The sequence below is a fragment of the Pseudonaja textilis genome, chromosome 1 (assembly GCF_049901715.1).
Source record: "Pseudonaja textilis isolate UNSWEBS1 chromosome 1, rPseTex1.2, whole genome shotgun sequence".
NCBI classification, from domain to species: domain Eukaryota; kingdom Metazoa; phylum Chordata; class Lepidosauria; order Squamata; family Elapidae; genus Pseudonaja; species Pseudonaja textilis.
In genome coordinates this window covers 62153122-62256844 of record NC_141990.1, presented here as the reverse complement: position 1 = coordinate 62256844, position 103723 = coordinate 62153122, and the positions used below count along the sequence as shown (strand labels likewise).

At 37.6% G+C, this 103723-nt stretch overlaps 1 protein-coding gene across 1 annotated transcript; it reads left to right on the top strand.

The window, feature by feature from the left end:
- The first annotated feature begins 1211 nt into the window (after positions 1-1211).
- On the top strand, positions 1212-84681 carry TTC27 (tetratricopeptide repeat domain 27). The gene is made up of 20 exons (XM_026695524.2): positions 1212-1489; positions 3257-3437; positions 5471-5600; positions 7251-7391; positions 8018-8120; positions 14967-15131; positions 22433-22569; positions 23998-24110; positions 25005-25071; positions 42558-42671; positions 50673-50768; positions 55586-55708; positions 61142-61369; positions 64827-64925; positions 66674-66726; positions 70379-70544; positions 71861-72058; positions 80081-80192; positions 82770-82870; positions 84419-84681. The coding sequence occupies exons 1-20, from the start codon at positions 1399-1401 to the stop codon at positions 84539-84541; spliced, it is 2541 nt and encodes an 846-aa protein (XP_026551309.2). The 5' UTR covers positions 1212-1398; the 3' UTR covers positions 84542-84681.
- The last annotated feature ends 19042 nt before the right edge of the window (positions 84682-103723 follow it).

Sequence of the window (103723 nt, the reverse complement as noted above, 5' to 3'; positions counted from 1 at the left end):
AGTTTAAAGAACAAGAAAATAAGTTTTGGCTGGACTTCTAAAAAAAAGTTAATGGTAAGAGCTGTTCAACAATGAAAAAGAAGGGAAGGGATGGACTTTTCTTCTTTGGTGCTTAAACAGAGGTTGGATACTCATCTGTCAGATATTGTAGCATGATTTCTCACTGAGCAGGAATTGGAACTAATGATCCATTTCAAATCTTACATGTTACAATTCCATTGTTTATTTTTAACCCACTTTTACTATTGTTATAAATTCTATACTCTTTTCTCCTTCTAATCACCTCACAACAACCCTGTGAGCGGGGTTGAGCTGAGAAAATAACTGGCTCAAGGTCACCCAATTGGCTTTCGTGGGTAAATAGGAATTTATGGTCTCTAGCTATCTAGTCTGGTGCTTTAACCACAAGACCAAACTGGCTCTTTATTGAGAGGCTTGAAAAAAATAATCCAGAATAGGTGAACACATTTCATTCCCTTAAGCATAATTATAACACAGTTGCTTCAGATTTTGTGTGTGTGAGGACTTTCCGACTGACACTAACAAGAGTCACTGGACAGTATGATGGGTGGCATATAAATTTATTAAATAAATCTATTGGAGCCCTTCTCCCACAACTGAAGACATTTCCCATAATTTTACGCATTCAGACATGCTACTGAGTTATCACTCGCTGATTTTGGACATCACACATCCTGTTAGAAAAACAGAGCAGAGCCCTTGGGGCAGATATACACAGAATTGCGTTACTACTGCTGCTGTTTTTAGTTATATTTTTAGAACAACCACGTTGTCTCAACGAACAATAGAGGCTGGCCCCTCAATGCAGTCCCAATGTATTCCTTTTAAAGGGGACGCAAATACCTCAAGCGGAATACCCTGAAAAGTTGTTTAGGGCTGCCTATATATATATCAACTGGACTAATCTATCAAGAAGGCAGAAGCTGATATAAAGGAGTGGGGAAGCAAGGGACGTGCCGGCGCGCCTTCAAAGAGAAAAAGCACCGCAGGGCTGTCTAAAGTAGGATACGACAACCCTGCTCCAGAGCAAGGCGTCCCTCTACCTGGGAGTCCGTGGTGCCCGGGAGAAGCTCAGGCTCGCCTTTCTTTCGGAGGAAAGACGCACAAAACCTGTCCGCCAAAAAGCGGCGCCCAGCCCACAAGCTCTTCCGCCAGGACTGCGTGTCTGCTCGGGGTTGCTACGGAGGTGCCTCCTTCTCCCAGGGAACTTAGCGCGGCTTGGCATGGCGGCTCCCATCAGCCGCTGGACGCACATGGGTTTTTGCCTCGCGTAGGGAGAAGCGGCCGCGTTTTCTCTTTCTTTCTTTTTTTCCCCTCTGTCTCTCTCTCCTCCCTCCCCGCCTTCTTGCCTTTTCCGGGCATCGAATAACGGGGAACATGCGAGCGCTGGAGCGGGTGTTGCTGAGGGGCTTCCCCAGCGCGGCGGAATCCCCCCGGTGGAAACAGAGCGAGGCAGCTTCGGCGGCAGGTAAGCCAGGTCGGGCACCTTCCTTGCTGGCTGGCTCTGCCTGCCTGCCTGCTTGCTTGCCACGGTGGCTCTCCGCAGCTGCTCTGGGTTTAGGCAGAAGGAGACAAGGGAGGGCGGGCCTTCCTTCTTTCTATTCCCCCCCCCTTTCCTCTTTACCTAATACCTCTTAGGCTTTCGATGCATCCTGCCAAGGCAACATGTTTCTGTGGTTTCTTAAAAGACAGCTAATCAATCGGGAAAACTAATCCCCTCCCTGAAAGTTGGGAAGGTTTACGGAGGTAGAGCGGGGATGGGGATAGATGCCTTACAGGTAAGGGTCTGGATTGGTGATTCCAGCTAGGCAGACACTATTCTAATTATATATTCTAATAGAAATATTCAAATGTGTGTGTGTGTGTGTGTGTGTGTAATACATACACACACACACTTATATGAAAATAGAAATATATTCTATTCCAGTATGTGTGTGTGTATAAAATAATACATATATTACACACACACACACAAAATAGAAATATATTCTATTCCAGCATATACTGGAGGCTATTCCATCCAAAGCCAAGACAATGAGGGTCCAAATGACTCTCTCTTTTCCCTTCCTCCTCCCATAAAGAAGACAGACAATTCATGTGCCAAAGCCTCAGTGACTAATATAACTGTCCTGTTGAGGTTTCTAAACCCAGATAACAGCACCCTCCTTTTTTTTGCTACACTTAAGCACATAATAATCAGTGGTGGGATTCAAATTTTTTTTACTACTGATTCTGTGGGCGTGGCTTGGTGGGTGTGGCAGGGGAAGGATACTGTAAAATCTCCATGCCCATCCCACTCCTGGGGGAAGATTACAGCAAAATCTCATTCCCTCAACACCCCACTAACCTACTTTCAAGCTCCATTGTCCTGTGCAGGGCAACAAAAGAAGACCCAGCCGATTAGCTGAGGCAGAGAATAGATGGGGGCAGGGCCAGTCAGAGGTGGTATTTGCTGGTTCTCTGAACCACTCAAAATTTCCACTACTAGTTCTCCTGAACTGGTCAGAACCTGCTAAATACCACCTCTGATAATAATGCCTTTTGACTTTGCATTTAAACATTTGTCTTCCTCTTATTGAATCTGTGATAGAGATCTCTTTTCAATTCAAACTGTTTTTGATTCTTCTTTCAGTTCCAATAGATCTAATAAACCCTCTTCTGTTAGACACCACGGACCAAAGGGGTTGAATTGTCATATTGAGTATGGCCAGTATACAGTACCCTTTACTTGTCTTTTGCACCAACTCTGAAGACAATAATTGGATCTCGGCTTGCATTTCTAATGAATTTTTGCTAATGTAAACTTCCTCATTTATACTTTTTCCAGAGTACTAGTATTGGCAGACCTAGATGATTATTGTGTTTGATTATATGATTATTGGTTATATTGAAGATTTTCCCCACTGGGGGAAGGGGATAATACAACTTGAAAAAAGGTAATTAATTTTGCAAAAATTATTTAAGAACAAATTAGATGACAAATCACATTCATTAGACTTCTTGTTATTTATGGATACTCTTGTTTATCCACTACTTCCTTTTGGGCTTAGTACTTGTTCAGTAAATATAGGATAAAAATTAGATATGACTAGTTTTCTAATAGAGTTGACAGGAATGGACATTTTTGAGAACTATATACAATTCTTTTCCCTGTTGGGAGATGTCCAAATGTCAGATAATCATGTAGAATGCAGGACACATATAAATCACTCACTCTCATTACTTTAATTTTCAGAAAGTGGATCATTATTGCAGTTGTTGTTGGAAGGGAATTATGAATCCATCTTTCTAAGTAAAGCAGTCCAGAATGTCTTCACCATGTCTTCAGGAAAAGAGGACACCATTGAAAACTACCTGGAAAAGCAGATACAAGCTTACCTAGATTGTTCTTCAGCAGACATAGATTCTATTGAAAGGTAAATTGTTTTGAGAAGAATAATGCTTTGCTTGCATTTGAACCACAATACATCCCCCCTCCAATGCCCAATTTCAAATGATCTCAGAAAATATTCAGAATGTGTCTATGGAGATTCTCAGTCATCCAGGTCACGGTTATCCCAAAGATGCTTTTCCAAAAGGCAGCTGGACTTTCTTGGTTTTTCCTTCTTCAGATCTGAAGAAGATTCTTGGATGAGAAGTGAAACGTTTTTAAAGAAAAAAACAAGTCCAGCTGCCTTTTGGAAAAGCACCTTTGGGATATTCAGAATGTGTATTATAAGTATTGTGGTGTTCAATGTTGTTTTTATTGGCTTCAGCTGTAATGTGGGAGTAGCTCATTCCCTCCCTGTTGTTACTACAGTAATGGAAAATACAATATGCCACTTCATGGGATGAATTAGGACATGCATTGTTAAGATTTGCGATAATAGAAAATTATGTTTGCTTTAAATGCCCAAAGTAGGCTTCCCATCTTGGTTTTTCCATTGTTCTTTCATTTAGTAGCCTGAGTTTCAGGAGAAATTTTGAAAGGAGATATACCTACTCCATGTTCATATCTTCACATTTTACTGGAAACTGTACCTGAAAACTTTAGTAATGTGAGATTTCTGAGTTTTGTCCTTTTCAGTCACTATATCCATTTGTTGGTTTTGCCCAGACTGTACTACATGTAATTAAAATACCATTGAATAAATAAACATTCCTTGTTTATACTTAATATTATATGCTCAGTTTATGGTTTGGGCTTGATATTTCACCTGTAACATTACTGAAAAAAATGAAGATGCGTTTCCTTTAGCTTCGTTCTGCTATCTTTCAGCCAGCCATTCTTGTACATTCAAGCCTCTGTTCTCACCAAAACCAAAACCTCAAAGATAAATGTTTTGGCTGGGTTTATGCATGACATCAAGACATAATTTGTTTAATCATGGCTTGTTAAATGGCTAGTCACATGTTTCACAGTAACTCAAAACTAAGCGTGATATGAATTTTGTCTGTCAAATTAGTATTTGGTGGTTTAATGATTTGAATGAATTGTAGTAATTATAGTAACTTGAGATATTAATCTTATGTCTGAAAGGACTCTTAAGGGAGACTTAGATATGAGGTGTGTTGTATTCACACACTTTCAAGGGTTCCTTTTATGCCTTATCTAGTTACATGATTTTTAATTTTCTTCACCATTCTGATTTAGTAGTTTTGGGTAGATTTCCACAAAGAAAGGCATATGAAAATATTGCCAGTTATGAAATCATAAATTTCATTTATCATCTTTCATTTTATTATAGACTGTATCTAATGATATACATGCACAGAGTTAGGATTGTTCTAAAATTTCAAATGCAGTAAATATTGTTGCAGTACAATGATTCCAAACTTATTAACAGGTTTACCTTCCATCTTAGCCTGTTCTTCTTCCACATTAATTAGTGAAAGACAGACTTCAGTTTCCTTGATATAGCCAAAATAATTGTTGGCTTTTCTAGTACTTCTGAAATTTTAGGAAATCAACTGTATCCAAGGATACCTGAATGGAGGCCAGAAGATATTTCTCCTCAGGCTATTCTCAGCAATCAGGAGACTTAAAAGGAAACCATGGTAAAGAGGAATGTTGACTTTGCTTGTTGTAAGCTGGCTGGGAAAGACATAAATGAAGATCACATGACTCTTGGACACTGCAACTGACATAAATACATGCCAGTTGCTGATCACCCAAATGTTGATCATGTGATTATGGGATGTTGTAACAGCTATAAGTGCAAGTACCAATCATAAGTCACTTTTTCAGGGCTATTGTATCTTCAAATGCTCACTAAATGAATGATTGTAAGTTTAAGACTACCTATATTTACTCAAACAGGCTTTCTGCTCTTAGACATTCACCAAATGTTTTGTTTTGACAACATCTTCTAAAACGTTCTATGTAAACCATAGGTTAGTTATTAAAGAATGACAATTTCTGTTCTGTATTCATGTTTATATAAACACAACATCTTCATGTGTATTCTAGGCAAAGTGTGGTGTTCCTCCTTGGTGTAGGAAGTTTACAGCTGTTTGCGCAGAGCAACTGGACTGGACCTCCTGTTGACTTACAACCTCAGGATTTTCTTCCACCTGAAATATTGCAACAATATAATGAGGTATTTTCCCCCCAACTTCAAATAGTTGTGTGACTGAAAAATGCTTCTTTTAGTACTAGAAAAATGGCAAATTGCCAGCTAATGTTATACATACCATTTTTATTTATTTCAGATTTAAACATAAATATATGATGCTAAGAAAGGAAAAGTGATAAACATAAATTATAATAGTAAACTATTTAGGTTGATCTTTGGTCTTTACAGTACATTCTCCTTTGGTTATATTTGAAGGTTTAGTTGTTAAACAATCTCACAATTTGTTTATTACAATTCCTATCTGCGCTATTAATTGTTAGTGGTATGTAGGACAGTTTTCTGATCTGTATTGGTAAACCAGGTAATTTGGATTGGATCCAATGATGTACTGCTGATGGGACAGGTGCTTCTTCCGGATGAATTATCTGATTCTTTGAATTGTCTCAGAATTTGCAATAGAAGATTTAGTTTTCTTTTAACTGTACAATCTCTTCATTGTCATTATTTGACATTGTTTCTTTCTCCTAACTAATATCATGCCGGTATGTTTTCCCTACCATCACCATTTAAATTAGGTGAACAGTCATTGCTGGTGGATTGGATTCTCCGTCCCTGTGAAACCTTCCCTTTGGGGCAGATTTTTTATGCAAGAGAATTTAACTAACTTTGGATATAGCTAAAGCTAGGTGACTCAGAATAAGTCAGGTAAATGCAGAGCATTTGCAGGGGTGCTTGCAAAATTCCCATTTTCAATGCATTTTAACAGTCCCCTTCCTCTCCTCTAGAAAGTTTGGTCCAGCTGCTTTGAGAGTCTCCCAGGTTGTTTCTTTAATCCTACTCAAACATAACTATTGTGGTGAAAGTATTGCCATTTATCACGTATGCACTTGTGCAGACTCTAATGAAGAATGTGAAGCAGCCATAAAAGTAAACCGTTCAAAGAAGGTGGTTCCCCTCCTATATGAGCTTTTCCCCCAGTGCCAGTGCCAGCATGGCAGAGATGGCAGTAAAGGAGAGGATGACCTGTAGTAATTATCATAGTAATTACCTGTAGTAATTATCATAGTAATGTAGCAATATGAAGCAGTCGCATGTCATTTGTGAGTTGCAGACAGATGCTGCCTTTGTCTTCCATTTGCTCCAAAGGATCTCTTTGAAACTGAATCCAAAGCATTACAGGTAGTTCTCGACTTACAACGGGTCACTTAACTGTTCAAAATTATGATGGATGCTCCCAAAAGCTACTTACAACCCATTTTTGCAGTTACGATGGCGGCACATACGTATCCCACACAATGCTTGATTGTGTTTTGGGTGCTTGGCAATTGGCTCACTTTTATGGTTGTTTGCAGTGTCCTGCAACTGCAATTTGTATTCTGTTTTGCTGATTTCCAGTGTTTATTTTTGGTTTCTGGCAAAAAAAATGCCCATTGTGGAAAATTGGTTCCATTAAATCATGGTGTTCACTTAACAATAGTTGCAAAGAATGTCAAAAAAAATCAGATCTGGTTATATGATGCCATGACTTAACAACTGTAATTCCAGGCTCAACTACCATCATAAGTTGAGGACTATCTGTACACAGCCACTAAACCAAAGTGGTTTAACATGGATGTTGTATTGTGTCTTCTAAAATAATGCAACTAATATGACTTTCTTTTTTACTGTTTCCAGACCAGTGCATTGTCAACTGCTATCTTAGGAATGCTGGTTCTAGATGGTGAATCAATATACAGCTTGGCCTCCCAACCTATCTTGTTGATGCTAGCTAGAGTCATCCTTGTGAATTCCAGAAACAAGCTAGAAGCTATTCAGGTAAAGAAAAACATGGTTGAATAATTGTTCTTCTTTCCAAATTAGGAACCATTAAAGGGTCAAGAAATTACCCATGTTTTTCAGCCGATGCTTCTTTTAGATGTTATTTTAGTCTCTCACAGTCGTAGGAAACTAATGCAAGCACGTAGATGCCAAATAATATTTTGAATATTGGAAGGTCCTTTAAATTTGATTGATCCATTTGCCTTTGCAGCTCACTTTGTCATACTTCATATCCTGGTGAGCCCCTTGTGAACTTTTCTGAGTTCTCCCTGGACTGTGACTAAACTTGGCATTTTCAGACAAAAAATCAAATGTTCTGCCTCCGAGTTGTGCGTCATTATTTATTGATTGGATTTATGTTCCACTTCTTTGTTCAGGGATTGCTCACGGGTGTTAATGTAAAAATATGAAGGTACAAATTAAAACAAAAGGTAGCGACAATTCAAATGGCAAATACTAAAGAAAACCCACCCATATTTGATCTAGACTACAGGGTTAGGGTTAGGATCTTTTTCAAATCTTCTCACTATTAAACACTGTTTAAGTGCCACGTGCATGAAATAAAACCAAAGCGAGATAAGTGGATCTGATGTTTGAAAATATATATTTTTTCTCACTTTCAGACATTGCCCTGGTGGACACTGCGATGTATTAATCTCCACCAGCAGCTGCTAGAAGAAAAGTCACCTGAACTCTTTGCTGTTGCCCAGGCCTGTATACAACAAGGTACAATTGACATTGTCATTAACTATTAATAGAGATTCATTCTTAGTTTATAGGGATTGAATTGCTACCTTATTACCTTATTTTTTAAGGATTCTCTTTAATCTGAGAAAATCCTAGGAGCAAATGACTTTCAATGCATTTTGTTTCTGATTTAGGAAATCCTTATTCAGAGGTTAAGAATAACCCTGGTTATTCTTGGAAGGGGATGAGACTAATGAATTGTAATCAGTTCTGTCCATGGTTTGTCAAGCATATCATCTCTGCTAGAGAATTTGGCTTCTTCCACTTAGAGTAAGCCTAAGAAAAATATCACAGTGCTTTCCTAAATGTCATAAAGTAGCAGTGGAAAATCAGCCCTCCAGATGTTGTGAAACTACCACGTTAATATTGAGAGATGCTGGTGGTTCAGCAGTATTAAGACAATTTCTTTACATTCATAATCAGCAGCTTTAAAGGACTATTATGATTATGTTTGTAGACGTTTGCCTTTTGATATTGTTTCTTTGGGGATATATTTTTAGCAGTTGTATGGTGAGGGAGGGTTTTTCTTTCCTTTGTTTTTATGGGGAGAAAGTAGCTATGCATTTATACTTGTGTGAGTGTGTGTGTGTGTGTGTGTGTGTGTGTGATTGTATGTAAGGAACCGTGATGGCACTGTGGTTAGAATGCAGTACAGGTAGTCCTCGATTTATGACCACAATTGAGCCACAATATTTTTGTTGCTAACTGTTAAGTGAATTTTGCCCCATTTTATGACTTTTCTTGCCACCATTGTTAAGTGAATCATTGTAGTTATTAAGGTAGTGATCTGGTTAAGAGACTCTGGCTTCCCAATTGACTTTGATTGTCAGAAGGCCGCAAAAGAGGATCACGTGATTCCAGGCCATTGCAACCCTCATAAATATAAGCCATTTGCCAAGCATCTGAATTTTGATCACGTGACAATAGGAATGCTGCGGTTGTAAATGTGAAAAACAGTCTCTATTTTTAGTGCTGTTGTAACTTCGGTCACTAAATGAACCAGAGGTGGTATTCAGCAGGTTCTGACCAGTTCTAGAGAAACGGTAGCAGAAATTTTGAATAATTCGGAGAACCAGCAAATACCACCTCTGACTGGAGATTTTACAGTATCCTTCCCCTGCCACGCCCACCAAGCCATGCCCACAGAACCGGTAATAAAAAAAAATTGAATCCCACCACTGAAAACAAACTATTGTAAATCCTTGAGCTTACAATAGTTTACAGAGCTTAAAAGCTTACAGAGTTAGCAGTAGTTCAATCCTGACCAGCTCAAGGTTGACTAAGCCTTCCATCCTTCCGAGGTGGGTAAAATGAGGACCCAGATTGTTGGGGGCAATATGCTGTCTCTGTAAACCCGGTTAGAGAGGGCTGTAAAGCACTGTGAAGCAGTATATAAGTCTAAGTGCTATTCCTATTGTCTTTGTGTCATTATTGACTCCTGGCAATTGCTTGGATTGGTCCTTGCAATTTTCCCAACAAGGCTTTTTGGAAGTGGTTTGCCATCTTCTCAGGGCTGAGAGACAGGCACTGGTCCAGCTGTGTTTGTGCTTAAGGTGGGAATAGAATCCTTATTCCCCTAGTTTCTAGCCTGATGCCTTAATCACTACCTCACACTGGCTCTCAGTTTTTTGTCTAGTGTGCTCTCACAGTGTGTGTCTATTTCATTATTTTTTTTAAATAAAATATTTTGGGCAGCATTGATACAATTTTAGCAGAGTAGAGTACTATGGCTCGGAGCAGTATTTGTGCAGAAAGTTCTTTGGTGCAACATGCTTTGTCTCTGTGATGTTGAGTTTTTATGTAAAGAGTCTATGTCTCTTTCTCAGCAACATCACTTCCCTGTTTATGGAATTAAAATGGTTGTGCGTTGTGGGAATAACTGTGCAATTTCATATTTGGAAACCTAATCCTCATCATTTCCTTAAGTTTGGTGGGGAAGACAAGCAAGAGAACCCATGCAGATTTTCAGCAGTTTTAGCTTTAGCTGTATTTTCTTTGCTGTTCTGACTTGGGAACAACATCCAGACATACCAGAAATAAGCCAGAGATCTGTCCCTGGACATAAAAGCATGTTTAAAGCAAGTCAAAATTTATAAACTCAAGTGCAAAAGAAAAAAAAAATTAAAAGTATGATTTGAGGTTCAACTAATCCCTATTAAACTGATGAAACCCTGAATTAGCATTCTGTCCAGAACCAGGTCTGTTCTGCATCAGATTAAGCAATATAATAAGGCTATGCAGTCCTCCGGTTTCAAAGGGGAAAACTGATTTAGAGTATGCATATGTATGCATATTGCATCTCCTTAAATCAATGGCTTCTCCACTGTGATCTTATGAGAAGATACAGGTCCATTAAGAATTAGCTGGCATGTACAACATTCATGCATATGTGCACTCTGAATCTTTGAAATTGGATCATTGAGTAATTATCCACTTATATTTCCTTAGGCTTAAAATTGCTGCAGGATCAATTCAAAGACCTATGACTGTGAAGAAAATAGTAATATAGCAAAAGTTATCCCATTTGTGCTTGGTTAGAGGAGATCACTGGATAGAAAATATATTATAAACCGGAATTATTTTTACTTTGAATTATGACAGAAAAATATAATAAAGAGGAGGTTTATCTAATAATACACATCATCACAGCAGCAAGAATGACTTTTGCCCAAAAATGGAAAAATAGAGAAATTCCCGATGAAGGTGAAGTGATAAAGAAGATATGTGCTGAAATGGATAGATTGACTCTAGAATTAAAAAATAAGAATGAGACAAAATACTACAAGATATGGAATGAATTTTATCAATGGTGGGAAAAGAAAGGAAGGATCCAGAATAAAAAAATAAACAGGATTTGTAGAAGGGGTAATCACAGATAAAAACTAACTGTACAAATGTATAAATGTATATAAAATATGTATTACATATTATAACATGTATGACAAAAAGGAATGTCAGGATGATCACACCGTGTCCAATGTTTTAATAAATTAATCAATGAAATATTAAAAAAGATTGGATTTTGGTAATTCTTAAACAGTTGATAAAAGACTCTGTGTGGCCTCATTATATGGGTAGGAAATATATTCTCCTTATGTTCTGCTTGTAGGATGATAAACTAAAAATTGGGACTTTAAAAAAAATAAGATGCTGCCACTTAAAATAATGTACTTGTTTATTTTTCTTCTTACAAAATAATATTAATCTTGATTTAAACTAAGATGTAGTAATGCTGACTAATGCTTCTATGAAGGCAAATTAGGAAATCAGGCAAATTAGGTTTGCAAGATAATACATTATACTTTATAATGTATACTTAGCATCTTTTTATAGAAAGTACATCATTGCACTATGACTTTCATTTTAAAAACATGAAACAACACTTGTTTCATAAATAGAAAATATTTAATAGATCTGTCATTCAGTTCATGAGTGCAAAATTATAATTCTTTTATACATTTTAGATATAAACATCCAGTTTTTGTTCTCTCTCTTTTTCAATAAATAAGTAAATCCCTTCTCACCCTGTGTGTAGTATGTGTCTTCCTCAATCTTGGGTCCTCTAGTCTACTAGAAGCCTGGAATTTGACGGTTCTGTGCAGTATCTTAGCTATACACTGCACTCTTCTGGAGAGCTCTGATGTTGGTCCTGGGATCTCTTGAAGCCTCTCCGCTGGCTCCACTATTCATTGAATTAAAGGCTTTTCCTAAGGTCAATCCAGGCTGCTCGCAGATTGGTCTGTCTAGACCTCGAGTCTTGGATGACACTTTATCTCTGAGCAATTGATGTTTTGAACCTCTGATATTGCTCCCCAATGCCATTCTGTGCTCATGTACTGATCTGTATGGTCCTGTGACTTGATGATTATGATGCCTGATAGGACTTCCCATGTTGTGGGGAGCCTGGTTGTCACCTGGTAGTTCCCTTGTGGAGATCTGTTAGCCTATCTGGGTGGGAGCTTGCTGCTAGTAGCTGGCTCATCTGTGCTGCTAGGTATTAATGCACCACCGTTAGTTTCTTTTACTAGTAGATATATATGGATTATGTTCAGCCCAGGTGCTGCCCAGTTTTCATGTTCTTGATCTGCTGTTGGATGTCTGTTACTCTGATTGTGAGTGGTTCCCTTCTGGGAGATTGATATGATCTGCTTTCAGGTCCTGCAGCCACTCTGACTGGTATTATGTGTCTTCTCTTTCTTCCATATGTTCTTCCAGTACTGTTCAGTTTCTGCTATTGGTGACTTTGCTGCTACTGTGTTGTTGTGCTGCAGTTGGAAGTATAGCTTGGCTGGTTCTTTGGAGATCAGGGCATTTATCTTATTGACCTCTGCTTCTCTGGTGTATCTCCTTAGTTTGGTAACCAGTCTTTCTTTAGCAGTCTCTAGGACTCTAGATGGAGTCGGGTCCTTATATTTTTTCAGTAGGTGATTTTCACACCTTTCTGTAGTTCTACAAGTTGAGCAATTACTTTCTGAGTTGCTTTAATTTTCACCTGTAACCTCATTTTCCAGGGATGTTATGTACTATCTTTCTTGATTGTATAGCCAAGCATCTCTACGGTTACAGCTACAGTAGCCTATACCACTTCAGTGGTTTGAGTTACAGTGGGGCTCTGTTGGCATCTTCTAGCATACTGTCTGATGGTAGTTCTCCCCTGAGTCTTGGTAATCTGTTTTGAGGGTTGGCTGTAGTTAGTTTGTCTTACAAAACTGTAAGTTTTGTATATGTATAGTTGGTCAATCTCAAATTGTGAGAAGAGTTTGCTCTTCACTATTTTGAAGCAATGATTAACTAGCTGTCTCACCATTAGGGTGTTTGGAGGCCTTCCATCCTTTCCTCATATGTTTCATATATCCCCTCTCTCATTAGAGTTTTACTGTTGTGGAATATACATAGAATGCTAATTCTAACAATTCTAGATTCCTTTGTCTAGTGACTAGTCCATGTATGGTTTGTTTCAGTAGCCCACTTATTGTCAGATTGTCCTATTTTCTGAAGGTCTGATGCAGGTCTTGTTAATCTGGGTGGTGACTGAGACAGCATGATTCTCTTAGTTCAGGTCACTCTTAGGCAAAATGTTAGGGGTTCTTAGCAAGGCACTTACTGCCAAGGTAGGTGCCACCCAGGATTTGAACCTGTCTCCTGCATCAAAGACTGGTGCTCTAACCACTACACTATCCAGCTGGTGTGTGAAGATATGTGCGCGCATACCCATCCAGCTTCCCTTTAGATTTGAAAACAGATATAAAACCACATGTTCTCTGACTACAATAAGATTGTATTACTCTTTATCTTGTCTGTGTCCTTGACCAAATATTTATGAAATGTTTTAAAAATAAATTGCTTTACTTCTGGGAAAACAGATTATTTGGAGATGAATATATGCCTGTAATTCATCCACTCTTTTAAATTGATCTAAAAATAAGCCTTTTTTCATCTTAGAGATGTGAACTTTATGTCAAGTGTTTCATTCTTAAGACCTTTTTTTTTTTTTTTTAAATACTGCTTCTGGTACAAATGATTGCATGTGGGTTTGAAGAAAAAACTCTATGCAGGAAAATAATGCTTTTTTTCAAGGTTGCCGGGTTTTTTTTGTCCAATAGAGCAATGAAGAAGTTTTCAGTTATTGATTAAGATTGACATTTGGAATATTACATATGTTGAACAGATTCTCTTTTTCTCTCCCTTCAGTTTTTCTCCCTTATGTTTCACCTTTGCTTATAATTATATTTTACCACTGATATATTGGTCTCTTCAATGCTCAGAATTGTTTCCTAGATTAATATTTGCTCTGAGGTTAATGGTGTTTATCATTTTCTGAAACCAGGTTTAGAAGACCAAATTCAGACCAACTGCCAAGTATCTTAGCCACTGGTTTTGGTCTCAACAAATAAGGGTCTCCATCTCTCATAAGATAATTTTTTTTGCCCTTAAGCAAAAATATAATATATATATACGTATATGTATTGGAAGGAGACAGATAGAAATATAGCTAAGTGTTAAGTGTCATCTACTCAAATATTTAAAGTTATACAGAAAAATGGAGTATGGATTTGAATAAGACGGTATGCAAACTAGGCCTTAGCAGGTCCTAAAGCGATTTCAGACTTTATAGCAGTGCTGGCTAACCTTTTCGTCGTCGTGTGCAGAAAGTGTGTGCATGCCTGTGGGCGCGTGTGCCTGCACCAATAATGCAATGAGTGTGTGACATCCCCGTCCCCCCACACATACACACGTGACCCTCCCCTGTGCATACTGCATGCCTCTGTGCATGCATGCGCGCGCCCCCCGCATGCACCACACGCCTCTGTACAAGCATGCGCAAGCCCCACTGCGCCCCGGCTTCCCCATGCTTGTGCAGCAGATACCCAACAATCAGCTGGCTGGCAGGAGGCACGCGCACATGCGCAGTGGATCAGTCCCAGGTGACGGCTTGCGTGCTAGCAGAAATGGCTTTGCGTGCCACTTCCGGCACGCGTGCCATAGGTTCACCATCACAGCTTTATAGTCTTATAAATGCTGACCATCAAAAGTTAAAACAGAAAATGAAGTGTGTGTATGTGTCCGTGTCCGTGTCCGTGTCCCTGGGGGCGGGGAGGCTCTTGGATATTTATGTATCATCTTTCACAAGAGTTTTGGAGGTTGCCAAACTGGGAAGTTTGTAGTTAAAACATTGGTGTATGAAAATGCAGATGAAACAGGTCCGCTTTCAATTTAAACTTAGTTTATTTGCCTAGGGAGTAGTAAATCTGGTATGTATTTTTCTGCTTTTTGTTATTTTTTCTTCACATTCTGTTTCTTAATTTTTCTTTTCCTTTTTTCCAGTTTCTGAAATTGAGACTTTATTCAACGATGATGAATGTTGGCATCTTGCTGTTCAATTTCATCTCGAATGTGCTTACACATTTTTGAATTATTATGAGTATAAAAATGCGAAAGAACATTTCCTTGCAGCTAAAGACATAACTAAGTTACAGATTGAGTTGACAGGTATGTTCTTTTCCAAGTTCTTGAATATTAATCTTTAACCCTAACTGTGCTGCATCGCTTGAAAATTTACAAAAGAAAGAAAATGGCAAAACACTGAAGAGGGCAACAGTCTCTATAATACTTTTGGTGTGGCTCTAAGAAATTCTCTTCATTAAAATTCTAGATTAGTTTCAACAGTTTACTAAAATTGCAGTAAAATTCTGAAAATCTGTGGAAGTCTGAAGTCTTTTATAAATGCAGGAGGATTTTCTATTGCTATCTTCCCCCGTATGCTCTCTCAAATGTGTCTTGGAAACACTTTGGAATAAATTTTGTGGCTATGTGAATTCTGTAATAGGAAATGGCATTTCTCCATCCCTCCTGTATTGATTTGCTAAATTTGCATCTATCCTTCACCAAAAGATGGACCAATACACCAATAAAACATTAATGAAAGGCAAATATAATAAAATCAAAATAGACATAAGTGTTGCAAAAATTAATAAAAACAATTTATAGCAATCAATTTGCATATAGTTTCTTGGCTCATGATCCAATTTAAATGTGTTTAAATGTTGTTGAGGGGAAGGTTGTTAAAAGACACAGCTAGCTGACCTCTTGGCAAGGAAAGTCTTCCCTTGAATCTCTGTCTCAGATGTTTGCAGAACCTTAAAGCTGAACAGATTCACTTAAGAGAGACTGAATATAATCTCATTCAGGAAAAGAGTTTTTAGATCTCCGTACCACCTGTTTAATCATGCTGTGTAATAGAACGGAAGGCAGAGAAAGCAGAAAATCCACCTTACACTTACAGAAGCTTTTGCTGAATCCCGGGCTTCTTTCATTAATGGAAGCGAACTATCCAACCCTTTGTTTGGAATGTAACACACATAATTTTATATATGTTATTGTGACTTCAAAATGGCAGATTTTCTATTTTTCCCCACTCTCTTTGCTTGAACTCAGTATATATTATGAAAATTCCAGCACCATAATAAAACATATCTATACATAATCTGTTCTTTCTTGGTATTTTTCCAAAGGTTAATCAGTTTAATGAAGTCCCCCATAACCCAGTTTAAGCCATTTATCTTCACTGACATGCAGGACAAATACCCTGTTATAAGAGCAATATAACGTGCATTGCATATTTCTAGTAGACCTGGAGAAGAGGAATGCTATTGTGAAAAACACCTTTTGAATAATATTCCAGACACTTACCTGCAGTCTGTAGCCTCAAAAACCCTTGAAAACCAAATTAAATCTTAGAGACCAAATTGAACACAGCAAGATTCTGCCCTCCCGTGTCACACCCAGATTGCTTCACATGATGCTGATAATGTTGTATGTTCTGATGTGAGAGTTTTGAAAAGTGTGGATACATAATTGTGTGCATTGCATTTGGCCATTGACAGCCATTCTGCACTTTAGAGCTGCCTGAAGGAAAACAGCATTAAGGATAATAGCCAAAAAGTTTCTTTTACAAGAAAGAGAAAGAATATGTAGCCACAGGGTGCAGCCACAGGGAAAAAAGATAGGAGAATGGAAAGTGTTAGCATGCACAAGAGAAACTATGACAACATGCTACCAATACATCCCATTAACTAGAAGACAGAGTTGGAAGGCTAGAGAATTAAGTCTCAGGGGAACAAGTAAGTGTTTTCCCCTTACCTATGCAAGTTCTGAGACTTGAATCTTCGTTTGAAGAGCTCTCCACAATCTCATCCATAGAAGATTTGTCATTGGTTCCAGTTTGTACCTGATTCACCTCCTGCATTGCATACAGCCTGTCCCACCAGGCTTTCTTGGCAGGGCTATCCTTGTGTTGTCAATTGACCTTAATTTGGCAGAGAATAGAGGATTCATGGTTTATTACTCCAACTAAATGAATTCCATTCTCTTCTAACAGAGTTCTATTTTAAAGCTACCTGGAAGAAGAATAGCTTTAGCTGTTCATAAGTAATCACATTCTAGTAGATTACAATGTATTAACATAGTGCCCAGGTGACAGGAAAGTAATTGTCCCATTGTACTTTGTCTTGTTCATGGCCCATTTTGAATAGTTCAGTTCTGGATACTACAATCTAAAAAGAATATTTGACAAACTAGAGTACATTTAGAGGAGGATTATTAAGTTGGTGAGGGGGCTGAAAACAAAGAAGATGGGTGTGTTTAGCCTGCAGAAAAGAAGATTAAGGGGAGATGTGACAGTACTTTTGAGATATTGAAACAATAATGGAGGAGCTGGAGTTGTTCTGATTGTGTTCTCTGCCACAATCAGAACAAATGGATTAAAGCTGGATAGATTTAGGTTGGATATTTATTTTTATTTTATTTATTTGATTTGTCAATCACTTACAAGATAATAAGTATAAGTATAAACATGAGTAAGAATACAGGAAATAGGTATGAATAAATGGGGACAATAGGACAGGGACGATAGGCACAATGGTGCACTTAGGCATACCCCTTACAGACCTCTTAGGAATGGGGTGAGGTCAATAGTGGTTAGTTTGAGGTTAAAGGGGTGGTGGTTAGAGGATGTAACAACAGAATCAGGTAGTGGATTCCAGGCATTGACCACTCTGTTGCTAAAGTCGTATTTTCTGCAAATCACATTTGAAGCGGTTTACATTGAGTTTGTGTCTGTTGTGTTATCTTATATTGTTGTGGTTGAAGCTGAAGTCGTCATTGACTGGTAGGACAGTTTAGCAGATAATTTTGTGTGCTATGCTTAAGTCTAACCATAAGTGGCGTAGTTCAAGGTTGTCCAAGCCCCAAATCTCAAGCCTGCAGATATAGGGTATTCTGTTGCAAGCAGAGGAGTGTCTTCTCGTGAAATACTTCTGGACTCGCTTGATTGTATTAATATGCATTAATATGTCTGATATGCAGTGCAGATTTCAGACTGATGATCCAGTATTCGAGTATTGGTCTGGCAAAAGTTTTGTATGCTCTAGTTATCAATTCGATATTTCTGGAAGAGAAGCTTCATAAGATTAGATTTACAATTCTTTTTTTAAAAAAAATTTTTTTTATTGATTTTACAATTAAAACAAACCAACAACGCATACATAAATGAAAGAGAGAAAAAGAAGAAAGGAAGAAGAAAATAGAAAGAAAAAAATAGAAAACAATTAAAAACATTCTCATCTTCAACAGTTTGTAAGACCTCTTTTTTATCCTTATTTTATGCCATATACACACACCTAATCCTTACATATATCACTGTTATGGATCCTCTTTTGCCTTTTAGTGTGAAGTCTATCTTTGGTTTATCCATTTGTACCAGCAGTTCCAGCTGTTGTGGTATATTAAAGTGTCTTTATTTTTTAATGCCAAAGTTAATTTGTCCATTTCTGCACAGCTTGAAATTTTTTGAATAATCATCTCCTCTAATGGAACATGAGGCTGCTTCCAACATTGTGCAAAAGCCAATCTGGCTGCTGTCAAAATGTGTATTATTATATATTTCACTTTTTTTGATATTTGTTTATCAAAGAATCCCTAACAGAAAGGACTCTGGTTTGAATTCGATCTGTTCTCTTGTCATTTCTTCCAGCCAGCTCTGGTGCTTAGGTCATTTGATATGAGAACTTGACAGAGTGAGGATCATCAATGAGGTCATATCCTCCTAGCTTGTATTTGGTATACTGATTTTTATTACCAATATGTAGGACAGAACATTTGTTGGTTGAGATTTGGAGTTGCCAGTTGTTTGACCATTCACACACATAATCAAGATAGCTTTGAAGGACAGTAGCATTGTCAGTGGTGGTGAATGGTTTTACGTCATCCGCAAAGAGGACACAGTTGCTTATAAGGTGATTGCAAAGGTCATTTATATAGAGTATAAAGAATGGATCCTAGAATGCTGCCTTGGGGGACACCACTGTTAACTGGAGCAGGATTTTATATAGCACTCCCTATTTTTATGATTTGTTGCCTGTTTGACAGAAATGCAGTAATCCACTTACAAAGGGATCCGGAAATGCCATAAGAGTTTAGTTTTAACAGTAGTTTGTCATGGACCACTGAATCAAAGGTTTTGCAGAAGTCTACATAAATTGCGTCTATAGCTTTACCCTGGTCAAGTAGAGTAATCCATATGTTTTTGCAGTGTAGGAGTTGAAGGTTGCAGGACAATTTTTTCCTGAAACCAAATTGTTTTTTGGAGAGTAGGTTGTTTGACTCTTAAGTGGAGAGTGATGAATTGGTTAATGATTGATTCCATGTCTTTGAATGTGACACAACACAGTGAGATCGGTCTGTAGTTTTCAACCAGGCTGGGGTCACCTTTTTTGAAGATAGGGATGATCGTAGCTAAGGACCATAGGTTTGGTAAGGAGCTGGTTCTGAATGATATATCATATACTGTACAATGCTTAGGGGTTCCGCTATAGCAGAGGAGAGCTTTTTTAAGAAGTACCACTGAATCAAAGGCTTTGCAGAAGTCTATGTAAATTGCATCTATAGCTTTTATAGTGGAAAAAGTTGCCTCCCTTTAATGGAGGTTTTTAAAGAGGGGTAGAAAGTCATATTTGAAATGATTTAGCTGATTTTACATTAGAAATTGGACTTGATCTCTGAGGCTCCTTCCAGTTTAATGATTCTGTGAAAATAGTTTTTTCACCCAGTCACTACCAACAAAATAGCAAAGTTGCTTTAGCAATATGCCTGGAATTCTCAAACTTGCATAGACATGTGGAGAAGTTGTTATTTTCTGGCACCTTTTCCAACTTACCTTGAATATGAAATTACATCTGGAGGAATTTTGAGATGTGATTGGCTCCAGTATAAAAGAGCTAATGTATTATAGAAATAAGGAGTTTTTAATGTAACACATCTGTAGACGATCACATGAAATCTATCTTCTTTTGTTTATTGTGGGAAAAGCAGATAATTTTGCATAGACTCTACTCTCTTGTGTTGCATTTATTATGGTTATTTCTGATATCCCCATGAAATATTTTCTTCTTCTAATATATCTACTGGTGATTTGTTGATATTTATAGTAGCTTATTTGCTGAACCTGAAGCTAAATAAGATAGATCTGCCATTATTCCGAGCAGTGTTTCCAGTGTGTTTAAACTGTAAAATTGAATCATATATCATGGATGTTGATATTTGTGGAACAATCACAATAGTTGAATTTTAAAATATAGTGATTTAGGTAGTATTAGAATAAGTTTGATCTTTACATCCTCTTTAATAAATGGAAGTAAATGCTCTGTAAGGATTCTCAACCATTTTAGTCTGTAGGCATATTTGGAATGTCGAGAGCTTATTGCGAGTATTCTCACAAAATAGCTGCAAGAAGATGGAGAGAAAACATTTATTTAGTGGCACGGGAGTAGTCGCCTATTACAGAAGGGCGGGAGGGAGGGAGAGAGAGAGAGATAGATTTCTACCTATTTTTATGGAACCTTTTCTGTCAAAACTGGAGCTTCTCTGACACAAAAAGCTACATACAGGTTTTTTTTGAGCACAAAGCTCCCTATCTTCTGAAAGCGCCTCATTACTGATTTGACTCTTTATTCTATGACAATAAATAAAACTAATGATATATTAACTGAACTATTTTTTATGTCTCTGTGTATATGCCATTCTTTTGCTGATTAAGAAGCTCTAAGAGCCAATGTTTTGTCAGGCTAGATCAGTGGTTCTTAACCTGGGTGATATTGCCCCCCCCCCCCGGGGGGTGATTTCATTTTTCAGGGGGGCGATGGAATGAAAAGGGCCGATGCAGGGGCAAAGGAACGGAAGGGGGGCAATATGGGGGCGATGGAGCGAGAAGTTTTGGGGACACTTTTGAGACTTTTTACGTACAGTGAACCACTGTAAATCTGTCATACAAAAACATCAGATCGCTCGCTGTTAGTGGATTGAACTATGTTTTAAAATGTTCCTCCAGCTGGCTTCAGTACAGAACGCCATACATATGTGAATACGCATCCCTCATCTTCATGCGCGCTATGGGAAAAAGACTGGAAATAAATTATTTGCATCGATATGTCCTGATGACAATTTTAAAGAAAACAAAAACGTGTTTGAATAAATTGAAGAATTATTTCCCTGTGTTGTGATTGTGAGGTTATGTTGGGGGAGTGGGGGGGGCGGTGATGACTTCCTCAGTGGCTCAAGGGGGCAATTCTTTCAAAAAGGTTAAGAACCACTGAGCTAGATGATATGTAGGCTTCCTTTTATCTTTTCCTATGATTTGTTGGATTAAACATTCTATAATACATTACATATGGTTGAATGTGAGCAGCTGACCTCTATACACACAGTTCATGTTTTATCTATTAATTGTTATTGTTCTAATCCTACCATTTCTCAATGAATTTAAGGTGGTACACAGGGGTAAGGCCTCTCAATTTTATCATCATAACAACCAGAGGTGGTATTCAGCAGGCTCTGACCAGTTCTGGAGAACCAGTAGTGGAAATTTTGAGTAGTTTGGAGAACCATCAAATACCACCTCTGCCTGTCCCTGTTCCCATCTATTCTCTGCCTCCCGAGTCCCAGCTGATTGTCTGGGTCTTCTTTTGTTGCCCTGCACAGGAGAACGGAGCTGGGAAGCAGGTTAGTGGGGTGGAGAGGGAATGGAGATTTTTCAGTAACCTTTCCCCAGGAGTGGGGAGGGAATGGAGATTTTGTAGTATCCTTCCCCTGCCACACCACCAAGCCACACCACGACCATCAAGCCACGCCCACAGAACCAGTAGTAAAAAATTAGAATCCCACCACTGATAACAACCCTGAGAGGTAGAATAATCTAAGAAACAGAGCCTCGAATGTCACACAGGAAGCTTTGTGGCCAAATGGAAATTTGAACCTAGGATTCTGCACCCCTGTATGAACTACTTAGACCACAATGGTTATCATGCCTTATTAGAGTTTATTTAGTGAAGTTAATGTAGATCTAAAAACTGGTCCAGCTTTCCATGCATAATGAACAGTTTTAATCTGAAGCCCAAAGAAAGGTAAGTTGTCTTCATGCATTTTTTGATTTGTTTAAATTTGATTTGCTATCTTTATCATCATCATCATCATCATCATCTCACATCCTGGAATTCAAAATGGTTTTAAGTTATTTTCACTCCAGTTATTACCTTACAATGTAAGTTTCTGTTAGCATTTAAAGTGTTTCAAAATTAAGGCATGCGTTATTGTCTTTAATACGTTGGAAAAAGTAAAGTTCTTTGATCACAAGCCCTCAGAGAACACCATATAATTCTGCGTAGATAAAAGGCATATCTCAAATCCATATATTTTGTACTCATGATGAATTTCTGTTTTGTTCTAATGGGTTTTTGCAGGTGCTCTAGGAAAAAGAACGAGATTTCAGGAAAAATATGTAGCCCAACTGATACTCGATGTTCAGAGGAAAGATAACATCCTCCTTCCTTACCGAGAACTTAGTCCAGCACCTACTCCATTAGAAGATTTAACTAAGGTATTTAAATGAAACAAAAACACTATATTTTAGAAGGCTCTGCCTTTGTGTGGGTTGTCATTTGTTCTGTGAGCTATTTGTACACCTTCAAGTACAGTTTTCCCCATCCTTCAATTAACTACTACTTAATTGTCTGTGAGATAAGTCTGCTCTGCACCTGGAAATAAGTATGAATGTGTTTGCATCTGTTTCTATCCCCTCTCACTCAAAAATTCTAAGTGATTTACATGTCATTAAAATTTTATTTTTTATTTATTTATTTTATTTTGTCAAGCAATTATAAGATAACAGGTATAAGTATAAACATAATTATGAATACATGAAATTGATACATATAAGAAAAATAAAAGAAACAATAGGACAGGGACGGTAGGCACGTTGGTGCGCTTATGCACGCCCCCTACAGACCTCTTAGGAAAGGGGTGAGGTCAATAGTAGACAGTCTAAGGTTAAAGTTTTTGGGATTTGGAGAGGAAACCACATAGAGTAGAGTATTCCAGACAATGACCACTCTGTTGCTGAAGTCGTATTTCTGGCAATCAAGTTTGTGCGGTTTACCTTGAGTTTGTATCTATTGTGTGCTCTTGTATTGTTATGGTTGAAGCTGAAGTATTCATTGACAGGTAGGACATTGCAATATATAATTTTATGTATTATACTTAATCAGACCGAAGGTGGTGTAGTTGTAGGTTTTCTAAGTCTAGAATTTCAAGTCTGGTGGCATAAGGTATTCTGCAACGAGTAGAGGAGTGGAGAACTCTTCTTGTGAAATGGACAGTTAAATCAACAATCATATACATGTATCAGGCATCTTAAACCAACCTCCATTCAAGTAAGTCCCCAGTCAAGATTTCCTTTCAATACAGATTTCTACTTCAGAAGAACTCTATTCATCAAGGTCACAAATGGAAAGAAAAATCCCAAGTATCTATCCCCTGCCGAATTTCTAATAATTATTGTGCACACAGTTGCTACATATTTAAAGGAGGGACAGATATATATTACAAAAGAAAAATGTGGTAAAGGGCCTTCCAATAAAGTTTATTTGTGGCAATAGGATCTTTCTCAAGAGAAATTCTTCATAGGTTTTCAAGAAAACTCAGGCTTTCTGGAGTATAGTTTGAAGACCGCTAACTGGAATATATTTCCAAACTATTCTGTTTCTTCAAGGAACTTTTTATTCTTTAGCCACAGCCCTGGTGTTCTGTCAGTTCTCCTAGTTCTTGCTTAAATCATTTTCAACACAGTTGCTGTTGTGCTAGCCAAGCGAATCCTTCTCTGTAGCTTAGTCAAGAGGAGAATTTATGTTCCTGGCAAAGCTAAAATCAAATGCTGCTGTTCAAGATATTTTTTTATGTTATTACTGCAACTTCCAAACAGATGAACAACTTTAGATGTAATTTATTACTTGTGTATATTTCCCCACAGAATTATGCTTTAGATGATGACACCGTACTAAATGAAATAAAGTTTGAAAAATCTCATCAGAACCAGATGCCTGACCTCTGTGCAGAAGAACTTGCTGTAATCCTTGGCATTTGGTAAGATAATAAACTTGGTCCCATCATTGTCAGTGCCCAGTTATAGAGGAAAAGCAAAAGTACCCAGGCTGGTTTTAAGAAAAGGCTAAAAACACACATCAAAGTAATATCTCTATTGGGCAAGCAAACACGTGTATCAGCTTTTGAGTTCTCTAAAATCTCTTAAATTATGTGATGATAAATAATGTAAAAATGTTGGGTACGTCCATGTGTGTGGTTTGAGGGAAGAAGCTGTTGCGTACGTCCATGTGTGTGGTTTGAGGGAAGAAGCTGATGTTGAAACCATCAAATATGGGAGGAAGTGAAATCATTCACTTATGTTAGATGCTGCTCTGAATTCAGAATGATTGGAACAAGGAATACATAATGGCCTATTTTTGAAGAGACAAATAGGAGATTCAGATCTTTAACAATCATGTATAAAAGATGATATTTTGAGAGTTTGCACATATTTTGTCAATGTAGTATTGTGCACAAGTTATTATGGTAAGAGCAATGAAATCTAGGTTCATCTATGGATGTTTCACCAAGTGACTTGTGTCTGATGTGGGAAAAATGAAATCTAGGTTCAAGACAACTATTTCTATGGATGTTTTACCAGGTGACTTGTGTCTGATATGGGAAAAATGGGAGTGCTATTTATACTACCTTGAATTTCTGGAGGAAAGGCAAGATAGCAGGAACAAAACTAAACAAATAAATTAGTTTTGGTAGCTTTGTTATATGATTTGAGCCTCTAATTAACCATCTGCAAGGATTGCAAGCTTAATATTAGCACGCACGCACGCACACACACATACACACGTTCTTTCCTAAATGTTTCACTGAATAGAACTGAATGTTTGGAATTTCAGAAAGCTACATGAATAAAATGTATTCTTTTTTTATTTACAGTATAGACTTTCAGAAAAACAATCCTGTCCATAAACTCACAGAAGAGGAGCTGCTTGCTTTTACATCAGTAAGTAACTGCTCGATTTTTTTCTTTTAAAAATGTTGTCATATATGTTTATTGAATGGATCACATGTTGAGTTGCCTGCTGTTTCTCAGAGAAGGAGCGTTTATGTACATGGAGAATATTATATAGAAAGAAGCAAAGACCTACCTAATCCATTTTCTGGATCCTATCCAGGTGCAAATAGAAAGTCCACAGAAAGGATATGTGTGTGCTACTTCCCTTCTATTCATATTTTCTAGCAATTAATATTAAGAGGCTTGCTGCCTTTATCCCTAGAGATAATATATTGATAGCCTTATTCTGAATAAATTTGTCTTGCCCTCTTTTTGGTCCCAGAAAATCTTACAGTAACATACTCTACATGACTGCTTTACTTCCTATGAAGAAGTTTGTTTGATTTAATCTCTTCTAAATCTTCCGTATAATTTCACATACTTCAGTTGTGCCCCCATTTGTCTTCATAGCAAGAGTTGCTTTAGTCCTAATGACGGGAGGTGCCCTTTTCTGCATCTTCTCCAAATTCATAATATTCTTTCGGAGATTTAGTAACTAGAATAGTATCAACAGTGTCCCCAACATATATAATGAAAAATGCTTCTATTTGATATTTCTGATAGAACTTAAATTGTGTTACTGCCATAAATGCCATATTTCTGCTACGTGTATTTCATTAAACTGGTTTAAGATGACTTTAAGTGAAATAGTTGTTTTATTATCCCTTACCTTATACAAACAACTTTTTTTAAAACAAATTTTATTCAGTTTTTCACATTAAAAACAAAAATAGCTTTTTAGTGGACAACATATTTCCGGGTCATCACCTTTACATACAAATATGACAGCAATTATACATTCATATATGCATACTTAATTCTATTATTATCTTTTCCATTCCAAATTTTCAGTAAGAAGAGAAACAAACACATTAATTCTAGCCTCTTTCATTAATCTCAATCGAAACATCTTTTTGTTTCATTTCAATTATTTCAAATATAATCCTTTAATATTTATTTTAAAAATAAAGATAAACAATATGTGTTTGCCTAATAATAATAATAATAAGTTACCAATGTCTCTCCTTGCTTTTAATAGTCTATATTAACTTATTAATTTAGTTGGTTCTTTAGTCTGTCTTATTCCCTTTCCATTACACATTCTTTTTATAAATTCTAGATTAATACAAATTTTAACACTAAAAAAAAAGCAAGTATAGGTTTCCCCCCTTTTACTGTTTTGAGTGTGACATCTCAATGATTAAAATATACCTTTATTCCCTCATCTTGATTCCCAATAAACCATTATTTTTAAGAAGTTACAATAATAATCATTACATCTTTTCCTTTGGATTCTGCAGCATATTTTCCCCCCTTGATTTTTAATAAGAGTTATCAGTATCTATATTACCCTATTTTCTAAATATTTTTAATTGCAGAAATATTCTTATTACCCCTTGTCACCCTGCAGAATCCCCTTTTTAATTCATCAGCCATTATCTCTGAAAAAACAATTTCTTTTCAACATTTTACTATTTCCATATTTCTTTATTTCATGCACCTGTTTCTTACTGCTTGTCCTCCCCCTCTTTTCCCCATATCTTTTCTCATTCCAGTTTATATCCCTCTCTTTCTTAATATTTTCCTTTCCCCTTTTCTGCTGGGTCTTTCTGCCTTTCCTGACTTCACAGGTATTCCCCCTTTTGATTGCCTTCTTAAATCTCAACTTGTTAACCTTCCTTCTTTTCCCACTTCTTTGTAGTGTTCTTTGTGTTAATTGTCTATTTAAAATGTCTTCTCCTTGAATCGACTCCTCCTCCTCTGAAGCTCTTCTTCTTGTTCTTCAATCACCATTTCCATTTTTTCTAACACAGAGCAAAGTGATTCGCCTCTTTCCTGGAGTAATTCTCTCATATTTTTAAGTTCCATTTTTAATTCCTGAAGAGATATCATCATTACACACTCTTATATTTTATGATCATTAAAGTCCACAAAAAAAAAACACTTTTACTTTCCTTCTTTCAATTTTCTAAAGTTCTCAGTTATTCCAGCCGAGGGTCTATACCAAAAACATCAGTTAATCCCACAGTCAGTCTTTCCTTGCTTTTTTCTTTATTCTGGTTCTGCTTTCACTTTCTAAGATTCTTACTTTGTTTCAATATTTCTTTAATGTTATATCCACACAAGTTTATTCAGAAACAGGATGCTTTCCCTTTTGTTTGAGCTCAAGTTTTTGTCAAAAGGTAGCACTCTCCATTATACAAAGTCTTCACCTTTTCTCCCTATTTTTTTATTTAGGGTTTTTTGAACCTCAATATTCCAGCACAGTCCAGTCTCCAATTTGTAAACTTTATTATTATTATTTTTTGACCATCTTAAGTCCAGCTTTATTTTATGCCTGTTTATTCCCAAAATATTTTAGTCCCATTTAATTAAATCTTTAGTTCCAGCTTCTTCCTTTCCCGGTTTGAAGCCCCACTTAGCTGTCAAAAATATTTTCTTTTTTCCCCCCCTGTCCCTTTGTAATTTCGCCGCTCACTTTTCTTTTCTTAAAAATTCCATGTTACCTTAATCCCGGGGTACTTTTGTTTAGTTGTATTGCCCAGTTGTCCCGGTTCCGATGTTATCCACCTCTTTCTTCCCTCCTGCACAAATCTTAATCCAGCTGAGTCCTCCTCTTTGGGGAGGCCATTTTAAACCACCTCTGCAGTCATCTTCAGAGGGAAAAAGACCAAGCCCAGGGGGGGAGATGTGGCTCCCCTCAACCTGGCTTGCGGCTTCCCCTTACTCGGTCGCCCCTCCAAGGCAGCTTCAGCCCCTAATCGTAATGATCGGGGCTCTCCAACGAAAGAGCACGGACCATAGCCGCAGAGAGTCGTGATCTATGGTCCATCAGCGAAGAGGCTCCGCCTTCTTCCCTTATACAAACAACTTTTTGTGCTTTGTGAGTTGTTATGGGTTACACAGATAGAAACAGGCTGTCTGGCACATTGAAGGTTATCTAAAGTAATACAATGGACTTTGGGGCAAACAGTTGAATATTGTATGAGAATGGGAAAGTAAGAATAATGATTGAATATTGAAAGTGTTTCAGGCTGCATTTCTACTGTATTGACTATGATAACATAATTTTATGGTTTTGGTAATTGTCTTCTCATACAATTGTTTTGAATAACTTACTGCAGTTCAGCTCTTGAATCCGTGCTTGCCAAGAGTACAAATTATGATATAAAATAGGGACTGATCAACAACTGCTGAATTAAAACTATTCTGGTCAGTAAAATATAGTCCATGCCTTCACAAAGTGTTTCCTTGGATCACTTTGACATGCTTCCAGATCCATTTTATAAGTGATGCAAGGTTGATGATACAAATTTTAGCTCGTTTCATTTTTTGGGGTTTCCAAGAAAATAATAAAATATATTATAAATAAATTAAAATTAATGTAAGTATTTATCTAATATGTTAGATTATATGACAGATAGTTCTTAACTGAAAACAATAATTGAGCTGCAGTTAAGTGTTGTGGTGATTAAATGGGTTTTACAACTTTTTCTGATAGTTGTTAAGCGAATTTATCAGTTGTTAAGTGAACACAGTAGTAGTTTAATGAACATGGTGACCATTAAATGAATCTCTTATTTATTGGATTATTTTTTTCTGGAAACTGGAAATGAATTTAGCAAAAATGTCAAAAATCATACTCATTCAACCACAGGATGCGGCAAACAGCTGTAAAGGTGAGCTGGTTGCCAGGTACCCCAAATGCGATCACATGACTGTGTGTGTGTGCAGCCATTGAATATTTGAAATATGATCGTAAGATCCTTTTAAGGGGTCTTTTGTAACTTTGAATGGTCTCTAAGTGAGCAGTCTTAAGTTGAGGACTATCCCTATTTTCAAAAATTCTCCATTAAAAATAGTTTATTTTCATGACTGAAATCCAGAAATACATAGAGCAGGCTTCCCTGGCTACATTCTTTCCAGAAAGTAGAGGTTGAAGTCTAAGAAAATGGGTAGCAGGAGACTGAGGAAGATGGATTTAATTTTTCTGAAGAACTCCTAAGTCAAGAATTTCTCTTTGACTTTCTAGCTATTCTCTTGTTATCCTTTTATTCAGAGGTGGTATTCAGCAGGTTCTGACCAGTTCTGGAGAACTGGTAGCAGAAATTTTAAGTAATTCAGAGAACCGGTAGCGGAAATTTTGAGTAGTTCGGAATACCACCTCTGACTGCCCCTGCCCCCATCTATTCTCTGTCTCCTGAGTCCCATCTAATTGGCTGGGTCTTCTTTTGTTGCCCTGCACAGGAGAACGGAGCAGGGAGTGGGGTAGGGAGGGAATGGAATTTTGCAGTAACCTTCCCCCAGGAATGGGGAGGGAATGGAGATTTTGCAGTATCCTTCCCCTGCCATGCCCACCAAGCCATGCCCACAGAACCCGTAGTAAAAAATATTGAATCCCACCACTGCTTTTATTAGTCCAGGATTTGTATTTAGACTATTTGTGAAATAGATAAAGAAAATATCATAAGGAACTCAGCAGATAAGAAGCTGTTCCATCACCGTCTGGCCCTCATTACCTCAGGAGATACAACCAAGACCGTCTCCAGAACATATGAATCCCTTCTTCCCAGATATGCTACACCTTATTATACTAAGAAGGCCTAATTAACAATCTGGATTTAAGAAGACTTAGTTGAATTTTGTACCTCAAGTCTTTTAGATTTGAGCACTGCTATTGGGGCATTCAACAGGGAAGAACTATAATCACTATGCGCATTAAGTGGCCGAAGGGCAGTTTTGAAGTAATGTTCTGCCACTTGTTCTGGATTTTCTGGAAGTCGTTCATCTTCTTTGTTGGGGCAAATAGACTATAAAGAAAGCAACAGGAAGAGTTTAGTCTACCATCTAGTGGCTGATTGTTTTTTTAAAAATAGTACTGTACAGTATCACTTGAACTGCTTCATTTCCAAAGTTTTAGGTATGCATGGTTTACAGGTTGCTAAGAGCGGGCCAAATTTATTGATAGGTTTAATACTGAATATTTATTATTTGAATGTGTTTTATGATAAAAAATAGAGAAAATAGTTTTAAAGTGTCATAGCTTTCAGTGAATTTTCTAATTCTTAATGCAGTTCTGAACATTTGTCTCAGCCGCTAAAGTAGAGTTAAAACTTCAAACCCTGAGACAACTTTTTGTCAAGAGCTTCTTCAACATTTGTCAGTCGTTATTTGCTTGGTTTATTAAAAAAAAACCACCCCTAAATATGGAAGGAGTATTGGTCAACGAAGTTAATGTCATGTTTGACCTCCTCTCCTGTATCAACATATTGTTATGTGTATGTGTGAGCAGGCATCTTCTCAGCCTACATGTGGATTCTTAAATCTGCAGGCTGGTTAGATGGTTGTCATACATTCATCAGATATCTGCTTAAATATAGTTATTCTCAAGAAAGGAGATATTTCCCAATACTTTGAAGTAATCTTAGCATTGGCATTTTAGGTCAGAGTCCTAATAATCATCTTTCATCTCAGAAATTCCTGATCAAGGAGTGCAGTATATTTTTGGAACCCATTGCATTTTAAAATATGCATTTGTGTTAATGTATTGAATGCCTTTACTTGAAAACAGGGTGTTCAGTATTTACAGAGTACGATGTAATTTTGACTCTTCTTTAAAATATTTGTATCATCTGTAGTGTCTCTATAGTTGTTCTTGGTGACTTAAAGCAATCAAAAATCCCAGCAGAACTACAACATTCTAAAAAAATTAAATCAGTTTCTTTTTTTAAAAAATGGTCGGTATCATGATAGATAAATTTTATCTACTATAGTACCAGACCATTCAGGGACTGTTCTAAGATATGACAGCACTGAAAAAGGAGACTTATAATTGGTCCTCAAAGGTTTGGCTGTTGCAACTCTCCGGTGGTCACATTGTTGCAGTTTGGGCACTAGGCAATTGGCTCACACTTAGGTTAATTACAGTGTTCCACAGTGATATGGCATTTGCAACTTTACCTACCAGTTTCACACAAGAAAAGTCAATGGGGAAGCCAGCAGGAAAGGTTGCAAGTCATTACAATAAGTTGTTTGCATGCCTTCCTGCCTGGCATCAGCCACCTCTGTTGTACTCATGCATTCTGGCTTACCTGCCTACCTGCTGGCATACTTCCAAGGCACATGGCCTGCTTCCAAGGCATCTGGAACTCGTTTAACAACCCAGATCCTCACTCAGTAACAGTGATGTGTCATCACACTTTGCAATCACATTGCTTAGTGATGAAAATTCCAATCCCTATTACTGTCATTAACTGAGGACTACCTATATACCCATTTCCTGCTTCAATTGTACACAAATATTCTCAAATAATAACAATAGCACTTAAACTTATATACCACTTCACTGTGCTTTACAGCCCTCTCTAACTGGTTTACAGGGTCAGCATATTGGCTCCAACAATCTGGGTCCTCATTTTACCTACCTCAGAAAGATGGAAGGCTGAGTCAACCTTGAGCCGGTGAAAATCGAACTGCCAGATTGCTGGCAGTCAGCAGAAGCAGCCTGCAGTAGTGCATTCTAATCACAGCACCACCACAGCTCTTAATAATAAAATTTCTCAATGGAGACTTTCTAGAATTACGTTCATGTTCAAGAGTAAGCTCTTTCCCAAGCTCTGCTTTACAAATATTTGGGATTATAGCTTCAGAAGTACAGTCTACCTACCTGACTCAGATTTTCTGAAAGATGCTGAAATTCTTGGACTATACAGGGTTGTTCTTTTGGCCACAGTTTAAAACCAACATAAGGCACATTCAAGGACAGGCTTACCAGATAGACTTTGACAACACGAGAAATACCACTATCACCATCACAGCTATTTTTACAGTTGCCCTGCACTTCAAAAATAGCTTGCTTTGGGAACCTCTGAGCTAATAAAGGGGTTAGCTCAAATCGGCTATAAGTGAAAATGCAGAAATGCAGATTAATTAATATTAGCCTTTTCTGCAGTTTCTAAAGCATTAGACCGTAGAGGAGGGGAGGAAAGCTGCTGTTTTGGATAAATTCTCTCTTTCATATTACAAGTTGCAAATATTTGCTCATCCAATATTTTCAAGTTACAAAAGAAACATTTAACTATCCTACACTGAAAGAATTTTTCTGTCCATCTTTTGCTGCTTTCCTCCATTTGTTTGGAGGAAACCAAGAAAACATTACAAAATTGGAAAAACAGGATTAATTTGATCAAGGAAGTGGCATACTGTCAAAAATGATAGAATACTGTCTGGTTTGAAGGTGAACCAGATGGTAAAGCATTCCACTCTTGTTTATCCTTATTTCTTACTTAGAACATGTTGACATAAAGAAAGGAGAAAGGTCATTTCATCCTTTTTCTCACCTCTGTACCTCATCTGATCTACACATCTCATAATTTCCCCCATGGCTCTGGCTTTGAAGCTTGAATTATTTATTATAGGCAAGATAGAAGGAAAAAGGTTTAAGGTTGACTCCACAGACTATGAACAAATTAGTTTTTAGTGCTGTTATGAAAGAGCTTGCCATAAGCATTTTATTTACCCTGACATAATATACTGCCTAAGTAGTAGCATCTACGGATATTGGCTTGATTTTGAAAAATCAAATTTTATATAAAACAAAAAAAAAAAAGAACTTTGTTGTTCTTTAAGCGGGACATGACTAGGAAATACCAATCTATCTTACTAGTCTACTACAATTAGACTAGTAGGATAGTTGCTTAAAAAAGATGATGGCAATCATTTTTGTCTTCTTGCAGAGAAAATTATACATCCATGAATCAAGCTCAATTAAAAGGAGATATTAATACTGTTTAAAGTAGAATAATCTGTGGAAGTTCTTTTGCAATAAAATTCAGATGTAAATAAGTCAATTATTCTAGGTTGGCAAGATAAACTATATATTATATTTCTTTGTGAATTAATAATTATTCAGAAAATATAACAATCTATTCCCTGCAAAATTGATATAACATGGATTGTTAATATAAAGTGTTCTATGATAGTAAATTTTATGAAGGAGGGATTATCTTTGCATTCTGTTGCTTTATGCTTTATTTCCTTCATCTTTGTTATATTTTGTTCTATATGATGTGCCAGTAAAAAAAAAGTGGCAGTTTTATACTCTACAAACCTTAGCAGTAGAACATTTTGGTATGTGAAATAAGAGCTCCTCAAATGAAACTTTTAGTTTCCTCCCTCTTTCTTTTCTTTTTCCATCTCAGTGCTATTTTTTCTGGCAGCCTTGTTAACAACTGAGTGGTGAGTGCCCAAAGAGATTGTCTCCCTTGCATGTCTTTGGCCAGCTGTATCTTCTGTGAGTCATTTGGTCATGAAGACTGAGTTTTTTATGGCACAAAAGCAGGATTACAACAGATTGGTGTTTGATCTGGCATATGATTTTAGAATACAGAAACAGTTTGTTCTATAACATGTCTGTTTTTCAGTGTTTCGTCTTAGTTTACCTAGCCTGCTGTGAAACTATAAGCTTATATGTCCTGTCTTGAAAATTGACATCTCACCAGGATACATGAGACTGAGTCACATATTTATTATTTTACCAAATTACCATTGGTGGTCTTTCATCCATCAAATACTCAATTATTTCAGTAATCAAGAAAAATGTACATAAAGTTCATCTAGGGGAATATATTTCTTCATATTGAGATTTTTTTAAACTGACTAATGGATATGATGATGGGTCCACAAAGTATTAATTCATCTTCCTAACTTCATCTTGAATTCCATTATCTGTACTATTACCGAGCATCACTGAAACAAGGAATATTTTGCTGGAGCTACTGTGTGAAATAGCAGATTTATGTATTTTACTTTAGCGAGTGGACAATGACTGCTGTCAACATGGGAAATAATTTAGCGCAAAATTAAAATTAAGAACTTTATCCCACACGTAAACAAATGAAGGAGGAAAAAGGTCGTTAGCCTAAATTTCCATTATCGCATACATTTCTAATCCTTCTAATACTAGAGACAGAAAATGTCAAATGTGGGGAAAACAGGACATGCCAGATAAGGAATTGATTTATTATGGGCCATCAAGTCAGTGTTAAATCTTAGTGATAGAAGCTATGAAAATGAAAAGATAAAACTTGCTTTATGTCAGAAAAACTCCATTGGTTATGGATAGTTTGTAAAATACCATAAACACAGCCGTTTCTAGCATCACACTTGGTGGGGGTAGAGGTGGGGTAGTGACTTAATACTTAAGCCTCTTGAAATTGGTGTTGGAAGAATAATATTGAGGTACTATTTGAATTTAATAGATTCTTGTGGTAGTGATGGGAAGACTGAACAGAGCTATAGTTATATTAGGAAGCCTAAAGCCACAATGTTCTAGTATGAAATTAGATTTAAATAGTGACAACATTATTATGCTGTTTGAGGGCTTTTCTTGGCAGTTTCCTGAAAAGCCCTGAATTTCCTATGCAAATTCTACTGCTATTGGCTTGGAAACTAGCATCTCTTATATGTAGGTCACAATAAGACGGTAGAGTTATATACAGTAAGGAGTACATGTTTTGTGTGGAACTAGTCATTGTATTCAGTTTGTGTCTTACTAAGGAAGAAAGTACTTTCTACTGAATTTATAGACTTGTTTAGTATTGCCACCAAGAAAAGTACATGGATTTAAAAATGGATTCATCAGAAGTGGTTAAAGGAAAACTTTACTTTTGACAATAAAAAAATAAAAACAAAAACGTGTATGGAAACTATCATGTTATAAATCATAATTGCAGACCTGGACGGTTTCATTTGTAAGGCTAGTCTGCCCAGAACTTAAATAAGACATTATTAAGGTAAGCAAAATAGAAACTAGAATCTGAAGAGTGGCAGCAAAACACCTTTCTGGGTTGCCTTCCAATAAATATATATTTTGTGAATGGCCTCATCCAGCATAGCCATTTTGTGTTGGTGCCCATAATGTGCTATCAGAAAAATATAGCTTCGAAGGCCTAAAATGCCTTTGTTATTCCTATGATCTCCCTTTAGTTCTGTTCCTTGGTCTCACAATTTCCTTAGGTACTACTGCCATCTTATCTCAAATATGTCTGCCAACCTTTTAAATAAACTGACACTCTCCCCTATTAGAAACCCATAGAAACCCTATCATGCAGGTCCCCCTTTGATGAGTGAATGGGATAAAATTATGATAAATAATTATAAATGCAAGGAGGAGATATGTCTTGGACTAAAAGTTTACAAGTAGAGATTGATCATGAAACATGGCTGATTTCTTTGGAATGCATATGTATGTAGATTTTTCCAGTTGACTGTCTGCAAGGCACACAACGAAAACCTTCTGTCTATATTTCAGAAAATGCCACTTAATTTTAATAGTTTTAATATGATAACATTTTCTTTCTAAATGCATAGCTTCATTATTTTATCAGTAAATTCAGAAAGGGATAAATCTTACATTAGTACTTGAATGGCATTCTATCAGATGTTGCAGCGCTGCCAGCTATTATCTGAAATTCCCTGAACACTGACACTGAGAAGCTAAGCCCTTTTCATAATAATCCAAATTTCTGATTTATGGACATTGAGATGAGGCGCTCAGAAATACATACTAATGTATTATTATGTGGTATGGAATGTTATATACGTGCCTGGTTTTAGGACTTAGTCCAATCTAAACACCTAATTAAGTATAAGGACAGTGCTTCAAACACAATTGAAAGAGTTTTCAGCACCACAGAGAATAAATGATACTTTTGGAATGAGGTACATGTGAACAGCATGACTCTCTTCCAGTTGAAATGAAACAGGAAAGTCTTGTTTTATACTTAATTCATTACTAAAAACCATTTTTAAAGCAAAACAGTTAAGCAGGCTGTTTTTTATGTAAAAAGGCTACTTGCATATCCCTTTTGATTAAGTAAATATTTGATTAAATAGATATGTAAATATTGAAAACTGGTCAAATCTGTCCATTCTTAATAGTCTAGTTCCGTGATGGCGAAGTAGCATGCTGAGCCGTTTATTTGGGCACACGAGCCCCAACCAAACTTACCTGCACTGCACATACACACACCTCCCAGCTGGTTTTCAGCCTGTTTGAGGCCTTTTTCAGCTTCCCAGAGGCTTGAGAGAAGTCTCTGCAGCCTTTGGAGGCCGAAAAACAGGCCCATTTCATCACTTCCAATTTGTCACTTCCGGTATTTGGAGGCCAAAAAACAGGCCCGTTTTTTGGCCTCCAAAGGCTGCAGAGGCTTCTTTCGAGTCTCTGGGAGGCGAAAAAAGGCCTTAAAAGGGCTGAAAATTAGCTGGGAGGCATGTGCATACACAGTGCAGGTAAAGGAGTGTCGGGATTGCGTGCACGTGCATGGGGGGGCGGGGCACATTGCATTGTGAGTGCGAGCACACCAAAACAAAAAGGTTCACCATCACTGGTCTGGTTTCTATACTAGTTAACTGAGAAATAAAATATGTGTAGTGGCTCTTTAGTTTCTGTCAATGCCCATAAACAGGGTATGGGTCTGACTGCCTAGGAAGGATTTTAAAAGTCCTTGAAAGAAAACCTCCTAGGGTGTTTTGAAATAAGCAATGCTTATTTCAAAGATTGTCAAGAATTAACAGGAATAAAATTTCTGTTTAGTTGAGCTTGACTTCTGTTGAGTTCATGGCCACCTCCATTGAGTTTTCTTGACAATGGTACAGAAATATTAGCCATTGCCTTCTCCCTCGTTGTTTTACATAGTGAACCAAATATTGATTCTGTACAATCTATACATAAGAACAAAGGCATCTATTTACTTATGAATTAGGAGCAATTCAGCATCATTTTGAAAAGTTCCTGTGTTGAAGTAGGATATCCTATGTATGTGGAGTGTATGTGTAGCCTGTAATTTACCATTTTACCACATACCATTTTATAGAAATTTTCTGTTTTTATACAATGGGAATGTGCATACCTTTTAGATCCTATTGTCTATAAGTTGCACACCTGAAAGAAACACACGAAAATACAGAACTATTGTTGAAGCACATCTAGAACATCCTGTATAACTGGAATATCTGGAGATCCAAAAAATAGTGGCTCAAAATAAAGAATACAGAAACAGTGAAATACATTTTTGTCTTATGGTGGCTATCTCAATTCTTGAGCCTGTACAATCAGAATCTGCAAGTGCACTCAGCTCCTTCTACCATTCCACCATCTATCAAGCCACGATCCTTTCTTACAGATTATGGTTCTACTCAATCGTAACTTCCTCTGAGTTTGAGTCTTTTTCACCCAATTCAGGTGGGGGTTGCATAGATGGAAAATTACCTTGAGATCCTCACACTTGCAGAGACACCTGGTGTTATTTCTGTGGAGTGGAGAGCAGATTTCTTAAGTCTGTTATATGCAATGGATACCGGACTGTCCTCACAAGGCAACATGGGATAATAGTTTTCACAAATGTGCTGTTTTTCTTAGCAGAGCTCTTCCCTACACATCTTCAGCTTGGTTCATTATTTCTAAAGACAGTTGGAGAATGCTCAGAGATTGATTGGATATACACATAGCCGTAGACTATGTGCTTCCTCATGTTCACACTGGAGGGAGTAACAGACAGGGAGAAAATGACCATATAGGGTAAGAAAGTTGCAGGTCACTGGGAAATTGAGTGGGATCAGTATCAGATCTGCATATTTGTGAAATGTGGTGTGCTCAAAACATCAGATCAAAACCCACAGATACGTGGAACTGAATGTTGTGAATAATGAGTTCAAGTCTACCGTGTTTCTCCAACAATATGCCCTCCCCCAATAGGAAGTCCCAGCATGCTTTATAGGCATAAAATCAAATTAAGCCTCTCCCCCCATATTAAACATGCGAAATGGGGGGGAATGGTGGGGGGAGGCTGGCCGCTAGGAAGTACTTTTGTTGCTTACCCGGATATGGTCCTGCCTGCGTTAACTTCAGTGTTGGTGGGGCACTTTGTATCGGGAGACCTTCCGCCACCATTGCTTTCCCTCCTCCCTGTGCTGCCGTGGCGTTTAAAGCAACGCCGTGGCATTTGGCGCAGCCATGCGTGGCCAGCCAGGGCTCGACCCTGCAATCGGAGTCCAGCGGAGACACTCGGCTTCAGGCACGTCTTCCCTTCGCCTTCAAAGGCAAAGCCAATTCTTTTAAAAACAACGCCCAACTGCTGGTATGACAAAGACTCACAGCTTCAGGCTCTTTCCGCCGGACCCGCCGGGCAGGGAAGCAGCACTGCCGTCGCCTCACCTCCCTGTCTGCGGATGGGTGGGCGCTATCACTGCCTCGGGCGGCCTCTCCCGGTGGCCCCTTCGGGTTCGGGCTGGAGGGACTTGGGAAGGAAGCCAAGCTCAGGTCGGCCCAGCTCTTTCGGTTGGCAGGCGGGCGTGCACCCGCAGCTCGCTTTCTCAGCTCTGCCCAGCCTGCATGGCTCCGGCGCTGCCCTGGTGGGATGAGCGGAGGGTCCAGTGGGGAGGCACTTGCTGCCTTGGTGAGAGCTCTGCCGCCGGGCAGGAGGGCTCGCCTGTCAGCTGTGCTGGGTGCCCCAGGTGAAGCTCTTTGCGCTCTGCCCAGTGCCAGGCAGGGATAGCAGCTGGGCGCTTCTCCTGGGGTGGGCCGATCCTGCGCTGTGGGCCCGGGAGATTCACCTCCCCACGTGGGGTTGGGCTGCCCTCTCAGGCAGGGGTGTCTTTGTCATACTGGTAGTAGGCCGTCTTTTTAAAAGAATTGCCTTTGCCTTTGAAGGCGAAGGGAAGGCGGCGACAGGAGTGCCTGAAGCAGAGTGTCTCCGCCAGGCTCTGGTTGCAGGGAGGAGCTCTGGCTGGCCGCGCATGGCTGTGCCAAATGCCGCAGCATTGCTGTCAACACCGTGGCAGTACGGGGAGAAGGGAAAGCAACAGTGATGGAAGGTTTCCTGATACGAAGTGCCCCACCAACGCCAAGGTCAACATCCAAACCGTTGCTGCCCGCCCGCCTGAGGAGGCAAGGGGGGGGGAATTAAGTCACCCCCCCAAAAGACGGCCTACCTGGTTTTTTGGGGGGTCAAAAAAAAAATAAGGCCCAGCCTTATTTTGTGAGAAACACAGTATATTTATTATTATTCAGGAAACCTGTGTGTACACGTCATTTTCATTTGGATAAAATTAAAAATGGAACTCTTTGCTGAAAAAAATTACTTAAAAAAAACAAATAGTTCGCTAATCTGAAAATATTAGAAATATGTCTTTTCTATCTATATAGATGCAGATATTTTTAAAAAGTTCCCCTTGAACATTTTTTTTTTTTGCAGTCCTGGAATAGCAAGACCCTTTAGTCTAATCCAGTGAGGCAATTCTTATGATTTATTTTTAATGATGTAATGTTAAAAGTCTGGCACAGTGGCTAGAAGATTAGATAAAACAAAATCTGGAAAAGCACTGTTTCTAATTAAAGTGTCCCTTTGTGCAGATTAAGCTGGAGACTTCGCTTGAGTTTGCTTTTTAGCATTGAACAAGCTAGTTGTGGCAAATTGCATGCTGCTCCTGCTGTATAAAAAAGCTGTTTCAATAGTGCAGGAGCATGGCTTTAGAGGCAGAAATAGCAGCCTAGTGTGATTGCATGTTAGTAGCATTTTTCTTGGGGAAAAAATAAGGTTGAAGAATGCCCTTTTTTTCCAGCACTGATATCATTAAGACTTGCCCTGCTACACAACGGAAATCTTGCATTCTAGGAGAACTCATTGAAAAGTGCTGCTGTAACTTAATAATGCTTTGCAGCAAAAATGATAAAATTGCATCTTCATATTTTCTAGTAAACATGGACCTTAGATGACTGCCTTGTTTGATGAATTTAGTTAAATTGTCTCCAAAGAAGTCAGAACTAGGGCTAATTACATGTTTTCTCCATGGTTCTATCATATTTCTGTTAACTCACTGAATGGGACCAAGAAAGGAGAATATTTGAGGCTCGGGGTTGATATGAGGGGTCCTGGGTGTTCTCTGAGCTTGGTTGTTTTCTTGCAGACGCTTCATTGCCCAAACTAGCTAACATCATCAGTGCTGAACAGACCTTAGATTCTCACTTGATTCCATCTTTTAAAAGGTCTACTTTTCTTGTTACATTAAATTATATCTGTTAATAATACAAAAGCCCAAATTATATTTGTTCCCTTCTGCTTTATTTCCAGATGTATCTTATGAAATCATATATTGCTATGTATTCATAAACTAGCTCTGAAGACATAAATCTTTAGCCAACGGCAATTATTGCATTTATTTCTGTGGAATATATAAAATCTGTACAGTTAGTGGAAATACCAAATTCCCATATTCTTCTTAATGTTTATTTCCAAAGCTCTTACCATGTGAGTTGTTCAGTAATGTAAGTTAAATTTAAAAAATAGTTTACTCTAGCCTAAAGATAGTTAAAGTAATAGAAGAACTGTGTGTATGTTTTTCGGTATTTATATACTGTCCAATTATAAATATTCCTTAGATAATTTAGAAACACGACAACTTTCTCAGGACAAAATAAATGGAGCAAGGAAGTAGGAAATATCTTGGGAATCCAGTGAGGTTTGTCTTTTGATCAGTTATTCACTGTTTAATGACTGCTCATAGCAACTATGGCTACCATTTTGTGAATGAAGCCAAAACGTGCTCTCATAATTCCAGTTATGTTTCCTGATTTAGTCTGCAAAGTTTTAAATATTTAGTTGAAGAAGATACACGCTGCTGGAAGACTTAAATGTTGGTAGAAAATCATACAGCCATGATAGGATGATATAATGGTGCAACTTCAGTTGAATCCTGGATCAATCTTGACCACTAGAGAGCAGCAGGCAGCAACAAACAACAGGCCATTGATACATGGATTGTTGAGAGCATTCTATGGTCCAGCACACAATCCTTTCTGTTTACAGAGAGAGAGATAAAGAAACAGAACATTTATGATGTATAGAAGATGGTCTGTTTTAAAAACCCTTAATTTATTTTTTTAAAGGTGCTCAATTCCAAATACAATATAAAGTTATTAAAGTTGGACTAAAGATACATCCATTGAGTTTCCAAAATGATCTAGCTGCATCACAGAATAATAGATAGCTATTTCCTCCATTCCAGATCACCATTGTTGTGATAAAGCTGGGAAGTCTTGATCTACTTTGAATCTGGCAGTGGCAGAGAACTTGACCATCCCAGAATTCCCCCTGGGATCCTACAAGATATAAGATACAGAATATCTTTCCTAGTTTTAACAATTGTTTGAGAAACAGGACAATCTTGTAGGATTAGCTTCTTTGTGATTGATGGTTTTGGCCAGTAAATTCTTCCTCAGTATAGATGTATGTTGAAATTAATATAATTTGTTTCCCAAATGAAACAATTCATAATAATTTTCTCTTATTCATTAATAGAAATCTCTACCTCTACTTGATAGTTAACTTGGTTGTCATCCTGCTGCCTAGATTAATACTTCTCTTCCTCTTACAAAGTCTATTAAAAGATAATTAGAAGGCCTAACAAGTCTAGATACATGATAGTATATTTTTCCTTTTTAAAAAGTTGAAAAGTTTGAAATAATTTTTCAAGACTTTCCTGTTCTATCCATCAGAATCCTAAGCATGGCAATCAAATATAGTGCACATTATTCTCCAGACTTACTCTGACCATAAAGCATATAGCAGAGTAAGTCTAGCAAAGGACACGTGAAAGGATGCAGTCTGTGGCTACTGTTGATTGCTAAAATGTTTTCAGTATTAGATGAAGGATATAAATAGTGAATGCAATAAATATTGGATAGACTTTTATTTGAAATTTTTTACAATATAATAGATCTCTGTGTAATACAGCAGCTATTCTACTTCTTGGTCAATAAAAACACCAAACTATCTATCCTTGGTCAGATTTTAAAGTCATTTTTCATGGGAGAGTTAAAGTGCTTTTGAGAAAATCGCTAGAATGTCAAAAAGTATTAACCAAATGCCTCTTGTGCATTGTGGCTTTTCTTGTCTTTCCTATTTGGATCTTTATATCAAGACTTTGATGCCACGTAAAAATAAATTCACTAAAAAAGTTTGAGGTTGAGGGAATGGAACCTTGCTGGAACAGAAATGTCTTTCCATTTTGGTAGAGTCCTGCTGGGTCCAAACCAGTGTAATTCTGAAACATTTGTTTGAGCATTTGGTTTTCTGCTTTTTTTGTCAATAATACATGGAATCCAATGTTCTAATTTTTCTTTTAGTAATTTATATAGGAAAGCTTGTGTAAAAGCTGGTGACATTTTTGGCATCGTAGGCAGTTCATCCTCCTCATTCTTATACAAATGGATGGTTATAATGTTATTGTAAACTGAATTGATAGCATTGATATAGGTCTTTCAGTTCTTTAACTATGTATCAAAAACATAGATTACAATAGGATTGTAGCACTATGCTGAAAAATATTTTCTATTCAAAAAATGAATACATCTATTTTTCTTTCCTTTTTCTCAGTATCTGCTCTCACAACCAAAGTTCTGGGCAATCCAAACCTCTGCTCTTCTTCTACGAACAAAACTTGAGAAGGGAAGTATTCGTCGAATGGAACGGGCGATGAGGCAGACCCAGGTAACATTTTTCTTGGTTTCTCTTCTCCTTCTCCAAACTGTTAATCTTAGAAACCAATTTATTCAGATTCATCACCAACTTTGCCATTCAGCAGTAATGGAAGTTTTAGTTCAATATAATTGTAGAACGTTGAATCCGTGGGTGCAATTTTGTTGATTCTTTTTGTGGTTCTACTTCAGAATAGGGAAAATGTTTTAATTACCTTTTGATCAAAACAACTTATTTTTTTCATGAACCCTCTTCAGAAGAGGGACTACCTCTGAAGTTGCAGAGGGCCTGATCTGCAGAGGAAATGGGACCAAAAAACTCATAGTGAATATTGCAAAGTACAAGAGAAGAAATGAACTAGGTTTGGATCCCCACTGATGTGTTTCCAGTGCTTCAGTGAAGTAAAATTAACCACTGAAAAATCCTTCATTGACAAATACCTGAGCGCCATTTGATTCCTGTTGCTGAATGAAAAACTCTTAATGGGTAATTTTGAGAGGGTGCCAGTAGCTTAACATTTGCAACCTATGCTGGCCAATTTTTCTTTTGAATCAGCTGCAGCAGGCTCTTTCTTGTGGCTTCTTCAAAAGAGAAGTGATGTTGTGGTTAAGCTGACTTATGTTATAATTTATCTTCAATGTATCGTTTAAATGAGTCATTTGAAATGTGTATTTGACCGAGGATAACATTTATATTTAGACTGGAATAAAAAATCATAGCTACACATACTCAGTTTCTTTAACTGTTCTCCATAGGACTTGGTTTCTAGACTTCTCATCATCTTAGTAGTTTCCTCGTTCCAGTTAGTCCAGACTATGGTGTTCAGAACTGGACACAGTATTCCAAGTGGGGAATAGGAAGAGAGTATGAGATAATTATTCCCTGTGAATGCTCAGCTTTTGTTCATACACACCAAAATAGCATTTGTCTTTTTAGTAGCTGCATCACAAGGTTGTCTTATGTTCACTTGGTGATGTAGTGGAACAATGTTTCTCACATTGACAACTTTAGGATGTGTGGACTTCAACTCCAAGAATCTAAGTTGACAAGGTTGAGAAACACTATACTCAAAAACCTAAACCCTTCACGTATATTAATGCAATCCCCATCCCACGAAACTCCTAACTCTCTAAATCTCTCCACTCTCTTGATTCTCTGTTTGTCTCCTGTACTTTGGGTTCAGTATTTGGCCCTATACTCATTTTGGACTTTTACCATCATCTCCTATTTTTACTCTGGCTGAGTAAAGATTTAGTGTGATCTTTTCCTACAACAATCTGAAACTGACCATCTTCTCTATTCTATGGTCTCATATTCATTCTGTATGGGCCTTTTTGTTTAAAATTGGCTCTTTTGCTTGTCAGAGCCGATCCAGGACTTCAGTTTAATAATAATCAGTTTAATCTTCACATATATTATTTCATCTTGTTCCCAACCCTGGCTGGTTTTTTGACCATGGATTTGATTTGTCTCTTTTAGTTGCTCTTTTTTTTGTGAACTGCCGGTCATTCTTTCCTGCCTTCTTCTGGCCATCTTACACTTTGTATTAATTCACACACTAACATGATTGTCCATAAGACTATGCCATAATTATCATAAGTTATCATCATACTAGTTTCTCCCTTTCTCTGTAATATGGATATACATCTTAATTAGCAATTGTGCTTTATACGGTAGCTTCCCTAAAGGTGTAAAGATTTAGTACGTAATGCATGGGACAATAAGAATCAGGAGAGAGCTATTTTTTTAACCTAATAAACTTGCATGTTGTTTCAAGTTCCCATGAAATATTACTCTTCATAATTTGAATATAATTTGAACATAATTTGAATTCTTTATTTTAAGTAGTTATATTTTCTATTTTATCCACATATTGTTAGCCAATAATTAAATCATATCCTTTAACAAAATAGTTCTTGTATCCTCTTTATTATCATGTTCTTATTCCAATATTTTGGCCTCCAGGAAATTTTTGAAAGTTCAATTTTGTCTTTTTCTTGACAGCCTTGATTAGAAGACCTCTGGGGTTAAGAACTTAGGCTAAATGATTCCTTCAGACATCAGGAATCTGTTGCTTTTAAGATGTGAACAGGGTTGACATCGGCAGACATGATACCAAATAAAGTATCATATGCAGCTTATTCTGTGATGAATACTGAGGAGCGTAGGATTTCCTGAACTGGAAAGTTAATCAACATTCTCTTTGCTTCTTCAGGATTGTCCATAAAAGTCTTGATGACTTTCTAGCCATGACTAATATGGCTATTCACTTGTATAGTTTGATTCCATTCATATGCCTTAGGCGGTGCTTTTTCATCCTGTGCACATGGCAGAGGATTCCAATATATTTTTAATTCCACAGCTATAGTATTTTTAAACAAGGCATGCTTCTTAATCACACTGTTGACTAAGAGATCTCCTGTGCCTGATCCTTCAATATGTCCTAGGCCATATTAAGACCAACATGGAAGGGAAAAGCTAAAGCTGATTGCAGTTCTTATATAGCTTTTACTAGGAGAAATTAGTTGAAGAAATACAAAGGGAAAATAATTTCTGAATATGATTTTCAATAAACAGTCTAGTAAAGTTTTCAAAACAACAGCTAGAGTTGGGAATAGGAAGGCAATATTCCCTTAAGCCCTACAATATTCTGAATTTTTGGAGTCTCTCCATGAAGTACAGATGTTTAGTGATTAGAAGTTAAATTTACTGTAGTTTTGCTCAGAATAGAATTGATTTATTGTATTGACAGGCATAAGAAAAAATGTATATCCTCTTCCATGCCTTTTAAGCATACAATTGTTCAATCTCAGCCAGTCGTTCCAGCATGGCTTTTTTTTTTTTTTTGGTCATTGCAACTTCACTATTTAATATTCCATATTGCCAGTTTGTACCCTAGGTAGTATCTGCATTGCATTCAAATTAGAGAACTTTACACAGTATAGGATATGAAGATCCATTTTCCAGGCACGCATGTAGCCATACTTTGAATTCATTTGGATTTGTTAGGAACTTGCAGTCTAGTCAGGTAGTGTTATTCTCAGATTGCTAATATTTGTGCTAAGGTTGTTGTTCCCAGATACCCTTGAAAGAATTTCATCTGCATTTGCAGAAGCCAATCTGGTCCATTACAATTACATATATCAGACTGGCTTTTAATCTCCTTTTGCTTATATGTATTGTAATTTATTATTTTGGGTAAAGCAGAATATAGTTGACCCTTTTGGAAAAACAGGGGTGTTTTGTTTTGTAATAGCTCATCTTCTGCTACAGAGTTAGTTTTAGAAAGCTGTTTCTAGTTATCAGGAGCAAACTTTTATACAAGGAGCTGGATAATTAAGCTGTCTGAATCCAAGGAGATTTATTGAGTGTTTAAATTATAGGGCAATATTCAAACTGGCTGCCAAGTAAAACTGTTAGAGAGCTGGTAATTGGATATACCATTTTAATGATAGTTTCTTGCTTTACAACCTAAAAGCAGAATTGTCTCTTTTGCTTAATATGTGTCTTTGCATAATAGTTGCACCTGAAGGGAACTTGGGGAGTGAGCGGTTATCAAGCTTGAGCAAAAGCCATATTTCAGGTTTGTTTAATTTCAGTATAGAAATATGTTTAAATATATACATATATATATGGAAGAAGAATGGCCCCAAAGCAGGACCACAACATTGTAAGTGAATAACTGTGAGAGGTGGTGACATGAGCAGACATGTCTAAAATTCTATTAGGCATGCTTATGTCTAATAGAATTTTCTAAATTAATAAGTGTAGACTTCCCAAAGTTCATTAAAAAAGTCTTCCTCGCTTTATTGTAAAAGAGCTTGAGAAAAACCAGAAACTTGCTGTCTTAATATGCCTATATACAGTTTTCTAATTGGAAAATACAATACTTGATGGAATTTTTCTATTGTTACCTAAAATATCTTCTTAATGTTAATAATGTTAACATGTTAATAATTAGAGTTCTGAGAAACTTGTCCTTAGGGACTAGCCATTTTTAATCCAAGTTGCTACAAGCAATGATTAAGAATAATTGTTGGGCTGTTCTATCACAGTCTTTCTTCGCAAATAGAAATGTAGTCACCATCTCTGAATTACTGAGCCCAGGGAGGTAAACTCTGATTTTAGCTTCTTCTCATATTTGTATTGGATGGAAATTATCTGTTGACATAATCTTTGGATGTTTTTAGTACTAAGTAGCACACTGGTTTTTACATTCCCTTCTTTCACCTTCAGCAAGAGATTCCTCACTTCCCACTGGGAGAATGGTATTATCAACATATCTGAAGTTGTGGATGATCCTCACAGCAATTTTATTTCCTATTTCTTTTTTTTTTCTAGTTCAGAATTTTTCATGATGTATTCAGCATGTAAGTTAAATAAGTGACATTATACAATCTTGTGGATTTGGTGGATTTCTTTTCCTGTTGCTAAGCAGTTTAGTTGCTACATCTTCTGTTCTCAGATGCTTCCTGGTCATCAGGCATATACTCCAATAGGTAGATAAATTGATCAGCTACAGCCATATTTTAAGTGTTATTTGTTGTGATCACAACAGTCATAAGCTTTAGCATAATCAATAAACCAAAAGTAGACGTTTCTTTTGAATCCTTTTGCATTTTCTGTCATACACTGAATGTTAGCACCATTCTCTTGGGTGTGCTTGCGTCTTCTAAATCCATCTTCTTTGTCTGGCAATTCTTTTTATTGAAATCTGAAGTACACAATGTAGAACATTATCTTTTTTAGCATGAGGAATAAATGCAAGTATTTGATACTTTGGGCATTCTTTTGTACTGCTCATTTTTGGTATTGGAGTAGTAATTGACTTTTTCCAATCCCTTGACTATATCTCTGTTTTTATAGTTGCTTACATGCTGCATGTATTATTTTATTTGTGTAATTTATTAAGTGTTAAAAAGTTCTGTTAGCATTTCATCAATTCCATCTGCTTTGTTTTTAGCAATAATTTCTAGGGGCGATTTAGCTTTAATTCTTGCATATACTTGTATCATCCCTTCTTTATATCTTCTTTATATCTTTCTCCAATTAATCTTTGCCTTCTTTATCATTTAGTTTTACCCATAGTTGCCTTTAGTTGAGCAAAATTTCTTCTGTTTCAATGCCCAGGTTGGGGAACATTGTTAAAAATTACTTCAGGGAACTTAAGAGAATGTTAGGTTTGTTATTTCACAAATACTAGCATTCTATGAGTCAGGAGGATAATTTAAATTTAAATTGTTATCAGTTTAACAGTTTAACAGAATTTTAACAGTTAAAACTTACTAAATGATACATTTAAATGATCATCTTGCTAATTTTCATCAAGGTTCCCCAATCAATTTTATTAGAAATAAAACATCTCAAATTGTTTCTGCTTGTTTTTCTCTAGCTTTTTTTAGGGTGTACAAATAAGAAAAGGACCTTTTTTACAGGGAGACTCATCAATTGATAAAATTTTGTGTTTAATCTAAGATGTCTGTCATACCCATGTGGAATTTTAAAGTACTTAGATGTAATTTCCTCTGATCCTAGGTTTTTTTAATCCAATTTTCTACTTAATGTCCACTAGATTTATTGGACTACAATTCCCATAACTTCCAGCAAATGCATCTGGTAGTCTCAGGTTGGGAATGGCTGTAATAATTGATATATTACACACTAAAACAGACACAAAAGAATTATTTTCAGATGAGAAACTTAAGATGAGAAATGCTTTCATTAAAACAATTTGTCAGATGGCCTTACAGTATTGCTCTTCAGCAGAAATGAACACTAATATCCGTAGGATAAAAGACAGCCTGTTAATATGCATCACTATTATTTATTACTTGATTGATTTATATATATTAACAACTAGAAATTATTCTTGAACTATACATTTTAAACTAGACTGCCATCCCCTTGAAGATGCCTTCAATAAATGTTGAGTTTCCATCATCCTAAAATGGAGCATTCAGAATTACAGTTGAATATATCAAGAAAGGATTTGGAATAACATTGGCTGAAAAATAAAGTGAAATGTGAAAATTAAATTAGAAGGACATAGAATTAGCTAATGTCTTGTCAGAATTTTATATCATGGCTCCATAGCTATTTGGTGTTTCCTATGCTGCCTACAACAAGTAGATATTGAAATCCAAAAATCTGAGGGATACAAGGAGCCTGCCACTGCTGAATGAAATTAAAATTAAACATATTTAATTTTTCCTTTGTAAAGAATGAATCCTTCTGAATATAATTTTATTCAGTGACTGATACCTTTAAGTATGAAGACAAATCTTTATCATGGTCAAATAGCATAAGGAGAGTAGGATACAGTTAACTAAAAAACATAAAAAAATAAAAATACATCAGAGTTAAAACATAGCAATTATAAAAAGCTAAAAGATATTAAACAGAAGTATTTATAAACAAAGTCTAAAGGGAAGGTACAAGCATTAGATAGATGTAGGAGAATGTAAAGGCTAGTATGAGGCCGACAATCTATCAAATATAGAGCACTATGGAATTATGAACTAGATGTTCATTAAGAGTAATATGACACAAGTCATCTTCTGATAGTCACTCAAGGTTGACTCAGCCTTATCCTTCCAAGGTTGGTAAAATGAGGAGCCAGATTGTTGGGGGCAATATGCTGACTCTGGAAACCATTTAGAGAGGGCTGTAAAACACTGTGAAGCGGTATATCAATCTAAGTGCTATTGCTATTTCCTGCTACAGTTGTTAAGTTAGTAACACTGTTGTTAAGAGAATCTGGCTTCCCCATCGACTTTGTGTTGTGGTTAGCCAGCAGCAGGTGCGGACATCTGAGGAGAGTGAGGACTCAGATGAGGGGCCAGGACCATTAGGGAGTGGACTGCTGCCTTCAGAGATTGTGGGGGCTGGCAGCAGCGATGAGGTTCCCGAGGAGCCTGTGCCAAGTGCGCATGCATGCAGGATTGCTTACAGGAAAGAGCAGCTGCAGCTGCAACAGCATGGGTGACTCGGGAGTAAGGCTGCAAGATAATGGCCCCTCCTTCAAGAAGATAAAAGCCAGCTGTGAAGCGAACATTCTTTGCAGGAAGTAAAGACGTTTTGAAACTCAGCCCCGTGGACATTACAGTATCTGAAGTTGGTATTTGAAGACTTTTGTGTTGTGAAATATTTCTTACCTGTGATTCATGGCAGTCTCGCACAGTTTTGACGAGGTTTGTGCTTATGAAAGTTAATTAGTTTGTAGCAGCCTTTTAACCAGGGATTCGTAAGACTCATTAAAAGGTTTCTGTTTTCTTTGGTTATTGTTTGTTTTATTGGAAAAGTGTTTGGGTCAGAACACTTTGCTTGTCAGATGGTTACGATCACATGACGCTGAGACATTGCAACTGTCATAAATATGAGTCAGTTCCCAATTTTAATCACATGACCACAGGGTTTCTGAAATAGTCATAAATGTGAAAAACAATCATAAGTCATTTTTCCCAGTGCCATTGTAACTTTTAATAGTCACTATAATGACTGTTTTTAAGTCAAGGACTATATGTACATGTGCTACCTAGCTTTCTGCTTATGAAGTGGTCTGCCATTTGATAGGCCTTTTGAGTTTTTGACATTTACAGTGGCACTTTATTTATTTATTTATGAGATTTTTATTCCATCTTTATTATTTGTAAATAACTCAAGCCAGCAAACATGCATAAACCTCCTTCCTCCTACTTTCCCCACAACAACTCTCTGTGGTGAATTGGACTGAGACAGATAGTGACTGGCCCAGAGTCATCCAGCTGCCTTTCATGCCTAAGGTAGGTCTAGAACTCACAATCTCCTGGTTTCTAAGCCAGCACCTTATCCTCTACACCAAACCAGCCCTCCAGTTTGTACTTATATTTATTGCTCTTATCCTGGTTTGATATATATATACTTTCTATATTAGTTGCTTTAAGCAGATAATGCTAGTTTGTTCACTTATTGGGTTAGTCAGGTCTTATTAAGATTGTATATTGCATTACATATTTAAATGTTTTGGATTTTCAGGCACTTACAGACCAATTTGAAGAGAAGACAACATCAGTTTGTGAACGTATGAAGATATTTTACAGTTGCCAGGTTCCTCCACACTGGACCATACAGGTATAAAATAACTGATTTGTAGATGTCATTTTTATGAAGCATGAGGCATGCTGAAATGGGAAAATTTTCTCCTGTTGTATTTTTATATGAAGTACTATAGCAAATCTATTTACCTGGCTTATTATATAAAAAATAGTAGGCTTCTGTAATAATACGATGCATTCCAGCTGGCAGTGTTTTTGAACTGTGCATTAACAACATTACCAAATGTTGCCACACCAATTATAATTGTAATTGGTCAAAATCTTGGTCAGTTGTCAAGAGATTGGCCTAGAGAGTTCCTTGAAATTTGACCTTAATTTTTCCAACACATTTGTCTGTCTTTGACGCAGGAGAAACTCTTTTTGCCTTCTTTTTGTTTTAAAATCCTTCAGAAATCTTTCCAGTTCACAAAATCCAGTGTGGTTTTCACTTTGACTTTTTTCCTCCAAGCCAAACCAATTTTGTGAGCTCTGTTGGTGATCTATTATTGACAATAGTTGAAGTGCACCATTGCATAAGTAGCACAGCCCTTGCATATATTTCTCTTATATTTATCTTCAAAACTGTTACATATAAATCATAGATATGAATTGCTGCTGTGAAGTACCCTATCTTCTCATGCTGACCTTGATAAGCAGGCTCTTTTCTGTCCCTTCTTGTAGCCTCCCAGAAGCCCAAAGTGGAAAAAACAAAACAAAAAACCCAGGAAAGGACTCGCAAAAATCTTGTCAACAGCATCCATTAGGACTTTTGGCTGTGATCCAATTATCTTACTCATCTTTGTGTTTCTTTTGTCTCCAGAAATCCTGCTTGTCAGTCTGCCTGTTTCCTACTTGTCAGCCCATAGTTTTTCCTTGATCTTGGATAAATCTTGGGTAAATCCTAGATCAACTATATTGTTTCTAGATGTCATTCACGTACTAAAAGAGAGCAGCTGGAAGTAAAAATGGTCAGCTTGCTAAAATACATTTATATAATTTATATTTGTCTCTTCTTCATCTAGAATCTGTTCGCCTGCAAGTCTTTACCCAGGTGGGTGAAGCTAAAAGCTTTGGAAACTGTTTAGATAATTATTCATTCACAATTCACTTTAATTCTCTAAATCCCAACCCCACCCTCAAAAGTGCACTAGCCTGTTTTAGAATTTAATCCTGGATGGGCAGCTCAGAGTTAGCATGGTCCTCAAAGATTTGCAGTCTGGCAATAGAGGCTAGAATATATTGTTGCTATAAATAAACTACAGTTAGAGTTGTCAGTGATTTGGGGGGGCATTTACCTTGAAATTTGGACCCTTTCTAGTTGGAAGACAATTCATTTGTTGTTGTTTTATGGGCCTGGATAAAATGTTAATTCCCCCTCAAACGTTTAGTACATCTTAAAATCTCTGAGCTATGTCCAGTTGAGCTATCTATTTTTGGTAAAGATTTTTTCTCAACTGTTTCCGGAACAGACTTTGTGTCTCTGTGCATGCACACACACAGTGTGTGTTGGGCCAGGGGTGAAGGTTGCAATGAAGTCATAGCATATGGCAGCTCCTAATCAAATTTGGCTAATTTCAAAAAACCTAATCACACTTGAATCTGGGTAATATGTCATGAGAGACTGAGATGAATCCTTCACGCTTGAAGCTAGGATGGGAAGTCGAAAAAACATCCTGCAAGAAGATAGTGTCCAATCGTTGCTGTACCATTTCCAAACAACAACGTCCATTTAGTCACCAATTGAGGAAAAGGGCTAGCAAAGCCAGGGCAAGTCAGGTTAAATGTTATACCCTATATTGTATAAAGTCCCCAAAAGGTCACCAAAAAGAAGAAATGTTCATTTTAAAACTGAAGTATTTATTAAGCAAGTAAAATTAAACAGTTTAATTTCATTGTATGCAGTCATCTCCCAGGAGAAAATGTGAGGAGAGAGATTAAAGGCTTGGTGTGTGGGAGTGTTTGTGTGTGGGTATGTAATTCTTCAAGATAATCTGAGCTTGGAGAGAGAGAGAGAAATGGAATAAAACATTGCAGAATAATGTAGAAAAAGAAGAAAAGGGAACCATTGCCACGAGAGCCCAATTTTATGGGCTCAACATTTTTGCCAGGTGGCCTGGCAGTTTCAAAGTTGTTTGCTTTCCAAGAATTTATTCTAAAAAACTAATAAGCTAAACATTCATTAAAGACATTTAAAACATTAATTCTTTATTAATTTATTACCAGGGGTGGGATTCAAATTTTTTAACAACCGGTTCTGTGGGTGTGGCTTAGTTGGAGGGCATTGCTTGGTGGTCATGTGACTGCCTGGGTGTGGCCAACTCAACATCACTCACATCGAGGCACGCATCTCCTCGCCTGGCCTCTCATGACTGTGGAGATGCTGCAACAGTCATAAGTGTGAAAAACGGCCATAAGTCACTTTTTTCAGTACCATTGTCACTTTGAATGGTCACTCCACACAAGCAAAGTACCAGCAAAGGAGGAAAAGAAAACTCCAGATACGTTCCTGAGACAGGAAGTCTAGTCCTGCCAAGAATGTAATAAGGGCTAACAGAGAGGCAGTTTCTGTAAGCAACACCAGAATGTTTCTTTCCTGTCTTCTTTACAGGATTAGGCCAGTAATTGCTTCTAACAACCGGTTCTCCGAACTGCTTAGAATGTTAACAACCGGTTCTAGCGAATAGGTACGAACCTGTAGAATCTCACCCCTGTTTATTACCCAACATTGTTTCAAACAGCATTTCACTACATATCAGAATTTGTAATTTCGTAATATATGAATACTAAGGCAAATATGCTAATTTGAATCATACTAATTTGCATTTTCTAATTCAGCAGTTTCCATATTTCTTGAAGGATTCCAAATTTTGTTATTGTGTTCTGTCTGGTTTTTTGGAGGAGAAAAAAAAAGATAGTCTTAAGAATGAATAAACCTTAGAGGTGCAAGGACAGGCTCAGAAAGTGGAATCAAAGCCCCATAGAGAAAGTTGTAAGAGAGAAAAGAAACACAAGGTCCCTTTTGAGAGAAAGGGACCTTTAAAGCCAATGTGAGTGTGCACTTTTTTGTTCCCTACGGGTCAATGGAGGACGATTCTCAGTCCTATGGGTCCTAAATAATCCATAGTTCAACAAAAGACAGGTAGTCAAATCCTTTGGAGAGGTAGATCTTGACATTTCAGGTTTCTCATGGACACTGAATCAGTAATGTAATGAGATTATGGTGGAAGATGAAAGTTGATTACATTGGAATGGAAAGATTTGGCATTTAAGAAGCATTTAAGACTCTAGGGAGATTCTTAAGATGCTTCAATACTAATCTGTTTCAAATAACTAGAGGTTGCTGTGGGAAAACTTGGCAACAGTTTTCCCACAGAGATGAACTCAAGTGTACAGTGTACAGCAGCTAGATCAATTTCAGCTATATTCGGTTGTGGATTGAGGTGTCCAAGTCTGTCAAGCGCCGGAGCGGCACTGAAGCTTGCATGCACATAGTCATAGCTAGTGATATCTGTCTCTTGCGGTGAGTGGCTGTAGGAAGCCAATGTCATTTTCTTTTCTTTCTTTCTTTGTTAAATTTATTCATTGCATATCTCACCACGGGGCTATTCTAGGTACTCTCACCCTGGGGCTACTTTAGGTGTTTTACAGCAATGAAAAGGAAGACATGAAAAGAGCCTAAACAAAAGAGAAGTAAAATAATAGAACAATAAAACAAGCTATGGAAAAGAAAACAACAAGAAAACAGCAACAGGATAAGGAAGAGATGGAAGGGTGGAGAGCAGAGAGCAAGGAGGAGAGGGGAGCCCGCCATCAATCCAGCAGCCACCTTCTGTATGGAATTCCCCATTGGGTCCCCATTTGAGTGACATTGCTGAGACGTGGGCTTATTAGGACAGCTCAAATGGTAGATATTTTTCATTCTCATCATGCTTCGGTGTCTTGCTTTCCAGCAATCAGCAATTGGATAAATCAGTCTACTCAAAATATATTGGGTCTATCAACTCAGTACATCTGAAGCATACCTGTTAGAAGACAGACGTAAATCTTTATTGCTGTAGATATTATGTTTCTTTCGGAGCATATTTTGTAACTGTTAAATGCACCATGAGCCCATGTCCTATCTGCTCCTTTGCTTTATTTCCCTGTCTCTTAATCAGATTTCCTTTGCTTTTAAAGGCTAGATATTGAAGTGGAGTAACTACTACATAAACTTGGAATTAATTCCCTCTAATGTGTCATCCAGGATTTCATTTCAATTGTTTCATTAACTGATAGCTGGTTTCCATACATGAACTGGCCAGACTTTCTTCCCTCTGTCCCTAGTTAGCCTTCTTAATTGTCTCTGAGTAAAGGATTGTATCACAGAATGTCAGTGTGACCCAGACTCTAGACAGATAAAGTCAATATTGGCCAGTATCAATGGGCCTTATTGTTGGTTATTTGTGTGCATATCCCAATTTCTTCTTTCGGTTCCAGTATGTGGAAATGGAGAAAGAGCCATTACTTCCATGTTTAGAGTAATTTTGAGTAAGTAAAGTTTTTAAAATCCATAGCCAATCTCTACTAATTTTAATTTTGAGAAATTACAAGTGCAAACTTAATAGACTTTTCAGGTTTCAAAGAAAGAAAGAAAGAAAGAAAGAAAGAAAAGAAAGAAAGAAAGAAAGAAAGAAAGAAAGAAAGAAAGAAAGAAAGAAAGAAAGAAAGAAAGAAAGAAAGAAAGAAACTTTCCATACCTTTGAGAACTGTTTTGAGCATTTTGAATTATTTTATAATCTAAATTCATGTAAGCACTGCTAAATGTTGTTCTAAAGAAAAATGTGTAACTGAATTTTTCAATGTTCTACTTTGAAGCGTCAACTTGCAAGCTTACTTTTTGACCTTGGATGTACCTCTTCAGCTCTGCAGCTCTTCAAAAAGCTTGAAATGTGGGAAGATGCTGTTATCTGTTATGAAAGAACAGGCCAGCATGGGAAGGTAAAGTACTTTCACTCTGATTACTGTTTTTAATGTTTTTAACATGCTGTACCTTTTGTACCTATATGGTTTTCTTCCCATCAACATCTACCACTTCAAAAGTTGTATATGTTATATATAATATGTTATATATATATATGTATACTGCAAATAATGCAGTAGCATTTAAGTCAAAAAAGATGATCAAAGAAAATGAAGGGGCGGGGGAGAGAGAAACAAGGACAGTTTTTTAAAATTAAATCTCTTGCTTTTGAGGGAACCAAAACTGAATGTAGCTACATGTTTTACATTAGTCTTCAAGAAAAAAAAATGTAATTAACTTGGTGATAAGTAGGATTCCATGACAGGAGACATTCTTGAGAAAATGAGCAGAAATTGGGTGGGAGTTCCTAAAAAATGGAGACACTAAAAGCAAAGGAGGGCTGGGAGCAAATGAAGCCAATGAGGATTCATTAAAAAAAAATACACACACACACACACACACTGGAGGCTTGAAGATCAGAAAGGATGTACATAGGCGATGAAAAAGGGGAGATCTTGTCAAGAAAAATTGTGGAAGGGCTAGATTTGTAGAGTGGGTATTAGAAATTTGCTTTGGAATGCTAAGATCAAAACTACTTTCTTCAAATACATTTAAATATAAGAAAAAAGAAGCAAAGGAAATAATGTCTGCTCAGTGAACATTTGAATATGGCAGTAAATTTGAAAATGGCAATAAATTCCAGGAAAAAAGTAGGAGCACTGAAATTCTATTTTTGCTCGGTCTCCAAAGGGGATACCATCAAACAAATTTAAGAGCAGGTTGGAGTACCAGGATCCTAATGTCAGTTTGATAGAAACACAGTCAGGGTTCCTAACTCCAGGAAAAGGGGGTTTGCCTCCTAGCTTACTGAAGAAGCTTACTAATGATTTCCCCAACCTTCTATTCACTGTCTTTGAAAAATCTAGCTAATGAGATACCAGATGGCTAGAGAAGGAATAATGTTTCTCCTCCTTTAAGGGAGAGAAAAAAAGAAGGATCTGGAAGCCTCAGTCCAGGGCTGAAGAAAGTATTTAAAAGGCAAACATCACAATTAATGCCAAGATAAGCAAAGCACTCCTTCACAGAGCATTAAAAGCACTATGTTGTTTGGAAGGCCATGACTTTGGGTGTCTGTGCATGTGCTTCATTTCTCTCATGGGCCCCATTAAATATTCTTTTCTGCATTGATCAGCCTCCACCTTAAAATACTGTGTCTAATTCTGAACACCAGTCAAATTCAGATGGATACTAAAAAAAAGACAACATAAAGAATCAGGACATAGAAAACTAAGTTTTAAAAGACAGTTTGGAAGAATTCAGAAAAGGCACTGGAGGGGATAATATTATAGCCCATTTCGAATGTTGGGGGAGGGCAGGGAATCCCACAGAATAAAGGCAAGGCCTGTCCTCTGTTGTTCCAGATCACAGAACATAGAATAGGTCGTGGGAAATAGGTTCTGGGTGAATGGCAGGTATAGCTTCCTGATGCAGAAGCAGTTCAAGGGAGGTAACAGATTCTTCTTTGTTCAGAAGTAGAGAGCTGTCTCTCAGGGTTGCTTTAAATGGAGCACTGAACAAGGCACGAATCATTTAATTGGCCCCATCCAGTTCTGTGATTCTCTAGGTCAAGGCAGAGAAATGGAGAACTAAGGGAGAAGAGAGAGCTACGTGAACATTCTGATACGATTCCTACAAAATAATTTGATGGGTTGGGGGGAGGGGTGTAAATCATTTCCAGATTGGTTTGCTGGTGTTGTCTTGCTATTTTTCTCTAATATTATCCCTTATTTTCCACTTAATTCTGTGCTTTTATCTGAATTATCTTTGGTAATCAGTGTTTCGTTAGCAATCTGTATGTTTTGATAGGATATCCCATGTTAGACCTATATTCAGAATTAGATGGCTAATGGCCCATGGTGGCGCAGTGGTTAGAATGCAGTACTGCAGGATATTTCTGCTGATTGCTGCCAACAGTTTGGCAGTTCGATTCTCACTGGCTCAACCTTCCATCTTTCTAAAGTCAGTAAAATGAGGAGCCAGATTGTTGTTGGGAGGAATATGCTGACTCTGTAAACTGCTTAGAGAAGGCTGTAAAGCACATGAAGCCGTGTATAAGTTTAAGTTCTATTGCTATTAAACAAGTCATAATTCTAGGTCATGATAATTTCAATTTCTCACCAACATTGAATTATATTACTGCCATTATCAAGATATGTGAAGGAGGCTGGTACTGATATTAATCCATAGTAACCTCAGCTATGCTATATTTTTAAAGATGCTTAGAGAGTTAATATTTTAAACAAGTGTTTTTATTGCACAGCTGTAAACTCATAGGGTTTTTTTAAACAAATTCTCTGCAAGAATTAGAAGCTCAAGATATATATTTGCAATATTTCCAAGTTTCCTATAGAAAGGAACAGTGAAATGAAAAAGGCAGTCTGGATATGAAAAATTCTCCAGTCTAATTGCTCCCAATGGACTGTTGATTCAAATTCCATTTCTAAACAGTGCTATGGTTGGAAGGCGTACCATTGAACAGAAGTGCTCCATGTTATCCCTGGTATTTGGTCGGAGTTAGACCATTCTCTGGCTGCCACATTAATCTCAAAACCACTTTCAAATGTTTAGTGTGGGCTGCCAAACAGAGCGCTTCCTCCAGCATCTTTTACCAACCTTTAGACTGTTCTGGGTGAGAAATTAACAAATATTTAGGATGTAACATCCTGACGGTTGCATACCACCAAAACAAGAAATCCAAATTCTGTGATCTTTAAAACATTATAGAAAAATACATCCCATCCCATCCCATCCCAACAGTCCCCAAATGCAGGAATCGTAGACTGTTTGGAAATCAAACAGGATGTCATAGGCACCCATCCAATGTCATCTATATCCACCCAGTTTGCTCTTCAAACAACTAGGTATGTGGAGCAACAAAGTGTGTATTTTCATACTTCAGACATCGGGTAATTCTTGTTGGTTTTAAGAACATACTTATTAACAGCCACAAGTCTGCCTAACATACTGTAGCCATTATTTGCAATTCCTAAGTATGGTAATTACAAACCAAAGAATCCATGTCAATGCAAAATTGTTGTTCTTTCATCAAAACGTTTGTGAAAGGGTTAAAATGGCAACATAAAAATCATATCAACCTGAAGGCCATGTATTTCCTACTTCTTAAGAATTCTTTTTATTTGGATAAATTCAGTAAGTACTGCTTAGAAATAGAAATGGCTGAAGTAGAGGCCTGAAGGGAATGGCAGCTGGATGAGACGATCGATGCCCAATGATTCTATAGCCCCATGTCCTGTCCTGCTCATTCACACATATACATATACACAAACAAATAAACAAACACACACACACGGTGTGAAGTCTTTATTGAGGCTTCGCCAGCCCCAGATGGTATCACCCAAGATTCACCCTACACAGGAACCAGCACAAAAACCAATGAGTCCAATCCTTGAGCCTGAGAACACAGGGGAAATCCTTAAAGTCACCCCCTAGTTCAGAGTCTCAAGCCAAGTCCATGGTTGGAGGACAAATCACGGAACCAAAGTCCAAGTTTGAGAAGTAAAGTCCAAGTCTAGTCACAGAGACAAGATTCCAAACACAAGAGGCACGATCAGATGCATGGCAAGAAATGGATGAATTGTTTCCAGCATCGCTTTGCTCAGCATGCTGATAAATAGCGAGGAATGGCTGCCTCTTTGTGAGTAGCCTCTCCAGCCTCCATGGCAGTCAGTGCCATGGATGCCCTGGGATACAGTGGATGCCCTGGGATACAGTGAGGAAGGCAGTTCCTCCTCATCCCCGCTGACCAGCTATACAGCTGTGCCCCTTCTCTGCCTTTTTGCTTCTGGCTAGGTGGTGGGGATCGGAATGGGCCAAAAATGGGGCACACGAAGGCCAAAAATGGGGTGTGCAGAGGCTGAAAACGGGATGCAGAGGCCGAAAATGAGGCGTGCGGAGACAGCAATAGGCAATGGTGATCCCTGCAGCCTGAAACAGCTGATCGTCAGGAGGCCAATCCAACCAACAATCAGCTGCTTGTGCTAATCAGGCTGTGCTGAAGCTGACCAAGCTGTTCACTGTTTGCTGCAAGGAGGCAAATTGCTGGGAGGCAGAGGCAGATTTTCCCCCCCCCTTGTTTTCCTCCCCAAAAGCTAGGTGTGTCTTATACTTCGAAGCGTCTTACGGTAAATGTATATGGGAATAATTGTGCTTAGTTACCTTCTTTTATATCACTCAACAAGTCAAGCTTAGCAAGGTTTTAAGCCACTTGAGAATATGTTCCTGTGTTGTATTGAACAAATATATTACCAAAGGATGACTATTTCTCTTGCCAAATAATCTTGTAAATTTCCTCTTCTTTCTGGTTAGGCTAGCTCTGTTCTTTCATCACCTTCTATTTGGCGATGCCAAGACAGAGAATGACATTTTCTCAATCCCTGTTAGTTGTACCACTGAGCTATGTCCTATTTTCTTTCCTTTGGAGTTGATAATGAATTCACGGCAGTTTTAGTTCCAGGTCAGCTTAGAAAATGTAGTTTTGTGAATCTGAACATAAAACGTTATTACTGTGCTGGCTGGCTCTTCTAAAATACACTGACCTAAATTTGAAAGTATTTTGCAAAGATGGGATAAAGAAGCAGTTCCCAGTGCACTTTTTACTTCTGAAATGTTTATTTACAGTGCAGACTATGGCTCTGAAGCGGAAGAGAAAACAAGAAAAAAAAAGAGTATCTGTAGGTTTTTAAATTCTTCACAGTACTAGCATGCTGGGGTTTCTTTCTTTCTGATTGCAAAGGTTAATAATTCTTCCTGACAAGTAAGTCTGGTGCAGATTGTGCAGTTTTCATTTTTAATAATCCTTCTTGTTTATTTTATAGGCTTTGCATCCCATTCTCTGCTTGTTTTTCTTCCATAGTCGTTTTAGTTGCAAAATGTATTTTAAGGCCAGCGCATTGCTAAAACCATCTTATTATTAAGGGACAATATAACAAAGTTACAGATATTATTATGAATTTAAAGCTAATACGAAATAGTGTTGATACCTGCTAAGGGAGAAGAAGTCACGTATCTGAAGATGCTGCCCCAATTCCTCCTAGTAAAACTCTTGTAAGTTATTTTATTTGTAGTTTCAGTTCAGTGCTTGATTAGATTTTCAATAGTGACTTTTGAAAATGGAACAATCACTAAACAGTGGCAGCAACCTCAAATGGATGCTAGGAGGAGTAAGTTAAGCACTGTCTTTGCAACAATTTCTGGCATTTTCAACCTAAGATCTTGCAGAAAATGGAAACAAATTACATTTATGGCTAACAGTAGAACACTGGCAGTGCCTGGATTCTAGGTTCCTCCTTCCATTTCTTCTTTCATTCCCTATTTTCTTTTTTTACCCATAGGCAGAAGAAATTTTAAGGCAGGAGTTAGAGAAGAAAGAAACAGTCGGATTATACTGCCTGCTTGGAGATGTTCTTAAAGACCATTCATATTATGACAAAGCTTGGGAACTGTCTAACCACCGCAGTGCCAGAGCTCAGCGCTCAAAGGGCCTCCTTTACCTTCGCAACCGGAATTTCAGAGAATGCATAGAGTGCTTTGAGCATTCTGTAAAGATTAACCCAATGCAGGTAAGCAACTTTAGCTCCTTAAAACAATTTGTAACTTGGTTTCGTAAATACTCTGCCTGATAACTGAAGTGCCATAAGGCAGCATTTCTTTGGTCATGGAGTTCAGGTGTCATACATTTTGTAAATAAAAAAAACATAAGTGCCAGGATCATTGCCCCCTTTTCAGTAGATAACATCCTCAAAATTTCTGGTGAAAAAATTAAATTTTGATGCTGTTCCTTTAGTTCAAAGTTTGCCGTTCTCTTGCACTGTAGCAGCTGAAGATCTTTTATTTCCTCAGTGTCCCTTGGGGGACCATTTAAGAAAAGGCAGCCTCTAGTTCTACCGTCTTCCCCTGTACCTTCTTGAGAGTGAGAGACAGTTATGCCTTGACAGGATTTTAAAACTGAAAAGACAGAAAAGTATGTTGAGAATACAGCTGCCATTTGCCTTTGTGGGCAGATATTCTAAACGGGAGGCAAGGAATGTTGCAGGTCCCATCCCCTAAGGAGATACATCTGGTGGTGGCTGCCTCCCTTTGGGACATCATCCTTCCGGAAATTAAATTGGCCCCCATTCTGACACCCTTTCAGAAGGCTCTGAAGATGTGGTTCTGCTTTTAAGATAAAATGTGGAACATCTTGTATAAAACAATGGAATAAATAGTTTAGCCATGGATGATTAATAACTGATAAATATATAAACATATGTTAGTTTGACAATGTGAAGATTGATATAGATTGTGAGTAAATGACTACAAAAGTATAGCACAAAAGATACGTAACCAACTGACACACTGTATGTATATAAGATGGCAGAGGATTTTATGTTTTTGTTTTTTGTTTTTGTATGTGTATGTTTGTGTTTAAAAATAAAAAAACTTTATCTAAAAAAAAAAGATGTGGTTCTGCCAGTGGATCTGGGGAATGCAGAGCAGGATAGAGCCCATAAAATGGCTGGTGTGTGTGTTGTTGCCAAGGGTGAGGGGATGGGAGAGGGTTATTTTATTATTTTAATTTCTTTTAAATTGTGTTTTTATTTCCTGTAAACTTCCTTGACTTGCTGTAAGTGGCATATAAAAATTTAAATAAATAAACAAACAAACAAAGCTGTTAGATGGCAATATATTGAAAAAGAAAGAAAGAAAGAAAGAAAGAAAGAAAGAAAGAAAGAAAGAAAGAAAGAAAGAAAGAAAGAAAGAAAGAAAGAAAGAAAGCTGTTAATGCCATCTTCTGAGAGTAGCTCCCAGTCTGAAAAACAGGAACAGGAATTTTGGGAGAAAGTCTTAATTAATGGTTCTATCTTTATGAGGATCTTAGTATTAAGCCAGTTCTTTCACAAACACATTAAGATGCTTGCTTTGGGAAGAGGATTTTATTGGAAATAACATCTCATGCTAGCTATTGAAATTCAGGGAAACAGAACCCTTTCTCTAAAAGTTGTGATTATGAAAGGCCTCTGGTTTTTCACAGCTCTGAGTGATTTACCAGATCCCATTCCATAATTGCCTCCGGAAGTTGTGGCTTCTCTCACTCTTTATATTCTTCTGCAATTTTCTCTCTGTTGGCCCTCTCTAAGGCCTCCTTCTGAAATGTGCAAAGATAACTTAAACACATTTCCTGCAGTTCTGTGGCATACCCTTTTTATCATGGGAAAAACGCCCATATTTCTATAAAATTACTCTAATCCTGCCTCTTCTAAGAAGATAAAAAGTTCAAAAGAAGAGCATTGTCCTTTAATCTGGATTCCATTTCCAAATAAAACAGCCTGAGAAAAATCAGTTGTCTGTTTCGTGATTAAGGAGATTGAAGCAAACTCCCTTCTGATGGATGCTGAGATCGGGTCATGAAGAAAAAAAAAGGAGTATAAATCTGCAAGGAGCTAGAACCACTTCAAACCCTATATTGTAGAATGGGATGAAATCTACGAATGTTATTGTATTTCAGTTTACATCAGTCCTACCTGGCATGGCTGGTAATCTGGGATGATGCATTCCATATATGACCTAATCCTTTAAAAAAAACAGTTAGGTGGTTCCATGGAGTGATTAAATCATCAGTGATACCCATACCCAGGGGTGGGCTGCTGGGAGTTCACAGAGGTTTGGGAGAGCCTCTAGCTAAGATTCTGTGCAGTTCGGAGAACCCCCAAATCCCACTCCTGATTGGCCCTGTCCACCCTGCTGCTCCCCTCCCAGGAGTCCCCACACAGCCCATTTTGGATGCAGATAAGTGCAGGATACATGCAGCAGCTCGGGGAGGGGGAAAATGGGCCTTTCAGAAGTTCGAGAAGGCCAGAAATGGGCCCGTTTCCAGCTTCCAGGGAGCCTCTAGAGCCCAGGGAGGCCATTTTTGCCCTCGAGAAAAGCCTCTGGAGGCCTGGGAGGGCAAAAACGCACACACACCCCCGTGGTACAGGAGGCCAACTAGGCCACGCCCACCATGGCCACGCCAACCCAGCAACCGGGCAGAGAACCCATTGCTAAATTTTTTGAAGCCCACCCCTGCCTATACCTACACACACACACACACACACACACACACACACACACATTCAGTGGTATAATTTTGTACATCTTAAGAAATTTATTTTCAACTTCACATTACTATCTGCAAAAATAAGGTGCAGACAACCTAGGGGCATCAATCCAATTCCATGTAAAAATGACCAAGAATTATTTTAGGATTTCAGTGTTAAATTTCTTGATGTGAAAAGATAACCTAGCTTTACAATGTGGAAATTATAAGAAGCCATGACTTAAAAAGCTGACATAGCCAGTAGGAAGATGAAAAGAGGGATGAAGAGGGAAGTGGCTAACACACACTTGGCTTAGATTTAAGATTTATTCTAGAGAGTATACTGAAAATTTCTGCTTTATTTCTGTGTGACTTCCAACAGATAGTAAACAGTCTTTTTTTAAATTCTAAGTAGGTTCACAATAATGACAAGATGTTCTAAATTAAATTGCTTTCCCTAACAGTGTTAGTGCCATTAAAGTTCTGGTTTTTTAGGACAAACTTCTGGAACCAGAGCACTTTTAATTTTAAATGCATGTCTTTGCATTTGACTCAAGAAGCATCTAGATATTCTAGAAAAAGAACAAAGTAGATCGGACTAACCTGAAATCTGCCTCTTCCTGGTTTATTAGACCCCAGTTGTTATAACGGAACCAGGCCATTCTGCATATAAAATGTTAGGCTTTTCATTATATAACTTGAAATTGAATATATATGTAATGTTCCCTTCTGGGGAACCCAGCTCTGCACCTAGAAATTATGCTTCAAATAAGGTTTTTTTGTCCAATGGGGAAATCCATATTAAGTCATTCCCGAGGAATGAGGAAATGCATGGGGTGTCTTTTTATTGGACCTATTTGTGCCCAAGTATGTGACTTTAAAAATTTGGATAATTATTTAGTGAGGGAGATGTTAGGTTGGGAAATGCTTCTTTGATCCATTTTGTTTTATTTTTCTTTCAGTTGGGGGTGTGGTTTTCCTTAGGCTGTGCCTATTTAGCATTGGAAAACTACGAAGGTGCTTCTCGGGCTTTTCAGCGCTGTGTAATGTTGGAACCTGATGTAAGTAAGTGAAGGAAAAGCAACACTTAGGTGTGCTTTGATTAAATGTTGAACCTGATGTAAGTAAATGAAGGAAAAGCAACACTTTTATTATCATTTCCTACATTTTATGGAATATATAAAATTGGTGAATCTCTCTATGAGTTTATGTTTGAGAATCAGAAAAAGGTTCATTGCAGGAAAAAAAAAGCAGCCGTTAACAGCCATGGAGGAATTGTTATAGAGATAGTACTTGACTCACAACCATTCATTTAGTGCCCATTTGAAGTTACAATGACAGTGAAAATAGTGACTTATGACCACTTTTTCACACTTACAATCATTGCAGCATCCCTGTGGTTACTTCTGATGCTTGGCAACTGGCTCGTGTTTATGATGTTTGCAGTCTCATGGGGTCATTAAGTTTTGCAACTTTTTGGACTGACAGAGTCAGTGGGGAAGCCAGATTCACTTAACTGGTGTTACTAATTTAACAACTGCAATGATTTGCTTAAGAGCTGTGGCAAGAAAGTTCGTAAAACGGGGCAAATCTCACTTTCGGGCTCAATTGTGGTCATAAGTCAAGGACTATCTGTAGAGATCAGTTGAGTTCTTCAGATCTCACTGCACCTACCCAACTGCATAGTGCATATATGTTACAAAGTGTCTTACGTGCCCTAATTATGTGCAGATGCACTGTATATGCATGTACAACATATGTCACAATGCACCAGTTATACGCGTACATATATGTAATGGGCAAATTTAAAAGTGCCAAATGCTCACAGGGTAGCCAAAACCTTTAAAAACTGTTCTCGTATGGGATTTTGTCCATTAAAACTGAAAAACATATCGTATTTTTCGGATTATAAGATACAATTAGTTTTAGAGGAGGAAAACAAGAAAAAAAATCTGTCTCTGCCTCCCAACAATTTGCCACCTTACAGTAAACAACAAACAGCTGGTCATCTTCAGCACAGCCTGATTTAGCACGAGCAGCTGATTGGCAGTTGGATTGGCTTCCCGGAATACCGCCCATCAGCTGTCACCAGGCTGTGGCAATCGCTGCTGCCCATTGCCGCTGCCTATCGCTGCCTTCGCACGCCCTATTTTCACCCTCCGCATGTCCTATTTTCGCCCTCCGCGCATCCTGTTTTAGGCCCGTTCCAGGCAGCAGGGATCACCACCGCCGTTTGATGTCAGTAGGCGGCAGTGGAGGTGATCACCGCCACCTGGAATGGGCCAAAAATGGGACATGCGGAAGCTGAAAATGAAGCATGTGAAGGCCGAAAATGGGACATGCAGAGGCTGAAAATGGGGCGTGCGGAGGCAACAATAGACAGTGGCAGTGGGTGGCGGTGATTCCCAGAGCCTGGAACAGCTGATGGGCGTTATTCCAGGTAAAAACACTTCCCAAAATCATTATTTGAGAAACAAAAATAAAATATTCTGTGGCCACATTGCCATTGTTTATTCTTCTATTCTGTCTGTTCTTCTATCTGCATCTGTTGCTTGCATCAGAACCTCCTTCAGGGTACTTGAGCTTTGCATATCCTAACAGGTGTCAGTGATATATGTTTGAAACTCTCTTATAAATGGTTGATTTGCGCACATTTGATGATATAAATTCAATATTTGTGCTTGTATAAATATTGGCTAGTAGAACAGCATTGCTTGTGGAGAAAAGTGTGTTTATGTATTTGCTTTTAAATATTTATCCCTTCTGTGACAGTTTAATGCTAACATTTTTGTGTGTATTTTGACTGTAGAATGCAGAGGCTTGGAACAATCTATCTACTGCATATATCAGATTGAAACAGAAGTAAGTGCATCAAAGTGGTTTTGTAATTCTTCTTTCCAAAGTAAACAGCCCTGGTTTCCTCTAACTCTGGCCTTTCCGGAATAACATTCAGCTTCTGAACATACTGCCTTCAGGATCCCCTTTATCACCACAAACCCAAGCTCTCTCATTTGGCCTCCCACCATAAATATCATTAGAATGTCAGAGATTATATCATGAAAAAAAAAACTTTTGGAAAGAAAGGCAACTCTTTAGATCTCACCACACTCACAAATGTTACAGTAAAAAAAATATTGCACAGTTAATTAGGATTTCAGGTTCACAGTGAAACTGGTAATGGGAGGTCTATCTGTACCCAGCATATGTTTTTTACATACATATATATATACATATATATGCACATATGTACATACATCTCACACACATACAATACAACTAGAAATTGGTTATGGGTGGTAACTGTGGGGATTCTAATGCAACAAATCTGGGAAAAAGGCCAGGAAGCAAAGTATTATAGAAGCACCCACATCCGGGACTGTACCCCATATAGCAGGGATGTCAGACTCTCGGCCCACAAGCTGGATGCGTCACGCACTGGCCATGCCCACATCCAGTTTAGCGAAGGGGGAAAAAGTCCTGATACGTCACATGACACTGCCGTGACACCATGAGTTTGACACCCCTGCCATATAGTATCTTCCAGATTTATTGCACTAGAATTCCCATAGTTCCAACCCATAACCAATTTGGAAGTTATATTTTTGTCATATCAGCACATCAACATTACAACTGTATCATTATCATTGCAGATAGTCCTTGACTTACAATCACAATTGAGCCCAAAATTTCTGTTACTAAGCGAGACAATTATTTGAATTTTGACCTATTTTGCAACCTTTCTTGCTACAGTTATTAAGTGAATCACTACAGTTGTTAAGTTTTCTTGTCCGAAGGTCACAAAAGGGGAATCACATGACCCCTAGGACACTGCAACTGTCATAAATATGAACCAGTTGCCAAGGATCTGAATTTCGATAACATGACCATGGGGATGTTATGGTCATAAGTGTAAAAAACAGTCTTAAGTCACTTTTGTCAGTGCTGTTGTAACTTCGAATAGTCACTAAATGAAATGTTGTAAGTCGAGGACTTTCTGTACATTTCATGTTAGCTGTTTAATCTGACTTTGCTATTGAGGTTTAATGAAGACTTCAGGGTCCTATTTTTGTTATGAAATAGTTCAAATAATGCGCAGCTGGCAAGAGGGAAGGTGACTACTGATATTTAAATGCATAGCACCATTATTATTTAAACCATAATCCTGTCCTAAAACAAGACTATCTTGTTTTCAACAGGTGATATAGCTAATGATTTGTATTTGCAGTGTTGTTCCAACACTCATTGTGAAAATTGGCTGTTCAGTAATAAGTTATCTTTTCATTTTCCTAGAAATGTACCTTACATAAATCTTACGAGTGGACTTGATATCTTAATTCTGTATGATTGTTTCATTTATGTAAAAATAATTCGGTTGGATATCTTCTTGATAAAACGGCTTTCAGTTTTTCAGAAACATAAGTCACTTGTCAAGATAATTTTTGTTGCTTAGACTGTGTTCCATTAATCTTCTGCTTAAAGAAATGCATCTTCAGAAAACAAGCTAAAGGGTATTTTTATCTTTTTTTTTCTTTACATCATGAAAAACAATTTATCAGCTTTCTCAAAAGAAACTAAAAAAATGAGAAAACCAGTAAGGAGCTTACAAAGTATTGTATACACAGGAAACAAATTGCTAAGAGGGTGCATCGAACCAAAAGCCATAAATAAGTTCAAGAGGTCTTTAGACATATTTATGGAATAAGCAGGCTGAAAGATGCAGTTGCCTCAGAGATTGCAAGGAACAGATAATAGATGCAAAGAGATTCCAAGATGCTCAAGTGTCCTCTTGAAAGAAATGTCTTTTTCAGCAACTTTCAATGTTAATATAGAAATAGCCTAAAGAAACTTTCCAGTTAATCGCCTCTTTAAAAGTAATCATTAGATATCTTTGAACCAATGCCTGTATTTGCTCAGTCCAAACCAGTTGTGATAATCTTTGAGAATATGACTGGGAAACATCTGATAATTCAGCTCAGTTGTTAGGATAAAGGTTCATTGGCTACAGGTCCAGATTTGCAGATGCCACAAGACCATGACTCAATGACAGTTTGTTTCAAAAGACTATTACTGTTTTTGTCATTGTTGCTGTTCCTTTTTTTCCTGCCTTAAAAACAGCCTGTGGTTAACTTAAGGCAGCAAACATACCTAAACGTGCCTCCTATTTTCTGCATAACAGCAACCCCATGAGGTGGGTTGGTTTGAGAGAAAGTGACTGGCTCAAAATCATCCACCTGGCTTTCAGGCCTAAGGGAGGCCTAGAACTTACAGTCTCCTGGTTTGGCCAATACCAAAACCACCATAGTCAGACTAGCTCCCTGTCAGTCTCAAATTCCAAGATAGCATGATTTGGGACAGTATTTTTTTCTGGTTTTAAAAATATATTTGGTTGCTTGGTTGGTTTCCTTTTTGGCAGGAATGAAGTGTACCTTATTAAGATTTTAAGGGCTTTAGGACAGCAAAAATGAGTGGGCTCTGCTGTTAGGTTTCTCTTTGCTAAGTGAGGAGAAACGAATTAAATTGATGCATAATAACCCAGGAAGTTCCAACAAGATTCATCTCAGAAAAGTTTAAACCATTGTATCATTTACTATGCATCAAAAGTGAACCCTCTGCACAGCAAAAACCATGTTTTTGTGCCTTTCTATCTCTCCCAAATTATATGGAACATCTTGCTGAGGTGATCCTCTCTTTTGGGCTAGGAGTCTGATTTCCATTTCTTTTCAATGTCCTTCCATTTGGCAAAGGACAACTTTAATACCATGTTGTTTTCCTCTGAGGTGTTAGAACCCTTACAGCTAAAGGCAGATGTGGATCACCTGTTCTTAATATAAATGATCCAGCCACATAAGGAAGCCCAATTATTGTGTCTTCCATTATGGACACCTTCTAAATGATTTTGTCAATATGCTTCATCAACTGTATTGGATCCCACTAGAGCAAGAGTGTCAAACTCAAGGCCCTTGGGCCAGATCTGGCCCGCAGGGTGCTTAAATCTAGCCCATGGGGCCACCTTGGAAACAGTGAAGGATCGTCCATGGTGCCTCTGCCAACTAAAACAGAGCTCAGGAGGGTCTAAGCGGCCCTCCCAGGCCCCATTTTCGACTGCAATGGCCTCCTGCATCCCTCTTCCAACTAAAATGGAGCTCTGGGGCCCTGTGCCTCCCGAGTTCCATTTTCGTGGCTGGCCATGCCCACCCCAGCCCCCCAAAGTCAAACACAACCCTGATGTGGCCCTTAAGGAAATCAAGTTTGACACCCCTGCACTAGAGGAAATATTTCTCACATCACTGTGAATATATATAAAATTCTATATAAAAGTCCCCTCCCTCCCAGTTAAGAATGGCTTTGTGGCAAAGTAAAGTTGTTTCTTTCATCACTTTTCTTTTCAATATGACAAAATGAAAAGAATCTAAATGAGCAAATGGGGAAGCCTTTAATGAAAAAAATAAAGGTGCCCATTTTATAATTAATTAATGCTTGGTATTTTTTCTTTGTTTCTGTTTTTTTAAACTAGAATTAAAGCATTCCGGACTCTTCAGGAAGCTCTCAAGTGTAATTATGAGCATTGGCAGATTTGGGAAAATTATATTTTAACCAGTACAGATATTGGAGAATTTTCAGAAGCCATTAAAGCTTATCACAGGCTTATGGACTTAAAAGAAAAGTATAAAGATGTCCAGGTACAATGGCCATCCTTTTTATTCATACGTCTAATTTTAAATAATATGTTTCATGACAAGGAATAATAACTTAAAGCATGTTAAATATCTTAAGTTGCCTGCTTTAGAATTCTAGAATTTCTTAGAAAGTAATTAACAATATAACTCTTTTTGCTGCCATAACTTTCTAGCTGTATCAAGACCTAGTAAAATGATCTTTTTCTACAGCATAAGCAGTGGATACCTTTCTCTCTTCAGTTCTGATGGGAGGAAGTAGCAGCCTTACCCCGTTTAGGCTTGCTTTCCTCAGAAAACACATATCCTTGTGAGCTCTACTAACCACCTCAATTGCAAAATTTCTTTTTTCTTGTACTTTCTTTTTTACTCTCCTTAGCATTTTCCTTCTTTGGGAGGCTTTTAGCCATGTGACATGAAAATTAACAGTGTACTACCCAGGAATTCCTCTGAGCTGTCATCTCAAATGAACATAATGTCCTCAACTTCTGTCTTTGTAGCATCATGCACTTTCCCTCTCTGCCAAGAACCCCTGAAGAGGCAATCCAATGCATTGGCTCCTGAGTAACCAGATGTGAAGTGCATGTTCTCTCTCTCTCTCTCTCTCTCTCTCTCTCTCTCTCTCTCTCTCTGTGTGTGTGTGTGTGTGTGTGTGTGTGTGTGTGAGAGAGAGAGAGAGAGAGAGAGAGATTCCTTTAAACAGTACAGGCATTGGCGGGGATGGGAGTCAGCCAAGGCAGTACTTGGTCCTCCCACCCCCATTCATCTAATGGATAGATAGCATTCCAGCTTTGATACTGATTTTGCCTTTTCTAGTGCAAAGGCAAAACTATGTTTGTGTGTGAGGTGTGGGATGTTAATATTGCAGAAACAATTCTGCAGTAATATGTTGGAAAGTCAAAGGGAGGAACAATTCTGCTATAATGCAATTTGATATTTTGTGATATTGATATTACCTCAAAGAGACGCATGGAATTCAGATTTCGGTTGCTGACTGTTAGTATCCCTGGAAAATATTTTAACAATATTTAAGTGTTGTTAAATACAGCAGCTAAGGAGATAGTTCCTTTGTTTTATAATTAATATATGTTATAGTATTCATCAAGCATCTTCAGAGGAAATAATTAGATAATGCCCTTATGCCATTATAACGTCTTGTGTCATCTTCAAATAGATTACTATTTTAATACATTAATCCAGTCATTTAATATATTTATTACAGCTCTGATCACTCTGATCAAGTGAACCATGTATTAGCAAATATTTTGGAAACTCCACTTGACCTTAGGGGAGTCAAACTATAACTAACAATTTCCTTTAAGGTGCTTAAGATTCTGGTAGAAGTAGTCATGGATGGAGTAGGTGACCGAAATGGAGAGACAGCCGAAGGATTAAAGGGAAAACTGCAGGCCCTCTTTGGCAGAGTGACTTCTCGAGTGACAAGTGATGGAGAAATCTGGAGATTATATGCCAAGCTTTACGAAAATGGGCAGAATGAGAACTACGAAGACATAGAAAAGGTAAATCTTAATGGCAGAATATGCTTCTCATATCAGAAAAGATGCATGTGTGTTTTCATGTTGATATCAAGGTTTTGGATATAACCTTAGTGAGAATATTGGTTCGTGAAATATCCTTTGCTTGAATTTCACATTCCATTAGCAACTCTTTATTCGGCAACTTGATTAGCAAGGCTACTTATTTTAAAGATTGATAAAAAAGAGAAAAACAATTAAGGGAGCAGCGAGATAAAATAACAGACTTTTCCCTCTTGCAGTGAAAAACACACATTCAGGCAGAGATTAATTTAATAATTACTTGCGATTCCAGACTTGCTTAAGATAATTATTCATTTAGATGTACTCATCACAGAATCACAGAATTTATTAGACATAGGGAATGGTCTCTTCGGTTTTTTTAATGTTTCATTCTAGCATTCTGCTAAATATTACTTTGAAGCAGTATGTCTTCTGCAGAATGATTTAAACATTTCAGTCTTCCTTTGGCATTCCAATAGCCAAATCATTATCTCAATGCAGCCTTTGGCGGAAAAGAATGTTTCCAATTATTAAACTGTTACCATTTAGTATAAGGCGAATAGAAGTCCAAAGTATGGGATCATTTATTAAGCTGTTCAATGAGGTCAGTCTGATCCTTTAGCATTACCGACACGTAACTATTGTACTACAGCTGCACCTTTTTACTGATGAGTGTGTGAGACACTCTTCTTCCAGATATGGAGGGAACTGAGAAAACTATAGGAAAAAAGAACAAAGATAAGAAAGATGAGTGAGAAGCAGACATGTGCGTAGAACGAGATGCTTAGCAGAATGCAGAAAATGGAAAGGACGTGTATAATATATAACATTAGAAATGCTAGGTAGATATGGGAGTCCTGTGTGGGAGATGAACAAGAGATTAATCAAGAAAAAGAAAAAGAAAAGGTTTGTATGTGTTTTACTATAACTTTTTCCCCCAAATTCTTTCTTCACTTGTATTGTTTAGTCTCCCTTACAATCATTTTATATTCCCTTTGCCTTTTCATTTCTTTTCTTTCCTTGTGGGGGCAGGGGAGTACATGCCACCAGGAAAGGATTTTTTTCCCCTCTCCATGTAATTTTTTATCTCCTGGTGGCAATCATGCAAATTTATTGTCCAGATTTTAGGCAAACATTGGGTGGTTACAATCTGAAAGAGGCAAAATAAAATTGTTCACTATTCCAATCGGGTTCTCTTTCAAACTGTAGAGCTTCTCCCTCTTCATCACGTAGTAAATAAAGTTACTAGGTGGCATTTTTTGCACCAAGTCTTAATCTAGAAATTCAGTATATTTTCTCTGTAATTTCACTTTCCCTCCCATTTTAAATGCAGTCCTAGGCTACATTTGAGACAGCAGAGTTGCCATTGGAAGAGACTTCCCCATGTAAGAGAGGAAATAATAAATTTTCTGCTTGTGGCCTGTATCCAATGTTACACAAGTGAACTTCTACTGATAAAATAATTTTTCCATTGTTCTCTCCCTACCTGACCACTGTATCCTCCAATATCCACTAAATCAACTCCAGAAATCTCCCAACCATCTGGAGAAGATTTAGATATATGTGCAAACAGCAACTCATCCATTGTGTTGCCAGATGTTGTTCCTGCAGTGGACAGACATAATGGTTTATAGTTTTATCTTTCTTATAACTGATTAGCATTCATTTTATGGGCTAATGGGTTCTCTTAGTGAGAGATGTTCAATCAGCAGCTTGATAAGGATTTGTAAGATTTTTTATTTGAAAATTAATTTTTATTTTTGCATTGAAATTTGATGGACTAAATGGTCTATTTCAACTCTTTGGTTCCCCAAACCCTTCTCCTTCGGGTGTATAATTTTAGAACTGCAACACTGTCAAAATATTGTTTCATGATCATGGATTTATACTGGGCAATGCTTTCCTAAATATTGATGAAATCATTGACCCAGACAATGTATATCATTCAATCCTTTTTCTGAATTCTTGGGAGCCCATTATGCAGAACATGGGTGTCGATTTCATTGAGGGCCGTAACAGAGTTGTGTTTGACCTTGGGGGCCGGGGTGGGCGTGACCAGGGTGGGTGTAGCCAGGTCAACATCACTCATATCGGAGGTGCCTGTGGAGCCCTGAGCACTCTGCCAGCAAAAATGGGCTTCCAATTTTTTTTTTTTTAGCTGCGCCGGCCTCCTGCAACCCTTTGCCAGCGAAAACGGAGCTCACTGGCAGATGCACTGTGGGTTGTCAGTTCTTCACAGTTTCCAGGGCGGCCCTGCAGGCTAGATCTAAGCACCCCATGGGCCAGATCCAGCCCATGGGCCTTGAGTTTGACATCCCTGATGTAGAACAACAAAGAGTTCATCCTTGATTTGTGAAAATATTTTACTTAGGACTATTTTAGTTTATTTTACTTTATTGTCATTGCACCTTGTACAATGAAATTAAATGCCATCTTCAGTGTACATTATAGCTATAAAAATAAAACACAAACATACATCCTTCACATTCTATACAATTGAATTGAAAACGAATTTTGACGTTTGTGCAGAACATAAAGAATAGAATTAGTAGTAAACCCCCATAATCTGCAGTGAAAATGTAGACTCCACCTTAACAAAAAGTAGACATCTTAAAAATTGACATTGGCCATGTGCCCATTACATAAAAATAACAAGTTGCAAATCTTGAGCATGAATTCTCATAATTACCATTTGAGATTGAAATTTGTAAGTTTTTCTTTATTTTCTTTCTTTATTTTTCTTTATCCATTCTTGCTATATTAACTGTATCAGAAACAGATTGGGAATGGAAGCAAAAGTTCATTTCCATCTTATATAAATATGTCACCTAGAAACATTCAATAGTACATCAGATAGTAAGCTTGAATCTATTGAAGGAGTGTTTTGTAATAAAAGAACAAAGTTTTATACTTGATTTCTTTCATAGAAACTACATTATGTTTTAATGTTCTATCAATTGAACTGTCTCCCTGCCTTTCTGTTTGCGAGCATTCAATAATGCCATTGCTTTACTGACGCTATTGACAATATGATTAGCTTTCAGTACTATCATACAGCCTAGCTTTGGATACAGCAATAAAAATATTATAATAGATTATACAGGTGGTAATCAGGTTATGTAAAGTGACAATAGTTCAGAGACTATTCCAACTTGCAGTGGTGCTGGACAGAGGACTTATAACTGGTCCTTAGAATTCCAACCATTGCAGCATCCCTGTGGTCACATGATCGCCATCCAGGCACCCAGCTTATGATTATGACATCGTAATGATCTGTGGTTGTCTGATTGGGATTTCCAACATTCCCTCCCACAAGCAAAGTCGATGAGAAACATGACAGGAAGTCAGAAGTTATGATCATGTGATGTCCTTACTTAATGACCCACACCAGGAGTGTCATATTCAAGGCCCAGGGCTGGATCTGGCCCATGGGGCCACCCTGGGAACAGTGGCCCATGGTGCCTCTGCCAGTGAAAACAGAGCCCCCACGGTCATCCTGAGCTCCATTTTCTATGGCAGAGGGTTGCAGGACGCCATCGCAGCTGAAAATGGAGCTCAGGAGTCTGTTTTCTCTGGCAGAGTGCTCTGGCCACCAAAACAAGTGACATCAAGTTGGCCACACCTACCCTGGCACGCCGCCCACCAAGGTCAAACACAACCCTGATCCAGCCCTCAGTGAATTTGAGTTTGATACCCTGACCCACACAGTCAAAACTTAATGCTGGCAGCCAGAACTGCTAAAATTGTTATTGCTAAGTGATGCAGTCATGTAACCTTATTCTTGCCTTCTTTTCATATATATATTCTGTGAAATAAAACCAAAAGAATTATTAAGATGTTTAATAATTTAAAATAGTCATTTCTATTTATTTCAGAAATAGAGATCCTCAAATTAGTAAATCACAAACTTGATTCCTTAACGGTACCTTCACTGAATAATTTTTTTTTAATTTTAATTTTGTTTTTGTTGTAGCCCTTACATTGCCCAGAAAAACGTTAGAAGGCTTTCTAAAGCATCAATGAATAAAGCAAGATGAAGAAATAGTGAAAAAGTTGAAATATGCACATTTGTTCTTGTGATGTGATGTTGATCAAATATTATAGCATTTTTATCCACTGCCAAAGGAAACCAATGGCTAAACCATGGGCTTTCCATTGAGGCTATCTATTTTGACTTCATCATGCTCAGTTTTTTTTTTCCAAATTGCATAAATCTCACATAAATAACTCCAATTTCTCACTTCAGGACTCAAGATTTAAGATGAATCTCTTGGTACTGATATAAAAGAAGCATTAACCTCTGAATGTAAGCTGATGTTTGCAGCATTCAAAATACTGTGGAACTTAAAGAACTCCTTAAGTTAGTGTTTCTCAACCTTGATCATTTTAAGCAGTACAGACTTCAAGTCCCAGAATTGTGCTGCGCTGGCTGAAGAGCACAATTGGGAGTTGAAGTCCACATACTTAAAGTGGCCAAGGTTGAGAAATACTGCTTAAGTTGTCTGATTCTTTTACAATAGAAGAGGGAGTAGAAATACCTGTACCAACAGGTAATGAAATATCATTCTTCTTTTGTTTGGCCATTGGCTGTGCCATATAGGACTGATGGCCAATGGAGTCCATCAAAATAAAATAAATAAAAACAATATATTGCAGCATACAGCATTAAGGAAAACATAATAACCAAATTATAAAGTGAGCTTGACAACATTTGATAGTCAGGGGCATACGTAACATTTAAGATCACAAGGGTCACCGTGGGCAGGACAAGGATGCAAATGTGGCCTTTTCCCTTGTTTTAGACATGTTTTTAAACCTAGTTAAGTCTATTGCAGATCCTTTGCTGCAGTTTTCATATTACTTCCTTCATTAACATAATGAGATATAATTCTATCAATTTTCAGCCATGGTGAACACAAAGAAGAGCTTGAAGGCTGTAAATTTCTCCCCTCCCCTTGTTACATATCATTTTTTAAAGGCAGACTTTAAAAAGTAGATTAAATTCACAGCCCTAAAATCATAATTTTAAAAAATGTGACAGAATGTAAAGGGCTAACCACTTTATATATTTATGAGATGGTCTGGATGAAGATCTCAGTGAAGATTCTTAAGGTTTCAATGGATCTGTGGGGTAGATTGGTTTTGCAACTGCAAGAGGTTTTAAGGATTAAAGCCAGTGCTTTGAATTGAACTCAGAAAGGGCATAATTTTACTGCCACAATCTGATCTCATTTTCCATATCCATTAATAATCATACAGCTATATTTTGTAATAGATACATTCTCTGGACTATTTCCAGTCTTTCCAAGAGACATTTATAACTTTCTAAAATCAGTCTCTCATCACCTCGGTAACATAAGGCACAAGAGAAAAGACAGGAAGAGATAAGTGGTCATTCAGAACCCCCTGGACCGTATCTTCAGGCACCAATGACTGAAAACATGTAATAAAACAGGAGCAGACCTTGTTCTGGAAGTCTCTGCTATCGCTGTTATTTTCAGAGAGGATCTGAGTGACTTGCAAACATGTCGCAATGAGATATCAAAGATTCCATGAATCGTTCACTAGATCCGATTGCAAAAGTGTCTGATTTGCTCATAAAAATATTACGCAATAAGAAGGGGAAGGGGAATTCTTCTTTGTCACCAAAATAATGAGCTCTGATGGGTGTTTGTTTATACACATCCTGAATATTTTACCTGAATTCAAACCTTCTGTCATCTAGCTTCATGTTGGTAACATAACTCTTCCTCCTCATCTGTGTCACGCCATGCGGCTGTTTCTCATAGAGATCCGTCCCAGCCTGCCTAATCCTCCCCCAAGTGACATCCTCCGTGGTGATTTGAAAATTCCATTTCAAGAATCAAAGTCATATGTCATTTTATGTTTCTTAAGACAGGGAAGCATCTGAAGGGTTGGTTTATTTTTGCCACTCGGTCTGTTTCTGTATTTAGTTGAGCATCAAACTGTGTCAATTGAAAGTGTGAAATGGCTCTGTGGCTTACATCATAATGCTGTAAGTTCTTGTTTTGTTTAATTTTGTTCTGTTTTGCTTTGATGTAAGATTGTGTCACTGTTTGCTTTTCCAATGCCTGTATCCTGATTGCCGTCATCTCCATCTCTCAAATATTGATGGCATGTAGAGTATCAGGAAATGGAATTCATGGGCTACATTAAGTTATCACAATATGTGACATTTCTAATGAATAAGCTGGCTGTGCACATTGCCCAGTTGCTCCCACTTGGCTCTTCCTGCCAGCAGATACAGCTGACATGTTCCAACCATGGTATGTTTAGCAGTATGCACGAAGTGGGGACTCTTAATTTGTTTCTTCCTTAAGTCAAAAGCCATATGTTGTGACTTCATCTTAGCTTATGAAATTGCTTGTTAGGAAAGATACAAGCCATAGTTTTCTGTTCATACTTAAGGCTAAAGAAATAAAATAAGAGACTCATTTGGGTATGTCAGCAGTCACATTCCAGATGGGAACTGCCAGGCTAAAACTGAACAAGTTGGTATTCTTAACCCTCAGTGTGAAGAACATGAAGTCATTTCACAGTGGAAAATTCTTTCTCAGGAATTTTCTGGGGAGCCAAAGGAATTTTTAAATGTCCCTATGAGCAGGAGTCAAGAAGAATTTATCTAGGTTCTGAAAAATGTAACATACTTTTATACTTTAAAGCAAGGGTGTCAAACTAGTGGCCCACAGACTGGATGCGTCACGCACAGGCCACACTCAGCAAAGGCAAAAAATATTGCGATATGTCACATGATGTGATCGAGTTTGACACCCGTGCCTTAAAGTATGCAAACCAGATCACAACAGTACAAAACCTACTTACCAGTTCAGTTAGTTTAATGTCTAATGTGCACAACCAAGTCAATTTCCCTCATGTTCAAGTTGCTGTCGTGTTTTCAGTTATGGAAAGAAGAGAGCTTTTCCCCAAGGTTATTAATGCCCTAATCCACCCCTTTTTTCATAATTAAATCAATAGTGATCGCTATCTGTTTCATCAGTTAACACCACCTGAGAACCGGGTGTAAAAATCAAGTTCCCTTTATTGGTATTGAAATTCTTCATATTTAACTTAGATGAATGAGTAGGAGGTCTAATATTGAGAATAAGATAAAATTATCCCTGTTCACACTTTATGCGTCTTGCATAATATATATGTCTTTTTCTGATCTCCCCTTTGCCCACTTTCTTTCTAAGTTAATCCCCATAGCAGATATAACCTTTTGCTGTAAACATTTCTTTTTTTAATTTGTGAAGCAGAGTAATCGGAACAGCATGCTATTCAATTAATTATGAGAAAACTAACATAAACCAGCAGTGATATCAAATACCAAATTCTGTTGTGTATAATAGATTGCCAAAACTGAAAACATTATCAAGAAGGCTTTGAAAAAATTTTTAGCATAGAGACTAAATGTTTGGATTTGGAAAATTGCTAGACTTATTTTATTGCTGTTCTTTTATTTATTCTTTTATTTGTTTAACTTATATGCTGCCCATCTTGCCAAAGACGACTTTCTTCATTTGTGTTTTTGCTTAGTTTTAGACCTTTCTCTTAAATTTCTACTCATCTTTAAAGTCCAAATTGCTCTTTCCAAATTGCAGAATTAATTCAGAGTAAAATTGGCACCTTATTTAGGTTTACAATACCTCTAATTGTGAAAATGCAAGTGCTTTTTTATTTTCAGATGCATTTAAATACAATGACCCAGCAAAATATGGGTCACATGCATCTGTCTAGACAGATTTTTTTTTAACTTAAAAATTGTCTCTTAACCATATGCTACTTATACGTCTGTCATACTTGAGAGAAAAAACAACAACTAAAACATCTGTGTTACAGCTGCAAAGAAAGAGACTGCTTTAAAGCTGAGGAACTTTATAATAAAGTATTATCAGTCAATATGCTTTATAGAGGGGGATTGGCATGTACGCGTAAAACTAACGCAACTTTACTTTTAAGTGCATGGTACCTCTATCATTGCAGGCATTGCAGTATCTCACCAAAGCATACAAATATGAAATCCAATCAGGTGACTGGGACAAAGATACTTCCTCTTTTAAGAAAGTAGCCAGAGATGCTCTAGAGCTTGCACATGGTATGTCCTATATGAAAATGTTGATATAAGTCACAGCTGATTACCTGTTTCTGAAGTACTTTTTATCGAAACAATAAGCAGTGGATCTAGCAGTCCATACACCTGAATATAAGTTCCAGGGAAATAGTTGAGGGAAGGGGAACTACTGAGATGTGGCAACTATCTGAAGTTAAAAAAAATGTCAGTGATTAGAACTTTAGCAGATCTGCTAAACCCTTTGTTATATTGCCATCAAAACCTCATTATTTTCTCTATGTAGTCAACATAAGTTGTGCTTGATTCAAAGTCAGGTTTACCTGTTTTTTTTCAACCACTGCAGAAAGTAAGCAATAGTGAAAAGGTTGAAATTAAAAGTTGACTCCAGGCCTCAAAAAGTTGAGAAAGCAGTTCTATTAGAAACAGAAGATACAGTGGGGGGGATGGATAAAATATGTTTTTATTCCAGCATGCTGAATCAAAGCATTAAATCATTATTTTTTTTCCTTTTTTCATTTTTTTTACTTAGGCCCTTCACAGTTTCTAGAGTTTGCTGAGGTTTTAGACACTGAAATCTAGTGTGATCATAGAGCTAAACATTGGGATATTGACATCACAGCATAGGGATTTTGATATATATATATATGTTTCAATGTCAGTTCCAAAAGTCATTTTTAAAAAGGGTGGGAATAATGAACTTAGAAGATTCTCGTGTTTCTAGGGCACATGCTAGAAGTTTAAATGTCCGTCTGATTCTGAAAATTATGACATTACATTTGGTTTTCTCTTCTCATATATAAAATTGTATATAAAACATAATGTCATGATGTAACATGATAGTCATGAGTCCTGATAAAGCAGATAAGTGGACATCATGATTACAGATGCCTCTGATGACACTTCCAACCATCAGATGCCATTGATGTGCATTAAGAGTGGACAAGGACAAAACATTAGGCTACCCTACAGTGAATGAAATGGTAGATGATATAGAGCAGCCATAAAAAAATTGGATAGTCAAAGCTACTTAGAATTGGGTGCCATCACCTTCAGCCTTTCTAACTTTGAAATATTGAGAACAAAATGAAATGATCTCTTTCTTGGTTCAAGATGCCAGAGGTCCCGCAATAATCAAAATGTCCTTAACCCCATTAAATGGAAAATAGAAAGCACATTGCTTGTATCTTATTTTATATTCTGCATCTTCATGGGTGTGTGCAAAAAGCAAACAATTAAAAATCCCAAACACCTTCTAGAAGAGAAAGCATGGAAATGTGCACCTCCGAGCTCTATTGAGACACAGTGGATGGATGGATGAAAGGGAAAGGAAGCAGAAGTGGGATTCTACCAGTTTGCACCTATTCACTAGAACCGGTTGTTAACATTCTAAGCAGTTCGGAGAATCGGTTGTTAGAAGAAATTACTGGCCTAATCCTATAAGGAAGGCAGGAAGGAAACATTCTGGTGTTGCTTACAGAAACTGTCTCTCTGTTAACCCTTATTACATTTTTGGTAGGACTAGACTTCCTGTCTCTGGAACGTCTCTGGAGTTTTTTTCCCCTCCTTTGCTGGTACTTTGCTTGTGTGGAGTGACCATTCAAAGTTACAATGGCACTGAAAAAAGTGACTTATGACCTTTTTTCACACTTACGACTGTTGCAGCATCCCCACAATCATAAGAGGCCAGGCAAGGAGATGGTGCCTCGACGTGAGTGATATTGAGTTGGCCACACCCAGCCAATAAGATGACCACCAAGCCACATCCACCCAGTCACATGACCACCAAGCCACGCCCACAGAACCTGTTGTTAAAAAAATTGAATCCCACCCCTGAAAGGAAGGGAGATTAGTTTTACCCCATAGCAGAGCTAGACATTAACAATCTCAGGTCTTCAACACATTTGACATTGGATTGTAAGTTTAACTAACTAAGAGTAAAAACCAACATGAGGTGAGAAGAACAATGAAGAATTGTGAAAGAGGACATGGCTGACTGGAAGAATATCATGGAGTATTCCACACAGCAACATTTGCTTGAGGATTCCAATACTGTGATACTGACACTTAGGTAGCCAAAATAGCATCATTTACAAACAACAGAGAAGTATTAACTGGCATGATAGTTGGTACATTTTGTTAAAAGACAGGAAATACATTTTGAGAGCAATCAATGTTGGCCGATAGATCACAGAAGAGGACAGGGCTAGCTGAAATTTTGAATAGGATCATTGCAATGTTTCATTGAAAGCATTCTAATTGTATGCATTATTAAATAAGATATATAAAAAACAATTCTTACAAGTCAGCAACATAGGCTGCAGCCTTAAAGGACATCACAAATTTCTACATTCCAGTTATACTTCTGGACTACATGTAAAGTCAACATATTTTGGAGGGATCAAAATTAATGCTCTAATGGCAGTAATTCCCTTTGTAATAACAATTGCAGACTATTGCCTTATATTTAATGTTTATCCTTTTAATGAATTAGGAAACTTTTTCTCCCTGTATTGAAGTAACTGAGAGCTGAGTAGTCATTTATAACAGCCATGCTATTATTGTGATAGTCACACAACTTTGTTTTGCCTTTTAAAATTCCAGTTGCAATGAAATGTAGTAAAATGAAAACTAATTACCAAGATGCCTTGCCAATACTCTCTTCTGCCCGACTCAACTTGCGTGGTTTGGTTGCCAAAGCAAAGGTAAGGCTGATGGACTTCATTAAAGGGTTTTCTGGGACACAGAGAGAGGTTTATCCACGAGCTACAGCTGATGTTTGCAAGATTTATTGGTTTTGTTAATTCCACTTTCCTCAACTCTTGCACCCCAGATACTTTAAGAATATGAATCCCAGGATTTCTAATCAGATGGCCAGTGACTGGCTAGATGGCTAGGAAATTGGAGCTGCATTACAGCACATCTGGAGAGGAATTGTATCACCTCTTCTTTACAGTGAAAGGTGGGGTAGAGGGGTATCCCTGTTCATAATACGGAATTGTGAGAATTGTATTGCACTCAATAGCTATAAATGCCTTTCTATTGTACATCTTTAAAGAACAGGCTGCTTCTTAAGAAAAAAATTATGACATTTTCTTCCAGTGATACAACAGGAATGCAGTAGTTTAACAGTTGTGAAGAGACGAGGTGGGTTCAGGAAATGGAAGGACTTGTGGCATTGTTCTCTTAGAAGCGTCTTAGGATATCTCTTACTGTGGTCTCATGAGTGCAGCATCCTTGCATTTGTTCATTGGGAAGCTCATAGTTCATTCATCCCATCCATTCTTACCTAACTTTCAAATTTTATCAGCAGTAGATGCAGGTAACCTGCAATCTAAAGTTACAACAGAAGAGAAGTGACATAGTTGTCATAGTTTCTGCTCTTTCCTGTTGCTCATGTTCCTTTTTATCCACTCATCCAAGAGAATGCCTGATTCTCACTTCAGTCCCAAGTGGATGAGATATTTTCTGCCATTGATAAGGTTTACTAAAAGTTTACTAAAACAATTAATACATACACAAGGACTTGATAAAAATGTGTAGACCCAAGACTATATGTCTAGCCTCCAGTGCCTTTGGTCCTCAGAGTTCTTCTAAAGTCGTCATCAAGGTGTAATTGTTAGTAGGAGTGAACTAATTATTAATTTGCTATGGAACAAATCTTATTAACGATGAAAAGTAAATGTAATTTAATTTTGAATGTTGATATTTGCACTGGCCTTGCTATTGTTTTTATAGCAAAACCCCTGATAAGCACTTCAAAGCTATGTGAGACCTTAAGCCTGGAAAGCAGTTTTGCACCCTCCTTTATGGAACAGATTGCTAGGCAATAAAAGTCCTGAATTTTATCCAAAGTACATCCGGAAGATTTTTTTTTGCCCAAGGTTTAGCACTGAAATTTCTGAAGAATCTGTTTTGAAAGCTGATCATACTGTGCCTTGCAATGAAGTTCTGCTCTTTTCCCCCCATTTTTTTTTTTAGAATTTTGACACAAATGTTAGAATTTGCTTCACTTGGCTTGCAGATTGAAAACTAACAGGTTAATATTACATAGGGAGATATTCCTCATTTGTTGCCCACAGAGGAACACCACCAGGAGGCTGCCTTTGGACTGGGAGTAATCTTGTGTAGATGTCATAAAGAAATGAGATCACAGCAGTTATGGAAACAATTGTGGTTTGATTTTTTTTTTAATCTTGTGCCTTACTTAGACTAAGGTTTCCCGTAAAAATGCTTTTAACTTTCTTGTGTAGCAAAATTTTGCAGATGCTGCAAGTGATGAAATTTCCAGCGACCTCACTGAAGAAGTGGCAGAAATGGAGAATTTGATGATGGAATTGCATGAACTTAGTAACCAGCTAAGGAATCAGACTTGAGAAAAAGAAGATCCAATTTCTTGGAAAGACGGAAGGGCAAGGCTGGCACGCTTCACTAGTTGTAGCTTGTGCTGATGAACATTCAGTAAATCAAAGACCCAAAGGCATCTTTTAAATAAATATTTCTTCATACCGCACAACTATTAATATTTGCCAACAAGTTTTTCTGGTTATATTTTTTCTTTCCCAGTTATGTGTGATTTGCATTGGCTTGAATTTTATGGAACACATTGTGCCTGTTTTTTTTTTAAATTTAGGAATCCTTTTTTCTTTAAGATTAGATCTTTCCTGCTACAAAAGTAATTGGCTTCTGTCCATAGTTGTGCACTTTATGGCTATGAACAATTGGAGAGCTTTATTCGTGGTGGAAGTGGGAAGGAAAGGGCTATTTGATTTGATTGTGTCAACAGGAACCTGAAAATATAGAAGTGGGAATGCAAAATGGAAGCAACTGTTTTCTGGGATATTTAAAGCAAGAGGACCCAGTTGTGTTTTCCTCAGCTTATGCTTTTCAAGTGCAAGTATTAACACACAAAGTAACACTTGCCGAGAAAGTTTGTGCTAATTATTTTCAAAACACAAGTTTAGGAATATAGATGTCAACCCTGAAGTTGACCTAACTGAAGCAATTTTGGAATCCTGACAACAGGTAGTCCTCAACTTATGACCACAATTGAGCCCAACATTTCTGTTACTAAGTGAGATATTTGTTAAGTGAGTTTTTCCCCGTTTACACCCTTTCTTGCCACATTCGTTAAGTGAATCACTGCAGTTATTAAATTAGAAGATTGCTAAGTGAATCTGGCTTCCCCATTGAGTTAGTTTGTCAGAAGGTTGCAAAAGGTAATCACAGGACCCCAGGACACTGCAACCGTCATAAATATGAGTCAGTTGCCAAGCATCTGAATTTTGGCCATGGGAATCTGATTACCATGAGGATGCTGCCATAGTCGTAAGCGTGAAAAAGGTCATAAGTCACTTTTTCCAGTGCCGGTATAATTTCGAACAGTCACTAAATGAACTATTGTAGGTCGAGCACTACCTTTACAATAGCACTTATAGCTTCGTTTTCATAAGCTAGGGGTATGTGTGTGAGAATGCAAGCACGGACCCAGCAACATCAGTATCAGCAGCTTTGTAGCTTTGTATCTTCAGTCATCTAAAAATGGAAGATAAGATCTCCTTGGTTAGATTGGTCCATCACACTAAGCTTTAATATACACTGCTCAAAAAAATAAAGGGAACACAAAAAATAAGACATCCTAGATCTGAATGAATGAAATATTCTTATTAAATACTTTGTTCATTACATAGTTGAATGCGCTGACAACAAAATCACACAAAAATTATCAATGGAAATCAAATTTAGCAACCCATGGAGGTCTGTATTTGGTGTTACAGTCAAAATTAAAGTGGAAAAAAACACTACAGGCTGATCCAACTTTGATGTAATCTCCTTAAAACAAGTCAAAATGAGGCTCAGTATTGTGTGTGGCCTCCACGTGCCTGTATGACCTCCCTACAACACCTGGACATGCTCCTGATGAGGTGGCGGATGGTCTCCTGAGGGATCTCGTCCCACACCTGCACTAAAGCATCCCCCAACTCCTGGACAGTCTGTAGTGCAATGTGACATTGGTGGATGGAGCGAGACATGATGTCCCAAATGTGCTCAATTGGATTCAGGTATGGGGAACGGGTGAGCCAGTCCATAGCATCAATGCCTTCGTCTTGTGGGAACTGCTGACACACTCCAGCTGCATGAGGTCTAGCATAGTCTTGCATTAGGAGGAACCCAGGACCAACTGCACCAGCATAGGGTCTCACAAGGGGTCTGAGGATCTCATCTCGGTACCTAATGGCAGTCAGGCTACCTCTGGCGAGCACATGGTGGTCTGTGCGGCCCCTGGCCCCCTAAAGAAATGCCATCCCACACCATTACTGACCTACTGCCAAACTGGTCATGCTGGAGGATGTTGCAGGCAGCAGAACGTTCTCCATGGCATCTCCAGATCCTATCACATCTGTCACATGTGCTAAGTGTGAATCTGCTTTCATCTGTGAAGAGCACAGGATGCCAGTGGCAAATTTGCCAATCTTGGTGTTCTCTGGCAAATGCCAAACATCCTGCACAGTGTTGGGCTTACGCACAACCCTCACCTGTGGACGTCGGGCCCTCATACCACCCTCATGGAGTCTGTTTCTGACCGTTTGAGCAGCCACATGCACATTTGTGGCCCCCTGGAGGTCATTTTGCAGGGCTCTGGCAGTGCTCCTCCTGTCCCTCCTTGCACAAAGGCGGAGGTAGCGGTCCTGATGCTGGGTTGTTGCCCTCCTACAGCCTCCTCCATGTCTCCTGATGTACTGGCCTGCATCCTGGTAGCGCCTCCATGCTCTGGACACTACATGACAGACACAGCAAACCTTACCACAGCTCGTATTGATGTGCCATCCTGGATGAGCTGCACTACCTGAGCCACTTGTGTGGGTTGTAGACTCCGTCTCATGCTACCACTAGAGTGGCAGCACTGCCAGCATTCAAAAGTGATCAAACCATCAACCAGAAAGCATAGGAACTGAGAAGTGGCCTGTCGTCACCACCTGCAGAACCACTCCTTTATTGGGGATGTCTTGCTAACTGCCTATGCTTTCCACCTGTTGTCTATTCCATTTGCACAACAGCGTGTGAAATTGATTGTCAACCAGTGTTGCTACCTAAGTGGACAGTTTGATTTCACAGAAGCGTGATTGACTTGGAGTTACATTGTGTTGTTTAAGTGTTCCCTTTATTTTTTTGAGCAGTGTAGTTGCCACAGGTTAGCTTAATATGTGGTATGTACCAAACCAATTGTGACTTACATAACAAAAGATGAGTAAATTTTGATTTAGTCCAGAAATATGCAACTTCCCTCGAAAGTGGATCAGGTCATTGCTGGTAGCTGGCAGCTGTTTTTAGGACAAAATCGTGCCTCATGCCAAAAAAACAAAAAATTGATATGGAAATCTGTGGGAGCTGTAAAAGAGATTAGAGTCAGGCTGCATACATCCCATAAGCTGTAATTTCTGCCTCTCTGACTTGGTAAGAAAACTTTTCCTTGCTAGGCATGATACAGTGATTCTACATGTTTATTTCTAACAATTGATTTTCTAACTATATTGCTGCTGAACGTTAAAATTTTATGCTGTTGTAATTAAGAGCCATTAATGTAACCTCTTTGTTTACAAAAGTATATTGGCTATAATTGCATTTGTGTGATCAATTCTGTAACTTGGGTTTACATTATACAAATAAGTAGTTTTTTTGTATTCATTCTAAATTTACTGTTTGTTCCAAATTTTGTATTCATATACTGTCTAGGTATTCCAGCTCAGTTGCTTTTTTCTTTCATCGATCAAAGCCCACAATTTTTACTGATTACAGTACTGAATTGCTCATTTGTATCTTCTCCAGCTCCATCTTTGTGGAGTTTGGCTGGCCAGAGAGTGGGACTCAGCATATAATGGAGACTTGTTTTACTTTTAATGAAAATTAGTAGAAAATACATAGAATATTGTTCACTTTATGCTCTTCCCCTTAAGTGAAGAATTTAGACAAGTACTACAAAATTTGAATCTGAAATCAAACAGCCCAAGCTGTCATACTATACAATATAGGAAACCTTCTCCATAAATACTTAGAATGATATATAAATAGTTGCTTCAATCAACAAGAAATTCAGGCATGATTCAAATGCTGCAGTACTACCCACTATAGAAACATTTTTTGTTAATCATTCCTCATGATACTAATAAAAAGTTAGAAATACTATAATTCTACTTTTCATTCAGCACCTATTCTATAGGGTTAATCATAATTGTTCAATTCAGAGCTTGAGCAAATATCCCTATAATTCAGCTTGTTGATTAGGATGTCAAATGGGTATCTTTTTAGTTGTTAATTCTTAGAAAGGTAGATTAGGTTTCATAAAAACTTTTGGAACTTTTTGTTTAAAAAAAACCCAATAGTCTAAGCATTAACAAGTGACCAGAAAAACAATACAACAAAATACAATTGAGGCAAAGTATCTGAAGTATTTTTTATACTCAATAGCAAAATTACTTTTCTGGTTAAAATCCTGAATTGTCTGAACCTCATTTTCTTTTAAAGTGACTAATTCTTTGGCTTCCAGATAACGGAGAACAAGGAAATGAAGTCACAAAGGTGTGAGAAAGGAGGTAAATAGTCCCCTTCTAAATTGAGCTACCTTAGTTTTCTTTGTTATCTGGTGCTGGATCTCTTAAATCATTCACCTTTAGATAATGTTAGGCTAGGCTCAGTGTGCAAACATTCCTGATATTGTTTGTAAGAGTGATTATGTTTCAGTATCATTGGTGAACTCATTTTTAGTAAAGTTCCAACAATAGAAATATGGGTTACACAAGTCTACAGAGGAAGTAGGATCATTTCCTCTTTATTGTGATATAATGGTTTTAAATCTTTCACATCTCTGCCAAGAATAGACATTGAGCATGATAGATAATTGGCAGGGCATTGATGCTCAAAAATTATCTTACATATTTTAAAGAGGAAGTGGAAAAATGTGCAAAAATAGCTGCATTGACTTTTTAAAAAAAATTATGTTTATATTTTAAAAAGATGTCCATAAATAAAAGTAGTTGTACAAAAGAGTATTGGTGAAGAAATTGACCCGCAAAATGAGTTTAATTGAATGTATATGGCATCCCTTCGTGATGTAATTTCATCCTAATAACAAGGGGCAAAATAATGTCTTGAAAGATTGCCATTAATTACCCATACTTGAAATCTGTAGAACATGGTGATTTTTTCTTCTGCAAATTAAATAGCCTAAGGTATTGAACAGCTGTTTGTCAATGAGATTAATGCATTTATTCAAAGGTTTTATTTATTTTAAAAAGTAAAAGCGAGAGACCATGAGTTCTAGTCCTGCCTTACCCATGAAAGCCACCTAAGCCAATCACTCTCTCTCAGACCAACTTACCTCACGGGGTGGTTGTGGGGAAAATAGGAGGAGGAAGGTGTGTTGTATATATTTGCTGCTTTATTATTTGTAAAAATAATAAAGGCAGGATACAAAGAAATAAAAGACCATTTATCATGAATATGGTTAAAGAGAATGAAAATATTTTTTTGCATTTGTCTTTATATGAAAAAACGGCCTGTATTGGATGGAAAACCCAAACAATGGACAGATATTTACTATCAGAGCTTTATACTAATAGCAGTATAAGTTTGCCTATCAACTCCTCAGTTTGACAGTAGGTGTGGGGAAATTAATTCAGTTTTGAAAAATGTAGCAGAATTATCTCTCTGCTGCAAATATGTCTGAGTTTCTTCTTCAAACTGAGATCAGGAAGCTCTTTAGATGCTGTATATGTTTGGTTCTATTGCTTGTTTAATTGCTTTCTAGCACTGCACAGTTTGCATTCTGTGTTTCTAACAAAAGTCCTACAAAGCAAAAAGGAGGAAGCTATGATACCTAGCGGTTCCAGTTCCTGAGGTGTAAAAGACTTCATCCTTCTCATCACAGGACAACATGGATCAAAATCTTACTATACTCGGGTTTTTCCATTTCCAAAGCTACTTCCAGAGGCAGAAAATCAATTGCCCTTCATCCATTGTTTATGTTATTGTTGTATTTATTGATGTTTGTTGTACAGCACCATGGGTTCATTATCACTGATATAAAGCCTAATCATATGTATCTTGACTTCAGTTAACTGAACTACCAACTACCAAGTACCCTTTCTTGAAATCAAAGGATTATTCCAGACATCAATATCCATTCCTTTGGAGACAAGAATTAGTTTTTTTAATGCCATCCAGACAGGCTGAAGATTAACTTTCTGTTAGAAAATGAAGTGCAACCCAGGGTCTGTTAAGATTAGATGGGTTATAAATATTACAAAATAAACTTTGTTTTGTGTTCCTTGGGATGTCATAGAACTGAAGTGTCTCATTGATGCTACTGAGTTGAAATTCTACCCAATGCTCTCATATCTAAAGCAAAGTATTTCTGAGTAATGTCTCTCTAAATTTCATTTGAATATAGCCAACTAAGAGCAGTCCATCTATCTGGCTAATTAGTTTTGTGTGAATGGCTCTATGAAATAGTTGTCTTTATTCCACTGTTTCATCTCTATAGAGATGAATAGAGATTTGTGTGTGAAATCCAGTATTTGAGCAGTGTTATCATATCCTCCAGAATTTTTTCAAGGCTAAACATTTCCTAATTCCTTCGGTCATTTGATAGAATTTGATTATTAGTTCCTGACCATCCCCTGTTGCAGTTGGGCAGAATATTTTCCACAAGAAAAATACCTTGGCTATTTTAATGTCCACTATAAACTCCACTTGTTTTTCTAGCGTTCATTCAAATTAATAGACACACATATGAAATTACTGTATATCTGTGAGTATCTTGGCAGATGCTGGAATTACCTTGACTTTTTCAGCTAGTTTTGTGAGCCACAATTCATCCCCAGTATAAAATCAGACTGAGGGCCTCCCATAATAGAAAACTCAGCCAGACCAGATCCTCTGGTAAACAAGGGGATAAATCCTTTTGTGTTCCACCTCCTACATCTTTGACTTCATAATGTTTTAAATTGAATAAATCTGTGGCCTACTTATACTCCTAAGATGGATTGCTGCCTTTTGCTTGCCAGTTGCAAAGATTTTCTGTGGTTTGCAGTTTCTTGTCACCCGAATATAATTTCTTTGCCTCCATCATCACAAAAGATGTTACAGTGGCAGGCAGTGCACCCCTTTCTCTCCTCTCCTCCTCTCTCATAGAAGGAAACTTTTGTGACCAGCAAGCCTGAGTCATTTATACCATGCCTTGCCCAAAAAGCAGTACTATGAGTGCTGTAAAACGATGGCAGCCAAAATACTGCAACAGCCAGTACAGATTTATTTATGTGTCCAATTTATAAAGCCGCCTTCTCACATAAAAGAGAGTTGGAATATTTATTCACATCACTGCTAAAACTTAACAGTTTTATTAAAAGAGCAGAGGAATTAGTATTGGGTAACTATTGGAATTAGAATTATCATCCCCCCAATGAATTAAATATTCAATCACAGGATACATACAACGAACCTTGTGTTTTCCGATGGCTCCTGCATTCGTTACTCTCTCACTTGCTTCCTATCAGCCCACATAATTTTATTCCTGATTATGACGGTCTTTGTGGCAACTATTATGCTACATACCCAGGAAGTCAATTTAAAAAAAAAACTGGGATGGGCAGATTTATATTACTAGGTCTCCTGAGTCTCATGTTCTATTTGTCATTTTCCCAAAAATAATATAATGCAGTAACAGTCTTTAGAGGATAAAACATAGGAAAAGTGCATTCGCTAGCACCTCCAAAAAAATAAATTAGACACTCTCCCCAAACTGATGCAAATCAATCATCTGTCTGGAAACATTTCGTTGGCATTGTTTTCTCTTATTATTTTGAAAAGAAGCTGCCCCAAAGATGAAGGCCTTATTGAAGGGTGTGGACCTTAAGTACCCTGCTGATCCAGCATGGTTGATTGAACTCCCCGGTCACACAAACACCCACTGGCACTTACAATTACCCACCCAGGGTGGGGCAATAGTGAATTTCAGTAATATAAATGAATAATTTCGCATATTGGATATTCAAGGAAATTATGGATTTGTTTCAATGTATTCCTAGTTTGACAAGCTTGACAACTTGTGAACTGGCCAATATCAGAAAGAGCAAATCCTCTTTCATCCACTGCAGACCAAGATTTTATTCAACATCCAATATAAATGTAATGGATTCTGACAACTACTGAATTCATAATTTTATGCTCAATTCCTATAGAATGCTTAATAAAGCCAATTGGTGTATTATGAGAAACCTCTGCTCCCCCCAAGTGTTAATTTTTCTAGTCATTTGGGTTAAATTTAGCCCTAAATCCAATCTTGTATGGAGTTAAGCTAACACTGTCTGGGTAATCGTGGCCTAAGAATATCCTTCACTTTTTAATTTTCTCCTTTGGTTCTTCTCAGTGATCTCAGACTATTCTGGGTGTTGTGTTCATTACGGAAGACTGAAGGTGGGAAATTTTATATTTTATGTTTCTCCAAAAAAGCTGTAGTTTAGCTTTGGAAACTTGACAGTGTTTCCTAGCACATACTGCCAGAGAAGAGGATGCTGGTCCTATTCTAATTTAATTCTTTTTCTGGGACCAAGAAGAAGGAAAAAAGAGACAAATTGTATTCATATCCTCTAGGAAACTGTGTTTCCGTGCAAACCTATTAGTGTTTGGAGTGGGAGCAGCAGGACCAGTTATTTAGGCAAACAGGAGTGCTTGAAGAAAAACAAAATGTTCAGTAAGAACTTTAAGGGAGAAATATATTTCTTTTTGCAAAGAAAGATTCATGACTGAGCATCTATTTTTATTTTTATGTTTGTGCCAGTGCTTCTCTCACTGATGACATCTCTAAAATCACAACGATGTCTGGAAGAATAGTCCAATGTTTCAAAGAAGATGCATTTCCAAACCTGAAATGTTTTTGGCCAGTACTAGCTGGGTAGGGACCAGAAACTGTGTCATCACCAGAATACTCCACAAAGCATAGTATGTTATTTCCAGGGAAAGATTTGTGTTGGGAGAAGTAGAAAAACACTATTTGTAAACTGGAACTAAAAGGAAGACATGAGGATAAGCACATAGAATGGGTTGTTATGGTGAAAATGTTCTTTAGGTTGTGCTTTGGAAAATGGTTTCATAATAGTCTTATGACCGGACATACTTGCCAAACTTAGTTAGCTACAGTACTTTCAGCAATTTTGGTAGCAATGTGAGTATTCCCAATTTTATTCTATTATTGGCAAATTCACAGGTACTGCTTGATGCTGAAGGAGATGTTCTATTAGCAACGGTATACCTATCTGCTTGTTCTGGATGCTGTGTCAGTAAGTGGTCCACAAGGTATTTAATTTAGCAAATCTGCTGTAGATTGTAACGTGCATTGTTAAACTGCAATATACAAGTTAGTGTTGCAAATATCTTGCACTTTTTATTATACATGTGTGTGCATTCTAGATATGGCTATTGGAAACAGCCTTCATCAAACCAAGAGGATGAATGAAAACTGAGCTTCTTTGGCAATCTACTGGAAATGGTTATTGTTTCCCCCCATGGTGAACAGGCCTTAAAATTTACAGAACTTCTTCTGCAGCCCTTTACAAATGAGACACCAACCCAGAGTCCTGTAGATTTCTTCTCTTCCATTTCCAACAGGCCATCCCAACTACAACAGGAACTATAATACAGAGTTTATATAGCTATGAACATGGATTTCCAAACAGTACTGAATTCCCAGACTCCTCTGTGGCTTTGCTATCTGCATTAGTTTCTCCTTCACCTTTTCTAAAACATGTAGGGTTCTTGAATAAACACTTAAGCTGCATAACAGGATTTGTAGAAATTTATGTTCAGCATGGATTCTTTCGAAGATAAAGGAGCCCAAGGTTGAGAAAATGGTTTAGATTCTCTCTAAATAATCTCAGGGTTTGCAGAATTTAATATTTCAGGGCAAAATGAAGATCCAGTGAATATGTTTGATGTGAAGGTTGTGTTCATTTCCAAATAATATTGTTGCTTGTTATATTGGTGAAAATCTATCTTGTTCTGTTTGGATCCTCCAACAACAACTTTTCAGTAGCATGTATCATTTTTTTCACTCAGTTTTCTTATGTAATGGCAAAATGTATGGCTTCTGATCAATTCTCCACCATTTCTATATGGGATTATTCCCAAATATTTTACTCTGAAAAGAAGAAAATTAGGTTAAGTTCTAGACGGACCTTTTTCCTTTGTTTGGGTTTGCAATAAATTTGTATCTAAACTAAACTAAAGGCAGCATCCCATAAATTCATTTTCAAGCTTCTGTTCTGTGGCATGCTGGACAACCATCTTCTTCTGCAATATACATTGATTTTACTGAAGTTAAAAAATAATTACCCTATCAATTCCAATTTTTTCAGTGAGAGGAAGTTTGGGTTCTGAGAGGTAAGGGAAAGAAGCAAATGTTGAAAATATCTGTACTTTTCATTTATTTTTATTCATACCGCAGCTAGTCCTTCACTTACGAGTACAACTGAGCCCAACATTTATGTTGCTATTAAGTGAATTTTGCCCCAATTTATGACTTTTCCTGCCCCAGTTGTGAAGTGAATCGTGGCAGTTGTTAAATTAGTAATACGGTCGTTGGGTGAATTGAGCTTCCACATTGACTTTGCTTGTCAGAAGGTCTCAAAAGCTGATCAGATGACCCTGGGGTACTGCAACCATTATAAATATAAACCAGTTGCCAAACATCTGAATTTTGATCACATGGCCATGGGGATGCTGCAATGGTCATAAGTGTAAAAAATGTAATAAGCCACTTTTTTCAGGGCTGTTATAATTTTGAACGGTCACTAAAAGGACTTGTAAATCAAGGACTACCTATAGTGTATATGTCTATGTCTGTGTGTCTGTCTGTTGGAAGCTCACTTCCTTGGCAATCTGGGAATTCTATACAACAGAGTAGTATGTTTTAAAAAATCTGAAAGAAGATAATAGCAAACCATTTTCGCGTTCTCATATCCATAGTGGCTAAGGCATCAAGCCAAAAACTAGGAGTCTGTGAGTTTGCATCCCATCTTAGGCATAAAAGCTGGTTGGGTGATTTGGGGCCAGTTACTCTCCCTCAGCCCAATTCCCCTCACAAGGTGGTTGTGAGAAAAATAGAAGAAGGGAGGAGGAGTATTAGATATCTTTGCCACCTTGAGTTATTCATATAAATAATAATAAATAAAAATATTGTTGCCAAGAAAATTTAGTGGATGAATCCATGGAGTCACCAGAAATCACGTTGAAGTAAAAAATGATTTTACTACTATTATTCTTGAACATTCTGCAAGAATGCTGGCCTTTTTCCTGCAATACTCAAAGGAGGTCTCACCTTTAAAAAAATGGAATGAAATAGTGTTTTCATTTTGGGCTGGATGAAAATCAGTCTTTTTCTTCTGTAGATCAGTATCCAGCTCATCGAGACAATTGTCCCCAAAAGAAATGATCTCATATTTGTACTCTTGGAAAAGTACTATGGGAATTTGTGCACCTAGCACTGCACAGATCAAACACACACGCCAGCTCCTGTGTCTGTGTCTGCTTGTGTTGATATATAGAGGGGGAGGGGGGAGCAAGAGAGACAGGAACAAGATGTGACAAATATTACCTAAATATCACTATATGTCAGAAGACGCAAGAGCTTTCCAAAATCACTGGAAACAATACTGTAGGTAATTATCATGGGTAGTCTGAAAGGGTGTGGCCTTTGGTTATCCCATCTTATGTATCTAGTGAAGCAGATCATAAATGGAAAGTATAGAATCCTAGGTGATCTTGCCTCTGTTCTGCACAATGAAGGAAACAATTTGTGGATGGGGATGACATTTGCAACATTTTCTTCTCATCAGCTCTGCCCCAATTGTGCATCATCAGTGGGTCAGACCATCCATCCTGTCTGTTTTTCAGGCACTGAATGTGGATGCTGACTATCTAAACCTGAGAAAGTAGTCCCTGAACAATGGCTTGGTAAATGCATCTCCCCTACATTGTTAATTGAGCAGTCTGCCCATATTTCTTGCACCTTTTTATGTGTGACCTTCTCATAGTGCAGATTAAGGTCTGAAGACCTCATATTGGGTTGGGTCTGGTTTGTGTCTGCAGTTCTTAAATTTGCCATGTTGTCTTTCAACAATGTGGATAGGATTGGGTCTTTTATTTAAGAGTCTAATAATAGCTCCCTGCATGCTGATCCCGCCAGGCAATATTTAGCCTTTGTAGATGATAAGACTACCATTCTTTGTTTCTTGCTGTACCAGGCAATGGCTGCAACTCAATACAATAATTTTCCACCATAAAGTATATCTGAAATGTTTTGGAGGATTAGTTAATAGGCAGTTTTAAATTAAAATCTGTAGTCCTTGTTAACTGTCTGCCTAATCTTTTTACAGCTGTCCTCTTGTGTTAATTTACTGACCTTTCTATCTAGCAGCCCAACTGCATTCACTATGTCAAGTCTACTCACAGTTACAATGCATATTAGCTTTTCTACAGCTTCTGCTCATACCTGCTAACTTCTTTTGATTTCTTCCTTTGTTTAAATATCCAATTTCTACAGGATCCTTCAACTTCCTTTGATTCCTTTGCCTAGAAGCTACATCTGCAGACTTTATTAAGTCTATTAACTTTTGGGTTTGATTGAAAAAATACTCTCCTTAAAAAAAAATCAGTTCTAAGACAGAAGCTAATATTTCCAAGATGTTTTGCTTCCATTTCTTTATTTTGATTGTTCATTATTTCTAAGCTACTTTTTTTGTCTTCTGCATGTACAGTTAAGTCAACAAAGTAACAGAGGCTGTACATACAACTTTTATTATTATTTTTTCTTTTATCATAAACGTGGCTCAGAGTTTCCTGTTCAAAACCCATATTTCCAACATTTGATTTGGTTTATCAACCCATGCTTTGGGCTGCTTGTTTTAGCTGTCTATCAATTTATACCACATTTCCTTTCCCTAGCTTTTCAAAATCTAGCAGTTGGTGCACATGAGTCTATTTTTCAGATCGCTGTGCAGAAAAGCTGTCAAGATCTAAATGTTCCACATGCAATTTTTCAAAATGCTGTGGTCTTAGTAATGCAGTTTCTGATGCTTACATATTTAACTACAGATACCAATAGTGCTCATCATAGATTATATATGGATGTTTTAACACAGAATAGAAGAAATCGAAAAAGATTGTAAAAGGGTGAAAAAGTGAGTAATAATTAAAAAAAGCAAGAAAAAGAAAGTGACTTTCAATCTTATTTGCAAGTTACAGATAGTAATTACCATCTCCACCTATTGCATACTGTAGCATAGTTCCATTCTTCCCGTAAACAAAACTTTTTAATCAATAAACTCAGAAATCAGCACCTCATTTTTACTCACTTTCAGCAAAAAGACTAGAAAGTATTTCCAATCTTCTTTAATAGTAATTATGGTTCCCTCCTTGATAAAAGAGATCTACAATTTTTGTCCAGTCTTCAACCTTCACTTTTTAAGGAACGTGATTGAGGAGGGGATTGGCTTCTAGCTCCAGAAGGCTCTGAAAGAAGCCAACTGCCTTGGACTCTTTGCAGTCAGGATTCAGACATGGTTATAACACAACAAGAATATTGATCCTGCTTGCCAACGTAATTTCCTTTCGATTCAGATCTATAGCATGCTTCTGGAAAGAATATGTTCCTGCTTTTATTACGATTTATTCGACATTTCAGATTAAAACTTCTTCTGTCCTGAGCAAAACTTCTTAGCCTAATGCAAACTCTGAAAACAGACTTAGAGATTTGTAAGTTGCAGTATAACAGCAATAAAGTAACATGTGCTTTGGGTGTGTATTCTAGATCCCTGCCAGCACTCACCAATGAACTGTAGCTATGGAAACTGAAATGTTTTGCTTGTGCAAAAATAGGAGAGGCTGGAATAGTAGCAGGCCTAGCTGTGCAGCACACTCATCTCCAAGCGAGTATTTCATTGGATGTTTGTATGTAGAAAACAACTGGCTGGGTTAAATATAAGGCGTATTTTGACTACTGTATTTATCACAACATGACTTGTTAAAAATACTTGTACCCTACTGGGAGGACATAGCCTGACAGAAACAATTTTAGGCCAGGTGTAGAATGTTCCATTTAAGACATTTTATTTACATACTGTTGGGACTGATCCATGGAATTCCCTCCCTGGGATGAAGTTTAATCAGAAAGCTCTATATCAAATAACTGCCTATGAAAGCTAAACTTTAACCTCTTTTGGTCCGTGTTCCTGGGGGTATATGACCTGTTTCCCTTTGTCGCAGTCACATCTTTTGGACAACAACCCATTGGATCTCAGTCATCTAATCTCAGCAACTTTAAGATGGGTGGATTTCAACTCTCAGCATTCCCCAGGCCACTCATTTTGGTCCACTCATTTTGAACTTGCTGGGGTTGGAAAATGTCAACCTAACCAGTTTGCTGGTATCTGTTCACAAAGCAGTTCACTGCAGAATACCTGGTACAGTATTTCAGACCCACATACTGCTGTTCAAATCCAATCATTGATTGGCCTCATGGAACGCAACTGCTTTGCTAGTTCTGAAATATGTAAGAGATGGGTGTTAACTTATAAGAAAGGGTTTGGAGTTGCTTGGCAGACCTACTACTCTCCTTTAAAATCTTTTTAGTTTTTCTAATTTGCCAGAGAACAGATAATAGCCTTGGATCAGTTACAGCACTAGATTAAAGGAAGATGGGAGAAAGAACAACCAAAGAGAGATTGTTTATAATAGGACAAAATTTGGAACCATGTTCAAACATGAGGAACCAATTGTTCAGAGATTTATGGCTGGTTATTGAGCCTGGCCTATTTTCCTCAGGCTATTTCTACGTTAAATGTTAGTATCATTACCAGGTCCTTCTGGAGGGAAACTTACCACAGGCTCCATTCCTGGTGGCAAGAAAACTTTGTGGAAGTAAGGAGGGAGGAGATAAATCCCACTGGAACTATTGTAGCCATGCCTTCTTCTCAGCAGTTATAGATGCCAAAATTACTGCATGTCTGAATCGTCTTCCTGGGTTCTCTTCCTGTAGAGAAAAAAGAGGACATTTAAAACAGACAAACCAGAAATTCACACAGTTGTTTTCTCTTCTCTTCCAATTTTCCTCATGGTTGTTCAAGTTGATCCCCAATGGAAATCCAAATTCCATGCAGCTCCCAGCAGAATCAGAATTGTTGGCTTTCCAGCTTTGAGAGAAGCTACAGCCTGGCTGGGATTTGTTGCTGGCGTGAGACACAAATTAATTAGTGCACCAATGAAGTAGGTCACTAGGCTGTAGAGCGTCATTGGGAAGCTGATATTTAGGAAAGACCTTTTGTCTTTGGGTATAATGATAATTAGCCTTGCTATAGTTTGCACAGTATTAGCTTCTGGGAGAATTCAGCATAGGAAGTGATGGAAAGATGGGAAATTTGGACATAGCCTACCAAACTGTTGCCCTTAGATATTTTAACACTATTTTGTTTGTGTTGTTTTAAGACACAAACATTATAGTACTTGTAATGTGGGAAGATAGCATGGCTTCTAGACTGAGAAGCAAATAGAGGAAATTGTCATATCTGTGAAGTGTAGCAAGATAATCAGAACTGATGTTATTCAATAGAGCTATAAAGGATCTAATATTATTTTTCAAACCATGTTTTGTTTGTTTTCTGAACCAAGCGTTAGAACTTGAGTTATGAAGAATTCCCCTGAGTCCTGGATGAAATATTGAGTCTCAGAATGTATTTTCTGTTGATTTGACTACAAAGAGGACTCTTTTAGCATTTTTGAATGTTAAGTTACATTTCTGTTTAGAGTTGTAACTTGGCCTTTTCTGTTTATTTAGTCATTCTAAATAGGCACCACACCCATGTCAACTCAGTTAAGTTAAAATCTTAGGAACTGCTGAAGGACAGGGGGAGGAAAAATTACTGGTTAGAAATGGAGAATTACTAGTGTTTAGTTAATTCTTCATAAGTGAATGAAATTATTAATTTCATATCAGCTTTGTACTCATTATTAATAATGTCTCAGTTCTCTACTCAATTCATTTGAAAAGATTGGGGTTCTGATGAAAATTCTCCTATGGCTTCAATAGAGTAATGACTATCTCCCAAAACTGTTTCGTTAATCAGGTTACAAATTTTGTTGCAAATGTCTGCAAATTCATTACAACATTTTTAACATGTACTATATTCATTGTAACTACAAATCAACCAACCAACCAACCAACCAAACAATGGGATGAGATGTGCAGTACGTATTTTACAAATTCTGTTTTAATGGACATCAAAAATATGTAAGAACTGTAATAATAAATAAGATTAAAATGTCTGGGTTTTTTTTTTCTTTTCTTTCCACTCCAAACTGATCAGTTTTTTAACAATTTCTGCAGGACAATAAGTCTTCAAAACTTATTTGATTTTGGTAGAATGTGATTGCATGTAGTCAGAAGGCTTATACCAGGAGTATCAAACTGGTGGCCTGCATGCCAGATACGTCATGTGCAGGCCATGCCTCTACAAAGGCAAAAAACATCGCAATATGTCACGTGACACAATCAAATTTGTCACCTGTGGCTTATACCAGAGGTGGGTATTCAGCAGGTTCTGACCAGTTCTGGAGAACCGGTAGCAGAAACTTTGAGTAGTTCAGAGAACCGGCAATTACCACCTCCGACTGGAGATTTACAGTATCCTTCCCCTGCCACGCCCAACAAGCCACACCCACAGAACCGGTAGTAAAAACATTTGAATCCCATCACTGGCTTATACTGATAGCTGTTTGATGAGATGTTCCTTAAATTAGAGTATTTTACATGTGTTGGGATTGCAGCTGCAATAATCCTCAGCCAGAAGGATCTTGATAGACTTGAACTTGGGATGCTATCTAACAAAATGAAATTTAAAAGTGAGAAAACTAAGTTTCTACTTTTAGGCAAGAAAAACCAAATGCACAGGTATAGTATAGGTGGAATCTGGCTCAATAGTAGTAACTGTGAGAGGGATCTTGGAGGCCTAGTGGACAATCACTTAAATATGAGCCAGTAGTGTACTGCAGCTGTAAAAAAAGCCAACACAGTTCTAGGCTGTATTAATGGATGGATAGAATCAAGATCACATGAAATGTTAATGTCACTTTATAATGCCTTGGTAAGGCCACACTTGGAATACTGCATCCAATTTTGGTTGCCACGGTGTAAAAAAGATGTTGAGACTCTAGAAAGGGTGCACAGAAGAGCAACAAAGATGATTAGAGGATTGGAGGCTAAAACATAAAGAATGGTTACTGGAATTGGTTTAAAGAAAAGAAGGACCAGGGCTGACATGATAGCAGTGTTCTAATATCTCAGGGATTACCACAAAGAAGAGGGAGTCAAGCTATTTTCCAAAGCACCTGATGGTAGGACAAGAAGCAATGGATGGAAACTAGATAGATAGAAGATAGAATACTTTATTGGCCAAGTGTGATTGGACACATAAAGAATTTGTCTTGGTGTAAATACTCTCAGTATACATAAAAGAAAAGATACATTCGTTAAGAATCAAGAATCATAACATACAACACTTAATGATAGTCATAGGGTACAATTGGTAATCAGATCATACTAGGAAACAGTCAATATAAATTGTAAGGATACAATCGACAAAGTTACAGTTCTACAATCACAAGTGGGAGGGGATGGGTGATAAGGAGTGATGACAAGATTAATAGTAATAGTAGTGCAGACTTTGTAATAGTTGAACAGTGTTCAGCGAATTTTTGTCAATTTGTTAATCAAGGAGGAAAACAACTTAGAACTAAGAAGGAATTTCCTGACAGAACAATTAATCAGTGGAACAACTTGCCCCCAGAAGTTGTAAATGCTCCAACACTGGAAGTTTTAAAAAAGATGTTGGATAACCGTTTGTCTGAAGTGGTTTAGGGTTTCTGTCCAATCAAGGGGTTGGACTAGAAGATCTCCAAGATCCCTTTCAATTCTGTTGTTCTGTGTTCAGCAAACTGGCTGTTGCAAGAATGAGAGGAAATATAACAAGAAAATCAAAGTTATAAAAAGAAAAAAGTCTCAATTAGAATGTTCCAGTATAAAATAATACTTTTCTTATCAGTTGCATCCATCATCTAGAAACATTTAATTATTAGGTGCAGAACATTGTGCCATTACTGTAGCAACTGTACATTGAAGAGAAGAAGAATGATTGGCATACAGCCCAGTGAGGCATAAAGTTAAGGGACGACATTGAATGGTTAAGGGAACCACAGTAGATGGCTAATAAATATGGATCTTTCTTGAACTTTCTTGAACAAAACAGTAGCATGGTCATAGTGACATATCCTTTAGCTCAGAGTCCCCAACCCCCAGTCCACAGCCAGTACTGGCCTGTGGCACATTGGGAACTAGGCCACCCAAGTGGCAGGCAAGTGTGCAATGCTCCATTCTGTGTGTGTGAAACCATGCCTTCCTCCCCGCCGCCACTACCACTGCTGGTCCACAGAACTGGAAAAATTGGGAACTGCTGCTTTAACTTTATCACATATGGATCATTGCATCACTAGAGTAGGAAAGAGTGATATATGCAAGGAACACAAGCTGCCTGCTTCTAAGTTTGCCCCTGTAAAATAACAGTCATTGGATGTGTGCTACTGCATTGCTGAAATTACTGTTTTGGCTCTCGGTTTGTCAGTCTTTGTTACACATTCTCCTTTTCAACTGATTCTTGAGAAACCTCATCCCATGACAGGAAGGGAAAATGTATGTCCTCTTCTTTGCATCATTTTCTGCTCAAACTGATAGCATTTAGTGACTGGTTTCCTTTCATTAAAAATAGGACACCCAGCTCCCACCAATCCCTCAATCCCATAATGTCTTTGCAAAAATATTCCTGTATTGAATGTATTTTTAAGCAACATTTAGGATTAAGAATCCAAAGTAACTTTGACTGCAATCCTATGTGTTACCTAAAATCTTCTGTAATGTGTAGTTGGGCTCCTATAGACTTTGTTATACTGTGTTATGGCTTACTAGACAAGTTCTCTTCTTGGATGGAATAGGATGTACAAGAGATGAAGCAACAGCAGGAAAAAGCTGAATCTGTGGTGCTGGGGCCTAACACTGAGAACTTAAAGGATCCATCCTTCACTATACCAATTCTCTAACCTTGCACATGGTTACATAAAAGAATATTCTCCAAATTGACCCCCAATTGAAAGCCAAGAGAAAGAAAGATTAGGGAATGCAAAATTGTTTGGAAAGGTATTTTAGGGAAATGGCCTATTCTGAAATTACATTTGATCCAGGAGTAGATTACCAACTCAAAGTAGACTAATTTTTGCAATCAGCTCTGATTAGTACCATCTGTATTTAAGTATGGAGCTGCCAATATATAAGCTTCTACTGGAAAGCAGACAAATGTAAAAAAATGTATGCTTTAATGCTGTGCCTTGTAAAGTCTTGGAAAACTGGATATGAGACTTGATGATAATTTACTACTGATACTGAACCTTATTGTTTTGAACACTGG

Coding starts and splice junctions, on each gene's coding strand:
- TTC27 (XM_026695524.2), top strand. CDS start 1,399: ATGCGAGCGCTGGAGCGGGTGTTGCTGAGGGGCTTCCCCAGCGCGGCG. Junction 3,438..5,470: donor GACATAGATTCTATTGAAAG/GTAAATTGTTTT, acceptor TGTGTATTCTAG/GCAAAGTGTGGTGTTCCTCC. Junction 55,709..61,141: donor GAACAGGCCAGCATGGGAAG/GTAAAGTACTTT, acceptor TTTTACCCATAG/GCAGAAGAAATTTTAAGGCA.